The sequence below is a fragment of the Salmo trutta genome, chromosome 1 (genome assembly GCF_901001165.1).
Source record: "Salmo trutta chromosome 1, fSalTru1.1, whole genome shotgun sequence".
Lineage (NCBI taxonomy): Eukaryota > Metazoa > Chordata > Actinopteri > Salmoniformes > Salmonidae > Salmo > Salmo trutta.
The window spans coordinates 50341927-50486105 of record NC_042957.1 but is presented as its reverse complement, the minus strand read 5'-3'; the positions used below and the strand labels follow the sequence as shown (position 1 = coordinate 50486105).

At 42.4% G+C, this 144179-nt stretch overlaps 1 protein-coding gene across 1 annotated transcript; it reads left to right on the top strand.

Moving 5' to 3' along the window:
- The first annotated feature begins 25883 nt into the window (after nucleotides 1-25883).
- On the top strand, nucleotides 25884-127115 carry LOC115198707 (heparan sulfate glucosamine 3-O-sulfotransferase 4-like). Its single transcript, XM_029760872.1, has 2 exons — nucleotides 25884-27295; nucleotides 124874-127115. Exons 1-2 carry the CDS (start codon nucleotides 26676-26678, stop codon nucleotides 125526-125528), a joined length of 1275 nt encoding a protein of 424 aa, XP_029616732.1. The 5' UTR covers nucleotides 25884-26675; the 3' UTR covers nucleotides 125529-127115.
- Nucleotides 127116-144179: the final 17064 nt, after the last annotated feature.

Here is a 144179-nt window from a genome sequence, read left to right as displayed (position 1 = left end):
CAAGAGCAGAGAGCAAGTGTAGAAAATTCAGCCCAGGGTCAGAGGTCATGTGCTGTATAAGCACTCCTGGTGAGGGAAGATCATAAACCATGGGGTGTTAAATCGATTTTCAGTGTTCCTGTGTGGCCCGTGGCTGAAACAGTGGGGGATAGACATGTCCGTCATCTTTATGTGTACGTTTATAGTGCCTATGAGAAACTGTGACCATCTAAACCTCGTATATCAATATATTTTAGACCAAGTAAAAATAGTACAGTAGTTGAATTTCAGTAGACTGAGCCTAATAAGAACATTAGTCTTACAGCGATGTAATGCACTGTAATCATGAAATAGATTTATGAAATGAATTAATATCTAAAATGAATCTTGTGTCTTACTGTCATAACAGAAAAATGATAAAGTAGATTATTAATCGTTATGACATTGTCATTGTCACGTCCTGACCAGGAAAGGGGGTCATTTTGTTATTGTAGTCGGTCAGGACGTGGCAGGGGTGTGTTTGTTTTGTGTGTTTCGTTTTTTTGGGGGTTATGTTCTATGTTCATATATTTCTATGTTTGCTCTAGTTCTTATATTTCTATGTTTAGTTTATTGGGCTGACCTTCAATTGGAGGCAGCTGTTCCTCGTTGCCTCTAATTGAAGGTCCTATTTAGTTGGGGTGTTTTTTTCCATGGGTTTTGTGGGTAGTTGTTCCGTGTATAGCTGTGAGCCTTACAGGACTGTTTTTCGTCGTTGTTTTTGTATAAGTGTTTTGTTTTTTTCTTCTAATTAAAGAAGATGAGTATTCATATACCCGCTGCGTTTTGGTCCACCTTTTACGACGCACCTGACAGAACTACCCACCAAGAAAGGACCAAGCAGCGGAGGAAGGAGCAGCAGAGGAACTATATGGAGTCATGGACCTGGGAGGAGATCCTGGATGGGGCAGGACCTTGGCACCAGGTGGGGGAGTACCAACGCCCTAAGGAGGAGCTGGAAGCAGCCAAGGTGGAGCGGCGCCATCACGAGGCGTTATACGCACGGATTGGCGAGTGCGAGAGGCACCCCCAAAAATATTTGTGGGGGGGGGGGCACACGGGTAGTATGGCTAAGTCAGGTCATAGACCTGAGCCAACTCCCCGTGCTTATTACGGGGAGCGACGGATCAAGAAAGCACCGAGCTATGCGGAAATGCGCACTGTATTGCCCAGAAACATTCAAAGGCCGGTGCAAATGGTGAAAGCTCCTCAGTATGGCCAGGCTATGGCGAGCACTGCTCCAGACCTCCAGTGCATCTCCAGGGTCCAGTTTACCCTGTTCCTGCTCCTCGCACTAGCCTTGAGGTGCGTGTCACCAGTCTGGTGCCTCCAAAGCCAGCCCCACGCACCAGGCCTTTAGTGCGCCTGCCCAGTCCAGTACGTCCTGTTCCTGCTCCTCGCACTAGCCCTGTGGTGCGTGTCCCTAGTCTGGCGCCTCCAAAGCCAGCCCCACGCACCAGGCCTATAGTGCGCAGGCCCCGTCTAGAGCTTTCGGCGACAGTGCCCAATCTAGAGCTTCCGGCGACAGTGCCCCGTCTAGAGCTTCCGGCGACAGTGCCCCGTCCAGTGCTTCCGGCGACGTCCTACAGTCCGGAACCGACAGAGACGGCCTGCAGTCCGGAACCGACAGAGACAGCCTGCAGTCCGGAACCGACAGAGACGGCCTGCAGTCTGTAACCGACAGAGATGGCCTGCAGTCTGGAACCGGCGCAGCCAGAGTCGGCCTGCAGTCCGCAACCGGCGCAGCCAGAGTCGGCCTGCAGTCCGCAACCGACAGAGACGGCCTGCAGTCCGGAACCGACAGAGACGGCCTGCAGTCCGGAACCGGCGCAGCCAGAGTCGGCCTGCAGTCCGGAACCGGCGCAGCCAGAGTCGGCCTGCAGTCCGCACCCGGCGCAGCCAGAGTCGGCCTGCAGTCCGCAACCGGCGCAGCCAGAGTCGCCCTGCAGTCCGCAACCGGCGCAGCCAGAGTCGCCCTGCAGTCCGCAACCGGCGCAGCCAGAGTCGCCCTGCAGTCCGCAACCGGCGCAGCCAGAGTCGCCCTCCAGTCCGGAGCTCCCAGAGTCGCCCTCCAGTCCGAGGTCTCCAGCGACGCGCATCAGCCCGAGGTCTCCAGCGACGCGCCTTAGCCCTGAGCCTTCAGCGGGGGTGGACAGGTTAGGTTGGGGACTAGGGCCAGAACCAGAGCCACCTCCGTAGGGGGGAGTATTGGGGAAGAGGGGGGTGTTTGCACAGGAACCGTCGGTGACGGTGGCCACCCTCCCTTCCCTCCCTGTAGTTTTGTTTTTTGTTGTTGTGGGGTTTTGTTTGTGTCTTATGGTTAAGGTGCGTTCGGTGTCTGCACCGTTAGGGGGGGGGTACTGTCACGTCCTGACCAGGAAAGGGGTCATTTTGTTATTGTAGTCGGTCAGGACGTGGCAGGGGTGTGTTTGTTTTGTGTGTTTCGTTTTTTTGGGGGTTATGTTCTATGTTAATATATTTCTATGTTTAGTTTATTGGGCTGACCTTCAACTGGAGGCAGCTGTTCCTCGTTGCCTCTAATTGAAGGCCCTATTTAGTTGGGGTGTTTTTTCCATGGGTTTTGTGGGTAGTTGTTCCGTGTATAGCTGTGAGCCTTACAGGACTGTTTTTCGTCGTTGTTTTTGTATAAGTGTTTTGTTTTGCTTTTTTTCTTCTAATAAAAGAAGATGAGTATTCATATACCTGCTGCGTTTTGGTCCACCTTTCATGACGCACCTGACAGTCATCATGTTGGCTTAGTTTAATCACAGTGAAATCCCATGCTATAGCCGTACCCCAAATGACCTTTTCACATATGCTGAAACGTTCATTGGGATGTGCTTAACATGAAGGTACAGAAAGGTCAGCGTGGGATTGAGGGTGAAACACGGTAATCCCTGATTTTTATGGGATTTCAATGAAAATTAGATTTGTCTTTCATCCCATAATCAAAATTATAGTGGATTTTCTAAATCAGCGATAGACTGGCTTCTGTGGCGCATCCCTCCAACCATGTATGCCTCATTGTTTAGTAAGACAGAATGAGTTCAAGAATTCAAGCTCAGATTCGGGCTGATTGAGTTTGTCTTCAAATAAATGCAGGTAGTGGTCTTTGTAGCCCAAGCCTATTGCCACTACTGCCCATGATTGACTTCAATTATAGGCTTTGGGGATTAGGTTGACCCAGGGTGGAAGTAAATCGTCTGGCTCTGCATACATAAATGAGTGATTATCAATTCTGGATCTATGGGTAGCATCCCAACGCAATTCACTGAGTGCGTCAATAGAAATGCTGTCACTTTTATAGAGCTATTAAATGTTAGGATGTATTTTCCTGCCTTAGAGCCTAACCATCAGACTGGGTTTCATACATCACCATTACTATGTCGTCATCGTTTTCCATCCGTCACCCCTACAAGTGTCCTCCTTTAATGCCCTTTCATAGCAAGACATCAGATGTTATATCATTAGAATAGTGTTCAGAAGTCATTAGGGTTGCCTGTGCATAGCGCTAACTATAGGTATAAACCACATTGCCTCAGTGATCACACAGCTTGGACAGATTCCAAGACTCACTTGCTGCCTACTGAGCAGTCATGGATGGGTACAGTGACCAAGGATTGGGTTTTACCCAGGAGATATGCAACCTCTGACTACAGGACCCCTTTTACACTGCTGCTATTATGGACTTCTGAAACAGGTCTCAGTTCATTTGATATTTCACTTTTGATGTATACCTGAAAGAGGAAAGGATTAGCAGGCTTCAACTGATATAGATCTCTATGTAAAGCTTTGATCCTAGACGTAGATGTGAACATAATCTACGGTTTGCAAATTCAACACAAAGATATGTTATCTGCCCTTTATGAGTCATTTGGAATGATTTGGAGGTTCTCACTGGTACCTCATGTTAGAAGTCACCATTGGTTGGATCTCAGGTATCTCCACTAGAAGTGCACTTGTATACCATCTTAACCGGCAGGGAGGATAGACATGGTTGCAGGATCTCTGCACTGATTACACAAAGCCTGCATGTTGCATGCAGATATCCAGATGTCTTTATCTCCTCTCCACCAGAGCCTGAATGGAGTTGTAGAATGCAGAGGAGCCAGTGCGGGGTCAGTCAGGCCGAGTGCAGCTGCACATGTGTCAGGAAGTTAATGGAGGCTCCACTGTAACAGATTACAGCAGCTCTGTCAGAGGAAGAGGGGAGGCAAGGCCTGCAGCACATCCATCACTGGGCCCTGTCTGTCTACGTGCAGCCTCAGTCTCCCTAAGCCGTGTGATAAAGGTGCATGTCAGCTCCCCTCCACTGCTCAACTGCATCCAATCCCTGCAGAATCCACACAGAAGCTCAACACTGGATAGGCTGGTACTGTACTGCACCTGCAGCCTGCTATGTGCACAGCAGGACAGAAACATATAGGCTTGAGCTCTCACCAGTGTTGTTTCCTTCTTCTTTCTTTGGTCCTTTGGATACCTCAGACTCAGACCCTCTGTCCAGATTCTTTCCTGCATATTACATGGTTCTCTCTGTTACCAAAGGCAATTATAAAGGGTTGAGCTTATTGTGTGGCAAATCCCCATTCGGCTTGTCTGCACAGGGGACTCTAGAATTAATCCTGTCTGAGAGAGGGAGAGAGGGAGAGAGAGAGTAGAGAAAGGATAGCGATAGTAGAGAGAGTAGAGAAAGAATAGAGAGAGAGAAGGCACACCGTGTTTTCATGTCATTAGTGTCATGCTAGCAATGTGTTAAGAATACTTTGTTCAGGTTGTGTCTCTCTGCTCAAGATTACAACATCAGACATTCTTTAGTCCATCAGCGACACAAGCTTATGTTTCTTTTAGACATGCTTGTGTAGGCCGCTGAGAAGTTGATTCGTTTCTCAATCATATCGTTTCAGTTGAAAAACACCAACAATACATTTTTGCTAATATTCCTTATGACACTACACTGTCTGGACCCTAATGACAGTCATTGCCAGCTCAGATGTATGTTTATAGCACAAATACCAATAATGCTAGTGATTTCCACTAGTAATATTTCATACCTACTGTAGAGGCTAACGATGATAATCTGTGTTATGTAGATTGGTACAGTGGGCAGGCTTATAAACTCATCTGCACTGAACTCAGATGCCTCTGTAACACACTGATGTGGCATATCACCATTCATTGTAAATGCACCAATGTAATAAGCATTTTGTACAGCTCACAACTCCTAATATTGTAGCAGCTTTTACAGTTGAATACATGATTACAAATACATTCACAATGCATTACAGGTGGTTTCTCTATGCCGTTACTTACCGATGCATTGAAAACACTCTCAAAAACAGATTACTTATTTCTCTCAAAACTCTGCTCTTCCTTGACTTCAGGAATACTCATTTTATTTTAGCTTGCCTGGCATGGGTTTTTCTGAGAGAGAAGCATATGTTATTTTCTGGAACTCTCAAAGCAAATTGTTTAGTTCAGTGTACAGGGGCGTAAATTGCACGCACTCTGTTTTAAGTAGTTGCGATCAATCATATTAAAAATCTGACTTTCAAAAGTTTGTGTTCCTTCCACAATTAACAAAAAATATAGATTTCCTTTTTACATGAAATGGGAGGGACAGCTGGAGCTCTACCAAAGCTGTGTGCTGGGAACGGACAGCATACTTAACCATTTCAATTAGACCTTGTCGCCACCAATATCTATTGATAATGTGATGTGAACATTTGATCATCAGAAAGGAAGGAGATAGCACATCTGCCAGTTACCATCAAACACAGCGTATCTTTAAAGAATAAAGTTCCAACTGGGTTAGAGAGAAGCCTTTAGTATTCAATAAGCCAACTACTCAGATGTTCGATGTGGACAGAACAAAGATGACAACTGCCAGGGCTGAAGGTCAGCTACAAACGTAAGGGCAGTCATAGATTTGAGCTTTTGTTGAATTAACTGCACCGACTTTACTGGGAAGCCTGATGGGAATCTCATAATTGGAATAAACGGTGATGCACATTCTAAACGGTGGTATTTGTACAGGAGGTTATATTATTGATATCGATCCATGTTTTATGACGGAATAATAATTTTTTATGATGGTGAAATAGAAGAGGTTGTTTTGATTGACATTACTGTGGACGTGTGTCCAGGTATTTATTTTCACAGGGAAAGTCATCCTAGACGTGTATATTTCAAACTACCTCAGTATCAGTCAGTCTGAATTTATATTCCGCGGACGTGTTTTATGAACAGCTTTATTGCGTTAGGAAACGTGTGGTTATAGGCAACAGATGTATGGTCATAAACAACATGGCGTCTGTATGCTTTTTGGTGACTATGGATTTTATGTGGCCTCAACGTTATGGTTTTGTCTCTCTCAATAATCCCCAAATGATACATCTGAAGACTACAGCATCGCCACGCGGATATTAACATCCATCCATCCACTATCACGTATTTTCCCATGTATACTTACCTTCCTGACTGACTTAAACGCCTCATAATTCAAGAATATGAGATATACTGCAATTATCCATGTCCCCTGACAATTTCAATTCGATTCTGTTTTGATTAAATGCGTAGAACACCCAATCAATACAATCATGATTTGCTGTCTAAAAAATGTAGTACTCTCATTCTGAAGCATAATTTCCTCCGAGGTTTATAACAACCGGGCCTCAATTTAATACGAGATGACCAATGTGCTGCAAACCTTTTTCAGATAGCTTTTTAAATGCACCTATTTGTTTTAATCTCCAATCTCTGCCCTACCATTAGGGTTTCCCATTAAGCCCTGAAAGACAGGCAGGAACCTGGCACATCACAGGAGCAAGAGTCCTAAACAGACATCTGTGTGCCACTCAGCCATGCCATAAATACAGCAAGGCCGTAAATACATGGAATTGAATTAGTTAACATAAAGAATGAAACTTTCCCTCTAATTGGATTAAGTGATGGATGCCCCACTAGCATAGGGACAGATGTATAAGAAGATCACTGATTGTTTCCATGGATTTTAGCTGAGGAAAAGAGGAAGGCTGGGATATGGATTGGCTTTGCCTCATAATGCAAACTGGTCTCAGAGCATTTCTTATTATTCTGTATGTAAATCCGAGATACTCCATTTAGTATGATATCTAATGTTCGTATGATATGTATTAATTTGTGTATGTCCAACACCCGTTTTTTTATGATATGTTACAAATTACAATGCGTACATAGCCCATCTGTAAATAGCCCACCCAATCTACCTACCTTATCCCCATATTGTTTTTATTTACTTTTCTGCTCTTTTGCACACCAGTTTCGCTACTCGCACATCATCATCTGCACATCTATCACTCCAGTGTTAATCTGCTAAATTGTAATTACTTTGCTACTATGGCCTTTTTATTGCCTTACCTCCTCACGCCATTTGCACACACTGTATATAGACTTTATTTTTTTCTATTGTGTTATTGACTGTACGCTTGTTTATTCCATGTGTAACTCCGTGCTGTTGTTTGTGTCACACTGCTTTGCTTTATCTTGGCCAGGTCGCAGTTGTAAATGAGAACTTGTTCTCAACTAGCTTACCTGGTTAAATAAAGGTGAAATAAAAAAATAAATAAAAATGTTACGAATTTACAAACGCACAACATGTTACGAATTTGATAAACTTATGATATGTTTACAAATTCTAGCTAGGTGGCTAACATTAGCTAGGCTAGGGGTTAGGGTTAAGGTTAGGGTTAAGTTTAAGTTCAGGAGTTAGGTTAAAGGGTTAAGGTTCGTGTTAGGGGAAGGGTTAGTTAAATGGCTTAAGGCTAGGGTTAGAGGAAGGGTTAGCTAACATGCTAAGTAGTTGCAAAATAGATACAAAAGTAGTAAGTAGTTAAAAAGTTGCTAATCAGCTAAAATGCTAAAGATGTCCATGATGAGATTCGAACTCACAACCTTTGCTCATCATTCTACATTCCATTTCGCTTCACTCCTTTGTCCTGGATCATCTGACCTTGAGGGTGTGTTAAGGGAAATGTTCCCTCAGAGCACCTAGGTGTTATGAAGTGAACCATGGTCAGGGCCTGGGCTCATTCTGCTAAGGCAGATCCCTCCTGAGCTCAATGACTTCACACAAGGAGGGTGCTCTCGGTAATAACTCTGCTAGATGATATCTAATCCAGGTACTTGAAGTCGATCTGCACTCGCAATTGGTGTGTTTTTTTCTCCATTTCCCATCTCCCAACAACACATGGGTCTACGAACTGCAGTACATATCAATGATAGCAAGGGCAGTAGAAACATTATTAATGTGTTAATTTACAGGACAGGCGAGGTGTGCAGGGCTCAGGAGACTGCAGTTTTTGGGACCGAAGGGGATAAAGCTGGAGGAAATGATTTCTATGATGATGGGGATCAAATAGGAAATATGAATTATTAATCACAACCGTTTTGTCCTTAATGCCCCCGAGGAAAGAGAGACTGCTGCTAACACAATCCCCATGCCATTTATTTTAAGTTATTAAAGTATGTACTTGAGATCAAATGGTTAGCACAAGAGAAAACGATGAAAATAATGAATGTCATTGCCTGGGTTCGAACATTTGGAGGCTTTTAACAAGCGATCAGACATTTGCTGCCGTCCAGCAATAAATTACGACCTAGAGAAAACTTAAAACCTCCCTATTTATATAATTATATAGCTAAGAGTTCATTTTCAGAAGACTACGGTTGGCTGCCAAGTGACCGGACTTCTCTGAGGGATTAGGAGAGTGCATACAAAATGATCCAGTCTATTTGGCCCTCATTAAACCAACCTGCCTCAGCTCAGCCATATTCTCCCAGATAAACCTGGCCACACCCCATTCATCTCAATGTAACCAAATGTACAGTATTACAATATTCTGCTGCATAGCATACATACCATAATGCATTATTTAAAACTCTCTAGCATAGAATTCCATTACAGAGAAATGATCGCTCTGCTGTGCCAAATGATAATTAACCTGCTTGAGTGCAACTTTGTCGACTCAGGGTTGTGCTTACAATGGTAATCACAGTAATCTTATGTGAAATATTAAGCGGCACTAGAGAAATCCAATCAGTGTTGCCTATATAGAAAAAAAAGCATGTCACGTTGCATGGTACAGAATACATCTCAAATCAAATCAAATTTTCTTCATCACATGCGCCGATTACAACTGGTGTAGACTTTACAGTGAAATTGCTTATGAACCTTTCCCAACGATGCAGAGTTTAAATATAATAACACAAATAAAATAGTAACTAACACAAGAGGAATAAAATAAAATGCACAAGAATGGAGTTATACTCTATACAGGGAGTACCAGTACCAGATCAATGTGGAGCTATACTCTATACAGGGAGTACCAGTACCAGATCAATGTGGAGCTATACTCTATACAGGGAGTACCATTACCAGATCAATGTGGAGCTATACTCTATACAGGGAGTACCAGTACCAGATCAATGTGGAGCTATACTCTATACAGGGAGTACCATTACCAGATCAATGTGGAGCTATACTCTATACAGGGAGTACCAGTACCAGATCAATGTGGAGCTATACTCTATACAGGGAGTACCAGTACCAGATCAATGTGCGGAGGTATGAGGTACTTGAAGTAGATTTGTACATGAATGCAGGGCAAAGTGACTAGATAATAAGAGTAAAATAAAGAATACAGTAGCACCAGCAAATGATGATTGTAAAAGTGTGTGAGTGTGTGTCTGTGTATGTATGTGTGTTTGTCTTGTGTCAGTATACGTATGTGTGTTATGTGTGTGTGTGTGTGTATGTAGGGTTTGTGGATTTATGAGGGTTTTGTGTCAGTGTAACAGTGTAGTGTGTGTGAGTGAGTGTGTATATGGTGTGTATATAAAGTCTAGTGGGTGTGTATATGGTGTGTTTATAAAGTCTAGTGGGTGTGTATATGGTGTGTTTATAAAGTCTAGTGGGTGTGTATATAAAGTCCAGTGAGTGTGTATATGGTGTGTTTATAAAGTCTAGTGGGTGTGTATATGGTGTGTTTATAAAGTCTAGTGGGTGTGTATATAAAGTCCAGTGGGTGTGTATATGGTGTGTTTATAAAGTCTAGTGGGTGTGTATATAAAGTCCAGTGAGTGTGTATATGGTGTGTTTATAAAGTCTAGTGTGCGTAGGGTCAGTGCAAATAGTTTGGGTACCATTAATTGACTATTTAGCAGTCAGGCTATTTAGCAGTCATATGGCTTGGGGGAAGAAGCTGTGTCGGAGCCTGTTGGTCCGAGAGCCGATGCTCCGGTACCATTTGCCGGGCGGTAGCAGAGTGAGCACATGTTTTGAGGGGGGACATTTTTCCGGCCTTCCTCTGACACCGCCTGATATAGAGGTCCTGATTGGAAGGGAGCTCGGCCTCAGTGATTTACTGGGCTGTCCGCACCACTCTTTGTAACACTTTGCGGTCAAGGGCGGTGCAATTGCCATACCAAGTGGTGACGCAGCCAGTCAAGTTGCTCTCGATGGTGCAGCTGTAGAACTTTTTGAGGATCTTAGGGCCCATGCCAAATTTCTTCAGCCTCCTGAGGGGGAAGAAGCGCTGCCGTGCCCTCTTCACGACTGTGCGGTTGTGTGTGGACCATGTTAAGTCCTTAGTGGGCACCAAGGAACTTGAAGCTCTGACCCGCTCCAGAACAGCTCCGTCGAGCTACCAGACAAGGTAAATAACTTTTAGTTAAAGTGTCACTTGTAATTTCTTCTCCTAATTTCATAGCATACACTGAGTGTACAAAATATTAGGAACACCTGCTCTTTCCACAACATAGACTGAACAGGTGAAAGCCTTGACCCCTTATTGATGTCACCTGTTTTATGTTTTTAAACTTTATTTAACTAGGCAAGTCAGTTAAGATAAAATTATTATTTTCAACAACAGCAAGTTAACTGCCTTGTTCAGGGGCAGAACGACAGATTTGTACCATGTCAGCTCGGGGATTCGATCTTGCAACCTTTCAGTTACCAGTCCAATGCTCTAACCACTAGGCTACGCTGCCGCCCCTGTTAAATCCACTTCAATCAGTGTAGATTGAAGGGGAGGAGAAAGGTTAAAGAATCATTTTTAAGCCTTGAGACAATTGAGACATGGATTGAGTATATCTGTCATCCAGAGGGTGAATGGGCAAAATATTGAAGTGCCTTTGAACGAGGTATGGTAGTAGGTGCCAGGTTGTTTGAGTGTGTCAAGAACTGCAACTGTTTCCCGTGTGTATCAAGAATAGTCCACCACCCAAAGGACAAAGGAGTCTGACACAAATTGTGTAGAACAACAGACGGGCTACAGTTAGTCAACTGACATTCCATAACAACATTAGTGCCCAAAGACCTATAAAAGAATGAACTTGTCGTACCTTGACACGAATGGGTTATGGCAGCCGACGACCTTACAGAGTTCCACTTCTTTCAGGAAAAACAAGAAACTGCGGTTGCAGTGGGCTAAGGAACGAAAACACTGGACACTGAAGAATTAGAAAAAACATTGCCTGGTCTGGTGAATCCTGGTTCCTGCTGTTTCAAGCTGATGGGAGGACTAGGGTATGGAGAAAACCACATGAGTACATGCATCCATCATGTCACGTGTCAACATTGCAGGCTGGTGGTGTGATGGTGTGATGGTGTGGGGGATGTTTTCATGATTCCCATTGGGCCCCTTGATAAAAGTGGAGCAACGTTTGAATGCCACAGGATATCTGAACATCATTGCCAATCAGGTGCATCCCTTCATGGCAGCAGTCTATCTGCGAATTGATTTTTTTCAGCAGGATAAAGCCCCATGCCACAAGGCTAGGATTGTCCAGGAATGGAATTCAGCTTACTGCAGTGGCCTGCCCAGTCACCAGATCTCAATCCAATTGAGCATCTGTGGGATGAGATGGAATGAGCTATTCGGAGTAGAGATTCACTACCAGCCAACTTGACAACTGTGAGAAGCATTGGAGTCAACATGGGCCAGCATCCCTGCGGAACACTTTCAACACCTTGTAGAGGCCATGCCCTCGATTAATTGAAGCTGTTCTGAGGGGAAAATGGGGTGGAACTCAATATTAGGAAGGTGTTCCTAATGTTTTGTACACTCAGTGTATATTTATCATACTGCACGAGAACACAGTATTTCTTGAGGCAAAGATGCCTGAAACAAATCAATGTTTATTTGGGTCAGTGGAATCCATCAATCACGTATAGTACTTTGGGCTGTGTCTGTGTTGAACAGGGTGTGCTCATCTGCAGTACTGATGTGATGTGGATGACTTCAGCTCTCAGCCTTCCTCTGTGGTTGTCCAGGGGAAGCTAGCTGATGAAGAAGTAGAGAGCCATGGCCACCTGTCAGCAGTGTTTATGACTAGTGTCAACACGCCTGACAGACTTCCCGGTGGATCATTTATACACTCCCACAGCGAGCGGCACCTGCCGAGGGGGATGTGGATCGCCTGTGGAGGAATGGGGAATTGTTTCACGTTTCCTTCATGCCTAAGGAAGCTTGGCATGTATTATGAATGTGTAGCGAATGATGTTTCTTTCTGAATATGAAACAACTTTGTACATAACAATATTTTGGACCATGTTGATTACCAGTATTTACTGTTGCTGGATTCTATTTACTATGCTTTTCACTAGGTCTCCATTGAGTTAACTTTCCATCCACCACCAATGTAAATCATATCACAGTATATCACAGTGGAGAGGTGAGGAATGATTGCACCAATTGAATCTGGAGATGATTAGATGACCATGAAAATTGGAGGAGCCAGGTTGGGAATTTAGCCAGCACACCAGAGTCAACACCTTGATTTTTACAATAAGTGCCATGGTATTGTGGATCAAATGCCCGATCTCATACAATCCCCTAGATCTTAACTCACATGGAATATAATGGGTTGCCAACTAAACATTGACAGTAGGAATTCCATGGAAGTATGAGGATATAGACCACTCTGGCTTAGATAAGGCTTACTTACTTACAGTGCATTAGGAAAGTATTATGGGGTATTGTGTGTAGATTGATGAGGATTTTTGTTATTGAATCCATGTTAGAATAAGACTGTAACGTAACAAAATGTTGAAAAGGTGAAGGGGTCTGAATACTTTCCGAATGCACTGTACCTACCTACTTACTTACCATGATGATGTCCAAAAATGAACGCCGTGCTCTGAGATGAGCCTCTTCGTCTATTCATTAATTTGGCAAACTCACGTATTGCCAAGTGTATTGTGGTAGATCTTTGTTGGAAAGTTTGAAGGACAGCACCCTTTGCAGGGCAGTGTTCCAATCAGTGCCCTTGGCCACCATGGCCTCCGATGTATGCTGCTTTCTAATGTATGTTACTTTCTAATGTACACCACTTTTCTTTCCTCGATACTGCAGTTAATCATAAAACGATGGAGGACACACCTACAGGTCCTTGACACTGAGGCTTTGTGACAGAGCAGGATCATTTTCATTCATGAAAGCCATCTTTAATTGAAATCTTCGTTTGTCATTTGGAGTATCTTCCACAGTATAAAACAGTCCCTGACATAAACAGTGCATTGGAATTATTATATCATTAGGAATTAAATAGGTAATACATTCTGATCTTGACTCTGGGGACAGTTACATTCTCACATTTCTATGACATTTCTCTTTTGAATGACACATTTTTGTTCTTGCAAAGCACAGATAAGGCTAATTGGACAGTTGAGAGGCTCATGAATTGATGATATGGCGTGTGTTGCTTTCCATTCAAGATGTGGACGGAATTAATGAATGAAAGGTCTTTCTCAGGTTTCTTGAGTTCTGTGTGACCTTGGGGATGTTTGTGGAACATTTCTTAGTTTTTTTTCTTCTCTTTTCCTTGTCTCCTTTTGACAATGACAAAAGAGGCTTTACATGCATACCAATCTGACACGTGGATGGAATATGGTGACACTCTGAATGTGAATTCTCTGAACAATTTGAGTCATCGCTAAAGTAGTCATTAGTGGTCAAATCAATGCCAATATAAAGACTGCAGTAAGAGGAAGCAGTACATTGGTCTTTAATAAGTCCCATCCTGTCTCTGCCATAATGATGCTTTCTAAAAGTATGAACCTTTTCTCATCCTTGAAAGCCTTGTCTAGACATAAAATGCAAGTTTTAATACATAGTGGATAAGCATTATGGAGGGTTTATTCTGTCATTAAAGATGGCTGTTAATATTAATAAACTTTGTGTAGAACAGCTTGGCGATGCTTGTTCTATTATTGTTGTTGTGAACCAATGTTTCCACGAATCAATCAGCTGCTCACATTGCCAAAATGCCCAATTAGCTCTCACAGTCTCACGTCTGAATGAGATGTTTATCCATGTTTATATCAAATGTCACATTTCTAAGTTGTTGCAAACATCAAATGTTTAAGGTTAAGTTTAGGCTTAAAACAAAAATCTCAAAAACAACTTTTATATAATTGGATTCAAACTTGCAATGGGCATAGATGGGCATATGCTTATGCCCATCCACTATCCCAGTACACAATTCCGTTGCAAAACCGAAACCTACTTGAAAGTGAAAGTGCTCACTGTTGCCCCTCTTGCCAGTTTCCACATCATCTCCCAACGTCTTCAGACATGGATGGTCATCTCCCAACGTCCTCAGACATGGATGGTCATCTCCCAACGTCCTCAGACATGGATGGTCATCTCCCAACGTCCTCAGACATGGATGGTCATCTCCCAACGTCTTCAGACATGGATGGTCGTCTCCCAACGTCCTCAGACATGGATGGTCGTCTCCCAACGTCCTCAGACATGGATGGTCGTCTCCCAACGTCCTCAGACATGGATGGTCGTCTCCCAACGTCCTCAGACATGGATGGTCGTCTCCCAACGTCCTCAGACATGGATGGTCGTCTCCCAACGTCCTCAGACATGGATGGTCGTCTCCCAACGTCCTCAGACATGGATGGTCGTCTCCCAACGTCCTCAGACATGGATGGTCGTCTCCCAACGTCCTCAGACATGGATGGTCGTCTCCCAACGTCCTCAGACATGGATGGTCATCTCCCAACGTCCTCAGACATGGATGGACGTCGAATACTGACTTGTATCACGGGTGACCTGGCTGAAAACGTCATGGTCCAGTATAGTATCACAGCCCCAACACAGTCTCCATTCTTCCATGCCATATCCATTGACCATCAGCAATAGGCTGTAACTCCTAAAGCAGAGCAATCAAAGGGAATCGACAGGCAGTGGAAGCATTATGCCACTTGTTATTGTGTTTCTTCTCAGTGAAGGGATTATGCCTGATGTTGTTGGCTAGAGGGAAGAGTGGGTGTTTACCTGAACTGATCAATAGGAAACTCTAAAAATGGCTTCTTTTTCAAAACAGAGATGTAGCTTTTTGAGTACTCACAATAGGATCATCAAACAACATTCTTTGAATAATCATGAATATAAAAGGGGTTGTTTGGTTCCTGGATGCTGATTGGTTGACAACAACTCCCACACAATATCATGACGTGTTAATCTCATAATTCCACTGTCCCGCAGCCCAGGCAGGAAATTCATCTCCCTCTGGAAAAAAACATCTACACATGATTTTTCAATGTTACTATTTGGTTTGCAACAGTTGGGGGTTGTATAAACCTACCTGTCTGCCTCTACAACCTGTGCAATAATGTATAATTTGACTAATGCGATCTCTCCCATACCAGCAAAGAAGAGGCAAGCACTGGCTGTCACCAACCGACTCCAGGACCATGGACAGTTCTTACACTCATGTGCCATCAACGGAAACGTCACTATTAACATCACTAACTAGCTTGGTTAGCTCTGACTCTCCAACCATAATAGGTGTTGCCTATTTAGGCCCATTAGATATTTATAAAATTATTATTTATTGAGGTTCTTGTCTTTCATCGTCAATGAATCTCTGCTAGCCAGCGACATAATGATTTGTTTAGCAATGTCGAATGAATAGAATTATAAGAATTAACGACTAGGTCAAAAAATGAGAAAATAGCTAACGACCAGTCTGCCTGGGTAGTAACTTCAGAATGAAAAAACACATTTACTTATTAAAATAATATTTGTCATTAATATTTGTATAAATATGTTGACAACCGTTTTATAAAAGCCCTCAGACATTATTGCTTAAATAATATTTTATCTCTGTGTTTAGAATAACTGTCTGGTCTTTGGTTAATTGGTTGCTAAAACCGTTTTTTCTTCATCACAAAATGTCACACTTCAATGATAAGAACGCAATATATCCTGGGTAGAAATGGAAAAACTATAGCTTAATCGTTATATCTTTTCTCTCAACACAGTGGACATATAGTTATATCAACACAGTGGATATATAGTTATATATTTTCTCTCAACACAGTGGATAATCTCACCACCTCCGTCCATATGTTATCCAACTCCTGTGGGAAAGATCATATTTCTTAGTTCACCGTCTGAAAATGCGTATCTTCCCACTTGCCTGGTGTACAAAGGCTCTATATGAAAAGGTACTCTATCTCTGTACGCTTAGTGTTTGATGAATAGCCCCTTGTACATCACATGTCTTATCCATACTAAATACTTAAACAGGGACCACAATGTTCTGTTTCCCTGGAAGTCGAAGAGAATTATGCTCATGGAATTCTGTAGCATATGATACGTAATGCTCTAAATCTTTGCCCGAACGCATCTGCTCTGCTGAAGAAATACAGTGTTCTGTGTCTCGTCGTCATCGGGACCCTGCTGAGCCGTCTAAGGTCACGGAGATCATTCGCCTGTTAAAAATGGCTTAACACCGACTGCAAATGATCACTGCTAGAGAATGATAAAGCTGATATCTCTGGTGTTGATTCTCTGGGTGGTTCGGGACGATAAATCTTCCTCACCAGGAAAAACTTTTTCACCTTGTAGTTCTAAGATAACATGAAAAATGATAAAAAGGCCAGGTGGAACTCACCATTTTATAGGACTCCTAGCCTGGGGTCCTGAAAGGGCCACAGATGCCCAATGAATCATACACCTCCATACATTCTGCAGCCCACTACTCCCCCTCTAAAAGAATGCTGTGGCCTACTGAGGCTGTGTAAATGACGTAGACTGGAGAACCACAGTGGACATGGCTCAGTGCTCACTATCTGAGGGGAAAAACGAGACTGGCACGTGTTTCTGATAAATAAGACACGTTCAGAGAGGATGGTAGTTGTCAGAGGCCATGCTCTGGAAGTTCAAAGTGAAGCGCTTCATGGAGTTCTGCAAAGGGTCTGTTGGGAATATCGCCCGCAAAAAAAAATATATCTCAGTGCCCTTATACCATACATATTGTGATGCATAGATATAAAGCATAGCCTCCAGACACTGGTGAATCTTCACACATCTTCACACATACAAACAGTACAAATTCCCTGACATATGTAAATATGAAATTCTAGACACAAGCTGCTCAGTTGCTATTTTTCCCCCTGCTACAAAGAGTCTTTGTAATAACATCACATGCATGAGATGTATACTACACGCATGTGATGGAAGATCATCTTTTTGGTGTATAGCTAATTGTAACAGCCAGTTATCCCATGTTTTCATTATACTGGCTCGACAACTTGAGGGTCATATTCCGATTTTCATGCTGCGAATGGAGAGAGCAAACAAGCTGTGATTTTTTTGGGTGCAGTAGCATGCCAAGTTTTTGATGTGCGTATTTGTTTATGTCTTGGAGAAATATTGTGAGTATGTATATTTTTAATTGGTAGTGGGGGTGGAGGGAGGCAGGCAGGCAGGAGAAGCTGGTTATATTCAGTTTTTCTGCTGTATGCTTGTTGTGCGTGGCTGCTGCTTTTCACTCCAGCTTGCTGTATGTTCACCCTGATATGCACCCTCAGGCAGTGTGCCTTTCATTATTTCTTTTGAAACTTTCATCTGAATTCTCAGAGGGATTAGCCCTCTTGATTCCTGACACAGTCAATGAAAAACAAGCCTCATACACTGGGAGGCTTACAGCCGGCAAAGCCATGCTCAACCCTCCCTCCTTGCCTTCCCTGTACTGTGTGTGTTGGAGCTGGGATGATTTACACAACAAGTGGATGCTCTTTTTCTCTGTTGTTTTGTTTCATGTCAAAACTGGGGTCATTTCACTGAAATTCATCCAAGCTTCAGAGCTAGAGGTTAATTCAGGGAAAAATATGAGCCATTTTCCATTTCATATGAAATAAGAATAATTTGTATAAGTCATGATTTGTTGCATAGCAGGTCCAACCCTCATCCTATGTTGTTGGTATATGAATCAACTCTCAATATGAAAATAATGAGGGGTGTTTGAAAGGATGGAATTGATGACATTGAAGAAATAGATTTGGGAGCACTCACACCAAATGTGACTAAATTAATGTAAGCCGATTTGAATTGATCTTGAGTGAGAATTGAATGCAAGCAATTATCTGAAGGATTTGAATGTGAGTTATCGGAATCGACCCTTACTTATCCCTCGTCTTTAGTATTCAATTCGCATGTAGCTCTGAGCAACACTGTGCAATTGGTCTTTTGAGCACTGCCGTGCTCCATTCTTCTTTAATGAGGGGTGTGTACCCATACAGGCTGCAGAGCACCTTGGAGATCTGTATGTGAGATACACTGTTCACTTCATGTCTGAGAATAATAATTAGCCTGTCTTACCTCCGGTGCTCCCAAACCAAGCATGTTCATTAAGAATAGACAGGGCACTATGATCACCTTCCTGCGCCTGCAAGAATAATGTTAAGCCTGTTTATGTGGTAGTCTGGGGAAAATGTTGCAGTCCAGATTCCTACTGCTGTACGGAGAGTCGGTGGATTATTAAATAGTGTCTCTGAATCCTTTGGGGTTTTAAATGTCGTGTGTTGTTGACACCCTCCCAGTTCTCCTTTGTAGCTTATCTTTGTCAGCAGTTTTAGTTCTTTGCAATGCGCTACTAAGCAGGTGGAGTTAATCTATCTCGTTTGCCCTTCAGTTATGGTTTACTGTCCGGGGGACTGGACACAAGTGTCTCCAATAATCCCTTAATTAGGCGATGATGGACTGTTCATTTAGTATGCAAAGCTGCAAATCTGCCTCTCCACTGAACGGGGAGTGCCTCTGCAGTGGTACGGCAGGCCAGCGCTAATGATCTCAGCAAGTGGCAGCAATCCATTGCAGCGTTGCAGCGAGGGCACATTAATCTTGCAAGGTGATCTGGTTGATGAATGACCCCGGCCCAGAAGCCCTGGCAGATCCTGTCTTAATTATGCCGAGGGAGCCACATCTGGGAGGCACCGGGTCGCACCGCACCGTGGGGACGTCTTGCAGATTCAGGGATGGCTGACTGGCTGGGACTCAGGAGGAGTGGAGCCATCGCAGCACCTTACAGGTTGTTCTCCTCTCACCACAGCATAATGCTGGACGAGGAAGTAGAAGCTCCAAAGCGCCCTGGGAGAGATGACAGTGTTTCCTGATGCCACCACTCCTGGGAGGAGATGATGTGTGGGACATGATCCCCAGGCGGAACTTAGCGGAAAGGGCAAATAGAAAGTCATCAATCCCAGACATCACAATGATAGGTCATTAGGAGCCAAGTGATTTCACAGGGTCTTCTCTCTGAATGTGAGACTCTTTGAAGGAGTTTTTTTTTTCTTGTGATGTGGCTTCGAACGGTGCGGTGAATTTTCACTACTGCTCCAATGGCACTCCATTAATTCACAGTGCTCAGCAGGACAGGTGTTGCATCAGCTACGACCCCAAAATAGCTCAATAGTACCACAATGTAAAGTACAGCATAAGAGAAAGAGAAGGAAATGATTTCATACAAACAATTCCGGATTAATCTTATTTCTCTGAAAAGTACTATAACCATTCCAATAAAAGTCCATGTTAAGTGACACATGAAGTGGATCAACAGACCAAATGAGTCTAAAGATCTCTGGCCCATTGTCTCTTTCAACATTCTTCTTGATCCTCTCCTGCTGCTTTACCAATGTGCCAGGCCCTTAATACTATAAAGGTATGCTGGTGTTTAGGGATGGTATTATGCTTCTGTCTCTCAAAGACAGATTGACCATACAGAATGTATTGCAAATTGCCATGAAGTCTGTCAGGCAGAAACAATATGATAAAGTACAACCCGTAGCATAGTCCTTAATGAAGCAAGAGCCGGGATAAAAGTTCTGCCCCCCAAGGACCTGCTGATGGTGGCCCTATGGTGATCCAGTGGGAGAGGCCTAATACAGGTAACTGCCAAAATAAAGGAAACACGTGAGGGATTCAAAGTATATTGAAAGCAGATGCTTCACACAGGTGTGGTTCCTGAGTTAATAAAGCAATTAAAGTCCCATCATGCTTAGGGTCATGTATAAAATTGCCCAGTTGCCCATTAGTTTGGCTACCACGGCTAGAAGAAGTGTTAGGCGGACCGACACAGGGGAACCCAAGAGCAGACTCAGATGAGGAAACAGGGATGAATGAACTAACATATTTATTGTTACACAGGGAGATATGGAGTGCAGATCTGAGGAAGCTCGGATGAGTTGCAGAAAAACCAGATGTGGAGACTGAGGTTGGAGTTAGCTGAGTAGAACAGGGTAAAGAGGTCCTGAGGGGAATCCAAGGTAGTGGTGGTGAGTAAAATCCAGAGCAAGGTGGTTGGGTGGTGTGATGTGGAACGGGAGACAGAGACCGAGCGGTAACAGCAATGAGAAGATAAACGGTGTCAGGCAGGGAAACAGGCACAGCACAGTAACAGGATCTTGAATAATAATAAATAAATAGAATCACGAACTGACTGAGCAGAGATTATGATCTGGCAGAGCGGAAGTGGCAGGACTGAGTATTTGTAGAGGTCTTGATTATGGAACGAGTTGCAGCTGGTAGGGATCTGCTCTGACTCCAGCACACCTGTCTCCAACCAAACAATCACACAGAGAGGGAGAGGGAGAGAGAGAGTGTACAGTGTCAGTAACAGCAAGTCAGGAAGACACAGGATGAACACCAGAGGGTGTAGCAGGAGCAGATGTGACAAGAAGAGATCTCAATGACTTTGAAAGAGGGTTCTCAAAGGAGCATAGGAGGTTTTAAGTGTGTGTGTGTGTGTGTGTGTGTGTGTGTGTGTGTGTGTGTGTGTGTGTCTCAGTCACCAGATCTCAACCCAATTGAACAGTTATGGGAGATTCTGGAGCGGTGCGAGACAGCGTTTTCCACCACCCTCAACAACACACCAAATGATGAAACTTCTCGTGGAAGAATGGTGTCGCATCCCTCCAATAGAGTTCCAGACACTTGTAGAATCTATACCAAGGTGCATTGAAGCTAGTTCTGGCTCTATTAAGACACTTTATTTTGGTGTTTCCTTTATTTTGGCAGTTACCTGTACATCTCAACTCTGGTGCTGAGTGAGTATCAGACCGCCTCTGTCCTCCCTCTAGGTATGGTCTCTTGGTCTTCACTGGTTGCTAAATCGAACATACAGTATGACACATTCTGAGGTTATTGGATTATTTCGCCCAACAAACCCCACTGTGAATAATTTGTCCCTTTTCTTGCAGTCCTAGACGGTGACTTTTTTTATCAGGGCAAATTTGTGAAACCTCATTATCTTGTGCGTTTGGAATGAGCATCAATAGAGATTTATCCTTTGTTATATTTATTACAATGGAATAGAGGAAAATACCCATTGTCCATTTTCCAACTGCTTTCCATGTAGGATGTTGCCTTATCATATTTACATTTAATTGTTCTGCTGTCTTCCGTGGGCTTTTCAAGCACATAGACCACTCTTATCCGGCCACAACCTTGGAGCCAACTGCTGCATTGCAAACATCCAACAAATTGATTTAATTGCATTCACATACAATAAAGTGGGGATTTAAAAGGTCAGCAAGAAATGATCCAAAGCCCAAAGGAGGTTGTTTTAAGGGGCCAGCTGAATTGAATTCACATCCATCACTTTTTATCATCTAATTAGTTAACAGAATGGCAGGCTGGTCAACATTATCGATCACATAAAGGCCTGATATCTATCACTTCACCTCCGCATTGACAGACTCCAGCCATTTCTAACCATAGGAGTCTATGTGGCTTCAGCAAAGTGTTCTGAGCATCTCACTGAAGTGACGCTTAGCCAGACAGCATGTCTCTACAGCCCGGTGCTGACATCCTCTTGTGACAGTTAACAATAAATACTGTGTTTACTGACATTAGCTAATTATTTATATCATCGATTGATTTCAATCGATTTAAAGGCGAAGAATGACTCTGATCTTGGACATGGCTGCTGTCATTGCATTTCTTTTGCATACTGTATCTGTGACTGTGTGACTATATAGTGCTTTTGTGGTGCAACACATCAGCTCATTATGTCAGTGTAAGGCTAAAACATGCAGGGAGTAAACCACCTGTATCGCTGGGAAATGATCTAAATTCCAGTAAGCTCATAATGACTTCAAATAATGATTTGCCACATTGACGAGTTGAGGTTACGACCCTCTACAGCAAGTATTTTTCTCGAATGAATGCATAGATATAATTTGGTAAGACAGGAACTAAAAATGAACTGTTCATTTTGAAACATGGACTCCATTTTATGCCAATTTTGAAGAATGCAATCAAAATTGATTTACTGTAATAATCCCTCCCTAATCTTAAAACACAGACATTCTGAGACAGACTCTTCCTCCAGAAAAAGAAAAAACACGCAGGAGACAATGAGTCCTGGATATAGTGATCCCCTTAGGCCAGCTCCAACTACCTCCACATTCCACAACCCACACTGTACCAAAGTACTTTAGAACTTTTCATACACATCTCAAGTTGACACCAATACATACATTATGCAAAATGGATTATCTCAAGTTAGGTGTTATCAACCAGTTGATATATATAATTTTGATTTACCAATCAACAATTATTATATCAACAGTTATGAGAACTTCTAGACAACCAAATGTCTCCTATGTGTGGACTGCAGGATCCCTGATACAGTACTTGAATGGCAGTGGATATACAGGTAACTGACAAAATAAAGGAAACACCAACATAAAGCGTCTCAATGGGGCGTTGGGACACCACAAGCCAGAACCCCTCCTGTCTCAGCCTCCAGTATTTATGCTGCAATAGTTTGTGTTGGGGGTCTAGGGTCAGTCTGTTATATCTGGAGTATTTCTCCTGGCTTATCCGGTGTCCTATGTGAATCTCTCTCTCTCTCTCTCTCTCTCTCTCTCTCTCTTTCTCTCTCTCTCTCTCTCTCTCTGAGGACCTGAGCCATAGGACCATGCCTCAGGACTACCTGGCCTGATGACTCCTTGCGGTCCACCTGTTCGTGCTGCTGCTCCAGTTTCAACTGTTCTGCTTGCGGCTATGGAACCCTGACCTGTTCACCGGACGTGCTACCTTGTCCCAGACCTGCTATTTTCAACTCTCTAGAGACAGAAGGTGCAGTAGAGATACTCTGAATGATCGGCTATGAAAAGCCAACTGACATTTACTCCTGAGGTGCTGACCTTTTGCACGCTCTACAACCACTGTGATTAATATTATCTGACCCTGCTGGTCATCTATGAACATTTGAACATCTTGGTCATGTTCTGTTATAATCTCCACCCGGCACAGCCAGAAGAGGACTGGCCACCCCTCATAGCCTGGTTCCTTTCTAGGTTTCTTTTTAGGTTCCAACCTTTCTAGGGAGTTTTTCCTAGCCACCGTGCTTCTACACCTGCATTGCTTGCTGTTTGGGGTTTTACGCTGGGTTTCTGTACAGCACTTTGTTACATCAGCTGATGTAAGAAGGGCTTTAGAATTAAATTTGATTGATTGATTGAGAACAGTGTCACAACATCCACAGGTGGTGCCTCTCCCCGTTCGGCCGGCGCTCGGCGGTCGTCGTCGCCGGCCTACTAGCTGCCACCGATTTCCTTTTCTGTTTCATTTGGTAATGTCTGGCTAGGGTAGCACCTGTTTTGTGTTTAGTAATTAGTGGGGTATTTAGTCTGTCTGTTTTGTGTTTGGGGTTGTGCGGGATTGTTTCGTGTCTGTTATTGTAGGTTGGGGGGGGATTTCTTTTCTGGTCCATTTATATTTTAGCGTTTTGGCATTAGGGTTGCTGGGCTGCGTCCCGATATATTCCCAAGACTGTGTTTGTCTTCCTTGGTTGGAATATTTTTCCCTTGCCTTGTCGGCTTGATATTTTGGACTTGTTTTTTCTTCATTCAAGTAACTACGTGTTTTATGTACCTGAGTCTCCTGCGCCTGACTTCTCCCCTCCTGCAGAACTATTATATGACAAACAGTTTTAATGCTGCACCTTGGCATAGATTTGACACGTTTCTAGAACTTCATTGGAGGGACACCATTCTCTCACAATAAATTCCATAATTTGGTGTTTTGTTGAAGGCTGTCCAAGGTGCTGCTCATGCTCATCAAACCATTCAGTGGCCACTCGTACCCTGTGGGGGCATAGCAATAGTGGGGGCATAGCAATAGTATCCTATGGGGGCATAGCAATAGTAGCCAAAATAATGGCCAGCCCAGCATTTTCATACATGGCCCTAAGCATAATGGGATGTTAATTGCTTAACTAACTCAGGAATCACACCTGTGTGGCAGCACCTGCTTTCAATATACTTTGTATCCCTCATTTACTCAAGTGTTTCCATTATTTTGGCAGTTACATTTACATAACGATACTATAACAAAACATACTGTATGCTGAAGTGGCTGTACAGTATGTACCACAGCTGCTAAGAAAAAAGGAAGGGTGTGATTTATCTGCCTTTCTCTGTGTAAGAGATGTCCTATTGGATTGTTCAGCATTTCCTGTCCTGTGGGAGGCCATGGGTCTAAAGCAAAAGAGCTGCACTTTGATTTTTTGTTCACCACTCCAGGATTATTGCGTTTTGGCAATAAAATATCTTTGTTCTCACCTTTTTTCCTCCTTGCTCAGTCATTTCAGCCACTGTTTGATTTGCCAAACTGCTGGTTACACGATCTTAGAGATGTGATGGGAAGAGAAATTTGGCCAAATAAGCATTCTCTCATACTTTCAGATGCTATTACTATAAAATGAGCCCTCCATTTATTGTTGTCCAGGCATTGCTGTGGTGCAGATATTTCTGGTGTGTTTGAGGAGTATGATGAATGAGACTCTCTAATAAAAGGAGACATATCTCAGTGGCTCACAATCTAGAATCTCTTACTCTACCTCCCAAAAGGGCATAAGTCACATTTGTCAACATCTTTCAATTCAGAGAACAATACTGACTGTCACCTTGTGTAATAAATGTGGCATAGATATGTTCTCCCTACATAAGTATCTTCAATGCAAAATACATCAGCCTAGTGTCCGTTCCAGCTCACTTACAATGCACTCTCTAGCACTGTCATGGGCCCCTCCTTTGTATCAGACCAGCATGCATTAGAAGCAACAACCTCTTTGATATGAATTGGTGGAGTGAAACGACGATTTTTATCACACATAATTTCCATCGAAAAAAATATTGATCTATTCTCCAACCATCCATCCTACCTTCTTGTGTAAAATCTCCCAAGATCACGGTTACAACTATTGCAATGTTCCAGAGAACACCAGTAGGGAGCAGCCATGAGCTGCTTGTAGAATACTCATGTAGTAGTAGTAGTCGTAGAATAATAATAATTATTATTATGACAGATTTTATTTAGTAAATAATTTGAGGCAATTCGGATGTAGCCTGCATTAGTTAGGCAAATTATCTTTAAGATTTATTCTTAAGTGCATACAGGGCAATACACCGCGTTCTACTTTTCCCTACTCACCCTTACGTTCATCCAGCAATATCTTTGCTGATCATAAGGCATAGAAAAAGGACAGGAGGAGGAATAGTCATCCCGCCTTCCCAATGCCATCTCAGTGCTATCTGGCTGTCGTATCTGACGTCTCATTGGGTTTCCTACACTCTGGCACCGATTGCGAAAAGTGGGTGTTCGCTTACTGAGTTTGAGGTGCTCCTACTAATATAATAGTGCTTCGGTGCGGGCGAGCTCATACAGTTTGATGCGCACATCGTATCTACCAATCAACAGAAGGCATTAGGACAGCAAGCAACATTCCTGGCCACTGAGAGAGCGGAGTCAATTCATATTTATGCAAAGGTTGTTCACTTTCTACTGCACAAAGTTAGCAGTGAGGACCAATGTGTGACAGTTTTTTCACCCTTGTTGGGAAGATCCACCGGATTTGTAATTGGCAGTCAGTGTGTCGGGATGAAGACGTGCTTTGCACACTATTTCAAACACTTTGGCGTTCCCTTTTTTCTTTTTCCGTAAAATGCCAAGACTTCGTCCATCACACTCTGCCCATTTCAAACCAGGCTGCTCATTTGGAAGGACACCAGACCGCAGGCATTCTAATCTGCAAATTCAGTCCAATAAACGGTGACATTGGCTGTCAGCGTTGGAATAAGAAATCGATAGGCTACTCAAAAAAGGGATGCGATATTCTTTCGGAATTTTAACGATCTATTTCCTGTATCCTTATAACCATGCGAATTGGGGGTATGCTGGAGTGGTTCAGAAACTCACATTTTCAAGTGGAGCAATGCTGATAGTGACAGATTATTGTTGTTGAGTGTCCATGCAAGTATTGGGGTGGAAACATGTCTGGCCACTTCTTTGAGAGGATCACTGCTATCAGAGATGGCATTTTGGTCCAGCACTTCGGTTTTTACCTCTAAAGTGCCCAGGAAAATTTTATTCATGTTCACCCTCTCCCTTTCTGTCACCTACTTGTTCTATAGCTTGATGAGCTGTTACAACTCGTTACAGTTCCCCTTGCAAGAGAACTACGTGTACCAAGGGAGGCTGGTGACGGAGGAGACAACTTTCGTAACATTAAGGGAGAAACTTTATTCCACTTCACCCCAGGGCTATTTGGACGAGGATCTGATAGAGGTGACTGCCGCCACCGCCGAGCAAACGGTTGCAATTTCCACTGTCAAAGATAATGTGGAGACCGAACAAAGAACATTGGATTGGGTTCGGAATCAGGCGGCTCCGACTAAAACTGCCGCGGTGTATCAATCTCCCGCTCTGGAGAGGGAGCGCCAGGAAATCAGCACCACGGACAACGAACTCAGGGTGAACTGCACCTCGGATTATGGGGTGAAAAAATTACCCCAAGCCATTATAATTGGGGTGAAGAAAGGAGGTACCAGGGCTCTGCTCGAAGCTTTGAGGGTCCATCCCGATATCAGAGCCGTTGGGAATGAGCCACATTTCTTCGACAGGAACTACGAGAAAGGGCTGGATTGGTACAGGTGCGCGCATCCACTCACTTAATAACCCTATCTGGTTCAGAGGTCTCATTACCCCACATAACATAAACCATGTGTTGGTAGATAGTCTCGATTGGGTCATATTTAAAATGCATTAGATTATCCCTAATAATACTACTAATAATAAGTAGGCCTATACCACTATCAATGGCATTATTCATTATAATCATAATAATCATAATCATAATAAAAATAACAACTCTGCTTAAAAATTGTCTACCTATTAGATTGGATATCTGCCAAGTAATTCCGCTTAAAAATGTTTCTAGTCTAGTACTTGTTGTACATCCAACAATAGGCAACAGTTGATCAGTTAGCCTAATCATTCATATCTATTCCCGCTGCATCAAAATGAGAGCTAGACTGATTTGGATGATAAACTAAAATATTCATATCACTTAGAAACCACACCTAGGGAACAAAGTAGCCTTTATGCAGTACACCTTTATATCTTGCTTCTGAAGTACAGTGAACCTAGTTTTAAAATAATATACCATGTTTTATCATAGTATGCATGTATATGAACATAGCATGCAGCAATAGCCAAACTATTCAGTCGATCAGGTGTTCATGCGAGTGCATTCATTGGAACACTATTCAGATCCCACCTACAGTTGTGGTATTACCTTTCTACAGTGTTCAGAACTGCCCCTGTGCAACAGGCCTGGTACCTTAGCAGTGTACTCTGGGTTTGGGATGGGATGTCGAGTTAGTGTTCATACTGTACCACATGTTCTGATAGTGCCACAAATATAGACAATCTTGCCTCATTTCGACAAAATGTATTTCCAAGTGTATTTCCATCTGATAGCTAGTTCCCAACTATGGAATATTGCGTCTATTTAGCAAATGCTTTGTAATGTCCACCATTGCAGAAAAACGTCCCGTAGCTTGATAACAAAATGAAAACATTATGCGCTCACCAAGATCCATATCTGATTCAGTGTATATTGGAGGAATTGTGAAAAAGTGGTCATTTTAAAGCTATTTAATCTGACACAGAGCTGAAACCAAATGCATGTAGCTAAAGGCCTATTTAAGCCCATCTATCTAAAAGTCATATTGCCAGGCTTTTGCTGTATGACTGCATGGGGGTAGAGAGATCATCATTTTGATCAGCTAATCCAGATGTTTCTCTACTGGTCCTGAGTGTTGTGCCATCCGTGTCTTCTCACATGCAATACATTCAAGGTAAAGATTCCCCCAGTCATGTTTTTCTTTGTTTTCCAACACTGCACATCTCACTGCCTCCTTTGTGATTTTTTTCCCTGTTTATTAAAAGATAAACAATCATGGCATTAAACCACAGTCTGTTTGAGGGTTCGTCCGTCCCTCCGTTTGACAGAGCGCCAGCATCTAGCAAGATGATGGTCTGACCAAACAAGGGAATGCTGGATTTCAAATGGACTCAGTGAGCAGAGAATGAAAATGAAGCCAGCCAGTAGTACACAGAGTCCCTGACTCCATGCTTGTGCCCAGAGGGATGTGGTGCTGTGCCTATGAACCCAGTCTAGTACAGTGGCTCGGGGCTTTGGGTATACAGGAGACCATCTGCCTCAACTCATTGCAGTGTGGATGGGAGCTATGCTCTCCTCTGTCCTCGGCTGTTGGCTGTTCATTTAGCCCGTGTTAATGTGAGACGTTTCATTACGCTTTCGGTGTCAGGCTCATTAGACGACAAGATGACAGGCTTACATAAATAACACCAAAGTGTGCTTGTGTGTTTTAGTGCCCCTGAGCCAACCAAATCCCTTAAGCACTCTTAACATTTATTTCCACGTTTCGTCCTAATGTTAACCTCAGGATGACGTATGCAGAAATGTAAGTATTGGGTAGCTGTGTTTTTTACACCCATGGGGACGATATAGCAATGTGGCTGTTCTGTCTGCCAAATTTTAACAGTGTTGTAGTGTGACAAGGAAAAAAAAGGTTACACTCAGAACTATGTGATCTGCCCACGTCCTGATGCTACAGACAAAGCATGTCAATTTTGTGGATTTTTTCTGTTTCAAAAAATATACTACACCACGTCTGTGTGCAGGCCTACTGTGTAGACTGTGTGCAGACCTACTGTGTAGGCTGTGTGCAGGCCTACTGTGTAGGCTGTGTGCAGGCCTACTGTGTAAGCTGTGTGCAGGACCTACTGTGTAGGCTGTGTGCAGGCCTACTGTGTAGGCTGTGTGCAGGCCTACTGTGTAGGCTGTGTGCAGGCCTACTGTGTAGGCTGTGTGCAGGCCTACTGTGTAAGCTGTGTGCAGGCCTACTGTGTAAGCTGTGTGCAGCCTACTGTGTAAGCTGTGTGCGGGCCTACTGTGTAGACTGTGTGCGGGCCTACTGTGTAGGCTGTGTGCGGGCCTACTGTGTAGGCTGTGTGCAGGCCTACTGTGTAGACTGTGTGCAGGCCTACTGTGTAAGCTGTGTGCAGGCCTACTGTGTAGGCTGTGTGCTGGGCCTACTGTGTAAGCTGTGTGCTGGCCTACTGTGTAGGCTGTGTGCAGGTCTACTGTGTAGGCTGTGTGCAGGTCTACTGTGTACGCTGTGTGCAGGCCTACTGTGTACGCTGTGTGCAGGCCTACTGTGTAAGCTGTGTGCAGGCCTACTGTGTAGGCTGTGTGCCTAATCCTATGACTGAAATCATGATCACGACCATTTAACGTTGGCTTCTGAGGTTGAGTCTGATAATGTCACCACATGCACTGAATCAATTTGGTTGTGCAGCGGTGGCCCATTTCGTACTTTTTGATGACTTGGAGAGTTAGACACTGGCAGAGGATGAATGCGGTACCGTTGTAAAAGATTTAAAAGAAGCCAGTACAAATGTACATCCTGAAGAGGTGTGCACTGAGAGAGCTATTCTGTGCTTGCCACAGTTATACGGTGCTCCAGAATCCTGGTACGCATACAGAATTCATCTGCTAGAAATATCAAGTGAAAACATATTTTTATACCCCATGCGCTGGGCGTATATTTCACAGGGAGTAAGTTAATCTTCTTGTTCATGAAATATGATGCAGCACCTTGGTGACATCTGTTTTACCCGGGTAACACCAATGTTTAAAAGGCTTGTCGGGGAGGACCTTATGCCTTGTTAAACTCCTTACCGCTTTTGAAGGGAAGCTATAGGCTTTAACCAGCAGGGCGTTCTTTCTGTGTGTCAGATCATAATAGCTATACCATCATTAGAAGAATCACGCCGTTGCCTGGAAGCCTATCTCGGGTTTAAATAGGTGCTGCAAAACAGCAGGCGATTCATTGAGCTGGTATTCAGGAACAACTCTATTGCTTGTGATACAATTGATTTTCCAGGAATATTATTTGGGTGGTACTACAATGCTGATCATATTGTGTGAGTTGTCCAATGAGATGCATAGCTCTGAAGCGGCTCTGAGGTCTCCGAGCCCCTTATCATTGTGTTGGGAGAATGACACTTCTACCTTGTAAGCGATAAAAGCTGAGGCAATGTGACTGTAAATCTTTTGAGCTGTTTTGTACCGTTGCCAGGCTATAGCCCTGTGTTGCACAATGTGACAAACAATAATGTTAAATTACAGTCGTGCTTATAATGTGCAGCACGATGTTCTGAATGTGCTCTCCTTCCCCAAGCTATTTCACCTCAGGCGGAGGTCTTGGTTGCTGCCTGCTGGCTTTTATATGAGGTGGCCTTTAAAAAAGATGCCAAAGAATCAGCCTTGCCATCACCAAGGACTTTCTCTCTTTGTGTGAGTTGTAATGCATTCTGATCAATAGGGACCTACACAGCACAGAAGCCCACACAGTGCAGGCTCTACGCTCTGCCAAGGCCTTGCAATGAAGTGCTCTCATTCTTTTATCTACTTTTTCATCGAGGCTCTGTTTCCCACTGAATGGTGGAAAAAGCTTAACGAAAGAATTTCCAGTTTGCTGCTTCTTCTTTCTCAGTAAATATGAAATGCTAGTAGTGTAGAGACCATGTCAGAGCACCATGTCTTTGCACTGCTGCAGGCCCGGGGGGACTCAGGAGAATAGCATGAATTCTAGCCCCAGCTTTATCCGCACCCTTCAGTGTAGTAAGACAGGACCCTCTGACAGGAAGTGTGTGTCGGAGACAGCGATCTACCGCTGAGAGTAGCTTCAAAGAGTCTAAATCCTGTGTTTATCCCTTGTTTACCCCTGCGCTCCCACCTCAGCATGCCGCTCCACGGCTCAGCTCCCTGAGTCTTGCCACCAGACTAGGGGCCCGTGACTCCAGTCAGCGGGGAGATGGGATGGAGGGAGGTGGGCCTGATCCCTGAGCAGCAGGCTGGATGCCATCTCTCCATCTTCCAGCTGGGCCTGTGTTGCTGCTCCTGCAGCGCCTCCACGTCCTCCGCTCCTCCCCGGCAAGCCGGAATCTGTCTATGCCTGATAAGATGGCGCCAAGGCTCGCAAGGACGCACCTCTGGGTACTGGGATGCCAACGCAGCAGTCGTGGAATTCAACTTTTTAATTAGCAGCATGCCCCAGTGTCTGTGAAGAGAGTGGACCGCTGCAGTCAGGTTGGTCTCAACATCCCCCCTCCCCTATTCCACTTGATTAAACTCCCAAGCACCACAGAGCCCAGAGATTCCACCAGCGTCCACAACAGAAAGATATTTATTTCCTGTTCCAATGCCTTTGACTGGATGCAGACATGGCACAGCGCTATGACACAGACGGCACCTTCCCACCAGGAAGCCTTTTGTGTCATCTCTGTCTGGCTGTTCAACATGAGTTTATGATGGAGAATAATCAGAACCTTCAGATTGCTGCACCACCAATTACTGTCAGTCTGAATAAATATGGATATTGGATCACACTTAAAAGCCTAATGTAACTCACTCTGTAGCAAGTTCCTACAACTGTGAATGGCAGGTTTGTGTAGCCATTTACTCTTGTGTATAATCACATGCACGATACAGTTGAAGTCGGAAGTTTACATACACTCATTAAAACTCGCTTTTTCAACCACTCCACAAATTTCTTGTTAACAAAATATAGTTTTGGCAAGTCGGTTAGGACATCTACTTTGTGCATGACACAAGTAATTTTTCCAACAATTGTTTACAGACAGAATATTTCACTTATAATTCACTGTATCACAATTCCAGTGGGTCAGAAGTTTATATACACTAATTACATTGTGCCTTTAAACAGCTTGGAAAATGATGTCATGGCTATAGAAGCTTCTAATAGGCTTATTGACATAATTTGAGTCAATTGGAGGTGTACCTGTGGATGTATTTCAAGGCCTACCTTCAAACTCAGTGCCTCTTTGCTTGACATCATGGGAAAATCAAAAGAAATCAGCCAAGACCTCAGAAAATAAATTGTAGACCTCCACAAGTCTGGTTCCTCCTTGGGAGCAATTTCCAAACGCCTGAAGGTACCACATCTGTACAAACAATAGTACGCAAGTATAAACACCATGGGACCACGCAGCCGTCATACCATCCTCAGACAAGATAGAACGGCCAAAGGGGGCGGTGTTGCAATCTACTGCAGAGATAGCCTGCAGAGTTCTGTCCTACTATCCAGGTCTGTACCCAAACAATTCGAACTTCTACATTTAAAAATCCACCTCTCTAAAAACAAGTCTCTCACTCTCACTATAGACCACCCTCTGCCCCCAGCTGTGCTCTGGACACCATATGTGAACTGATTGCCCCCATCTATCTTCAGAGCTCGTGCTGCTAGGTGACCTAAACTGGGACATGCTTAACACCCTAGCCATCCTACAATCTAAGCTTGATGCCCTCAATCTCACACAAATTATCAATGAACCTACCAGGTACCACCCCAAAGCCGTAAACACGGGCACCCTCATAGATATCATCCTAACCAACTTGCCCTCTAAATACACCTCTGCTGTTTTCAACCAAGATCTCAGCGATCACTGCCTCATTGCCTGCATCCGTAATGGGTCAGCAGTGAAACGACCTCCACTCATCACTGTCAAACACTCCCTGAAACACTTAAGCGAGGAGGCCTTTCTAATCGACCTGGCCCGGGTATCCTGGAAGGATATTGACCTCATCCCTTCAGTAGAGGATGCCTGGTTATTTTTTTTAAATGCCTTCCTCACCATCTTAAATAAGCATGCCCCATTCAAGAAATTTAGAACCAGGAACAGATATAGCCCTTGGTTCTCTCCAGACCTGACTGCCCTTAACCAACACAAAAACATCCTGTGGCGTTCTACATTAGCATCGAACAGCCCCCGTGATATCCAACTTTTCAGGGAAGTTAGAAACCAATATACACAGGCAGTTAGAAAAGCCAAGGCTAGCTTTTTCAAGCAGAAATTTGCTTCCTGCAACACAAACTCAAAAAAGTTCTGGGACACTGTAAAGTCCTTGGAGAATAAGAGCACCTCCTCCCAGCTGCCCACTGCACTGAGGATAGGAAACTCTGTCACCACCGATAAATCCACTATAATTGAGAATTTCAATAAGCATTTTTATACGGCTGGCCATGCTTTCCACCTGGCTACCCCTACTCCGGTCAACAGCACTGCACCCCCCCCCCCCCACAGCAACTCGCCCAAGCCTTCCCCATTTCTCTTTCTCCCAAATCCAGTCAGCTGATGTTCTGAAAGAGCTGCAAAATCTGGACCCCTACAAATCAGCCGGGCTAGACAATCTGGACCCTTTCCTTCTAAAATGATCTGCCGAAATTGTTGCAACCCCTATTACTAGCCTGTTCAACCTCTCTTTCGTGTTGTCTGAGATTCCCAAAGATTGGAAAGCAGCTGCGGTCATCCCCCTCTTCAAAGGGGGGACACTCTTGACCCAAACTGCTACAGACCTATATCTATCCTACCCTGCCTTTCTAAAGTCTTCGAAAGCCAAGTCAACAAACAGATTACCAACCATTTCGAATCCCACCGCACCTTCTCCGCTATGCAATCTGGTTTCAGAGCTGGTCATGGGTGCACCTCAGCCACGCTCAAGGTCCTAAATGATATCTTAACCGCCATCGATAACAAACAATACTGTGCTGCCGTATTCCTTGACCTGGCAAAGCCTTTCGACTCTGTCAGTCACCACATCCTCATCGGCAGACTCAATAGCCTTGGTTTCTCAAATTATTGCCTCGCCTGGTTCACCAACTACTTCTCCGATAGAGTTCAGTGTGTCAAATTGGAGGGCCTGTTGTCCGGGCCTCTGGCAGTCTCTATGGGGGTGCCACAGGGTTAAATTCTTGGGCCGACTCTTTTCTCTGTATACATCAATGATGTCGCTCTTGCTGCTGGTGAGTCTCTGATCCACCTCTACGCAGACGACACCATTCTGTATACTTCTGGCCCTTCTTTGGACACTGTGTTAACTACCCTCCAGACGAGCTTCAATGCCATACAACTCTCCTTCCGTGGCCTCCAACTGCTTTTAAATACAAGTAAAACTAAATGCATGCTCTTCAACCGATCGCTGCCTGCACCTGCCCGCCCGTCCAGCATCACTACTCTGGACGGTTCTGACTTAGAATATGTGGACAACTACAAATACCTAGGTGTCTGGTTAGACTGTAAACTCTCCTTCCAGACTCACATCAAACATCTCCAATCCAAAGTTAAATCTAGAATTGGCTTCCTATTTCGCAACAAAGCATCTTTCACTCATGCTGCCTGCCAAACATACCCTCGTAAAACTGACCATCCTACCGATCCTCGACTTCGGCGATGTCATTTACAAAATACCCTACTCAATAAATTGGATGCAGTCTATCACAGTGCCATCCGTTTTGTCACCAAAGCCCCATATTCTACCCACCACTGCGACCTGTACGCTCTCGTTGGCTGGCCCTCGCTTCATAGTCGTCGCCAAACCCACTGGCTCCAGGTCATCTACAAGACCCTGCTAGGTAAAGTTCCCCCTTATGTCAACTCGCTGGTCACCATAGCAGCACCCACCTGTAGCACGCGCTCCAGCAGGTATATCTCTCTGGTCATCCCCAAAGCCAATTCCTCCTTTGGCCGCCTCTCCTTCCAGTTCTCTGCTGCCAATGACTGGAACGAACTACAAAAATCTCTAAAACTGGAAACACTTATCTCCCTCACTAGCTTTAAGCACCAGCTGTCAGAGAAGCTCACAGATTACTGCACCTGTACATAGCCCAACTATAATTTAGCCCAAACAACTACCACTTCCCCTGCTGTATTTATTTATTTTGCTCCTTTGCACCCCATTATTTATATTTCTACTTTTCACTTTCTTCCACTGCAAATCTACCATTCCAGTGTTTTACTTGCTACATTGTATTTACTTCGCCACCATGGCCTTTTTTGCCTTTACCTCCCTTATCTCACCTCATTTGCTCACTTTGTATATAGACTTATTTTTCTACTATATTATTGTTTTACTCCATGTGTAACTCTGTGTTGTTGTATGTGTCAAACTGCTTGCTTTATCTTGGCCAGGTCGCAATTGTAAATGAGAACTTGTTCTCAACTTGCCTATCTGGTTAAATAAAGGTGAAATAAATAAAATATATAAATAAATTAAAAATACCGCTCAGGAAGGAGACGCGTTCTGTCTCCTAGAGATGAACGTACTTTGGTGCGAAAAGTGCAAATCAATCCCAGAACAATAGCAAAGAACCTTGTGAAGATGCTGGTGGAAACAAGTACAAAATTATCTATATCCACAGTAAAATGAGTCCTATATCGACATAACCTGAAAGGCCGCTCAGCAAGGAACAAGCCACTGTTTTAAAACGGCCATAAAAAAAGCCAGACTACGGTTTGCAACTGCACATGGGGACGAATATCGTACCTTTTGGAGAAATGTCCTCTGGTCTGATGAAACAAAAATAGAACTGTTTGGCCATAATGACCATCGTTATGTTTGGAGGAGAAAGGGGGAGGCTTGCAAGCCGAAGAACACCATCACAACCGTGAAGCAATAGGTGGCAGCATCATGTTGTGGGGGTGCTTTGCTGCAGGAGGGACTGGTGCACTTCACAAAATAGATGGCATCATGAGGTAGGAAAATGATGTGGATAAATTGAAGCAACATCAGTCAGGAAGTTAAAGCTTGGTCGCAAATGGGTCTTCTAAATAGACAATGACCCAAAGCATACTTCCAAAGTTGTGGCAAAATGGCTTGAGGACAACAAAGTCAAGGTATTGGAGTGGCCATCACAAAGCCCTGACCTCAATCCTATTGAAAATCTGTGGGCAGAACTGAAACAGCATGTGTGAGTAAGGAGGCCTACAAACCTGACTCCGTTACACCAGCTCTGTCAGGAGAAATGGGACAAAATTCACCCAACTTATTGTGGAAGCTTGTGGAAGGCTAGCCAAAACATTTGACTCAATTTAAACTATTTAAAGGCAATGCTACCAAATACTAATTGAGTGTATGTAAACTTCTGACCACTGGGAATGTGATGAAAGAAATAAAAACTGAAATAAATCATTCTCTCAACTATTACTCTGACATTTCACATTCTTAAAATCAAGTGGTGATCCTAACTGACCTAAGACAGGGCATTGTTACTATGATTAAATGTCAGGAATTGTGAAAAACTGAGTTTAAATGTATTTGGCTAAGGTGTATGTAAACTTCCGACTTCAACTGTACCTGTTACAAGGTAGCTAGCTAAATGTCTACTAGCTAGATATTTAGGTGTGTATAGCTATCTTATGTGTATGTGTCTCTACAGCGGAACTGTGGGAAAAATTCACAACACTTTTTCTTTCCAGTTCCACCATATCAGCAGGTATTATCAAAATAAGTCTAGTCATGAACACCAGCCACAAAGCATTGCACTGCCTGGGAAAATGTTTTTTTTTCTGCAATGGAATCAGTGTTTTGTGTTGGGAGAATGTGGATTCAATTTGTTTTGTGCTACTCTAGGATCAGCCTTGGGGGGCTATCTTAGTCTATTTCTATTGTGACACTAGAATTATGAAAGAAGTAATACTGCTGCATCCTTTGTGGCTTAGAGAGAGGACAAATCACTCTGGCAGTGGGTTAGTGCAGACAATTTCATTCTACCCCAGCTTCTTCTTGCTATTCACATGCAATACCTTACCCTCTCTCTTTGACATTCATTTCCTATTCCGTGTCATGGACAAAGCTACACCCAAACACCTAAAGTGATCGTTCTCCAATTCCAGTAAAGTTGACTTTACTTGAGCTTAGAATTTAATTTGCTGATTCAATTTGCCAACACAATAAATTGGCATTGGGGCATGTTTGCCATCAAGGCTCGGCCTCCCTTTAGGTTGTGTCTGTCAAAATAGAACTGGATGGAATTCTTCCTTGCATTCTTTTCCATTCCATCGCCAATGGGAAAACAGGGAATTCTTCAACCGCTATTTCAGTTCCATGTCATAGATGGATTGCCTGAAAATGACAGCCCAAGTCTCGCCTGTTAAATGATTTATTTTGGACCAAAAATAAAGTATAAGCACAAGTCATTTTAAGCTTGAAAGGATTCCTATCTCCCAGGGATTATTTACTTGCCGCAGAATTGCTGTGATGTGCTTCTAGTCAGAAGGAACAATGATTCCATTCGGCAAGAATGATGCTTTATGATGCAGCCATCTTTAAATCTCTCTGAATAAGACTTCCTTTTGGGACAAATAAGCATGTCAATCATACTTGTCAAGATTCCAATTTTCCTTTCGCCTCTCCTGGAGCACTTGGTGCTGTGCATACATGTCCCTTATCGGTTGTGAGGGATGCAGTCGAATGACACAAACCCAAAAGCAAGCTGATGCATTGGTTCAGTCAGAGCAGGGTTCTCTCTGACAGGGCTGGCCATGGAGCCAAGACGTCACGCAAGGGCTGTTGGGAGCATGTTTCAAATATGTGGCCGTGACCTGACATGTACTCCATGAGTGTGTTAAGCTGAGGGATGTGGGGAGAGTGGAAATCATAACTTCTCCCTCCACGCTCCACCAGTAGCATTATTCCGCCTGCATGCCCATGACATGTTACACACAGAGCTTATTCATAGGAAATGCATCAGCTTGGCCGTATCAAGATGTAGGAATTACCTTGAGATATAGTCTGGGATGACATGGAAAGCAATTGTCTTTTTTTTCTCTCCAAGGACTCGCCAAAGAACAGAGCAGAATGAAAAGGAAGTTCCAGCTATAGAAATATACAGGTGTCCTGTGAGCCCACATGCACCTCGCGCCACTGACGCCATCCACAGCTCACAACAATCTTGACAGGCTTAATTCAATTATGGCGGTGCGATGTGCTGAGACTCCGGAGGTGTGCGTTAATTCCTCTGTTTACACCCCTGAGTCACTGTCACAAACAAAGACAAACACATTCATTGGCTTCCAGGAGCTTGTTTGCTGCGATTGCCCCATTGCCTTTGAAGTTTCTCATCGCTTTATGTTGTTTATTTATTCATGCTCTTTCTTTGCCTGAAATCACCATGGGGTATTCCGCTAGAATATTTTAGCACAGTGTGAAACAATGAAGGAGATGAGTATTAGACGTGTAAACTACGCACAACACAGTCCTTACATTGGGATGGTATTCTGATTCAGAGGGGATGGGTTAAATGGGGAAGACACATTTCAGTTGAATGCATTCAGTTGTACAACTGACTAGATATCCCCCTTTCCCTTTCCATGTTGATTGGGATTTTCAAGTAGGAAATCTTCATTGGGAGTTATGTTTATAAAAACCCTGTTATAAGTATTTAGGTTTTCGAGTTTCAACCATCTGTATCAAGAACACTTTATTAATCAGACCTCCACCATGAGAATGCTGTCCTCTCTTCTCTGTGTAGGCTGGTGGAAGTGGTTTTTATATAGAGGCTGTGGCATTGTGCCAAGCTCCTTTGAGACTTGGACTAAGCCGATGAAATGAAAAAGGATGCTTTTAGGGATTATGCTAATTACTAATTGGTGTATAAGAAGGTGATTGTTTTTCCTGGATAATTTGGATTATTGGGATTAGAGATTTAGTTGCAAGTTAACATGCTCTTCCTGTTTTAATGGGGCCATTAGCTCCTCCCAACCATGTGAAGCCAACTCTTAGCTAATGTGTCTGATAGTTTTTCTTTATGCCTGTAACATGCTCAGCCACACACGTGTGCAGGGCGTCACACGAGGAAATGTGTTTCAGTGAAATCATGTTAAAGATGCTTGTGTGTTTAAAAGAAAAGTTACATATCCCATAATCCTCTAGGTATGGGGGTAAGTACAAAGGGGTACACAGTCAGACATCACAGGTACAGTCCCGTTTCCCCATGGTCTAGTTTTTCTGTTGAATGTCAGGATTTAGCTATGACGCTTTGTATCGTTCCAAAAAAAGATAGATGTCAAACTGTAGTTACAGTATTTTCAAAAGATTTGTTTCAGAGCAGGAAGAAAAGATAGGAGTGAAAACATGCCAACCCATACCCAGGGCTATAGCAGGATTAGACTCTTTTTGTCTGAGTTTTATCTGTAGATATGTGAGCTACACTTGGTTATTCATCCCGTTCATTTTCAGTATGCCTGGGATGACTCTGCTTACGGTCTCCTTCCACTCCCATCGACCTCCAGTTTGTTTCACATCTGCACGACTCGAGGAGGGACAATGTTAAGTATGAATTGATTTTTAAATAAGCATACATTTACCTTCAGACACCTGCGGAACATATTGGGCTCGTCCTGTATTGCAAAACAGGCTATTTTAATTGATCTTTGTGATGAACATTGAGGACAGACCACCCTGTCTTTGGAGTCAAGGTGACTTTGGCATCACAATCCTATACCGAGTCCCTTGTTTTTTTTCATGATGGGACAACTTACCATGAAAGCGCATCTGGGCAGAGGTGAGAAGGTAACAGTGCTGTAACTAATGGGTTTATTTAATTTAATTTACTGGCTGTGGCCCCCAGATCATTGGAGGCATGCTGGCCACAGTGAGATTTGAGGTTGCAGTAGGAAAGAAAGAAAGATTAACCCTCTTTTCAAAAGGGCAAATTTCACTCATGTCATGCTGGATTTTCTTGCCGAGATAGCAGGCCAGTATAAATCTGCAGAACTAAATGAATACAGGTTTGTGGTGAAATGGGCCTCTCAAGCTTATTTCGTACAAGCCACCTAATCAACATCACGCTGGGGCCATGCTCGCTGGGCTGGGGAATCGGTCATAAATGAAAGCTTTGTCAACATGTCCTCAGATGGATGCAAGGGAGCATTTGCAATAACAATTGCTTCTTGATTCGAAACATTGACGTGCCAACGGAAGGTCAATTGGGCATATCTAACCCGACTGAAGTTTATTTGGGGGGATAGTTGTGAGGGCTAGTATTTTCCTAATGATTAAAGGTATATAATTCTGTGAGAACAGCTTGGTATTGTTGTTGCTGTCATCATTAACACCGGCTTTTAGCTAAATATTATCTTTGATGCCATTGTTGTAGTCACATGTCTCTCCGTATCTGTTTCTGGCCACATTGTCTCCAATTAACAGTCTCACAATTTTCTGATGCAATCAGTGGAATATAAATGAAGCAATCCCAGCAGCCTCTGGCTCTGCGTCATCTCAGCCTCACACTGAATCACTCGCTGTTAGATTTGTGCTGTAATAAACCCACTTTTTACAGGGCTAAACACGTACTCACCGCACCTTGGGTAAACTCAACAAACGCTTCAGGGTTTCAACATTTTGTTGCATGATAATTAGTTAACCAACAGTGCGATGCAAGAGGAAGGAATTTTACACCTTGTGTTTAACAACAGATAGTTTAATTTGCCTTGCTACTAATGTTGCATGTGTTTCTTCATGCTATTTAATAGTTGGGACTCACTTAGCTGGCTCCTTCCCTACACACAGATGGATCTGCACAAACACACCCATTTGATGTTTTTCCTTTCAGTAGATTTTTGGTTAGTGGTGCCAAGACAGTGTAATGCACTGAAAACTGCCTACAAACCACTGATGGTTGCTCACGGCGGAATCCGATCAAAACAAAGACGCGGTGTTTGATTAGTTCACTCAGTCAGCCATTGGCTGCTTGATGGGTCGGTCTGCATACTAGCGGTTGTTATTGAGGTACATTTTTAGGACTGAGGCATTTTCTCTTATAGGCTACTCCAGGTGTAATACGATCACTCTCCCTCTCACCTGTCTGTTGGGCTAACTCAACTCTGAAGCTGTGAGAGGGGTGTGGGTTGTTGTGTGTTCGAGGTGAGTGAATGTCCAAAGTCAAACATCCCACGGTACCACCCATAGATGAAGAGACTAAAACTCTTAAAGGCCTAGTGCTCAAAAAAATAAAGGGAACACTAAAATAACACATACTAGATCTGAATGAATGAAATAATCTTATTAAACACTTTTTTCTTTACATAGTTAAATGTGCTGACAACAAAATCACACAAAAATAATCAATGGAAATCCAATTTATCAACCCATGGAGGTCTGGATTTGGAGTCACACTCAAAATTAAAGTGGAAAACCACACTACAGGCTGATCCAACTTTGATGTAATGTCCTTAAAGCAAGTCAAAATGAGGCTCAGTAGTGTGTGTGGCCTCCACGTGCCTGTATGACCTCCCTACAACGCCTGGGCATGCTCCTGATGAGGTGGCGGATGGTCTCCTGAGGAATCTCCTCCCAGACCTGGACTAAAGCATCCGCCAACTCCTGGACAGTCTGTGGTGCAACGTGGCGTTGGTGGATGGAGCGAGACATGATGTCCCAGATGTGCTCAATTTGATTCAGGTCTGGGGAACGGGTGGGCCAGTCCATAGCATCAATGCCTTCCTCTTGTAGGAACTGCTGACACACTCCAGCCACATGAGGTCTAGCATTGCCTTGCATTAGGAGGAACCCAGGGTCAACCGCACCAGCATATGGTCTCCCAAGGGGTCTGAGGATCTCATCTCGGTACCTAATGGCAGTCAGGCTGTCACGTCCTGACCAGTATAAGGGTTATTTGTTATTGTAGTTTGGTCAGGACGTGGCAGAAGGTATTTTGTTTATGTGGTTCGGGGTGGTGATTTTTGTAGTAGGGTGTTTGATTTATTATTTCCGGGTTTCGGTCTATGTTCTATGTTTTGTATCTCTATGTTCTTTCTGGTTTGTGGTATTTCTATGTGTAGGTTAATGGGGGGTTGGACTCTCAAGGAGGCAGGTGCTTTCTCGTTGCTTCTGATTGAGAGTCCTATATATGGGTAATTGTTTGGTGTAGTGTTGTGGGAGATTGTTTCTTGTTTTGCTTGTGTGAGCATAACAAGACTGTTTTGTTATTCGTGAGTTCTTCTTTTTGTTATTTTGGTGTTCTCTTGATTTAAAATAAATAACAAGATGAGCATCCACATTCCTGCTGCGTTTTGGTCCTCTATCCCCGACAACAACCGTTACACAGGCTACCTCTGGCGAGCACATGGAGGGCTGTGCGGCTCTGGCAGTGCTCCTCCTGCTCCTCCTTGCACAAAGGCGGAGGTAGCGGTCCTGCTGCTGGGTTGTTGCCCTCCTACGGCCTCCTCCACGTCTCCTGATGTACTGGCCTGTCTCCTGGTAGCGCCTCCATGCTCTGGACACTACGCTGACAGACACAGCAAACTTTCTTGCCACTGCTCGCATTGATGTGCCATCCTGGATGAGCTGCACTACCTGAGCTACTTGTGTGGGTTGTAGACTCCGTCTCATGCTACCACTAGAGTGAAAGCACCGCCAGCATTCAAAAGTGACCAAAACATCAGCCAGGAAGCATAGGAACTGAGAAGTGGTCTGTGGTTACCACCTGCAGAACCACTCCTTTATTGGGGGTGTCTTGCTAATTACCTATAATTTCCACCTGTTGTCTATTCCATTTGCACAACAGCATGTGAAATTTATTGTCAATCAGTGTAGCTTCCTAAGTGGACAGTTTGATTTCACAGAAGTGTGATTGACTTGGAGTTACATTGTGTTGTTTAAGTGTTCCCTTTATTTTTTTGAGCAGTATATATTTCCACACTATGAGTGATTATTATTATTTTTTTAAAGATTAGTCTTAAAATTATAACTGATTATTTTCCCTTTCATGAGATATAGACAGTTGTTTGCATCATCTCTTGTTTTGTAGCTTTTTACTATAAATACTGTGAAGTGGAAAAGGTCTTTGTAGATCTCATTAAATGTTCCATGAACTTTTCCATACAGTATGGCATTTGGTTCAACTTGAATGAAAACCGCATTAGTTCCCCAATTGTCTTCATTCTACTACATTCTAGTTATCCGTATTCAAGTGTTTCATCATCAGTGCATGATGGCATTGGGCATTTTTTGGTTTTAATGTAACAGCTCCATTGGACTACTGCTCTCACCGGGAGCCTTCACACTCAGATTAGCCACACCGTGTCTCTAAATTGTTCTGACAGGTGATTTGCCCATAGTCTTTTGATGAGTTGTTCACATTCTGATATAGCAAAGTTCCTGTACATAGTAATTCCACCGTAAACGCGATTCACAATTGAATCATAGTTGTCTTTGCTTGACTGAGTGCACCAGTTTATTTGTAAATGTCTCAACCTTTTGGCAAAATTGCCTTAGATGTGGTTGAAATACTGGATGCTGCTTCTTGCTCCCAAACCAGTCCACTCAGGCCACCATCAGACTGCAGCTGAAGTGTAGGTTGAGTTTAGGTTATTGCAGTGTAAGTCAAAATGATATGTCCCCGTATCCTCACGAGTTTGAACAGGAAAAGAGAAGGTAGGTAATGTAACGTTTTCATATTGCGACAGTGTCTTTAGAAAGGCAAAATTCAAAGACTAGCCCTAGTAATACAGGAATATCAGTGAAAAACAGTATAGTGTTCAGACAAGCCTTGACATTGAAAGGGCAATGTCAAGGCCCTTTCAATGGCCCCCCCAACTCAAATAAATGGTGCCCCACAGAGCCAGACATGGCCCTGGCATTCCCCCGATTTTAGTTCCTTTTGTTTCACGAGTCAAGGGCCTTTTTCTATCAGACTTGTCCATTATCTGAGTCTGAAAGACACAGCAAAGTCCACCACATGGTCTGTCAATTTGTGAAACTCACCAGAGCAGTCCTGGTGTGATAATGAATGTAATTTCTTTCCTCCTATGGCACAGCCCCAGTTATTTAAAATGCAGTCAGGCCAGTGGGCCTGTGGACCTGTGGACCTGTGGGCCTGTGGACTTGTGGACCTGTGCATGCGGCGAAGTGGAAGATACACCAAATAGTCATCCTCACCCACTCCTAGATGAAAATAATTGTCAATGATAATGTATTTCTTTATTATAAGGAAGTAAATGTTTTAATACAGAAAAATGTTCCAATAGGGCTTCAATAGGGACAGGAATATTTCCTAATAATGTCATGTGGTTAGGAAAACTCCTGGCCCCAGCATCAACCATGCATTTCTTAACATTCTACAATGCTGCCCGCTGTGCTGGTTCATCTATCTGGCTTGCACCCGACCAGAACTGACAACCCACTGGATTGACTGACTGTCACCAAGGCACCCCCTATAAAACCATATCAGCCCAGCCTGAGGTTGTGATCCCAGCCTCGTGTTGTGTCTGGCTGGGGCATGTTTGTTTTGGAGAGAGCACTCTGCCTTCCTTGGCTGTCCTCTTTATTGCAGCGGCCCCTAATAGCTTGATTTAATGCACTCTCAGAGGTCAGATATTGCGCTGGCAGCCACAGACCACTTCCTTCCTCACTGCCCCATTAATAGCAGCAAACAAATCAGAGATGCACTGTAAATTCTCTCCCTGGCATATTGGAGCTGTTTGGATGGGAGACGTGGACAGATTTATTATGGGGAAGAAGGATATCTCTAGAAAAGACTAGCCAGGTTTTTTTCCCCCTCTCTCTCCAAAACATGGGCTGTGTGAACACTAATTAAATGTATTATTCCCAGTAGGATAGCTTAGCTAGTGTTCCGTCACATATCCTCTGATCCTTATGGTGTCTGTGCAAGATGTCTACTGTATGTAGAGTCATGTACAGGGTCACACATCAACTTCTTCAGTGACCTCATAAAGGCTTGTAGTAAAGCCTGTTTATCCTGACCTGCTTTTCACAGGACTACTTCCTCCAAACAAGAAGCTCAATCTCAAGTGGTTTCTTTCGTCAGTGAGGTTCGATAATTGTGCTTTGTAAAAAGACTAGATGTGTACAGTGACAGTCAGAAGCATATCAGTCCAGAATCTTTGACATTGTGCATCTTGGCTTTGGAGAGTCATGTGTTGTGTTCAGGGACTATCACCTAAATTTACACTACTGGTCAAAAGTTTTAGAACACCTACTCATTCAAGGGTTTTTCTTTATTTTTACTATTTTCTACATTGTGGAATAACAGTGAAGACATCTAAACTATGAAATAACACATATGGAATCATGTAAACTCAGCAAAAAAAGAAATGCCCCTTTTTCAGGACCCTGTCTTTCAAAGATAAATCGTAAAAATCCAAATAACTTCACAGATCTTCATTGTGAAGGGTTTAAACACTGTTTCCCATGCTTGTTCAATGAACCATAAACATTTAATGAACATGCACCTGTCGTTAAGTAGGCAATTAAGGTCACAGTTATGAAAACTTAGGACACTAAAGAGGCCTTTCTACTGACTCTGAAAAACACCAAAAGAAAGATGCCCAGGGTCCCTGCTCATCAGCGTGAACGTGCCTTAGGCATGCTGCAAGGAGGCATGAGGACTGCAGATGTGGCCAGGGCAATAAATTGCAATGTCCGTACTGTGAGACGCCTAAGACAGCGCTACAGGGAGATAGCTGATCGTCCTTGCAGTGACAGACCACTTGTAACAACACCTGCACAGGATCGGTACATCCGAACATCACACCTGCGGGACAGGTACAGGATGGCAACAACAACTGCCCGAGTTACACCAGGAAAGCACAATCCCTCCATCAGTGCTCAGACTGTCCGCAATAGGCTGAGAGAGGCTGGACTGAGGGCTTGTAGGCCTGTTGTAAAGGCAGGTCCTCACCAGACATCACCGGCAACAACGTTGCCTATGGGCACAAACCCACCGTCGCTGGACCAGACAGGACTGGAAAAAAGTGCTCTTTACTGACGAGTCGCAGTTTTGTCTCACCAGGGGTGATTGTCGGATTTGCGTTTATCGTCGAATGAATGAGTGTTACACTGAGGCCTGTACTCTGGAGCGGGATCGATTTGGAGGTGGAGGGTCCGTCATGGTCTGGGGCGGTGTGTCACAGAATCATCGGACTGAGCTTGTTGTCATTGCAGGCAATCTCAATGCTGTGCATTACAGGGAAGACATCCTCCTCCCTCATGTGGTACCCTTCCTGCAGGCTCATCCTGACCCTCCAGCATGACAATGCCACCAGCCATACTGCTCGTTCTGTGCGTGATTTCCTGCAAGACAGGAATGTCAATGTTCTGCCATGGCCAGCGAAGAGCCCGGATCTCAATCCCATTGAGCACATCTGGGACCTGTTGGATTGGAGGGTGAGGGCTAGGGCCATTCCCCCCAGAAATGTCCGGGAACTTGCAGGTGCCTTGGTGGAAGAGTGGGGTAGCATCTAACATCCTTAACTGGCAAATCTGGTGTAGTCCATGAGGAGCAGATGCACTGCAGTACTAAATGCAGCTGGTGGCCACACCAGATACTGACTGTTGTTTTTGATTATAGACCCCCCCTTTGTTCAGAGACACATTATTCCATTTCTGTTAGTCACATGTCTGTGGAACTTGTTCAGTTTATGTCTCAGTTGTTGAATCTTGTTATGTTCATACAATTATTTACACGTTAAGTTTGCTGAAAATAAACGCAGTTGACAGTGAGAGGACGTTTCTTTTTTTGCTGAGTTTAGTTGCCAAAAAAGTATTAAACAAATCAAAATATATTTGAGATGAGATTATTCAAATAGCCACCCTTTGCCTTGATGACAGCTTTGCACACTATTGGCATTCTCTTAACCAGCATTATGAGGTAGTCACCTGGAATGCATTTAAATTAACAGGTGTGCCTTCTTAAGTTAATTTGTGCATTTGAGCCAGTCAGTTGTTGTGACAAGGTAGGGGTGGTATACAGAAGATAACCCTATTTGGTAAAAGACCAAGTCCATATTATGGCAAGATTAGCTCAAATAAGAAAAGATAAACGACAGTCCATCTTTACTTTAAGACATGAAGGTCAGTCAAGAACTTTGAAAGTTTCTTCAAGTGCAGTTACAAAAACCATCAACCGCAATGGTGAAACTGGCTCTCATGAGGACCACCACAGGAATGGAAGACCCACAGTTACCTCTGCAGCAGAGGATAAGTTCATTAGAGTTGCCAGCCTCAGAAATTGCAGCCCAAATAAATGCTTCACAGAGTTCAATTAACAGACACATCTCAACATCAACTGTTCAGAGGAGTCTGTATGAATCAGGCCTTCATGGTCAAATTGCTGCAAAGAAACCACTACTAAGGAGACTAATAAGAAGAAGAGACTTGCTTGGGCCATGAAACACAAGCAATGGACATTAGACCAGTGGAAAGCCCAAATGAGACATTTTTGGTTCCAACCGCCGTGTCTTTGTGAAATGTGGTGTGGGTGAATGGATGATCTCCGCATGTGTATTTCACACCGTAAAGCATGGAGGAGGAGGTATTATGGTGTGGGGGTGCTTTGCTGGTGACATTGTCAGTGATTTATTTAGAATTCAAGGCACACTTAACCAGCATGGCTACCGCAACATTCTGCAGCAATACGCTATCCCATCTGGTTTGCCCTTAGTGGGACTATCATTTGTTTTTCGACAGGACAATAACCCAACACACCTCCAGGCTGTGTAAGGGCTATTTTACCAAGAAGGAGAGTGATGGAGTGCTGCATCAGATGACCTGGCCTCCACAATACTCCGACCTCAACCAAATTGAGATGATTTGGAATGAGTCGGACCACAGAGGGAACGAAAAGCAGCCAACAAGTGCTCAGCATATGTGGGAACTCCTTCAAGACTGTTGTAAAAGCATTCCAGGTGAAGCTGGTTGAGAGAATGCCGAGAGTGTGCAAAGCTGTCATCAAGGCAAAGGGTGGCTACTTTGAAGAATCTAAAATATATTTTGGTTTGTTTAACACTTTTTTTGTTACTACATGATTCCATATGTGTTATTTCATCGTTATTTCATGATGTCATCACTATTATTCTACAATGTAGAAAATAGTAAAGATAAAGAAAAACCCTCGAATGAGTAGGTGTTCTGAAACTTTATACCGTTAGTGTATACCCGATATGAAGCCGTCACAACCATACAGGAAAACAGAGCTTGTAAATTGGAAATAACCTATTCTCAGACAGCCCTTTCCTTCCAATCACATCTCGGCTTTGCAGCAGTATGATGAAAGATTTCCTTTCATCAAATGATGCGTATTTGGTCAGACAGGATAATTATTATTCTTGTCAGCATGTGTTTATCTTGATGTAGCCCTCAATAATCAACTAGATCCAACAAGCACATTTCATTCAGGTTCCACTGGAGTCAAAGCCCTTTTGCATTTCTAAGGAGCACTGCACAACATCATGTTCTACAATAGTGGTGAAATGAGTTCCTTACACAATGTTAAACATTTTACTTATATTTCACGCTGTAAATATACCACAAGGGTGTATATATCAGAGCCTTCATTATTCAATATTTTTATTGACATGATTACAGCATTTGAGAATCATCAACTATGTTTCCTAGGATAAATGGAACAAAGTCAAACATGTGGTTTCAATATGTTTGATGTGTTTAATACCGTTCCATTTATTCCATTCCAGTCATTACAATGAGCCCGTCCTCCTATAGCTCCTCCATCCAGCTTGCTCTGATCCTATGGTGCATTTACTGTAAAGGCGTGACTGTATTTGAAGCGTTTCTCAGAGGCCTTTCATAACCAACCTTCCTTGTAGATGTTACACGAGCACAGCTGCTTTGAAAAAATTACCCAGAAACCCTTTTTTTTAATATAGTTATTGGGAATTGGCCCCTACACTTGCCAACAATCACTTAGAGAGACATGGAAAAGCTACATAACTGTTAACCCTTCTGTAGCTTATCTTTAAAGGCCTTCATTATTGGTTAGAGCCATATACTTAGAGTTTTATAAAATGTATGAAACCAACTGGCCGGTGATCATAAATGAATCATGTTGTGGTGTATAAACCCCGGACGGTAGTGATTTTTAGGCAGAAAGAGCTCCAGTAATGCTGCATCACTGAGGCAGATGTCTGTATTTAGACAGGACAGGTAGCATATTTGAGCAACAGATACTCTAGGGAGTAAAAACCTTTCAGCAAGCTCTCTGTTAAAGCTTGTGATTTACAGTGTTTCTGACAATTACAAAACTTGCCTTGGAAATGCACCGTCCTCTTCTTCTACTATTCTCCATATTGTTCATACACCAGTCTCCCACTGCATTCTCACCTTCCCTTTCCTTATGAAGCATGAACTGCCTGTGGCTATTCTCATGCAACAATGGTTCACACTGTCCATAACACAGAAAAGCATTCACCTTACTCACAGGAGACCATGACTATTTCAACAGTATGGACCTCTTGTCACAAAAGAGCAGGAGCGAGGGAGGACGGTATTGTGTGCGATTGAAAAGTAGAGATTTTGCCCATCCCTGTATCACTTGATTATGTTGTGGAGAAAGAGAACTTCACAAGCAGTGGAATATCAATTTTCTCTCCTGTTCTAAAAATGGCGGTAATCAAAGACTTATTAATTACACACATAAACAAAGCAGCCTTTTTAATGGCGATCAACATCAAAGGTAGTGGCGGACTCAACAAAAAATAGTCCTTGGAGAATTGTGTGTGTGTGTGTGTGTGTGTGTGTGTGTGTGCGTGCGTGCGTGCGTGCGTGCATTATGTTTTGTGTCAGCCTGTCAGTCTGTCTGTGTGTTTTTGTTTGTGCTGAAGGAGAATATTTTCAATGTGGAAAGTCTATGATGATTCATACTTTGCTCAAGGAAAAAGGCAACATGTTGGTCTGCCCCACTAAATAACCAACATCATTATGAATTCTATTTCTCTCCCCTCGCTATTAAAAATGAACAGGCCCGCTATGGCTGCAAAACTTGGCAGCAGGGACTTGGTCTTGATTTGCGGGGGAACCAATAAAACGGCTTGGCGGGGGCGGCCATTCTCTCAGATGTTAAGACATATGAATTATGCAGAAACCAGCTGTTCCAATATTTATCACTATGTGTGAATATTCTTTAATGCATATGGGGGAAGCCAAAGTCATTATATCTGTTACATATTTAGGCATACATTTGTTTGATGGATGCTAAAGGATGAAATATGAGGGTATTAAGAATTGCACTTCATGCAAATCCTTAAAAACGGTTTGCAGTGTTCGGTATTGTGCTAGCATAACAATATCCCAATAAACTCTCCTCAGCTGCTCAATGGTAAGTGATCTCATTATTTACAATTGGGCTTTATAGTCAACAGCAAGGAATTTTGAGGCAACCAGGAGAGTGAAAGGATCTCATGTTTCCTTTCTTTTTTTTAACACCCAATCTAAATTATGCACCATAGCATTGTTTATGCGTCAAACCAGGCCTCGTTCCAGAATCTTCACAAAGAAGCTCAGTATTAATTGGCAACAACAAAATGGAGACACAGCAAACAGACACCTTTCTCACTCGGTCCACGATGCAAATCATATTCAGTATGGGAAAAGCAGAGCCAGCTGTCTTTTAAGTTTCATCCCCTCAGTTCTAATGCCAAATTCAGTTGAGTTGTTCAGTGTTTAACCTCTCCACCTCCGGATCCCCAAGGCTCCGAAAGGAATATCCTGACTAAAATGAATGCAGGGGTAGACGGCGATTGGAGAGGTGAATGAGGGATTGTGAATGACGTTGAGATAATTGGGGTCTGCTGCAGCTCTCTATCCCCCTCTCAGATCCAGGGACAGCCAATGGAAGGGGAGACAGGGGAGAGAAGAGGTCAAAAAGACTTACTCAGCAGTGGAACACATTTGAGGTGGGCATGCACACACCCTCTACTTCCTTGTACTCTCATAGTGGCCCCTTTAGTACACAGGGAGTGAGTTAGGTAGATAGATTGTGTGCATCTCATCTATATTGAGAGTTACTCCTCAGCGGTGCTATCAGCGGCCCCGGTGGAGAGTGCTGACCACGCTTGAGGGGGAATGGGGGGAGTGGCTAAGTGGTGCACCTTGGCGATGGCTGGTCTTACCCACGAGACACACACAACACTGACACATGCTTTCACTTTTGCTAATAAATCATTGAAGGTCTGATGTGCACCGATGGGAATGCAGTGTCAGTTTTGATACTTGATTAGCATTTCTGTCACTTCGCTTTATGCTTAACATAACTCCAGCTGTGCAACCAATTCCCACTGCCCATCGGCATGACAATGGCGAGCCATTCCTCAAAGTGACAGGCCGTCATGACAACATGTCCACTAAAGGGGAATCGCACTGAACGTCCAGAACACACATGCAAAAAAAAAAATGTTTTCCTTAGAGACATTACACATCTCAAGTGTCACAGTATCAGACTGTGTTGGTATCTGTGTGTAGAACACTGCCGATCGATTGGGGAGTCATGATAACCGCATAACATGTATACAGATTTATGGTTCACCAGGTCCTTTACTGTAGTTTAGTTCTATACTGTGAATGTTCACTCACACTCGTATTGGACGGAGAAGCTGATGCCGTGTCACACACAACTCACCAGCACTAAAATCTCCGACTACCGGTGGAAAACATGGATATAAACTTTATATGAGTGTGGCTTATTCATTTATTAGTCCCAGTTGTAAAGGCCTACTCTACTGGAAACTTCTCCGCTCAGGGATGGATCTGCAGAGCGCAGGCCAAGTAGCATGTCATCCTTGTTTGATTGCTACCATTTTAATGGTGATCATGACTCTGCTCATTAAAAAATGTCATTGTCTAATATTATCTCATCAGATTGATTTAGATTCAGTGTGGAAGATCAGGCTTTGACTCTGACCTTGGGCGCCCACCTTGCTCTGGTCTGTGGCAGGTTGCTTAGTCTAGGTCCTAACACACACTCTTAGTATGGTAATGAGAGATGTTAATATTCCCTGCCTGACTTCCTGGTTCACCATTGGTATGTTGAAATCTATCAGTCGGCTGCATCATTTCTGATAGCCCCCAGTCAGTCTGCTTCCCTGTCAACTAGGAGATAGTTTCGTTGCTCTTTAAAACCGGGCTGGCTAGAAATAGATGATTATACTTAAATGTATTACTGTGGAGTTTACAGGACAATGTTACATTTAATTTAATCAAGCTCTTTTGATTATATGGTTCACTACCGTATTGGTGATATAATTCAACTTGAAACAATAAAAAGATTGCTGTGCTTTATTGTTTAACAATAAATTGCATTACTCTTGGAATTGTTAAATACACTTCTACTACTCAGTAAATAAAAATGAAACAATAACTGAAGCATCATTGTCCATCTCTGCACAGACGAGTAGCGTCAAAAAATAGAAATACTCTGAAAAATAGTTGTTACATCACAGCCTAATGTAATTGTGACTTTTTAAAGGGTTTTGTTTGTTTTATTACTGTGTGTCTTTAACATTGTATAACAAGGGCAAGCTGTTCTCTGTGGGTTTGGTGGGTACTCTCTGATTCTCTTCCAGAGCATGACCATAGTATCTATCCACTGTGGGGCCTGACCCTTGCTTGAAGGCGCATGGCCTACATTGTACTGAATATAGTAAGTCCTCTTTGTCTTCTCCTCAGAGGGCCTCTGATTCAAGAACATAAAGGAATAAAGAAACACATGGTTTAGAGAAAGAAAATACACTCTAGGGTATTTTGCTATTCTTCGGCTGGTTTTGCCTGTCCTTTATGATTCAATTTTACCATGTCTTTATTCTGTGGAAATGTAAATAACTAGCTACAAAGCATTATGCGTTATGCTATTAACATTCAGCTGTGTGCATATCTTGGGAGAAGCATTGTGTTCCACTTTCAGATAAGATATTGGAGATAGCTTGACAGTACGATACTTAGCTTTCCGAAGACATTTCGCCCTTCAAATGACAACAACCCTGAAGTCATTACATTCTTCCTGTATCCTCTATCCACTATGAAGGTCTGGTCTGGAGAGCAGATCATGGTTAGCATCAGCAACAGAACGATGATGAAAGCCTTTCTAAAACTTGTGTGACCTGACTAACCTGCACAATGACTTTGACTAATTAGATGTCATGGAGCGTGGTGTGCTGGTTCAGAATGCTAAGCCTGCAAATTAATATTCCATCATGTTGTGCTTAACAAGATAATTAAATGCTATTATACGCTAACAAGCAACTCTGTTTGTATAATTGGTGCTAGTGGCATTGTGCTGTATGTGGAAATTATTTGGATGGAGAGTGAAGATTGTAGGATATAAAATATGAAATAATTCTAAAGTCAAGTTTAATACCTATCAAAGCATTTGTTGTGACAAGGAACCTGTTCAGATTATGGTCTGTCTTTAGAAAGCAATAGATATAGATTAAACCAGTTGTTTTGCTTGATAAGTAAGGGGTTGTTTTGCTTGATAAGTAAGGGGGTGTTTTTGTTTTCTACTTTCAGACAAGATGAGCGTAAGTACAGTAAATTATTGAATCTTAGTCTAGTTTTGTTTGACATGAATTGCAGTTTATTATTATGCATCGTTTCTGTCGCTGTATATTTTCCCATCACATCTTGGCTGTCACTCTGGGTGTATCCCTGCCTCTCACTCCATCATATTTGTTGCTGTACATATTTGAGTTTCACAGTAGCACCAGTAATAGCCTTTTAGTGCTGGCAGCTGTACATCTGCAGTGCTATTACAAGTCCTGACAGCTTTAGTGGCACAGCTGCATTAACCCAACACTAAGGGGAAGAACTGAGAGTCTACCATGCCAGTCCCTCCTGATCTCACCCGATGCCATTTTACCGAGCTGAGCTCGCACCTGCCCGAAACGCCACACATTAATCTGTCAGAAGTGAGTTCCGTTATAAGTCTTGTCTGGAAATGCGTGACAATGGAATGTTTTTTTCCGCCACACGGTAGGTTAAGTTAGGAATGTACATGTTTTCAACTGGTCCAACTGACTAAGGAAATGTTTTCTGCTTGGCATGTTTTTAGGATGTTGAATTTGTTCATTGCATGTGAGCTATGATTTTTCCTCCCTGAATGGTTTCATTGGAGTTATTAATGTTTGGATGAAAACCAAATTGTTCCTTTAGAATCATTAGTCAAGGTTAAAGACAAATATTTAGTGTTTGTCTTGGATGTTGGCCAATGTTTTCAATATTAATTGGCACTCTGAATAACACAAAATTGACAGATTTACTGGCACAGCAGACTTGGTTCTGGCCAAAGACTGTTATTCGGGAGTCAAATCAGAATCAATTTAGACATCTATGCACAAAAAGTAATGGTGGGTCTAGAATATTACTAGTGATTTAAAATACGCAAATTCACTGCCATTTAATGCACCATACCAATATTACTACAATTGGCAATGTACTGATTGTATGCTTTAGACTAGAGTACACTAAATGCGCATGGTGATTAAAGTACACTGTAAGAGCTCATTCCCACAGAGACATGCAGATGCAGTCAGTGACACCCGTTCAAGCACTCATAGCCTGTTCTATTTAACCTTAGACGGACCTTGTGAAGATGCTGGAGGAAACAGGTACAAAATTATCTATATACACAGTAAAACGAGTCCAATATTGACATAACCTGAAAGACCGCTCAGCAAGGAAGAAGCCACTGCTCCAAAACCGCCATAAAAAGCCAGACTACGGTTTGCAATTGCACATGGGGACAAAGATCGTACTTTTTGGAGAAATATCCTCTGGTCTGATGAAACAAAAATAGAACTGTTTGGCCATAATGACCATCGTTATGTTTGGAGGAGAAAGGGGGAGGCTTGCAAGCCGAAGAACACCATCCCAACTATGAAGCACGGGGGTGGCAGGATCATGTTGTGGGGGTGCTTTGCTGCAGGAGGGACTGGTGCACTTCACAAAATAGATGGCATCATGAGGTAGGAAAATGATGTGGATAAATTGAAGCAACATCTCAAGACATCAGTCAGGAAGTTAAAGCTTGGTCGCAAATGGGTCTTCCAAATGGAAAATGACCCCAAGCATACTTCCAAAGTTGTGGCAAAATGGCTTAAGGACAACAAAGTCAAGGTATTGGAGTGGCCATCACAAAACCATACCTCAATCCTATAGACAATTTGTGAGCAGAACTGAAAAAGCGTGTGCAAGCAAGGAGGCCTACAAACCTGACTCCGTTACACCAGCTGTGTCAGGAGGAATGGGCCAAAATTCACCCAGCTTATTGTGGTAAGCTTGTTGAAGGCTACCAGAAACGTTTTACTCAAGTTAAACAATTTAAAGGCAATGCTACCAAATACTAATTGAGTGTATGTAAACTTCTGACCCACTGGGAATGTGATGAAAGAAATAAAAGCTGAAATAAATCGTTCTCTTTACTATTATTCTGACATTTCACATTCTTAAAATAAAGTGGTGATCCTAACTGACTAAATGTCAGGAATTGTGAAAAACTGAGTTTAAATATATTTGGCTATGGTGTATGTAAACTTCTGACTTCAACTGTAGTTTGATATAACAAGATTATTTTCTGTTAATGGGTTTCACACCTGTCGTTAAAACAAAGGGTCAAATATTAGAAATTAGTGCTATTCAAATCCTCTGTAATTGAATAGTTGAATGGCCAATTAAAATCCCTGTTGTAGGGTGAGATAAGGGAAATTAGCCTTCCTTTATGCACCTGCTCTGAATATGCCTCTCCTTTTCCCTTTCCATTCCTTTCTATGTCGCAATAGAAAGATTCCTTTTCCCGGTCTGTCATGCTGGTTTAATAAAAGATAGAATTAGAGTGAAGACAATACCCAGTGTTTGCACCCCCCCCCCCATGCTGAGGTAATGTCCTGGGGAGCCTGATTAAATACCACAAGAGCCTCTAGCCAACCAGCTCGCTCTGCTCCATCCAGTAAACTGCTATATGTGGGTGAAGCATCACCATTCCATAGTGTTCACACCCGCCCCTAGAAAAGAATGAAATTAGCCACACATCCCACATATTCCAAGAAAGACTCCTCCTGCACGCTTTATCTTTAGATCCTGAAGTCTCTTTTCTTTCTATCCTTTTTCTTCCTTTTTTTCTATCGCAAGCAATCAAGTCATCGAATGTCTTTTGTCTTTTGTCTTAACGCTGCACGTTGGAGTATTTATAGAAGTGCAGTTAACAGCAGCACAGAGCTGGGGGAGAAGAATCCTCTGAATGGGTCTGCTTCTGCAGCTAGTAGGAGCTCTGTGAATCCAGTCCCCTTGGAATGGAAAGACGGGGGAAATTTGCGAATCTGAAAATAATTTTGCTTGCTGTGAAACTAAACAGATTTTCAACTCCCACTAGTCCTGACTGAGGTCTCACTCAAGTTGCAGGAATCGTGATGACAGTAATGTGTCTTTATTCATTTGATATTTGCCAACCTAAGACATCTCAGTGACTAACGATTTAAGCATATATCCATTTAGCCATTAAGAAAGGCAAAGTAAACTGATGTTAATGGCATGGTTACCATGAGTGATTGATTCATTGGCCACTACTTGCCATTGGATTTATTGGGTAACCTCCCTTTTTACACTGTTAATGAGAAGGCAGCAGTAATTCAGGCTGATTTAAAGAGAACAATGCTTAGAGCACACACATGTAGCAGATGATGCAATTACTTTTGGTAAGATCTCGGCTAGTTTTCACACTGGGAGAGCTGTTTGGCCAACTTCCAATTATCGCCAATGGATGATATTAAAATGATAAGATCAAAGTGGGCCATAATCTGTAGCGCTGCTGAGCATAAAATGGCAGCCTCAAAGTGGGAGGAGGAGTTCAAACACACCATGTTAAACTTTCCCTCACTTTCATATACAACCGCATACATCTACCCTACAGTCAGTTGAGCTAAATTTCATGTAATGCAATCCTGGTGAATATTGTGTCATATGCACTATATAAAAACAGGGATTAGCCTAGGACTAGTCAGTAAAAAATTGCATTTCAGAGATCACTGTTTGATGTGTGTCCCAGTACTCTGGTACTGATGTACCATTCCAACGTGTGCCCATGCTGTGGAAACTGCCAGAAAGCTCTGGTTGATTCTCTCTCATTTCAGTGCACTCAGTACGTTGGGCACATAATGCCTTGAGTGCTTGCCTGAGCCACATGACATCACTCTGTGTAGCCACTCTCTCCGATTCTAGTTTGTCCTCCATTATCCAGGGTAACAAGAGCAGAGATAGTATGGGGGGGGGGGGGGGTTTGGGTTCCAGACTAAGTCCCAGAGCAGCATCTCATGCAGAAGGCAAAAAGCTCGCCCGGGGCATGATACACCAGAGAGCTGTCTGGCTGCACGCTAATCTCGCCAGCCACCCACCAGCTCTGACCCGTGTTTCCAGTGTCAGTAACAGACTTCAGGACAAGCCCACCCCTCCATCACTGTCAGAGCCAGGCCTAATGAGCACCAGAGGGCACCGGGTCAATGACTAAGCTGATTTGCCTACTGATACGCTGTCACCAGGAGACACGGCAGTAAGGGGCAGGAAAAGGAGACTTCTCTGCTGTGTCTAGGCTTGGTTTCTCCCGTTACAATGGGTCATGTGGTTTCCCATTACCTGGGCTGACGGTGGATGCCTACACTGATCATCCAACTCCCCCTCACAATATACGCATGACCTACTGCAGACAATCTCAGGGACACCTGGAACAGATTGTGAGAATCCAAAGCTAGTAAGTACTAAGAGCTCAATATATATAAACAAGGATGAGCACAAAGGGGGATTAACTCAAAGAATAACCCCTATAACATCCATTGCAGAGTTTGTAATACAGGTCAGATATTTCCTTCTCAACCTCAAAAGAGCCACATTTTGTCTTCCAGGCTGCATGATACATGAATAACTTAACACTTTTATTTTTACCTGATCTGTGGTTATTCTTAATGCTGGAATAAGTGATGTGAGACTGAAACTGCTCCTCTGTGATTTTAAGAATGCCATTCAAATATGTCCGCGATTACATCCTCCGAGCTAATTTACATGCGATTATGCAGCTGTTTCTGTGGAAGAAAAAGAAGACAGGATGGCTGTAATTGTCTAACTTTTAGCATGTAATTATACAGCAATTTGCCCACTGTAGTCTTAGATGCTATGGTAAATGCTGTGTGGCAGAATTAATTGCAGAAAAGGGGTGCATGTTGTCTCAATATACACTTTCCTTTTTGTTCACTTTTCATTGTCCCTCATATTCAGTTTTCAATAACAATCACCTGGCTCTACTTTCTCTGTAGAAAAGTTCCTTTGTGTGGTAGAGACACAGGCTGTATGAACTCTGTTTAATTTCTTGAAGTATACGCCAGTATCTGGCTCCTACACTGTGTCTAAACCCACATCTAACATAGCAGGGGACAAAACGTGATGAACAATTATCCCCATACCTTCTCCTCCTTGTGTTGCATGGATAGCTCCTTATCAGCCGGTCACTTTGCCAGCTTATCTCCCATCTCCCTTTTAACTTCACTGAAAGCGCCATTGAGCTGCTGATTACTTTAATCTATTGGAAATGAGGCCTATATTTAACAGTGGAGCTCAGAGCATATGACATTTCAGGCAACCAGGGCTTATCCTCTGTCAGTCAGCGGTTGGATCCATCTGCCGGCCATGCCTCTCTGTCTGGGGGAGGTAGGCTTGGTAATTCTAGATACACACTTGATGCCTTTATTTTGGCATGGCCTTCCACGTCTGACTCTTGATAGGGAGTATTGGCAGTTCTCAGGAAGACTGGCAGCAGGCGTAATCAATCGGGCCATCCTGTGTCAGGGGGAGACAGCTGAGCCTGGAGGCTGGCTATCCATCAGGGAGAGCAGGCAGAGCCGGCCTCCACGACTACCTGGATCTCCACTGGACTTGTAAAAGTTCAACAGCCGTGTGCATAAATAAAAAGGTTGTTTTAATTAGGTAGTGCACTGTTGAAGTTTATTCAATCCTCTGTGCCTCCTAAGTGCCATTAAGATGTGGTTAAATAATGCATCAGGTAGAATGGTGAAAGGTAGATTTTTCGCCTTCTCCACTCCGTGGATTTGAAAAACCTTGTTACTCTCTGAGACATCCGGGGAGTGATTTGGCCTCTTAGCCGCCCCCACTAGAGGCTTGAGTTGTGCGCGTGGGAGTTGTTGCTCCGAGGACAGGTACAGCAGTTCTCTTAGCTGCTGGAGACAAAGGACTCAAGAATTGTGTAGAACTCACCACTGCCCTTCAGTTCTGCACAATTCTGTGGCTATTCAAACTGAACTTTATAGTGTGAGGGTGAAAGTTCAGTTGGAGGTTCTCTCTCTGTCTTACTTGGTCTGTGTAAGACACCGATATACAGCGGGCAAAGTTTGGTGAGATTGATTTCTGCTTCCACATTTGTATTATATCTATTTGTTAAGTACTTTCCTGCAATGGGCATGGTATTTGTTTGTCCACCTTCCCACGGTGTGAGCCACTCTCCACTAGTAGAGCCGTAGGGGCAGGGGCACAGTGTCTGTTGCCCCACGGTGTGAGCCACTCTCCACTAGTAGAGCCGTAGGGGCAGGGGCACAGTGTCTGCTGCCCCACGGTGTGAGCCACTCTCCACTAGTAGAGCCGTAGGGGCAGGGGCACAGTGTCTGCTGCCCCACGGTGTGAGCCCCTGCCTGGCCTGACTCTGACTGTCGTATGGCCGGAGGGGGCAGAGCGCCAGGCTCAGGCAGCTTACTGAGGTGACATTTGTAGTAAGTGATCCAGCACCACAGTAGAGGGACATTAACAGAGTATCAGCTTTCATATGAGTCAGCCTTCCCTCTAACCCTTACATCCTGCCCCCTGCTATGACCATGATACAGGCAGGTACACTGACATCAGTGAATCCTAGGACATGACCCCAGTGCTCCCAAGTGCATAGGTCAGATCAACCCACCCTTTTGTACTGCGTGGGAAGTCATGTGGAAAATTGTTTATCATTTAAAAAGGACACATTTTCATGATGAAGATCGAAGCAACGATTCCATCCGCCATAAACATTAAACAACAACAGACCCTGCCAAATAACCATTATCATCATCGCCCCCACAAAACAACACTCATTAAGAACAGAGCTTTCAGTGACACTCTAACCCTGTGACTAATGTGCTCCTACTGTGTGAGAGCCATAATGGTGAATTAATGCTCGGGTTGCACAAACTGTACATTGTGAAAGCCAGCCGCTGTGAGTTCAGTAATCAGTGTTTGCATTTTTGTGCGTGAGGCTTAAACATTGATGGAATGTTTACTCAAGACCCCACTGTGCTCATCCCTGACAGCTGATGAGGTTTATTAATACAGGGATATGTAATTACAGGGTAAAATTAGACTGGAAAAAGTCATTTTGAATGGATGCAGTACATTCTTTGAACAACAGAAAAAGAGATACCAGTATCACTGTCTCCCCCACTGTTCTTCAAAGCATGGACTCGATTGGCATCTATGATGTATGATTCCTCGAGTCATAGCAAGAAACGTGTTTAATGCCCTTAAAATCATGTGTATTTTTTTCCCCTGCGGCGTTATAGGCATGCAACTGCAAGTGCTTTCATGTTCTTTCCCCATGGCTAAATGTGTCAGCGTCACTTCTGATATGTTTTATTTAGATCAGTCATTTCAATTATGTCATGCAATACATCCTGGAAGGAAAGTCATGAGAGAACTTATGACGGAAGCAAGCGTTATCTCTCTACGTGTGTAAATAAATACCGCCCTCCACCATTCATGCAGGCTAATAAAAGCTGTGTTGAGTATAATCCTGCCAAAAGGTCCAGCAATACTAATTACCTGCTGTTTACTGGGCTCTATACAGCCCACCTTTCTCGGGACAATCGATGATTACACACAAAGGCCGGAGGAATCAAATCACCGCTGATAACCATTATAATGAAATTGGATGAAGTTCATTAGTGATTCCTAGGACATACTCTGGTCTGCAATATTGGAGAGACAACCCTCCCCTCCTATCCTTTGATCTTTTGTTCTCGTCCTGTGTGGAAAGCATACAAGTCGGGACTTCTAAGACAATTAATTAAACTCGCAGACGATAGGCAATCTCATGCACTGCCTGCCTCACAGCAATCTGCAGGAAGATTAGCTGAATTTGATTCTCAATGTTTTTCCTGCTGTTTGGTTATTTGCTCACGCTGTCTCCAGTGTTTGTCATCTGGCATGACTGCACTGATGTTGCCGTCCCATCGCTGTGTGTGTTGTTCAGCAGCGTCTTCATGGGTTGGTCTAGAACAGCCTCCTCTCTGTTGCCAAGGCGCAGTCTTAAGTCCCTCGCCCACCATGGCACAAGCAGCACTTTGGGTTGAAATCGCTGCCAGAGATGTTTAAAGAGAGCAGATTATTTTGTCAACAATGTGGCACCATGATGTATTTTGGTCTAATTATTATTTATACATTTTTGTGAAGTGTGCTGCGTAATCTGGTAATTGCAAGGTTCGTTCCATTCTTAGGCGACTCTGTTATCAGAGGAAAAATAACATGTTGTGTTACTCTCAGGCGATCACAATAGCTTTGGGATTATGAAAGATGCCATCTGGCCAAAATGCCAGACTTGTATCATCAATTAAGCATCAGTAGAGGTTGGTCTCAGATAGTGTCTAGCAAGCGTAAAAGTGTTTTAGTTCCTTTTAGATTTAGTGTTTTAAATCTCCAGCTGAGAAACAAAGTTTGCTCTACTGTGAAGACTTGAATTCCTCTAAAATTACTTCTGCAACCTGCACAAAGTGAGGTCACTGCAAGGCTTACAGACAATCTTTTCCAACCTTTACCAAAGCAGAGGGTTGTGCAGTTGGTTGGTTGGTTGCACTGATGCTTTTCATGATCAGATGTATGTACTGCTTATAGTTCACTGTTCTGTTGTATAATACACTGCACTGTATAATACTGTACCTCCCTGGAATATCCAAATAAGTACCTTATATTTACTGTGGAGGGCTATTTGCATGTGCTGAATATTTATAATGAATTGTAATGTATTCAAATCCTGTGTTTTTTTTTTTTTTACTAATTCAAGTAATTATATGCACATGCTACTTATTAAACCATGTCAACTGCAAGGCATGACAGAAACACAATTTAGAGACAATCTGTGTACCTTTGAATCGGTTCTCTTACAGTGCCTATTTTCACTTGAAATGGGTGGAGAAATTAGACTGCACTCTAACTACACCAGCACAGAACACAAACCGTAATACTCTCAATTACACTGCATCATTTTGAGTAATGAACATGTGTTATGACTTGTGCATTATACACTACTTCATTCTGCCTCTCCTTTATCTCGCTATCGCATTTGAAACAAGTAGCTGTACGAGGTAGATTAGTGTAATCCACACAATACTCTGGCTTTCATGATTTTAAGACAACTAATTTCTCCATTGGACCCTCTGATTAGATGAGTTGTATTGGATAGAGTGGCCCCTAACCTATGGCTTTTGCCTTCATCACAAAACGTATTAACTCACGTGGCCTATCTAATTAAACATGCAACAGACCATGAGCATCGAGCCAAAAAGAGTGAAGCGGGAACAATAGATTGGGCAATATCAGCTAGGGATACGCTGTGGATGTTTATTGTATAAAAGCCCTCTACAGCTCTCACTGGTCTTTCGAGACGGATAGGAACGATTGTCCTGGAACATTAATTTTGTCTTTCTGTTTAGATGTTGACTCATTTGTATTTTCACATGGAAGGCCTATTGTACTGAAGTCCACCTTTACCAAGGTGGAAAGGAGCATTGTGGGTATCTGTATGCTCTAACCCAGGCTCCCTACACCTCAAATATTCAAGAGGTGTCTGGAGGCCATTCTTAGCAGGTTTAGTCCAAGTGCATCACCTGTCAAACTGCATCGATTCAGCCTCTGACTCAGCTGAAATAAAAACAGAGACACATGTGTACCTAAGCACTGCTACTTTCCACGTACACGTGCTCACTACTCCAGGAAGGGAGCATTACGCGATGTGGCCAAGCCATTTGCTCTGCCTATAAAATGCTTGGCTGGTTTTCTCTTTCTCTCCCCTTTTACTTCGGTGAACGTATTGGAAACCACAGTCCGTATAAACTGTTAAATGCAAGGAGTGTGGAGCATGTCAGAGAGCAGATAGGGCTAACTTTATTTATCACAGGAAAGGCCTTCTCACCCCTGAATACTGACTTTGAAACCATTGTGTATATTGATTTTAGCAGTCATCGAAGGTCTCGTGCTGTATCTCCTTTTTTTTATACAACTTTTTAAACCCAATACTCAATTCATCATCAATATTGCAGGTAGCCTAGTGGTTAGAGCGTGTTGGGCCAGTAACTGAAAGGTAACTCGTTTGAATACCTGAGCCGACAAGAGGAAAAATCTGTCAATGTGCCCTTGAGCAAGGCACTTAACCCTAATTGCTCTAGGGTTGCTGTTGATAATGGCTGACCCTGGCTGTGACCCCACTCTTCGTGGGAGTGGGATATGTGAAGAAAAAAACATTTCCAATTCACACATGTAGATTCTGGAGGAATGTAAGCAACTCACCTAATAATGGTTGTTAACAGTTGAAGTCGGAAGTTTACAGACAGATTATTTCACTTATAATTCACTGTTTCACAATTCCAGTAGGTCAGAAGTTTACATACACTAAGTTGACTGTGCCTTTAAACAGTTGGAAAATTCCAGAAAATGATGTCATGGCTTTAGAAGCTTCTGATGGTGTACCTGTGGATGTATTTCAAGGCCTACCTTCAAACGCAGTGCCTCTTTGCTTGACATCATGGGAAAGTCAAAAGAAATCAGCCAAGACCTCAGAGGAAAAATTATAGACCTCCACAAGTCTGGTTCATCCTTGGGAGCAATTTCCAAATGCCTGAAGGTACCACGTTTATCTATACAAACAATAGCACACAAGAATAAACACCATGGGACCACACAGCCGTCATACCGCTCAGGAAGGAGACGCGTTCTGTCTCCAATAGATGAATGTACTTTGGTGCGAAAAGTGCAAATCAATTGCAGAACAACAGCAAAGGACCCTGTGAAGATTCTGAAGGAAACAGGTACAAAAGTATCTATATCCACAGTAAAACGAGTCCTATATCGACATAACCTGAAAGGCTGCTCAGCAAGGAAGAAGCCACTGCTCCAAAACCGTCATAAAAAAGCCAGACTACGGTCCGCAACTGCACATTGGGACGAAGATTGTACTTTTTGGAGAAATATCCTCTGGTCTGATGAAACAAAAATAGAACTGTTTGGCCATAATGACCATCGTTATGTTTGGAGGAGAAAGGGGGAAGCACGGGGGTGGCAGGATCATGTCGTGGGGGTGCTTTGCTGCAGGAGGGACTGTGGCACTTCACAAAATAGATGGCATCATGAGGTAGGAAAATTATGTGGATATATTGAAGCAACATCTCAAGACATCAGTCAGGAAGTTAAAGCTTGGTCGCAAAGGGGTCTTTCAAATGGACAATGACCCCAAGCGTACTTCCAGAGTTGTTGCAAAATTGCTTAAGGACAACAAAGTCAAGGTATTGGAGTGGCCATCACAAAGCCCTGACCTCAAGCCTATAGAAAATATGTGAGCAGAACTGAAAAAGCATGTGCGAGCAAGGAGGCCTACAAACCTGACTCTGTTACACCAGCTCTGTCAGGAGGAATGGGCCAAAATTCACCCAACTTATTGTGGTAAGCTTGTTGAAGGCTACCCAAAACGTTAATCAATTTAAAGGCAATGCTACCAAATACTAATTGAGTGTATGTAAACTTCTGACCCACTAGGAATGTGATGAAAGAAATGAAAGCTGAAATAAATAATTCTCTCTACTATTATTCTAACATTTCACATTCTTAAAATAAAGTGGTGATCGTAACTGACCTAAAACAGGGAATTTTTACTCAGATTAAATGTCAGGAATTGTGAAAAACTGAGTTTAAATACCGTAATTTCCGGACTATTAAGCGCACCTGAATATAAGCCGCACCCACTGAATTTAAAAACAAATATTATTTTGAACATAAATAAGCTGCACATGTCTATAAGACGCAGGTGCCTACCGGTACATTGAAACAAATTAACTTTACACAGGCTTTAACGAAACACGGCTTGTAACAAAAAATAAAAAATTAGCTGCTATTTCCAACGTCTTATCATCGACTCATTAAGACCAAGCTCCCGTGCAGCAGCTCTATTTCCCTTTTCCAACAGCCAGATCAATCGCCTTCAACTTGAAAGCTGCATCATATGCATTTCTCTGTGTCTTTGCCATGATGAGGGTGACAAAATGACTACCGTAATCAGAATGATGGGAAGTTTGAGAGAGCTCGATTTAATCTAAACAGTAAACAAAAAAGTTGTTTGACCGTAACCCGTTCGGCAATTTCATTGGTCTAATGAAAGCTTCATGCCGGCAAAAAACTGAGCACGTCACAGAGTGTGTTTTTTTGGAAGAAAAAAAATTGAAAGCGGGAAAAATCCATATTTTAGCCGCGTCATTGTTTAAGCCGCGAGGTTCAAAGCCTGGGAAAAAAGTTGCGGCTTATAGTCCGGAATTTACGGTATATTTGGCTATGGTGTATGTAAACTTCCGACTTCAACTGTAGTTTGATATAACAAGATTGTTTTCTGTTAATGGGTTTCACACCTGTCGTTAAAACAAAGGGTCAAATATTCGAAATTAGTGCTATTCAAATCCTCTGTAATTGAATAGTTGAATGGCCAATTAAAATCCCTGTTGTAGGGTGAGATGAGGGAAATTAGCCTTCCTTTATGCACCTGCTCTGAATATGCCTCTCCTTTTCCCTTACCATTCCTTTCTATGTCGCAATAGAAAGATTCCTTTTCCCGGTCTGTCATGCTGGTTTAATAAAAGATAGCCTAGAATTAGAGTGAAGACAATACCCAGTGTTTGCACCCCCCCCCTGGTCCTGGTAATGTTATTTATATTCCAAGAAAGATTCCTACTGCACGCTTTATCTTGTAAATGTATTTGGCTAAGGTGTATGTTAACTTCCGACTTCAACTGTATTTACAAATTGAGAATCTCTTTTATAATTTTTTTACATTTATAGTACTAAAATGTATGTATGTATGTTAATGGCAATATGTCTTGACTGCAGGTTTCAAGGCCATCATATGGACTGTTATTGACATATAAACACTCAATGTTCGTATCCCTTCTCAGCTTCTCTCACCACAGTTTCTTTTAACTGTGCTATGTGTCACAGATGTCCAACTTGCCCCCCAAAGGGGATTTTGGTGGTTCTAGTTCTACGTATCTTTTTCAGTAAGAAGGATTATTTACTGTGTGCCGGGGGAAACCTTACTTCACTCTTGTAAATGTACATCTTTCAAGTTTCTTCTCTGCAGTCGGTGCTCTAAATCAAATGAGCACAGACCTCTTTTTTCCTCCCCCATCTCCTGAGAGATATTTTGTTTCAGGGTTCAGAAAATAAAACAGTTTAGTCAGGGTTTGAGGGCATTGTTTACTGCATTAGCAACACTCCTTGGAAAGAATTCTGACATCTTATGATTTGAAACAGAAGGTGGTTTGTTTTGTTGCCTCTTGTCTCTTGTACATGTACTGCCATGTCACCCTGCTGTATCTTTCTGTGTACAAAGTCCTATCTTTGATAGAGATCTGTGAAGACAACTAATAACCTTTTAACATGCTTGTCCATGTCTGGTTGGGTGCTTGATGAAAAGAGAAGAGCGTCTCAAGAACAGAGGGGAGGTGAAAGTGCTGCCTATGCCCTTCCAGTGACATTATCTCAAGTGCGACACTACTGGGGAGCGAGTGGACTGGAGTGCCGGGAACATCTCAGAAAAACTAAAGATGACATTGATCAAGGAGACAAATAGGATGCCTCCACAGAGCCGTTCATCATTAGCTTTCGCTAATACTAAAACCCCTGTACGTTTCAAAAACATATTAGTCAGATACAGTAGAAATAAAACGCATGAACTAAGAAGTGCACAATACAGATTGCAGCCCAAAATAGTGGAATACAACAACCCTCTTTCATGAGATAAGAGTCATTAAACAAAAAATATATATATATTTAAGAAGCTAGCGATGAAACTGTGGACTTTAAAGCTGCATCGATCAGGTCAGGACGGATGGAATACTGGGAGATCGGGAAAGGGATAAAGAGAGTTTGTGACCTTGTTAATAATTCCTTCCCAAACCACTGGAGACTCTCCACCATTACCAACACAAACACCCTAAAGAAACAACTGCCATAGCCTTACTTGTTTCCATGCCATTAGGTATATTCTGGAGCAGGCATTAGCTTTGAGCAAACCTTAGCTTATTGCCTTTTCACCCGGGGCATATTGCTTACATGGCGGAACACAGTATTTCCATAAGAAATTCCCAGGCTTATTCATAGGAGTGTTTCAGGCTATTATGAGAAGTGCCCTCTGTGAAGATGTTTCCTGTCCTTTAACAACTAAAACAGCACAATGAATAAGTGAAAACCATATGTCTGGTATACCCCCGGCCTGCAGTGAAATCACTGGTAGTTTCACTTCTATGGAAAAGACAAGTGTATGAACCTCCCTCTTGCTTCTGGGGTGGGGGGTGGTGTTTGCTTTAGGACATACTGAAGCCCCAGCTAAAATGTTTTTCTCAGTTCCATCCACTGTTTATCCATCAGGCTTTTCCCTCCCACTCGGATTAGTTAGAAATCCATGTGCCAGTTTAGAGGGGTTAGCCTACTTGACGGCAGTTGCCATCAATGAATCTGGAGGGTATATCCGTACTGTTTGGCTTGCAGTTCTTTCAGGTAATTAAGAGGGGAAGCCAACCGCCTCCCCAATGTCTAACGGATTTCACTATCAGCTTTGCAAAGAGCTAAATGAAATTAGGAGTCTGTGGGCTACCGGCGGTTAAGTCTAGTCTATCTCCTTCTTCAGACACTGTCCTGCGTTGCATTTTTAGACAAGGGGTGCTGTCCCGTGTCGGTGAAGCGATCATTAGAAGGTCAGCGGCACACAAAAGAGGACAGCTCGCACAGCCACCTCTCAACAGGACTCATCTAATCTCGTTTACAGCACAGTGGGTGCTCCGCTCCGCTCACAGGGCGCTATGCTAGCTAAGGAATGTGACGTGGCTAATACTGACAACTACTGGAAACTATATAAAAAAAAATAAAAAAAAATAAAACACCTCCAGGCGAGCCACAGAGTGGCCTGCCTGTCTTTTGAGATGCAAATGTGTCATTAAGGATGAGCTTGTCACCTTGCGTTCCTGGCACCGTTGTCACATGGCCGACTGCTGCTGTCTGAGCATTCAGTTTAATGATACCACCGGTAATGAGGCAGCTTTTGATGAGAAGCTATTGCGCCGATGTTGATGTCCACTGGATGTAAAAGGGGTAACACCTACCTTGAGTAATGTAATCAATGCTGTGCTTCTGTACCACTTAGCCTGCTTTGAGGGCTCGGAAAGTTGTCATGAAAGAGATATGCTATGTCGCTACCTGTGCTGTAGCGCTGCAATGGAACTGTTCATTAAAATGTGGTTGAGCTTTGTGCTGCATGCTATGTTGACTATGTCATGTCACTGACCCACAACGGATTCCAATGATTCAACGTTATTATGTTTCACATTAAAGCTAACACCTCGACTTACTGTCTTGCACAAGTTATAACAGAATCATACATGTAATTTCTTTACATTATCGGTAAACTAATATAGTTGACCTTTTTAATAAGCTTTTGCTCATTGTAAATCTAAGCTTAAACGATTTTTCCAATTGTCTTAAATGAGTTTTCCAGGCTCCGTAGTATCATTGGTGCGTTGTTGGCTGCTGGACATGAATACAGAGCCCATTGTGAACACTATATGTGTGCACAGTAATGTTTGTGCCTGCCAGCCAGCTCTTAACTGATGGCTGTGATTGACATGAGGGCTGTCACAGGGCTCTGGATCTCAATTATGACTCACGCCCCATCCCTCTGTGAAGCACACACACCCACAGACTCTCCTCTCAGAAGCACACACACAAACCCCCGAAACACACACACACACACACACACACACACACACACACACACACACACACCCTATGTGAAGAAAACGCATCCACAGTGTCTCTCCACTGTGAAGCACACATATCCAAAGCTTTCTGTCATACACTGTGTCTGACTGCACATCAAAATAGCAGGGTGGTCTCCAAAATGTTGCTAATTCTAACTCACTAAAACGCTAGCAATACATTCTTCATCCACAGCAGTTGAGTATTTAATTACAGCAGTTGAACACGGCAAGGCAGTTAGTTATTCACAGTGCTGCTTGTCAGTTTTAGCGCAATGTCCAGGCTATGAAGAGACACTTTGTATGGTGCTTTTCGTTCAGTGCACTAAGGGCAAGCATTCTGGGAATGGCTATGTTCTTTTAGCCATCAATTTTTCATACTTACGTCATATTTTAGCTTTTAACTGGAGAGAGAGGAAGTTGCCTACTGATTTGCTAGATTTATACAACGCAAAATGTGGAAAATGTATGACCTACTTTATATTTCTGGAATAACATGGGTGGGAAAAATTAATTGAAAAAATTTGACCACCCTCATCTCTTCCTTTTCGAGTGCTTAATTTTTCCCTCTTCCTCTCTTTCTCCCACTATTATTACCTTCTTGCGATCTCTCTTTTTTTCTTCTAGCTTTGTATGTACACCTTGCTTTTTCACTCCCACTCTTGTTCAGCTTTTAAACATTGATAATACCTGCAGAGAACATGGAGCCCATGTAGGGAGAGTGTTGGTGACCTCAGGTGACGCGGAACACCTGCCTCTCTGAGGAGATGTGTGAGGAACAGCTATGTTTCTCTCCTTTGCTCTCCGAAAGGACTCGTACAGACCCTCTTTTTCTGACTGATGATAGAGTTCTCTTTCCTGGTTGCCAGTCCCAGATGTGCCTTTGATCTCTGTGTCTATTTTTAGAGCCTTTCATTGTCGCCAAGGAGTGAAATTGATAGAACAAATACATCGTTAGAACAAATGCAGCATTGTGCAGCATTCAAAATATGTAGAACAATTCAGTCTCATTTTCCGTACCCGAAGACACATCTCAGATGTTTGACAGCAGGCGCTAAATTAGCGACACATGTATTTTCATTACTGGAACTTCCTTGTGATTGGTTGTGGCTCTAGCTGTTTGAAGTTGAACACCAGGCACTGCATCCACAGTGATAAAAAGGATGGGCATACACCACTCACACCTAATTTAGATTCCTATTTTAGCACCACATGTTTAAGCATCATAGATTTTTTTCCCTGGCACCCAGTTTTGCACTGATTGCTGTGTTTATGGAACTGACACGGAGCAGCATGTCCCTGTATATTATCGGATGTGGTGTGCAATGTCATGCCTCTCTTTGCTTGCCCTAGTAAATGGAGCTTTCTATTTCCAAGGAGACGTTTAGTCATAGCTCATTTGGTTTGAGGATACTCATCACGCTCAATTAGTTAAGTGTATGCTTTTGCTGTCATCCCTTTTAATAATAATTATTGTCTGTTTTTATGGTCAAATCAAATCATGACTGCTCTCTGTAGACAGCTAGCCTCGCTGTGAACTAGCCTCTCTGTGGAGCTAGCCTCTCTGTAGAACTAGCCTCTCTGTGGAGCTAGCCTCTCTGTGGAGCTAGCCTCTCTGTGGAGCTAGCCTCTACACTAATGTTTAGACGTAATATTACGCCTGTAGAGAGAGAGGTCTCTAGTGAATTAACTGGTGTAGTTGCACAATGTCAACGAGTACAGATTTAGCCACACATCACCTGCTGGTCTGCATTGATCTATGGAACTGGGATTTACTGTAGATGTTAAGAGCACTGTTGGACCATAATGCTTTGGAAAAGCAGAAATATACAGACAAAGTGGATGAAAGTGGTCGTGCTTGGCGATTATTGTCCTAAATTCCCTGAAATTGGTGGATTTTAGAGGATTAATAGAAAAGAGCTGTTGTGCGCAGCCATTTCCAGATGTTGCAGCTGTAATGATTGATGCTTACTGCCTCCTAGTCAGTGGGTGGTTTTTACTTTTTATTTCACTTTATCTATGGAAATGTTCTTTCCTAGGGAGTTGAATTGGAAGCTCGTCAATGTCCATGACGGTATATCACCGCCAAACTGCTTTGATAATGCACTAAAAAGGGATATCTGTTGTCGTGTCTTTGGCTATGCCGGATTAAGTGATATGACATGCTAACTTATAAAATTATTTCTCTGTAATTAATATTACCTGATTAAGCTAATCATGTAAATGTAATTAACTAGAAAGTCGGGGCACCACAGAAGAACGTTTATAGAGCTGTTATCTTCCGAATAAACTCTTAAAATACTTAGTAATATTTTACATCGATAGCAGTCAATATTAACCCTTATCTTATTTTCAGTCTCATCATGAAAGTTGTAAATTCTTGGTTATCTTCACGAACCCTGGCTAACAAGTTGAATCAGCAATACAAAATTGGGTTTAATTATTTATTTACTAAATACCTAACTAATCACACAGAATTACAAATACACAGAATACAATGATGTCATACAGAATTCGCCTTGGTGAACGGAGCCTGTATCATGGCTGGTTACACAAAGGAAAGGGGGGTTGGGCTTGAATGAAAGAGCGGGAAGATTTAGGAACAAAGAAACAGCAGCTATGCTATCGTAAATACATTATCTTATGCATTCTAAATTACCGCCCATTTGGAAAAGGAAAATGCAATAAATATTTACTCTGAGCTGCGCTTCGGTAGATTGGTCGTAGATGCTGGCCGGGTTGGCCACCAGATCTTCTTGTAGTGGTAATGGATACGTGGTGGTATCTTCGTCTGGTTGTTAGACTGGATCCGTCGTCCGTCCTTTCCTAGCCCACGTTAGCAGCGGCTAACTCAACGGCTAGGAAGTATCACTTCTGTAGTGAATAAGCTCAAAGTTCATACCAGTTCATACCATAGCTCACGCCGAGGTTGGCTTAGTTCTGTCCTTGATATGTGTCTGTCCTTCTAACGTAGAGGCTGCAGACCTACGTTAGAAGGTATTTATGGGGGGGTCATAAACCTTACCCACAGGCCAACGTCATGACAGTCCCCCCATGTTGGGTTCAATCTTGCGATTAACCTGCATGTTGTAAACCAACATAAAAATGAACGTGGGTTGTCCTGGTTGTGGATCATCGTTGTGGTCCCCATCTTGGCGGTCGACCCGGGTAGGGTGTCTGCAAATGAAGAAGTCCGCTCCAAGGCTGGGCAGCAGATGTCCAGTTGGTGGTTGCTATTGCAGTCCCCCCTCCGGTGGTCGACCCGGGTAGGGTCTCTGCAAATGAAGATGTCCGTTCCATGACTCGGCAGCGGATGTCCGGATTGGGATCGCCGTTCCGGACCCGTCGTCTGGTTGCCCAGACTGGAATATCTGGGCAGTAACTTAGGCAGAGGTTAACAACGCACACACACTCATGAAATATATCATTACATTTCCTCCCAAATGAGCGGCGTTGTGGCACTAACTGATGGTTGTATGGGGGAGTTGTTTATGGCTCGATCACTTTCTATGTGCCAAAGAAAATGAAACAAAATTAATGAAAGCATAAACAAAACAAAATAGTTATGCCACCTTAATCATCTAATTGGACTGTATTCTATCTACGTCCATGGTCTTGGCAAAATGACCCTATCATGGCATTGTCTAATGTCATATCTAGGGCTTTCCTAATTTGCGGGGTGGCGCTTAGGGTACTATCCTAAGTTGACAACTATATGATAAGTCTACAGCTGTAAGGCACTAGTTTTGGGCAGTCTACAGGATGACCTATGGACTTCTGGTTAGAAAACTGGTGAGTGCTGTAGAGTCAAAGGCCTAGAAATAAATGTTCAACTTTACTAAGGCTGGTATTTTGCTTGGACCCTTAAGTGATTCTAGCATAAATCCTAATTGGATGTTCCGTTGTGCATGTGCGTTTATGCTTACACAATCGCGCATGTCAAGGGAAGAAAACCAAGTAGCCTGGCAGATTACAACTTGTTCAGAATGAGTCTGACGTAGTCAGGTAATTTTCAGGTCAATGCCTGGAGGTCAGTCAGAATTGGTGTCAAGGGAGTCTGTAGTAGTTTTCTACAAGTCACGGTGTCTTCCACTATTGTAGTGGCGGTAGGTATGAAGTCTATTTCATTGCTATGTTATCCACGGAGGAGCTAACCTCACGACGGAAGTACTCTAAGTATTAGACCTGGTCGTACGTGGTGTGATCATGGTTCATGACTTCTAATAACTTTTCTCGAGAACGGAGGGTTCTATTTATTAGTGTCATGTGTTAACCATTGGAAGAGTGCAATGGAGATTCCCTTCCCCGTGTTGCACTCTGAGTGACTCCTATGACGCTATTATCAATAGCAATTTAACTTGTGAGGTTACTAATCCTCTTACTGAGTGTTGCTGGACTGACTGTGGTATTGGCACTGGTATTCAAGGGGTCCAGTTGTCCTACCGATTTATTCTGAAATATTATCTACCGGAACACATGATTGGAGCATATTACTAGTTGTATTGTAGTTGAACCTACACATGGCAAGGAATGATTATTGTTGCCATTTCTTTTGGAGGTGGACAAGTCCACTGGACTTCCTTTACGACCAGTGTGGTACACCTCAGAACTATCTTAGATGTGTTCTAAGATAATCCCCGTCTAGGGGCCTGTCTGCTCCTCACTGTTCTCATAGGGGAGTTTACAACTAGATTTGATTTATGCTCTGGCGGCCTCGTACGGTGTTGTCCGTAGTCTCGACCCCCCCACCGGCCTCGATGAGGCTCATCATGGGTCTGGGCTACTATTCCCCCCCTTTATGTCTTGGGACCCCCCCACCAGCGGGTGGTGTTGGTGTCCGAGGCGCAAATGAAAAGGTCGGACCCTATGTACGAGTTGTCAGTGGCCGCGTTATTATGAGAATGGCTGTAACCTTTCAACCAAATCTCCTGGTGTTTGTGCTTCAACACCCTCAGTGGCTGTCGAGGTCTGTCAGTCACCACCGCGTCCGCGTGTGGCAACCTCTTCAGTACCTGCAAACTGAGACGAGGATATCGGTCTGTGATATCGCAAAGTGTTTCACCAGTGGGAGTCATCGGGTCAGCTGCTGGACTGACGCCATTAGTGTCATTGTAAGGGGGGACAGTCCCCAACAAAGCAGAAGGTGTATCATTGGAAGCAGAGTGTACTCTGCGCATCAATGTTTTTCTTGCTGAGACGGCCGCAGTGCTTGCGGAAGTTTCCGAGGGGCAAGAGAAATTCATCTCAACTACCGTATTGAACGACTGCAAGAATGAGGGAAGTTGCTCATTCACAGAGACAGCTGGCTCGAAATCATGAAAAGAATAGTCAATCAGATTGGCTGATGGAATGTGTCGAGATATCGTAATATCTCCTTGGATCGGATTCTGCACCAAGAGGTTTCTAAACGTCTTTTTCCCAAGGGGTGCTTTTGACAGATACCCCTCATGAATGACTGCATTGCAGCTAGCGTTAGGGGAAGACAGTGTGGTCAGTGGAGAAGGCACTGTGGCCTGTGACCATACCTGGTTGGTTTTCCAATCCATCAATGGGAGTAACCGATCGATCAAGTCTGCTCCCAGTAACAGGGTTACAGTTCCGAGGCTGGTAACATACACAGGGTGAACGAGCGATACGTCCTGGAAGTGTAGTTTCAGCATGACTCTCAATGTGAGAGGCGAGGTAGTCTGAGTGACCCCTCCAAGTGTAGTGTCGCATCGTTCCACTTTTAACCAACGTTTAGTTGGCTTCAAAGCCCTTTTGAGATCATCAAACAATGTTTGAGAGATGAGTGATATTGTCGCACCCGAATCAATTAGCGCATTACAAGCTAAGCAGTCCTCCAGGACTGTTTCCAGGTATGGCCGTTTAGATTCGTGGTTAGTGGACATATTCCCCACAAAGTGGAGTGGTCGTTCGCCACGACGTGATGTGCCATGTCTGTTCAAGATGGAAGCAGATTGACTTTTCCGATTTTGAGTGGGCTTGGCTTTAACGAAGCGTTTGACCTTTTTCTTCGCAACTTTTGTATCAGAGTCTATAGACAGAGCCCGGGGGCTTGTTTCTTGATCAAGAGGGCCCTGGATAGGGTCTTGAATGAGAGCGGGAGAAATTTGAACTTTAACGTCCTTGCTATGGGTGTTAATTCCTGCGGACCTGGTGTCCGGTAATTCCCCGTCTAGTCCTTGTGACTTATCTTTTACCCTTTTCTCAAATTGTTCTCGCTTAAGTTCTTCCCATAGTGGGACTTCTGGAGAACATTGGTCTACGTTTTGATCGTCCTTCAACCCTTTGTTACCCTTGTGCTCTGACACTTTTTGTGGGTTGGGTGCAGGAACGTAGCGAACGGGTCGATTGTAGCGGTAGTCATGTTGATGGCTACGTACTTTACAGTTATTTCGACCGCGGAGGTTATTGGAATCATGGTTTCGTGGTAGAAACTGTTGTTGTGCGTCATCTCTCGACGCTCCAATACCTGATAATGGACCCTCTAACTGGAGTGAGTGCTCCTGGTTAAACTTCAAAACCGAGTGGTCAGGGCTCTTAGCGTTGCGAGCTTTTGATGCCTCAAAAGCTGTGCTTGCAAGCTCTCTGAGTTGTAAGATAGGCAAGCCAACGTGGGCTGCAGGGCCCAAGTAGGTAATGAAGGTGGGATACATGTTCGACAGAAACATTTGTTTGAATGGTAACAGCTCTTCCATTCCTGTTTCCGTGAGTAGGCCAAAGTAAGCTGAACGAAGCCTATGATAGAAAGCTTGTGGGTGTTCGTTCCGAGCTTGTTTGACCGTGTTAGCCAGTGAGCTATCGTGTTTGCGAGTCACAGAACCACTGAATTCTAATTTCAAAGCTGTGGCAAGTTTAGCGTAGTCATTTAGCACGTGTTGCTGTTGTAGGCGAATGAACCTCGTCACGTGTCTATTCGACGTTCGCTTCAACAGGTAAACCCTGTCAGAACCCGTAGCGTTCGGGTAGCCACCCAACGCGTCCTCTATGTCAGCTAGGAACGTCTCAGTATCGTTTGACTGACCTGGAACGGGGTCAAAGGTGGGGAAATTCTTGACGAGTTTGTCAAGGTATTCCGCACCAAGCGGGCGGAGAGGATTGGCCTCATCCTGTGGAGAAATTGGGGCCGACAGGCCAAGAGGAGAAGCCAAGCTTTGGCTTTGTTGGCCAAGAGGCTCCATGTTACTCAGTGCCGAATGGCCAAGAGGAGAAGACTGAGGGACACATGATGGAGGCAATGTCTGAAACCTATCATCTTCACTCCTTTGAGTACCGGACTCCGGTTGCTTGGATGGGTAGTCATGCTGTAGAGCGTGACCATTCTGGACTTCCTCCAGATGGTACCTAAGGGTGGTCTTCTGCTGCATTGCAGAGTCCACTTGAGCGCTTAGAGTACCAATTTTGGACACGTGAGTGTCACACCTGCTCCTTTCGGTCTCAAACTTATCTGTCATGGTTTGCAGATAGAGGTCTCGAGTACGGAGCGAGAGATTCAGTGATGAGATTTCCTCTGCTTGCTTAGAAATCAATATTTCCATCCTCATCACCTGAGTTCTCTCATCATTCAATTGGTCAGCGACTTCAATAAGTTCTGCTGATTTATCATCCAACTTTGTCACTGTGTTCATTAACTGATCGTCTTTGGTCTGCAGCGCTTTGAGGAGCACCGTGTTATTTTGAGTAACATTCAACAAAACAGCATGCATGTTGTCAAGTTGAGCGCTCCTGTTTGTAGATAACTCTTCAGATTTATCTAGTTTGGCGTGGACATCATTGTATTTAGTTTTGGCTAAATCGAGTTGTTCCTGTAGCATATGATTTTGTTCAAGAGTTTGTGCTCGTTCATCGTCATAAGTATTTGCAATTACTTTTAATTGTTCCGATTTCAAACGCAGTTCCTCGACTAGCAGAATGTTTTCATTTCCTGCTTTTGTCAATAGTTGCTCAGTTCTCTCCACCTTTGCCCTCATGTTAGCCATGTCTTGCACGTGCTTCAGCTGTGCACTGTGGTATTGGATCGATGCCAACCTTTGATGGCGATACATAAGTGCTAAAGTGGAGAGAACCGTCACAAAGCCTGTGTTTGATGGTTGATTTTGGACAGCGTTCGCAATTTCGGCAGATTTTTCACTAATGGCATAATTAGGGTTGGTATCGCTGCTGAGGTCAGAGATCAATCCTTTTATGGGTGGAGGTTCACTAATTAGCGGAGGAGTGGTGACCACCTCCTTTGGTAGCTTGCACATTATTAGAAAAATTTAGAGGAAAAATGTTCCTATTTTTTTTCAATGTTTGGGTTTGGAATTCATTGGAAGCTGCAAAGACAAGTTTAATCTATTTATAGATGTTGACGAACCATCAGTACTGTACCAGTAATGTGGAAGTTGGATGTGAATGAATTTGCAAAAGCAAATTGAATGAATTAATCAATGCCAATGATTAATCCTACCTGGGTAGGCTATCTGGGTATTAAACTTGAATTAACCTTAGAGGTTGCTTCATCCAGGTCAATATGAGAAGTTTTAAAAGTGTCTCATTTGATTGGAAGAACATTAAGGTATGTTCAACAATTTAACTTATTAAATTGAATGAGATGATAATCCATACAATCTCCATTGATTGGATATCAAAAGTGTAAACAGTAGATCAAATGTTCGGAACACTCCCCCCTATGGTACACTTCTTCCTTGGGCCGAAGCCACATGGGATTCCCGCTGGGGCGGGACTTCTGTCAGTACTGGATTACTGAATGGGTTTTGCAAAAACCAAATTTTACTGATTGATCAATTTTAATGATAAATCAAACCTGTATAGGCTATTTGGGATTTAAACTTTAATTAACCTGAGAGGTTTATTCATCTAGGTTAATGTGGGAAAAAAAATTACAATGTCTCATTTAGAAAACTCATCAATTTGGATATTTTTTTTAAAAGATCCACTTGAGAATGTAAATCTGGCAATTTCACTTATTAGTTCAATTGAATAAGACATCGATATCCGTCTGGATATCATGAGTAACGACTTGAGTGTCACCTGACTAATTATTTGAAGTACAGTACTGGAGACTCTTCAGAGGTCCCTACTGGCACACACTGAAATCAACCGGAAGTACCCAGGGCAGGACTTTCGTTCCGCAAGTCGGATGAATTACAATGTGGCACAAACAAAATGGCTGTTTTCCCTTTTGTTAGCTTAGCATCTCAAGCAAGCTAATGCTACTTGATGCCTGAAAAATGCTCACATAGGATTCCCTTGGCAAGGGAAAGGTTTTACTTATAACGTATTATGTTCAAACCCTTTTCGGCGATATTTGACGATGTTTTAACCGGAACTCGCGGTAAACAACAAAATGCACCGTGGTCTCGCATCGAAACGCGAGAGACAGACAGAGAGATACGCTGGTCAAGCTAATCTCTCGTAAATTTCAATTGGCTGGCTCTTTGTCCTCGCTCGAGAAATTAATAATGACCTAGCCAACACGCGTCTGAAACGCGAGAGGCAGAAATAGCCCAGCGTTTGGCCAAACGTGTCACAACATCCACAGAAGGTGGCGCCTCTCCTCGGTCGAGCGGCGCTCAGCGGTCGTCGTCGCCGGCCTACTAGCTGCCACCGATCTGTGTTTCAGTGTCTGTTAGTTATGTCTGTTTTGTGATTGCACCTGTTTTGTGTTTGTCATTAGTGGGGGGTATTTAGTCTGTCTGTGTTTAGCTAGGATTCGTGCGGGATTGTTCTTTGTTACGTGTGGTGTTACGTTTATTGTATAGGCATTAGGGTTGCCGGGCTGCGCCCCGTCTGTTTTTTGAGCGGAGCTTCGTTTAGTCATTTTTTACTGTTATGCTCTCAGCCATATATGGATCTTGCCATTGGAGTATTAAATTAAGTTTGTTCCAACGGACCTCAGTCTCCTGCGCTTGACTCACTCCTTAAACTGTTCATCCCGCCCGTGACAAAACGCGCTATTTCTCAGATAGCTTTATCAGCCATCATACATACATGTATAGTTTATGCTACCCACTGACTACGTCAGAGCACAACACTGAGGCGATTCTCCAGAGCACACACGCACCAATAATTCCGGTCTACAATTCCCATAATGTATATAATCAACTTGGTATATTATGTAATCTGCTTTTCAATTTTATATAGGCTGAATCAAAATGAAAGCTTCATCCTATTTTAGATTCCTCGCACGGGGGCTCCAATATGTCGTGTCTTTGGCTATGCCGGATTAAGTGATATGACATGCTAACTTATAAAATTATTTCTCTGTAATTAATATTACCTGATTAAGCTAATCATGTAAATGTAATTAACTAGAAAGTCGGGGCATCACAGAAGAACGTTTATAGAGCTGTTATCTTCCGAATAAACTCTTAAAATACTTAGTAATATTTTACATCGATAGCAGTCAATATTAACCCTTATCTTATTTTCAGTCTCATCATGAAAGTTGTAAATTCTTGGTTATCTTCACGAACCCTGGCTAACAAGTTGAATCAGCAATACAAAATTGGGTTTAATTATTTATTTACTAAATACCTAACTAATCACACAGAATTACAAATACACAGAATACAATGATGTCATACAGAATTCGCCCTGGTGAACGGAGCCTGTATCATGGCTGGTTACACAAAGGAAAGGGGGGTTGGGCTTGAATGAAAGAGCGGGAAGATTTAGGAACAAAGAAACAGCAGCTATGCTATCGTAAATACATTATCTTATGCATTCTAAATTACCGCCCATTTGGAAAAGGAAAATGCAATAAATATTTACTCTGAGCTGCGCTTCGGTAGATTGGTCGTAGATGCTGGCCGGGTTGGCCACCAGATCTTCCTATAGTGGTAATGGATACGTGGTGGTATCTTCGTCTGGTTGTTAGACTGGATCCGTCGTCCGTCCTTTCCTAGCCCACCTTAGCAGCGGCTAACTCAACGGCTAGGAAGTATCACTTCTGTAGTGAATAAGCTCAAAGTTCATACCAGTTCATACCATAGCTCACGCCGAGGTTGGCTTAGTTCTGTCCTTGATATGTGTCTGTCCTTCTAACGTAGAGGCTGCAGACCTCACGTACTGGAACACGTGAATGTCTTTTCGTCAAAGACTTATATAGTGGAGAGGAGGGAAGGAGGTGTTTCATCGTTTATACCCCCATGTCTCTACAAAGGGTTGGGCCACTGATCGGCAGGGCACTTTCCTTATGAAAACCCAATTCTCTCATTTGGAAGCTAAAATTACATTTAATCTCCTAACAAACAATTTCAATATCAAACATTTCAATTGCATAACAATTCCATGTGACTCTGATAACTAGAGGGTGTATACTTTCTCAGGTAGAGTTTATGTCGTCCTGTCATCAATCATAATGTCTCAGATAACAATGAACTGACATACATACTCATTACGTTATCAAGCATATTTCCAACTGGTTTTATTATCAAAAGATGGTTCCTTTCCCCATTTGTTTGATGTTCCCAGACTCTCTATATTTAACACAGGCTATTCAAGTCCTTCAGTAGGGTCAGAGAGAGAGGGGAAGGGAGAAGGTATTTATGGGGGGGTCATAAACCTTACCCACAGGCCAACGTCATGACACTGTCTTACTTGGGACTTCTGACGGCATGTCTTGAGATAAAACAATATCCCAAGCTGACAATCTGGCAATTAGTGAGAAAAGTCCTATTCTAATTGTTAGTGCCATGTAAATGTTTCCTTTTATCTTTACACCCCGCTTAATGGAAAAACCTACAGTGACTTTAAGGGTTAAAAAAAATAATGCCCACATGAAAATCACATTGAATATAAAAATTGCATATACTGTACATACACAAAACATATAAATATATACACATACTGAAAGGCTTCACATACACTATATACACACATATATAAACTCAGCAAAAATAGAAACGTCCCTTTTTCAGGATCCTGTCTTTCAAAGATAATTCGTCAAAATCCAAATAACTTCACAGATCTTCATTGTAAAGGGTTTAAACACTGTTTCCCATGCTTGTTCAATGAACCATAAATAATTAATGAACATGCACCTGTGGAACGGTCGTTAAGACACTAACAGCTTACAGACGGTAGGCAATTAAGGTCACAGTTATGAAAACTTAGGACACTAAAGAGGCCTTTCTACTGACTCTGAAAAACACCAAAAGAAAGATGCCCAGGGTCCCTGCTCATCTTCGTGAATGTGCCTTAGGCATGCTTCAAGGGGGTATGAGGACTGCAGATGTGGCCAGGGCAATAAATTGCAATGGCCGTACTATGAGACGCCTAAGATAGCGCTACATGGAGACAGGACGGACAGCTGATCGTCCTTGCAGTGGCAGACCACTTGTAACAACACCTGCACAGGATCGGTACATCCAAACATCACACCTGCGGGACAGGTACAACAAAAACTGCCCGAGTTACACCAGGAACGCACAATTCCTCCATCAGTGCTCAGACTGTCCGCAATAGGCTGAGAGAGGCTGGACTGAGAGCTTGTAGACCTGTTGTAAGGCAGGTCCTCACCAGGCATCACCGGCAACAACTTCACCTATGGGCACAAACCCACCGTCGCTGGACCAGACAGGACTGGAAAAAAGTGCTCTTCACTGACAAGTTGTGGTTATATCTCACAAGGGTTGATGGTCGGAATCGCGTTTATCGTCAAAGGAATGAGCGTTACACCGAGGCCTGTACTCTGGAGCGAGATCGATTTGGAGGTGGAGGGTCCGTCATGGTCTGGGGCGGTGTGTCACAGCATTATTAGACTGAGCTTGTTGTCATTGCAGGCAATCTCAACGCTGTGACATCCTCCTCCTTCATGTGGTACCCTTCCTGCAGGCTCATCCTGACATGACCCTCCAGCATGACAATGCCTCCAGCCATACTGCTCGTTCTGTGCGTGATTTCCTGCAAGACAGCAATGTCAGTGTTCTGCCATGACCAGCGAAGAGCCCGGATCTCAATCCCATTGAGCACGTCTGGGACCTGTTGGATTGGAGGGTGAGGGCTAGGGCCATTCCCCCAAGAAATGTCCGGGAACTTGCAGGTGCCTTGGTGGAAGAGTGGGGTAACAACTCACAGCAAGAACTGGCAAATCTGGTGCAGTCCATGAGGAGGTGATGCACTGCATTACTTAATGCAGCTGGTGGCCACACCAGATACTGACTGTTACTTTTGATTTTGAACCCCCCTTTGTTCAGGGACATATTCCATTTCTGTTAGTCACATGTCTGTGGAACTTGTTCAGTTTATGTCTCAGTTGTTGAATCTTGTTATGTTCATACAAATATTTACACGTTAAGTTTGCTGAAAATAAATGCAGTTGACAGTGAGAGGACGTTTCTTTTTTTGCTGAGTTTAGTATGATCATCAGTACTAATATCTTAGATAGTCAGTGAGTATGGTTACATGCACACAATAACACGATTGTGAATTGTCAGATTAATATAATAGTTTGATTTAAACGTTTACATGCTTTACAAGAAGAACAATTTCCCTATTAATCCTGTTTACATGGACACATCTGAAATCAGGCTAACTAATGGACTTTGATAAATGCAGAAAAACAATCAAAATAAACATTCTACCACAGCGACTATGTTATTTTTGGGAAGCCTAGTTCGGACATATAAAGTTTGTATGTGAAAACAATTTCTAAGATGCATACTTTCAGTTTTTCCAAACTCACTTGACATAAGAGGGAGGCTTGTGCTGCTGGTGCTGGCACATGCGCAGGACAAATACACTGCTGGAACTCTAAACTGTTTTACATGTCCTAATAATATGAAAGATTGCTCAGAAAACCAGGTGTTTTAATCTGTGTTTCGATGATGACCTTATGCCGTTATGATTAGCAGAGTAAGGTGTTTACATGACTAATGCTTTATTGGGCCATAATCAGTTTAATAGTGAATGATTAGTGTGCATGTAAAAATACTAGTTTATGATGTATACTGTATGAGGGTAACTCGTCATTCCATGTGCCAGCTGAATAACATGTGTTCATTGCTTTAAACTTCCCTAACATGCAAGTGGAAAAGGATTACAGCCATTTCAGTTGGATTTAGGAGAAAATATGAGCTATAACAAATCTTGTTATAATCTTTGACATAGAATGTGATAAGATGTACCACATGCAATCCTTTACATTCTATTGGCTGTACAGTAAAATCATTAACTACTGGAGGTGAAATTGATTAACACTAATCTAATCCCCATTGGCGCCTGAAGAAATGGCAGCAGTTTTACCAGCGCCTAACATTATTTGTAACTTTTTTTGTACATAATGTTTCTGTCACCGTATCTAACGGCAAAAAAAGAGTTTCTTGATATCAGGACAGCGATCACACACCTCGGATTAGACAGGATGTACTTCGAACACTTGACGAGGCCAACATCTTTGTCATTGGCAAGAGAAAGAGACGCAGGTACAGAGGACACAGAGCGGGGTGCCTCGTAAGGATCCGCAGACGGCGAGTGGGAAAGCTGCCGTTACCGTCAGTATTACTTGCCAACGTACAATCATTGGACAATAAATTAGACGAGGTAGATCACGAATATCCTACCAACCGGACATCAGAAACTGTACACGGAATCGTGGCTGAATGATGACATGGATATTCAGCTAGCGGGATATACGCTGCACCAGCAAGATAGAACAGCACACTCTGGTAAGACGGGGGGGGGGGGTCTGTCCATATTTGTAAACAACAGCTGGTGCACAAAATCTAAGGAAGTCTCTAGATTTTGCTCGCCTAAAGTAGAGTATCTTATGATAAGCATCTATACTTTTCGTGGCTGTTTATTTACCACCACAGAGAGATGCTGGCACTAAGACCGCATTCAGTCAGCTGTATAAGGAAATAAGCAAACAGGAAACCACTCACCCAGAGGCGGCGCTCCTAGTAGCCGGGGACTTTAATGCAGGGAAACTTAAATCAGTTTTACCTAATTTCTCTCAACATGTTACATGTGCAACCAGAAGGAAAAAAATTCTAGATCACCTGTACTCCACACACAGAGATGCATACAAAGCTCTCCCTCGCCCTCAATTTGGTACATCTGACCACAATTCTATCCTCCTGATTCCTGCTCACAAGCTAAAATTAAAGCAGGAAGCACCAGTGACTCGGTCTATAAAAAAGTGGTCAGATGAAGTAGATGCTAGACTACAGGACTATTTTGCTAGCACAGACTGGAACATGTTCCGGGATTCGTCCGATGGCATTGAGGAGTACACCACATCAGTCACTGGCTTTATCAATAAGTGCATCGAGGACGTTGTCCCCACAGTGACTGTACGTACAGTGGCTTGCAAAGGTTTTCACCCCTTTTGGCATTTTTCCTATTTTGTTGCCTTACAACCTGGAATTAAAATAGATTTTTGGGGGGTATGTATCATTTGATTTACATAACATGCCTACCACTTTGAAGATGCAGAATATTTTTATTGTGAAACAAACAAGAAATAAGACAAGAAAATAGAAAACTTGAGCGTGCATAACTTTTCACCCCCCCAAGTCAATACTTTGTTGAGCCACCTTTTGCAGCAATTACAGCTGCAAGTCTCTTGGGGTATGTCTCTATAAGCTTGGCACATCTAGCCACTGGGATTTTTGCCCATTCTTCAAGTCAAAACTGCTCCAGCTCCTTCAAGTTGGATGGGTTCCACTGGTGTTCAGCAATCTTTAAGTCATACCACAGATTCTCAATTGGATTGAAGTTTGGGTTTTGACTAGGCCATTCCAAGACATTTAAATGTTTCCCCTTAAACCACTCGAGTGTTGCTTTAGCAGTATGCTTAGGGCCATTGTCCTGCTGGAAGGTGAACCTCCGTCCCAGTCTGAAATCTCTGGAAGACTGAAACAGGTTTCCCTCAAGAATTTCCCTGTATTTAGCATCATCCATCATTCCTTCAATTCTGACCAGTTTCCCAGTCCCTGCTGATGAAAAACATCCTGACAGCATGAAGTTGCCACCACCATGCTTCACTGTGGGTAGGGTGTTCTCGGAGTGAGAGATGTTGGGTTTGCGCTAGACATAACATTTTCCTTGATGGCCTAAAAGCAACATTTTAGTCTCATCTGACCAGAGTACCTTCTTCCATATGTTTGGGGAGTCTTCCACATGCCTTTTGGCGACACCAAACATGTTTGCTTTTTTTTCTGGTCACTCTTCCGTAAAGCCCAACTCTGTGGAGTGTACGGCTTAAAGTGGGCCTATGGACAGATACTCCGCTGTGGAGCTTTGCAGCTTTTTTTTTTACAAATGATTTAGTGGTGCTTCGTGGGATGTTCAAAGTTTCAGATATTTTTTTATAACCCAACCTTGATCTGTAATTCTCCACAACTTTGTCCTTGACCAGTTTGGAGAGCTCCTTGGTCTTCATGGTGCCACTTGCTTGGTGGTGCCCCTTGCTTAGTGGTGTTGCATACTCTGGGGCCTTTCAGGACAAGTGTATATATACTGAGATGATGTGACAGATCATGTGACACTTAGATTGCACACAGGTGGACTTTATTTAACTAACCTTCCCTGTAGCTCAGTTGGTAGAGCATGGTGTTTGCAACACCAGGGTTGTGGGTTTGATTCCCACGGGGGGCCAGCACAGAAAAAAAAAATGTATGAAATTGGATGAAATGTATGCATTCACTACTGTAAGTCACTCTGGATAAGAGTGTCTGCTAAATGACTAAAATGTAAATGTGACTTCTGAAGGTAATTGGTTGCATGAGATCTTATTTAGGGGCTTCATAACAAAGGGGGTGAATACATATACACGCACCACTTTTCCGTTGAATTTTTCTTTTTTTTTTCTTTGAAACAATCATTTTTTTTAATTTCACTTCACCAATTTGGACTATTTTGTGTATGTCCATTACATGAAATCCAAATAAAAATCAATTTAAATTACAGGTTGTAATGCAACAAACTAGGAAAAACGGCAAGGCGGGTGAATACTTTTGCAAGGCACTGTACATACCCCAACCAGAAGCCATGGATTACAGGCAACATTCGCACTGAGCTAAAGGGTAGAGCTGCCACTTTCAAGGTGCGGGACTCTAACCCGGAAGCTTATAAGAAATCCTTCTATGCCCTCCGACGAACCGTCAACCAGGCAAGCGCCAATACAGGGATAAGATTGAATCGTACTACACCAGCTCCGACACTCATCTTATGTGTCAGGGCTTGCAAACTGTTACAGACTGTAAAGGGAAGCACAGCCACGAGCTGCCTAGTGACACAAGCCTACCAGACGAGCTAAATCACTTCTATGCTCGCTTCGAGGCAAGAAACACTGAGGCATGCATGAGAGCATCAGCTGTTCCGGACAATTGTGTGATCACGTTCTCTGTAGCCGATGTGAGTAAGACCTTTAAACAGGTCAACATTCACGAGGCCGCAGGGCAGGACGGATTACGAGGACGTGTGCTCCTGACATGTGCTGACCAACTGGCAGGTGTCTTCACTGACATTTTCAACATGTCCCTGATTGTGTCTGTAATATCAACATGTTTCAAGCAGACCACCATAGTCCCTGTGCCCAAGAACACTAAGGCAACCTGCCTAAATGACTACAGACCCGTAGCACTCACTTCCGAAGCCATGAAGTGCTTTGAAAGGCTGGTAATGGCTCACATTACCACCATTATCCCAGATCCCTAGACCCACTCCAATTTGCATACCGCCCAAACAGATCCACAGATGATGCAATCTCTTTTGCACTCCAAACTGCCCTTTCCCAACTGGACAAAAGGAACACCTACGTGAGAATGCTATTCATTGACTACAGCTCAGCGTTCAACACCATAGTGCCCACAAAGCTCATCACTAAGCTAAGGATCCTGGGACTGAACACCTCCCTCTGCAACTGGATCCTGAACTTCCTGACGGGCCGCCCCCAGGTGGTGAGGGTAGGTCGCAACACATCCGCCACGCTGATCCTCAACACTGGAGCCCCCTAGGAGTGTGTGCTCAGTTCCCTCCTGTACTCCCTGTTCACCCACGACTGCATGGCCAGGCACGACTCCAACATCATCATTAAGTTTGCAGACGACACAACAGTGGAAGGCCTTATCACCGACAACGACGAGACAGCCTATAGGGAGGCGGCCAGAGACATGGCCAGGTGGTGCCAGAATAACAACCTATCCCTCAACGTAATCAAGACAAAGGAGATGATTGTGGACTACAGGAAAAGGTGGACCGAGCACGCACCCATTCTCATCGACGAGGCTGTAGTGGAGCAGGTTGAGAGCTTCAAGTTCCTTGGTGTCCACATCACCAACAAACTAGAATGGTCCAAACACACCAAGACAGTTGGGAAGAGGGCACGACAAAGCTTATTGCCCCTCAGGAAACAAAAAATATTTGGCATGGGTCCTCAGATCCTCAAAAGGTTTTTACAGCTGCAACATCGAGAGTATCCTGACTGGTTGCATCACTGCCTGGTATGGCAACTGCTCGGCCTCCGACCGCAAGGCACTACAGAGGGTAGTGCGTACGGCCCAGTACATCACTGGTGCTAAGATGCCTGCCATCCAGGACCTCTACACCAGGCGGTGTCAGAGGAAGGCCCTAAAAATGATCAAAGACCCCAGCCACCCCAGTCATAGACTGTTCTCTCTACTACCGCACGGCAAGCTGTACCGGAGTGCCAAGTCTTGGACCAAAAGGCTTCTCAACAGCTTTTACCCCCAAGCCATAAGAACAGGTAATCAAATGGCTACCCGGACTTTTTGTATTGTCCCCCCCACCCCTCTTTTACGCTGCTGCTACTCTCTATCAAATATGCATAGTCACGTTAACCATACCTACATGTACATACTACCTCAATTAGCCCGACTAACCGGTGCCTGTATATAGCCTTGCTACTGTTATAGCCTCGCTACTGTTATAGCCTTGCTACTGTTTATTTTTCACTGTCTTTTTACTGTTGTTTTTATTTCGTATCTAATTTTCACCTAATACCTATTTTTTTACTTAAAAATTGCGCTGTTGGTTAGGGCTTGTAAGTAAGCATTTCACTGTAAGGTCTACACCTTTTGTATTCGGCGCATGTGACAAATCAACTTGGAATGTATTTCAAATCAAATCAGACTGTATATGATTTTTTTTATTAACCTGTTGGGGATAAGGGGCAGTATTTGCACGGCTGGATAAAAAACGTACCCGATTTAATCTGGTTACTACTCCTGCCCAGAAACTAGAATATGCATATAATTATTAGCTTTGGATAGAAAACACCCTAAAGTTTCTAAAACTGTTTGAATGGTGTCTGTGAGTATAACAGAACTCATATGGCAGGCAAAAACCTGAGAAGATTTCAAACAGGAAGTACCCTCTCTGACCATTCCTTGGGCTTCTTGGCTCTGTTTATTGAACATTTAGGATCTTTGCTGTAACATGACACTTCCTACGGCTCCCATAGGCTCTCAGAACCCGGGAAAAAGCTGAATGATGTAATTCCAGCCGCTGGCTGAAAAACTTTAGCGCGTTTGGATGGTGGTCGATCAGAGGGCCATCAGACTGAGGCTCGTGCACGAGGGGATCCCATGCTTTTACTTTCTCTCTCTTTGAACGTAAACACGCTTTCCCGGTCAGAATATTATCGCTTTTTTACAAGAAAAATGGCATAAAAATTGATTTTAAACAGCGGTTGACATGCTTCGAAGTACGGTAATGGAATATTTAGAATTTTTTTGTCACGAAACACATCGGGCACGTAACCATTATTTACCCTTTTGGATAGTGTCTTGAACGCACGAACAAAACGCCGCTATTTGGATATAACAATGGATTATTTGGGACCAAACCAACATTTGTTATTGAAGTAGAAGTCGTGGGAGTGCATTCTGACGAAGAACAGCAAAGGTAATAACATTTTTCTTATAGTAAATCTGACTTTGGTGAGTGCTAAACTTGCTGGGTGTCTAAATAGCTAGCCCTGTGATGCCGGGCTATCTACTCAGAATATTGCAAAATGTGCTTTCACCGAAAAGCTATTTTAAAATCGGACATAGCGAGTGCATATAGGAGTTCTGTATCTATAATTCTTAAAATAATTGTTATGTTTTTTGTGAACGTTTATCGGGAGTAATTTAGTAAATTCACCGGAAGTGTTCGGTGGGAATGCTAGTCACATGCTAGTCACATGCTAATGTAAAAAGCTGATTTTTGATATAAATATGAACTTGATTGAACAGACATGCATGTATTGTATAACATAATGTCCTAAGATTGTCATCTGATGAAGATCATCAAAGGTTAGTGCTGCATTTAGCTGTGGTTTGGGTTTATGTGACATTATATGCTAGCTTGAAAAATGGGTATCTGATTATTTATGGCTGGGTACTCTGCTGACATAATCTAATGTTTTGCTTTCGTTGTAAAGCCTTTTTGAAATCGGACAGTGTGGTTAGATTAACGAGAGTCTTGTCTTTAAAATGGTGTAAAATAGTCATATGTTTGAGAAATTGAAGTAATAGCATTTCTAAGGTATTTGAATAACGCGCCACGGGATTCCACTGGCTGTTGAGTAGGTGGGACGGAGGTTTTTAATGGCTGAAACAGTTTTCTTTGTACATACTCAGAATGCATGCTGAAGAATAGCTACTGTATTCCAGGAGATATGAATCACTTGTTTTGACCAGTTTTAATCTTCTTGAGAGTAAAGAGTCTCTTCATTTTGAGTTGTGGTCCTCGGTAACTCAAAGCATATGACATGTCTGCTGTGGAGATAGTTTTATTTAAATAACTCGAGTGCATGAATTAAAATGGATCCGATGTGTTCAGCGAGCTAACTTTTAATTAGCGTCAGCTGTACAAGTTGAGCCGAACAAACCCCTGCTATACCGAGCTTAATTAGACGCTGACTTGTTTTTATTTATTTACAAAGCCTCGCATAGACACTCAACTCCCCTGCTGACGACTCATTGTGACCAACGGGAACTCACTCACTCAGTGCTATGCCTACTGGGGCCTGCGGGTCGGCATTCTCATCCTCATATCAGCCATGCGTGGAAACAGCAGAACTCATGCCTGAAAGAGCTTTTTCCATTCCTCTAAGCGTTTTGCCTTTTGACACAATAGTCATTTGGTTTGTGGGGTCCAGATTAAGTCAGCACACTATCATCCAAATGAGGCAGGAGAGATAAGTAATCTAATTTACATTTGTTGTTCTGCTTTAAGCATAAACAGCCAGATGCTCTATTTATGAGACTGTCATAATTAGCAAATAAACATTTTCACATTAAACCTGATTAAAATTCATAGTAGGACATTGGGTATTCAATCAAAATTAATGTAAGGGAGGCTCTTAGTGGTAGCTCGATATGGTGTCTTTTCCTAATGCATTCTATTCAATTTTAGGAATAACCTGTTAATTCTAGTAAATATGTTTAGTAACTTAGTTCAAGAGGCATTATGAGAACGGTACTCTATCTGTAATCAATAGGGTTCATGGCAAAGAAAGCACACTTGCATAAACCATAAACCTGTCTATTGTCATTGTTGCTTCAAACTGAAACTAAAATAATATTACATCATCCAGAAACAATGCTTCCTATTCAGCCCTTTAAGAGCCAGTCCATGTGACCTGTTGATAAAAGCTCAAGATGTGACCAGTACAGTGATTATATGTAAGTGAAATTGATTGCAATACTGTACTTCAAACACTGCTAAAAAAATATGTTATTCTAATTATTATGAGCTTGAGTAGCATTGGTGCACTGCCAGAAATGGTATATAATTTGCACAGCTCTCAGATCCCTCCATTTAGAATGTTCATGACTATGCATCATTGCAGATATGTCTGTTAGTTGGTAATATTCACAGGATGACAGTGTAGTCGCCCACCTTTTTCCAATACATTTAATTTTCTACAGATTACAATAGCTAGCAACCTTCTACAGTTCATACATTCTACAGTTCATACATGGTACAGTATGTACATACTGACAGCATGTTTGCGCAACTAGCCTATACTTCCCTTTTCAATACAGATTTGATACTTCTGTTGAATCTAATTCACCCACACACCACAGACACACAGTTACCCGACTTTATCAACAGTATTCAGAAAAACACATTCAAAACTACGATTATTGTGTGGTCATTGTCCTACCATTTTGTATTTAATTGATTCCTCACATTTTACATTTGCTTTCCCCCATGGTTTGGTGATTACTTTTAGGTCCACTTTATTAAGTTCTTCCAATATCCTGGTCAATTTTATTTGTGATCTGAGCCTCTCCGTATCGTTACCATGGTAACCACTCTGAGCAGATGAAAGTTTGCTGTAAGCATGTCCCCCACAATAGCTCTGTGTCTCCCATTAGAGATGAGACTTTAAACACGGGAAAAAACTAGTATACTGTATATTGTTCTTTTTTAAACATTAGCTGACTCCAAGGCCACACTTGTCAAGGGAAATGTCAGTGTGCTCCTCAGCCTTTTATCATGCTCGCCGCTGCTGTCATAATGAAGCGCCATTTCATTTCTCTTCCCCCAGATGAAGTGATAAGAGTTGAAAAGTGGTTTTGACATGTAGATGATGGAGGAGAGAAGTAAATAAGTCCCACAGCTCTGTGGAGCTCTGTACACTTCAGACAGTGTCTGAAAGCAGGATTGCACAAGGGTTGTCTCCTCCGGAGATGAAAGGAACCAGGCTTGATTTTGTCTGGGAAACACGTTATATGAAAGCCATGTAGCGTGCAACTGTAAAATGTTGATCAAGAAATAAGGAGACAAAACTAATTGAGACAAGGTTGTTTTCTGTCAAGCTTGTTAAAGATGACATGAAGAGGAAGAATATTTTTAACTGCAGTTGATGGGAAAATACAACAAGCATGTCTCATTATTATACAGCAAATTTGAGAACACAGAAGACGGCCAAAGTAGCTACTACTGGATGGTAGCTACTAACTCCTACGGGATGGTAGTGAGGTTTAGTTCTATATGCTATCATTAATAATGATGAAGGTGATGATGATGACAGTTATGATTCGTCATGGCTGACAAATCTAGCATTAATGGATTGTTGGCTTTAAAGTGGCAATAAATAACTAACCTCTTCAAACAAAAGCCTGTGCTGCCCACTGACATTAAAGGATGTGCATAGTGCTCAGCCACTCTTCTGCCAGTGAGGAGGAAGGCAATGACAGTTAGCTACGGCATTATGCAGAGAGGATTAAATTGCAAAGCAACTGTAATTGATTAACCATTCAAGAGTCGACTGCCTTCAAAGCAGGAAAATTGAATTCTGACCTCAATGATGTAGCATTTCAAATGACCTGGCTTATAGAACTGACTTTGAATGTGTGCTGTGCGAATTGCGTCGGAGAGGCCCAGTTTTGTGCCTGTGGTTTGTGCACAGAATCTCAGATTAATTCTCAGAAATGTAGACTTGATAAAACTATATAGCTAATATTTCAGGTGAATTCTTTTGACATTACATTTCCCCAGATGAAATGAAGCCCACTGACTAAAAGGTCTTCTCATTTCATGTTTTCATCCCCCGTTTCCGTTTTTTGAACTTCCTGATACACTGTAAAAGTATGCCTGTGTTGTAGTAAAGGCTTAAAATGCATTTGTAGCTCTCCTTCAGTCGCAACTCTCCCAGGGCTTGTGTATTCCTTCTCTGTGCATTGTTTCTCTTTAATAGCCCTGTCTCCATGTCTCTCTGGATTATCATGTAAAGGAACCATTTACTTGGTCAAATACTGTATGTTAGAAGAAAAGACAATCATGCATTTTTAATGATATTGTTTGTTTCTGTCTCTCCTTTTTCTCCAGAGTGCCATCCACCCTGAGCCAGGGTAGTTCTGGCATCAGTTCATCCAACATCAAGTGCATTTTTCATGGGGCAATCTGTGTGATTCTTTTCATGTGAGCAATTCCTGCCCCCCATCCCCCCCACCAGCCTGCTTCTCTGTGCCTAAGCAATGTGGCATATGAAAGGGACTCATCAGAAAGGAATTGTTTTGTGTGCAGGAGAATAGAGGTGAGAGGAATAACAGTGTCTGCAGGTCAATTTAGATGTCCATGACAAGGCCTCAGAAAGGTCATCTGTGGCATTTCTTTATTTTGCCAGTTCATAAAGGGCATGTGTTGTAGGGCATGAAGGGCAGCAATGAGCAAGGGGGATCGTGACTGGCAGATTGGCACATTGGTTCAACCCCTACCCATGACATGTGCTCGCTACAATTATATAAAGGACTCTGTCAGAACAACCCAGCAATATTGGAGGTAGCAAAGGTCATGGACATTGATTCCAACTAACTGATTTCATGTTACAGGTCTGTGGAACTCTTCACATGAAGCTGAACTGCTCAGCAGTCGGAGAAGCTCCCAGTCTTCTGCAAACTAATTGCTGTAAAATGGAAGTGCCCTGAACCTGATGGCTCTCATATCAATCCATGGCATATTTATCTTTAATTGGGCGCAAGAAAGTTTTAGGGCCCTGATCTATGCCATTTTTCGGATGACATTTAACTGCTTTTGACTGCCATTTTTTTCACCATTTTTGTTCACAAGTTTTCACAAGTTCACCAAGACACCCATCAAAACACTTCTGCCTACAGTATGTGGGTAATAGCTTTTCCCCCCTGGCAGTAGTCTTCTTTGTGCAAGCTTTAGAAATGGCTGTACAATAATTTGCAACAGACAATAGGCAAAGATAACATGGTATTGAGCATAGAATGATCAAATTATATCAACGTTTATTTGTCACATGTGCCGAATACAACAGGTCGAAGACCTTACAGTGAAATGCTTACTTACAGGCTCTAACCAATAGTGCAAAAAAGATATTAGGTGAACAATAGGTAGGTAAAGAAATAAAACAACAGTGAAAAGACAGGCTATATACAGTAGCGAGGCTATAAAAGTAACGAGGCTACATACAGACACCAGTTAGCCACGCTGATTGAGGTAGTATGTACATGTAGATATGGTTAAAGTGACTATGCATATATGATGAACAGAGAGTAGCAGTAGCGTAAAAGAGGGGTTGGCGGGTGGTGGGTGGGACACAATGCAGATAGCCCGGTTAGCCAATGTGCGGGAGCACTGGTTGGTCGGCCCAATTGAGGTAGTATGTACATGAATGTATAGTTCAAGTGACTATGCATATATGATAAAAACTGTTGAGAAGCCTTTTTGTCCTAGACTTGGCACTCCGGTACCGCTTGCCATGCGGTAGTAGAGAGAATAGTCTATGACTGGGGTGGTTGGGGTATTTGACCATTTTTAGGGCCTTCCTCTGACACCGCCTGGTGTAGAGGTCCTGGATGGCAGGCAGCTTAGCCCCAGTGATGTACTGGGCCGTACGCACTACCCTCTGTAGTGCCATGCGGTCAGAGGCCGAGCAATTGCCGTACCAGGCAGTGATGCAACCAGTCAGGATGCTCTCGATGTTGCAGCTGTATAACCTTTTGAGGATCTTTTCAGTTTCCTGAGGGGGAATAGGCTTTGTCGTGCCCTCTTCACAACTGTCTTGGTGTGTTTGGACCATTCTAGTTTGTTGGTGATTTGGACACCAAGGAACTTGAAGCTCTCAACCTGCTCCACTACAGCCCCGTTGATGAGAATGGGGACGTGCTCAGTCCTCCTTTTCCTGTAGTCCACAATCATCTCCTTAGTCTTGGTTACGTTGAAGGATAGGTTGTTATTCTGGCAACCTGACAATAAACAATTACACACACAGACATGGGGGGAACAGAGGGTTAAATACATGACAAGTAATGAGGGCAATGTAAACCAGGTGTGTGGGAAAACAAGACGAAACAAATGGAAAATGAAAGGTGGATCGGCGATGGCTAGAAGACCGGTGACGTCGACCGCCGAACGCTGCCCGAACAAGGAGAGGAACCGACTTCGGCGGAAGTTGTGACAGTTTCTGACAACCTACCAAATATGATATTATTTCTGTTGTTGATTAGAAAATTGTATTACATTTATTTTTTTACATAATGCTTGAAAGTGAAGCTCAAGGGTAATACCACAGAGGTTTCAAACCCAGAGTTACAAGTGGCCAATACTACTGGGAACGTCTCGAGAAGCAGACTCAACAGACCAGATGGGTCGGGGAGTCTATGGGAGAAGTGAAAATGTCTTCCTTACTAGTTACTTTTCTCTGAAGGCACAACCTAGATTCAAGCCAATGTCTCAAATAGCTGAACATGTAATTACTACAACCTCATAAAAGTGACAAACTGGCACGTTTTAATTTTAGTCAAAAACAACTTTATATCAAAGGAGGGCCTTTGATTTGATGGCCTGCACATGCGTAGACCGGCGGGACGCTGACCTGATTATGTGTTTCTGTGCATGAGCTTAGCTAGCCAAAGTCATGATGACATCGCCCACACGCGTGATGAAGGATTTCTATTAGAGAAGCAGTTTCTGGACCTCTTAATGTATATTCTCTTTGCAGTACCCTCTCTAAGTGATTCCCTGTACAGTCTGAGTGAGACAGGCCCGCGGTCACTCATCTCTCCTATCCTCTTTCTTATTAACATTGACTGGATCATGACCAAAACCAATCTTATAAACCCAGTGGTATTGAGTGTTCTCCCAGCTGGAAGATCTCTAGACAATAATCTCTCATTGTGCATTTGTCAAACTCGTCCCATTTGAATGTCTTTGCAGAACAGCCTCAAAACAAATATCCACCTAGAATAGAACAGCTCTGTCAAATCTGTTCTGTTGTATGGTTTGGAGTGTTGCCGTGTTGTCAAGAATGGCATGAGAAGGGTGGAGTCTTTTAGCAGTGGTTGTTTCGAGAATCTGCTGCGTCTTCTGGATGAATAAAATACACTACAGTAAGCTATACAAGAAGACCAGTTGCCAAAATGTCACAGCATGACTCTGTTGGCTTGACCACATTCTCAGAATGCCCAGATAAAGACTCATTATGGACTTATGTCCCAATGGGGATGAAGTGGATTGAGGCCTATTCAGGATATGAGATGTTTGTCAGCCTATGTGGACAACTCTCTGGCTAAAGTGTCTTGTACACTCTGATCTACTATGGTCATCCATGTCGTGAATATTGCGTAAATGAACAACTGGTTAATTAATGGTCAAATACTTTACCTGTACTCTCTTGCCTAAATTGACAATTTGTCTGGCCTAGATGGTCATATGCACTCCAACCTTTGCTGCTGCATGCTCTTTGTTCATCTAGACCAGGTTGTTGTAAAACACTCTGTGACACTCGTTGTTGTGAAAGGGCTACATAAATAACGTTTGTATTCATCGATTTTGATGTGCTGCACCAAAGTATCATTTGTGGGAAGATGCACCTTTTCTCATCCTTTCTTCATGAACATCGCAAAATCAGCTTTAATAGTAGAGAGAATGATTTATTTCAGCTTTTGTTTCTTTCATCACATACCCAGTGGGTCAGAAGTTTACATGCACTCAATTAGTATTTGGTAGCATTGCCTTTAAATCCTCAGTTTTCTCCTATCAAAACCATTAAACTCTGTAACTGTTTTAAAGTCACAATTGGCCTCATGTTGAAATCCCTGAGCTGTTTCCTTCCTCTCCGGCAACTGAGTTAGGAAGGACACCTCTATCTTTGTTGTGACTGATTTGTTGTCTTGATACTCCATCCAAAGTGTAATTAATAACTTCACCAAGCCCAAATGGATATTCAATGTCTGATTTTTATTAAAAAAATGTGTCTACCAATAGGTGCCCTTTTTTGCGAGCCATTGTAAAACCTCCCGATCTTTGAGGTTGAATCTTACAGATAACCTTTCAGATAATTGTATGTGTGGTGTACAGAGATGAGGTAGTCATTCAAAAATCATGTTAAACACTATAATTGCACACAGAGTCCATGCAACTTATTACGTGACTTGTTAAGCACATTTTTACTCCTAAACTTATTTAGGCTTTCCATAACAAAGCGGTTGAATACTTATTGACTCGAGACATTTCAGCTTTTCATTTTTAATTAACTTGTAGACATGTTGAAAAACATAATTCCACTTTGAAATTATTGGGTATTGTGTGTAGGCCACTGACCAAAAAATCTGAATTTAATCAATTTTAAATTCAGTCTGTAACACAACAAAATGTAAATATTTTCTCAATAGTTTGTCAGCAAAACGTGACTAAGGAAAGTTGTGTGAAATAACACAGGTGACACTACTCCAATGGACCTAACAACATTATGGGATAGAGATGTGTGGGACCAAACAATACTGTACATCAGTGTTCCCCAACTGGCGGCCCGTGTGTGGTTTCATTTGCTCCCCCTCCCAAGATTTCTGAACAAAAAATAATTAATATAAAAACAATGATATCATTTTTGTAATATATTCATTGTTGAACATAAAAGACTGTAAAAACACCAGGAAATCAGCTCAAAATTATTTTAATTTAAGAAATCTGTTCCCAAATATTCCCACGCATAATAAAGAGACGTGATCATATACAAATGTAAACAAGGTTTGAAATGATTATGTTTTAGTCAAACATTATATTTGTTTGGGCTTCTTGCGGTCAATTTGCAGTCTACAAATTATTTGTAATTATGTTCCAGCCCCCTGACCATACTCTCAACAAAACAATCGGCCCGCTGCTGATCTAGTTGATGATCCCTGCTGTACATACAGCTAGTTAAGTCTAGGGTCATTAAAATTGCTAGAGTGTACGACACACAGCTTGGCATAGCTTGACAGGTATTCAGAAACTCCCCATACCTCTATTTTAGACAGCCAGGAGTTGCTCCCAGGGCCTTCCAACATAGCTCATCCCACATGAGATGGACTGTCACAGTCTGAGGCAGCAGACTCAGTGCAGGGGGAATGTGTGAGCTGCCTGCAGCCTTATGCCTCTCTGTCATCGTCAGGGCCAGTGACAGCCAGGCAGGCAGACAGGAGCTGGGGGTTTCTGTGACTCAGCTTTCAGTGTCAGGATCAGGAACCCAAAGGGCCCTGTGCGGTGTTATCTCATACGGGAGTGGGAAGACAGGGACGAGGGAGGGGGGAGGGGGAGGAGAGGGAGGGTGAGATGGGGGGCTTTGGTCAATGATGAGCAAACTGCCCATGGCTGGTTTATGCAATATGCATGCACGCTGTCAGATCAGAAATATCACTGTGAGTGAGGCTGTTGAATGAGAATATTATTTAAGTGATAAAATTTAAAGCATCTGCAGTTTAAAGTGGGGCTGTTTTTTTTTCTCCTTTTCATTAATTATTTTTTTATCAGAACATGTGTTTTGTGATTTAGAATGAGTACGAAATCGGTTCTATGTAGGCTACAGATGTAGGATCTTAATTTGAGCCAGTTTGCTACAGCAGGAAAATAATCCTGTAGCAACAGGAAATGTCAATTATTATGTGGATTATAATTAATTGATATTTTTGTAGGGGTATATACGTTTGGGGGTGGGGGTGCTGCAAAAATAGTTTTGTCCTCGCTACAGATGGCTATATCAGTCCGCTAATACCAGAAAGGCCCAGTGCAATACTTTTGTGATGTATATGTATATATATATATATGTCATTTTTTAAAACATATTGTTGTATTGTTCAGATTTTTCCCACTGCAATGTAAAATACACTACAAGTTTAAAATGTCCTGCATTGCAGGAAAATTCTCCTGCAACAGGGTGATAAAATGAAGATCCAACATCTGTATAGGATATTGTTTGTCAGTCCTGCTCTTGAGTCTGGGCTGACTGGTAAATGGAATGTTTAGGCTAAACAAGTGCTTGAAGAAAAGAGAAGGTGCCCCAAAATTGCTCTTTCAATCAGTTTCTCTCTTTGGATCTCATCTCAAGCAGAAATTTCAAGTCCATTGTATTCACTATATGGAGAAACTAAATACCCAAGTCACTGACTTTCTCTCTGAAGCAAGTTCCACCTAACAAATGATTCCAATGTCTGGTTCAGAGCACTTAAGCAGCATGAATAATTACACTCTGCGGTAGGATGGGGCGACAACAGCTTGTATGTGTGCATGCATGTGGCCTGCGTGCATGTGTGTGTGTGTGTGAGTGCAGTGGTGGAAAACGTACCCAAATGTCATACTTGAGTAAAGTAAAGATAGCTTGATATAAAATGACTCAAGGGCCTCCCGAGTGGCGCAGCGGTATAAGGCACTGCAGCTAGAGGCGTCACTACAGACCCGGGTTCGATCTCGGGCTGTATCACAACCGGCCGTGATCGGGAGTCCCATAGGGCGGCGCACAATTGGCCCGGCGTTGTTTGGGTTAGGGGAGGGTTTGGCCGGAGGGGCTTTACTTGGCTCATTGCGCTCTAGCGACTCCTTGTGGTGGGCCAGGCGCCTGCAGGCTGACATCGGTTGTCAGTTGAGCGGTGTTTCCTCCAACACATTGGTGCAGCTGGCTTCCGGGTTAAGCGGGCGGGTGTTAAGAAGTGCGGTTAGGAGGGTCATGTTTCGGAGGACACATGACTCGACCTTCGCCTCCCGAGCCCGTTGGGGAGTTGCAGCGATGACACAAGATCAAAATTGGGGAGAAAAAGAGGGTAAAATACAATGACTCAAGTAAAAGTGAAAGTCCCCCAGTAAAATACTACTTCAGTAAAAGTCTAAAAATATTTGGTTTTAAATATAGTTAATCAAAAGTAAATGTAATTGCTAAAATATATTTAAGTATCAAAAGTAAAAGTATAAATCATTTCATATTCCTTATATTACATAAACCAGGCGGCACAATTTTGTTGTTTTTCAAATGTACCGATAGCCACATTCCAACACTCAGACAGAATTTACAAACAAAGCATTTGTGTTTAGTGAGTCCATCAGATCAGAGGCAGTAGGGATGACCAGGGATGTTCTCTTCATAAGTCTGTGAATTGGACAATTTTCTTGTCCTGCTAAGCATTCAAAATAACGAGTACTTTTGGTTGTCAGAGAAAATGTATGGAGTAAAAAGTACAACATTTTCTTTAGGAATGTAGTGGAGTAAAGTAAAAGTTGTCAAAAATATAGTAAAGTATAGTAAAGTGCCCGGTTGCATAAAACATCTAAAGTGTTTCCCGTAAGGGTTTACCTTAATAAATAATGTTCCCTTACCTAAGGGAATTGTTTAAGGGCGTTGCATAGAGCCCCTCAAATATTTCCTTAGGTAAGGGCATACTTAAGGGGTTTTACGGTAGTTTGAAGGAATGTATGGCAGAAAGAGTATCTGGCTACTATGGAGATGGACTGATTCACTGACTAAACGTCTCCTCAAAGAGATCTCTTTCGTTTTGTGAGATTGGAAAAATAGAACTTCTACAATCAAGACAGGACAACCAAATTGCTTCAGAAGATAATAAACCATGTTTCTTGCTACTTTTTTTATCAACTTGTTTATATTACTTTCTAGTACGTCAAACTAGCTTACTGAGTAGCTACAGTATAGCTAACTAGCCAGCTATCTTTGTAGCCAGGGATAGTGCACCTTCCATTGTTTATCTAAGTAGCTAGCTAGTTGAGGTTTTACTTTTGTAACCACATCAGATGAAAGCAACATTCACCTCCACAGATGCTTTTTATGTTGATATCAATACTGAATGAAGCAGTTAAAGAACCTCATGGGCACCCTTAACCTTTCACTTAATTTAAGGGGGAAATTCACCTTAAAGTGTTTTATGCAACGGGGCCCTGATACCTACAAAAACTACTTAAATAGTACTTTGAAGTATTTTTACTTAAGTACTTTACACCACTGTGTGTGTGAACAGCATCACTAGTGAGTGTGTGAGGTTTGACTGTGTATGACTGTCACCAGCTGCACATTAGGGCAACGTGATTTCAGCACTGTCCAACTGGGGCTGTTGTCACATCAATAATGAAAGGCAGATTCAGACCTCCCGTTGAGCTTGTATCGTGCTGCTCTAGTAATGTCTTTAAGGCCATCAAACCCACATTGCAGTATTCTTGTTGTAATGGTCAAAGAAAATCACAGAATAAAATCAAATCAAATCAAAGTTTATTTGTCACGGGCACCGAATACAACAGATGTAAACCTTACAGTGAAATGCTTACTTACAGGCTCTAACCAATAGTGCGAAAAAAAGGTATGTGTGTGTGTGTGTATATGTAGGTAAGTAAAGAAATAGAACAACAGTAAAAAGACATTTGAAAATAACAGTGGCAAGGCTATATACAGACACCGGTTAGTCAGGCTTATTGAGGCAGTATGTACATGTAGATATGGTTAAAGTGACGATGCATATATGATGAACAGAGAGTAGCAGTAGCGTAAAAAGAGGGGTTGGCGGGTGGTGGGACACGATGCAGATAGCCCGGTTAGCAAATGTGCGGGAGCACTGGTTGGTCGGGACAATTGAGGTAGTATGTACATGAATAGTATAGTTAAAGTAACTATGCATATAAGATAAACAGAGAGTAGCGGGAGTAACTGTTGAGAAGCCTTTTTGTCCTAGACTTGGCACTCCGGTACCGCTTGCCATGCGGTAGTAGAGAGAACAGTCTATGACTGGGGTGGTTGGGGTATTTGACCATTTTTAAGGCCTTCCTCTGACACCGCCTGGTGTAGAGGTCCTGGATGGCAGGTAGCTTTTCCCCAGTGATGTACTGGGCCGTACCCACTACCCTCTGAAGTGCCTTGCGGACGGATGCCGAGCAATTGCCGTTCCAGGCAGTGATGCAACCGGTCAGGATGCTCTCGATGTAGCAGCTGTAGAACCTTTTGAGGATCTCAGGACCCATGCCAAATCTTTTTAGTTTCCTGAGGGGGAATAGGCTTTGTCGTGCCCTCTTCACGACTGTCTTGGTGTGCTTGGACCATTCTAATTTGTTGTTGATGTACCGTACAAACGAGAGGAGCCTGGTGGGAGGCACTATAGGAGGACAGGCTCATTGTAATGGCTGGAATGGAATAAATTGAACCGAGTCAAACATGGTTTCCATATGTTTGATAACGTACCATTAATACCTTTCCAGCCATTACAATGAGCCTGTCCTTATATTGCTCCTCTTACTAGACCTCCTCTGGTACAAATGTACTAATAAGACCAGGGCCGGCTCCAGGCATAAGCTAAAAACCTACTGTTGAGAGAGAATAATCGAATACACAAGGTGCAAGTTCGATAATTGGTTGTGCATCAGCAATTTTTTTTAAATGTGTTTAGTTATTCTCACTCATATCATTAGCATAGTATAAATCATGGCTACATTTTTTATAAAATTCTAATAAAATCCTCTCTGGCCTATGGCAAAATGTGTAGAATTACAGGGGGGACCAACCAAATCTCGGTTAGGGCCCCCAAAAGGCTAGAGCCGGCCCTGAAAAGACACCTGAATAAACATTGCTGTGAATCGGAACTCCTCCTCAATACAACCACAGATTCAGACACTATATTGGTGTAGATTGCAGCACTGATGCACTGAGAGATAATCATTCCATGGAAAGTAATGTATTGCTGCATGTGAAACTGACGTCAGTGTGCTGATAACAGTTTAGCTTCCTGCACTGTCCCTGTCCCCATACTGCACTCAAACCAGTGTTTCTGTGCTCGCAGACACACGTAACTGCCCTCCTTGAGAACATACCAACTGTTTGAGCTATCTCCTTCAGTGACATTTCAAGCTATCCGTGGAGTGAGCTTACGGTACGTTCTTAACTCTGTTCCACGGGATCATTGGGTATAATGGTGTGAACGATTTCCAAGCTGCATGATGCTAATTTCAACCCTAACCATGCTGTGGACATGCGAGGAGGCAGGACACTTGGGAGGACTGTGAGATGCCGGCGTCCTTTGCTCAGGGAAATAATGAACAGATAAAGGGATAAAATAAGCTCGTAATAAGCTCACTGCCTGTGTGAGGCAAGAATTAATGTAGAAACCATTTATAATGAGTCCATCAGGAGCTTGGACCTCATCATAATACCCTTCTGCTCATTTGGTGGACAGCAAAGCCATTTACTCACAAGCCTTGCATGGACGTGTCATGCTCCTACCCTCTTCATAACTGAATTGTTCACCATAGTCTTGGATAGTAAATATACACATTATTCATGCTTACAGTGCTCTATGTATGTTGATTCCATCTTGAACGGTGCAAACAACTACCACTCGTATACAGCAGATGATATTTCTGCCTGTAGTTTTGAATCTGCTCATTTCAGATGTGATCATGTGAAATAAGCAAGCAGGGAATTAATTGCCTGGAAAATTCCTTCGACAAGCTTTTAACTGCTGTGCTCACATATAAAAACGGTCTATTAAAAACATTAATAACTCCAATATTATTCGTCAGTAGATGTGAATGCTTGAGATCTGTTTTCAGTGCACGATATGAGTCAAGACAGAATTAATTAAGCCAATTTTGAAGAAAAATGTACACACTTTGATTACATGGAAAGTGAATATGCATGCAGGTGTGTCACAATTGCTAAATGGTTGTGAAACTAACTGTACACAACCTTAGCTAACTAGCTAACCATCTTAGCTTACTGTGGGGTTAAAGAATTCACTTGTGTGTGTGTGTGTGCACTTATTTGCTGTTAGCTGCACACCACTTTGCTAGCGAACAAAAGCAGTCTAGTCAATCAATATACAAAGTTGTGTGCTATGCAGATGTCCTTTAACTTTCTTGTTGGTCCACATTTTCAGTTGCTTCTGTGAGGCATTATGGATCGATGGCCCCAACCAAATTATTCAAAGCAACTATTCATTCCTCTCCTAACAGGAATGCATCCAACACACCACCTGTGTCAGACGCAGCCTTCAGTAGGAGTTGAAGTGCCGATCATCTTACCACTGATGTAATGGCTGTTGCTTTGAGATGATAGTTTCTACTAGATGATAAATCAGTAAAAAGCCCAGCAGTTAATGATGTATACAGATGGACCACTTACTCTAGTGTTGATGAAGACATGGGTCATTGTTGTAGTGAGTGTTTCATTTTCAGCCACATAGACATTGAAGCCATTTTCATGGGGAGTTTCAGGATTAGTAGCTCTGTTTCAGGCAGAGTAGGTCTATCTATGTGTCTTATAGTTTAGCTAGAGGTCACATAGATTTAAAAGCAACCAGACAAGTGTATACCCAGTCATGCTAATGGTCTAGACCAGAATCCAAATGTATTCTGAAGTAAAGTCTGCAAGTTCTCAGACGGGAAAATAAAAATGTGCATCCTCAATATAGGTTGACTCCACTCCCTCCTTCCTCCCTCATTATAAAGAGTCTTCTCTCTGAAATAACATCTGTTTAGGATTCCTCGCAGTAGGTGAGACACCAGAAAGCCGCAATGCAGTTTGCTGTGTCAAATCATCAGATCACAGTACTTAATTGAATGTTGTTCAAGAACCAGGCAGCAAGGAATAGCCAGCCGGCTAAATTCAAAGTAATTCAAATATACAGTTCAGTTCATAGCAAATTATTTTGATCATTTTACCCTTTAACCCTCTGTACCGCTCGGTATAAGCACTAGATAGATAGATAGATAGATAGAGAGAGAGAGAGAGAGAGAGATATATATATATATATATATATATATATATAGAGAGAGAGAGAGAGAGAGAGAGAGAGAGAGAGAGAGAGAGAGAGAGAGAGAGAGAGAGAGAGAGAGAGAGAGAGAGAGATAGATAGATAGATAGATAGATAGATAGATAGATAGATAGATAGATAGATAGATAGATAGATAGATAGATAGATAGATAGATAGATACTTTGGTTGCAGAGGAATAAGCCTGATATCATTATTATGTAGGGATACAGCCCTTCCACAGTCAGAGGTGTATGGTGACGAACTGTCATTGAACTTTCATGGAATGCAAATCTATTCTTATAACCTACAGTTCCGCGGCATGACAGGTCTTGACAATGTGCTGTGGTCTCAGAAACAGGGGCTTATTATAACAATAGTGTAGATGGGGAACATGTTCCTGATGAGTGGAGTACCCTCCACTTAAGTGCTCTCCGGTAACCAAGCTGGAGCACGGGTAGCAGTCCCCAGGAGCTTTCCAGGGCTTTACTGGGATGTTTTATCCTTTTGTACCCTGTCTCGCTCAACTTAATGGGGCCCAGGGACAGTCTCTGGCACTGGGGTGACTGAGGTTATAGGAAGTTCTCGGGTATCAAGTGTAAGGTATAAAGCTGCTAGTGAACCTTCCTTGCTCCCCATGATTCAGAAGTGCTTTGGAAGTGGTTTATCTGATCAGCAGAATGATTCCTGCCAAGGCGGTATTATGTGATTATACATATTCAGTACCACAAGTAGACAATGTAATGAACAAGAAAAAAAGTCCACAATTCCTGGAAAGGTTTTTTGTTTTACTTGTAGTCATCAAATTCTCCGTAATGTTTGACCACATTAAACAATCTTTGGTCAGATATGAGATCTGTTATTATATCCAATGATTCCGACACTCTGGTTAATTGACAGGCAGTGGATCGTCCTTAAACAAAAGAGACTCTCACAGCAGTTGAGGAAAACTAAAGTGGGTCATGAGGGAGTTGTTTGAGGGTCGAGTGTTAAAATGGGGCTGATGGAACTACAATGGTGCATAAGAGGGAGGCTGTACTATTACATGGAATATATCTGCATGTATTATAGGAAGGGAAATCAGCCTCAGTGGAAATGATGCCAAAGGCCATCATTTCATTACCACACAAGTAAGATGACTTTCCCCTCATAATTTGTCTTCATTCATTGAAATGGATGTCTTATTTTCTCAAATGTTTGCAGGGTTTGGTTGCTAAACTGTTATTTTGTAAATAAGAACCGAATATATCAGGAGAAGACATGGACTGACACTACAGATAAGTACAGACATTCAGTTGCCTCGTGAAATCAGTGAAACACATTTACTCGAACAGTTTTTAAGGTAAAAAATAAATAAATCAGCAGAGGCAGAATATAGGCCAATAAAATAGAAATTGTGTAATGTACTGTAGCTAGCTGAGGAAAATAAACAAAACACTAAATTCATACTCGTTTGTAGAAGAAACTGGTGCCTCTATTATACCATTCCTAGATGAATCCAGCCTTTCAAGGAGCTAACTGTCATGGAAAATTGTAAATTGTACCATTTCACTTTTCTTCAAAGTATTTATATTTTTTTATTCTCCTGAGCTACTGTAGAAAATATAATCTAACTGAAGCAGTATATGGATAAAAGTGGGGACAGTAAAGTGGGGACAGTAAACTCTCCAAGAGGTTATTCATCGGCCAGACACCTTTTAGTCCACATCCTTGCCATTTCTGAAGTGGAGCAGGCCTTCTTTGTGGCAAGCTTCAAAGGCTCTGACTGTGCTGCATACCGTCCCAGGTCAATCACTCCATCACACAGGCACAGAGCCAGAGATATGCCCCTGCTTTAACTAATCAGGACCATCACCGCCCACAAAGTCATGCAATCACAACAGTTCGCATTTAGTATTAGACATTTGTATTTATGTGTATTTCTGCAACTACTTTGGGATGAAAGATAAGTACCTGAAGTTTCTGTTTCACTGTAGTGTTCCACCCAGTAAAATGTATTTTGTTTACATTTTTGAGGTGATGTAAGCTGTTGTTTAGCAGTAAAATGTTTTATATCGCCCTGCCTGCTAAATGAATATTTTTTTCAAGGTTGGCTGTGCAGCTGGGAATCGAAGGACAGGATCTTCCATCAGTGTCTGGAGATGTATCTTATTTCCTGTTAGGAAATGCTCACTGATACTGGAGCACTCTTTCATCCTGCAAAATCCTCTTGGCTGGGTTAGCTTTACTCACTTCACTTCCTTTTAACGCCAATATTTGGTGAAAAAGGCACATTTAGGCACAACTCAAATCCATCAAAAGGACTTTAGAATAATAGTCCGGTATTTCAGACTGTAAAACTGCTGCTGATGATGGGGAATAAGTCAGTTTAGCCTCGGCAGTGTGAGCCAGCCCACTGACATTCTGGAAAAGATTTACCCTAGCACTCATTTTTCTCCATAACCTTGGTGAATAGTGCTGTTAAATAGTTTATTTCAGCTGTGGTCAGAGAAACACTGCTTATACTTAGCAGTGTTTTAACCCCGGGATCACAGTCATTTGTCACCGTGGACACTGTCGGTAAAGTCTGTAAAGTTCTTCAACTATTCATTTTTAACCCTCTTGTTCAGATTTTCAGTTCTCTTGAGAAGGAGAAGATTTGTCGGTGATCTTGCAGATACTCCTAGAAGAGAAAAATATTTCAGATTAGAGCAACGAGAAAAAAAAAGCCCCCGGAGCTGAGATGAGGGTTTAATATTTGGGTTTTATTTTGTCCATAAACGTTTGATACGTTCCTTTTTAAGCTCTCCCTTTGGCAGCGAGGATTACACAAGTTAATCTGTATATCTGTAAAACATTATCCTGCATTTGCGATGTGTGTTTATGGCAGATTCACTCACAGTGTCAGACTACCTCTGCTGGGGAGATTAAGGATGTGTACAGTGGTTTATTGGAAGTGCTGCTCATTGGTTCAAAGCTGGCCTCAGAGGGATACACTGAGATCTATTCCAGGATAACAAACCTATCTCCCCCATCTTTAGCATTGCAAGCCAGTGAGTCTGCTCAATGACTTGGGATGGCCATTTCACAGCTGACATGTTCCCTGTCCCTTTTCCCAAAGATAAAGGAGGACTTTATATTGAGTTGAGGAGACATAATGCTGAACTTCAACAACAATCTGTACTGAGTGCTCTACCAATGTGGAATATTCTCTAAGATTCTCTTTATAACATGGTTGCAAGTGGGGTACTTGGGCACAGTTCAATTGGATTGCAGATGCTAGGCTTTGATCCTGAGAATCATAAAATATACAGTACATAGTGAAAGTCTACACACCCCTTGTAGATTCTTCACATTTTACTGCCTTAAAATGTAATCTAAAAAAGGATTACATTGAGGGTTTTCATATAGAGCTACACAACCTACTCCACACTTTCAAAGTATACATTATGGTTATGTATTTCAAATATGATGTCTTGATTGTGTATGTCTTCACACCCAATAATACAGTGCATTGGGAAAGTATTCAGACTTTTTCCAAATTTTGTTACGTTACAGCCTTATTTAAAATGGATTAAATAGTTTTTTCCGCCGAAGTCGGTCCCTCTCCTTGTTCGGGCGGTGTTCGGCGGTCGACGTCACCAACCTTCTAGCCATCACTGATCCATTTTCATTTTCCATTGGTTTTGTCTTGTCTTCCTTCACACCTGGTTCCAATCCCATCAATTACATGTTGTGTATTTAACCCTCTGTTTCCCCTCATGTCCTTGTCGGAGATTGTTTATTGTAAGTGTTTGTGTACGTCTGTACTGGTGTGCGTTGGGTTATGTTTACCCATTGATTTGTATTATTATGTTTTTCCGGTGTTTTAAAAAAAAAAACCTCGCCGTTGGAAACACAGTTATTTCTCTCCTGCGTCTGACTTCTCTGCCGCCAGTTAAACACCCCTTACACTCATCAATCTACACACAATACCCCAGAATGAGAAAGCAAAAACAGGTTTTTTGACATTTCTGCAAATGTATAAATAAATAAAAACTGAAAACAGACCGTTTACTCAGTACTTTGTTGACCGTCTTCTTGGGTATGATGCTACAAGCATGGCACACCTGTATTTGGGGAGTTTCTCCCATTCTTCTCTGCATATCCTCTCAAGCTCTGTCAGGTTGGATGGGGCTGCACAGCTATTTCAGGTCTCTCCAGAGATGTTTGATCGGGTTCAAGTCCGGGCTCTGGCTGGGCCACTCAAGGACATTCATAGACTTGTCCTGAAGCCAATCCTACGTTGTCTTGGCTGTGTGCGTAGGGTCGTTGTTCTGTTGGAAGGTGAACCTTCGCCCCAGTCTGAGGTCCTGAGCGCTCTGGAGCAGGTTTCCATCAAGGATCTTGCTGTACTTTGCTCTGTTCATCTTTCACTCGATCCTGACTAGCCTCCCAGTCCCTGCCACTGAAAAACATCTCCACAACATGATGCTGCCACCACCATTCTTCACTGTAGGGATTGTGCCAGGTTTACTCCAGATGTGACGGTTGGGATTCAGGCCAAAGAGTTCAATCTTGGTTTCATCAGACCAGAGAATCTTGTTTCTCATGGTCTGAGAGTCCTTTAGGCGCCTTTTGGCAAACTCCAAGCGGGCTGTCATGTGTATTTTACTGAGGAGTTGCTTCCGTCTGGCCACTCTACCATAAATTACTAATTGGTAGAGTGCTGCAGAGATGGTTGTCCTTCTGGAAGGTTCTCCCATCTCCACAGAGGAACTCTGGAGCTATGTCAGAGTAACCATCGGGTTCTTGGTCACCTCCCAAACCAAGGCCCTTCTCCCCCGATTGTTCAGTTTGGCCAGGCGGTCAGCTCTAGGAAGAGTCTTGGTGGTTCCAAACTTCTTCCATTTAAGAATGATGGAGGTCACTATGTTCTTGGGGACCTTCAATGCTGCAGACATTTTTTGGTACCTTTCCCCAGATCTGTGCCTCGACACAATCCAGTCTCAGACCTCTGTGGACAATTCCTTCGAACTCATGGCTTGGTTTTTGCTATGACATGCACTGTCAACTGTGGGACCTTATATAGACAGGTGTGTGCCTTTCTAAATCATATCTAATCAATTGAATTTACCACATATTTTCTCCAATCAAGTTGGAGAAACATCTCAAGGATTTTCAATGGAAACAGGATGCACCTGAGCTCAATTTCGTGTCTCATATAAAAGGGTCTGAATACTTATGTAAGTAAGGTATTACAGTTTATTATTTTTAGTAATTTTGCAACAATTTCTAAAAACCTGTTTTTGTTTTGTCATTATTGTGTGTAGATTGATGAGGAAAAACATGAATTTAATCCATTTTATAATAAGGCTGTAACGTAGAAAAATGTGGAAAAAGTCAAGGGGTCTGAATACTTCCCGAATGCACTATAATTACTTGGTCGAAGCACCTTTGGATGCCATTACAGCTGTGAATCATTTTGAATAAGATTCTACCAACTTTGCACAGCTCTTAGGGCAACATATATCAATTGTTTTTGTAAAAATTGCTCAAGCTCAGTAAATTCTGTTTGGAGTCATTGATAGACAGCAATATTCAAACCTTGTCTCTGATTTTCAAGAAAATTTAAGTCAGGACTGAGACTAGACCACTCAGGAACACTCAACACCTCATGGAAAGCTATTCTGGTGTGTCTTTGGCATTAAAATGTGTGTAGTTGTCCCGCTGAAAAATAAAACTCTATCCCAGGGTAATGTTTTCCGAAAGACTGGTGCGGATTTTCCTCTCACTTTTTACCCAGGCTTTGCTCCTTTCATATTTATTTTGATCCTGATAAACTCCCCAGTCTCTGCCAGTGACAAGCATACCCATAACATTATGTCAAAATGTGAAGACCTTCCCTAGGCACTGTACATGAAAATATAACCTAGAATGAAAAAAAGACCCTTCGTGTTACGTGAACCCTGTCCAGCGTAGAGAGAGACATTAAATCGAGTGGTCTGGCCATAGCATATTTTTCTATTGAGTTGTTTATTTTGACAGTGTTGTTAACCCTCTTGCCCTTATGTTGTTGAACATGGGTCCCTCCCTTAGAGATTCTGGATCAGAAACAGGGCACACTATGGGGATTCCTTTAGAAGCAATCTTTTTAGATTAAGTTGTTCTCTGGTGTTTTTGTGAGATCAGATTGCAATTAATTATATTATATCAACAGAAAATTCAAGTAGCCAGTGGCATGTTCACTCAAATGTACTCAAACTGAACACTGCATCAACCCATCCACAAGAGCCAGGCTTGCATAAACCAACCCACATAGAGTAATGGTAATAAGACTATTCCCTGAAGACAGGCCAGAACTCAGCACAACAACACATGCATACATATTGAATGATTTGAAACCCATTTCAAACCATTTTGTCAGACATTACCAGGAAAAACAATCCCTGCACTAACCAGATGAAAGTAAACATAGTTGTCGTTCTTATACAAGCATGCATTTCCTGTCCTTCACCTACTCTACTATTGTGCCTGTGAAAGGTCTGTCGCTCAAGACGTCCATGTGTGATGTAACTATACCACAGCTGTGGAAGAACTATGAAATGATAGCATGCTAAATTTCATAGATACAGTCAGGTCCAGAATTAATGGCACCCTTGATAAAGATGAGCAATAAAGACAGTATAAAATAAATAATACAAATACTGTGCTGTATTGTATGTAAAAAAGAATTGTTAAATTCTATTATCATATACTAATACAGTTCAAAGAAACACGTTTTGTTTAACAAGTAATAATTTTTTCTTTTCTCACTGTTTTTGTCTCCTTGTTTCTCTATAGAACTTTCAGATCTTGTTATGATGAGAAATCAGGTCTGTGCGCACGCTAGAAAAACGAACTCTGTAGCTGATTGGCCGATTTTTGGGCAATTGAGAAATAGGTGCACTTCCTCAATCAAGAAAGCTAAATCAGGCTACTTTCTAAGTTCTATCTCAGACTCTCCTGGTGATCCGTCAACATTTTGGAAAACGGTTAATGTACTGAAGCATGGAAATTCCTCTCTTTCCCTGCCTAAGCAAGTTGTGCCAGATTTGGGCATCATTACTGAGAAAAACTTGATAAGTGATGCTTTTTATTTGAAAGAAATGGTGGATTAATTTACCCTGATTGAAACGCGCTAATAGCGTTTCAATCGGTGACGTCACTCGCTCTGAGACTTGAAGTAGGGTTTCCCCTTGCATTGCAAGGGCCGTGGCTTTTGTGGCGCGATGGGTAACGATGCTTCGTGGGGTGTCAGTTGTTGATGTGTGCAAGGGTCCCTGGTTCGAGCCCAGGTTGGGGCGAAGAGAGGGACGGAACCTACACTGTTACATTGGTGCCGTGACCCGGATCATTGGTTGCTGCGGAAAAGGAGGAGGTCAAAAGGGGGGTGAGTGTAACTGATGTGAAATGGCTAGTTAGTTAGCGGTGGTGCGGGCTAATAGCTTTTCAATCGGTGACATCACTCGCTCTGAGACTTGAAGTAGGGTTTCCCCTTGGGGGACGGAACCTACACTGTTACACCCTCCTTGATTGTGTCCCCGCATATACTGTAAATACCTGGGAATCTGGATTGACGAAAAGCTATCTGTATTGCAGATGCTGGGAGTCAGGAAGCAAGTACAGGGGGTGAATTTAATAATACAAAAACCATGGAGCAAACCAAGAGTAGCGTCTGGACATGAGAAACATAACTAATACTGCCTGGGGAAAGAACGAAAGGGTGTGACAGATATAGGGGAGGTAATCATAGAAGTGATGGAGTCCAGGTGAGTCTCATGGGGCGCAGGTGCGGGTAGTAATTAGTAAACTAGCGACAATGAGTGCCAGAGAGGGGGAGCGGGAGTAGATGTGACACTATCTTTCAATAAAGCACGTTGATGACTTAGTTAAGAAATTAAGAATTCAATTATTCCTTATTCCTATAGAACTCTTCTTTAGGAACAGGTTCTGTCTTTCGTTAAATAGCTGAAAACAAATCATTCAGTCGACATTCATTCCCATTATTGACTATGGCAATATTGTCTATATGAATGCAGCTGCCACTGTGTTGAAAACATTTCAACGCAGTTTATAATAGAGCATTGCATCCTTATTTCGACGCCAAACCCCACCACTGATGTGTGTGGCCAAAGAGCTTTGGTTTTATGTCATCCAACAAATGTAAACACCTGGAGTATGCTAAATCGCGTTGGCACCTGGATTAGAACCGGTGCTATGGTCAGATGACATGAAAATAGAGCTCTTTGGCCATGTACACCAGTGTTGGGTTTGGCATCAAAATAAGGATGCATAAGCAGAAAGGAACCCCATACTTACTGTAAAATAAGGTGGTGTATCTTTGATGTTTTGAGGCTATTTTGCTTCCATTGGTCCTGGGGCCCTTGTTAAGGTCACCGGCTCCATTTACTTTATCCAGTACCAGAACATTTTAGCCAAATATCTGGTTGCCTCTACCAGGATGGTGAAACTTGGCCACAAGTGGATCTTCCAGCAAGACAATGACCCCAAGCACACATCAAAATCCACTAAGAAATGTTTAATTGACCACAAAATCAACATTTTGCAATAGGCTTGGCCAGTATTCAGATTTTATAACATCACACCGTTCTTCTGCCATCCTGGAATTTACGGTATTACCGCCAGACACCACACAAGGTGGTGCAAAAAAACACAAAAAAAAGCCCCTTGGGGGTCTACTATTAACCACAATGCTAACAAAATCAGCACAAGTAATAGCAAAACCACATAGACGCTGTTAGCTAAATGCTAACGTGTGAAAGTGAACATAAACTAATTGCAAAGACAGGTGAATCCAGTTCATAAAGTTTACAAGCATAGCTAGGCGCTACCAGATGTCATTTTCGATGAGTGTCGACATTTACAAGCGAAGGTGTTCGAGAGAAATTGTGCAAATGAACAAAACATGCTGTTTCTGAAGGAAGAGCATCATGTGTACACGGAGCAGAGGGTAGAAGAACGGAGGAGAAAAAAAGCACAGGGGAAAAAATGGCAGCTGTACAGATAATTCACCTAAACTTCTCACAGCAGAAAGCCTTTATAAGATAGCTTATGGCAAACATGTAGTAGTGAATTGCATACAAGTGTAACTTCATGAACTCATATGTGCAGCACAACAGAGACTCACCGATAGATACTGTATAGAATGCTATGGACTCACTAGCTCCTGCTTTCTCCAGCTGTTCTATTTACAAACAAACACGCGACTAGCTCAACTGTTCTGGGGAACTAAGGTACTGTAAGCTTCGTAATGTAAAATGAAGAACGCAATCTGTTTTATCTCCTAATGTATTGCACAAGTTGACTGCAGGTGTTAACTTAAAAAGTAGCTACAAATATTCAAATGTCAATAGTTTTGACGGTATTGAAAAAACATCCCGTGGCTTTTTCCAAGTACCCCGGTAAATGGTACAGTATACAGCCCAAGCCTATTTTGCAATGGCCATCTCAGTCTCCGGACTTGAAACCGATTTGAAAACCTGGAGTTTGAATTGAAGAGAGCAGTCCATAAGCACATACGAAGGATATCAAGGAGGGATGATCTAAGATCCCTCCCAATGTGTTCTCCAATCTCATAAAACATTTTAGGAAAAGGCTCAGTGCCGTTATCCTCGCATGGTGAGGTATTGAAAACAGGGGTGGCAATAATTTATATAGAAAAAAATATTGCTTTTAAACAAAATATTTTTTATCTGAGCAATTGTATTAGTATAAAATACTTTTCATTTTTTTTAGCATACAATATAGCTTAGTATTTGTATTATTTATTGCAGTCTTTTTGCTCATCTTTAAAAGGGTGCCAATAATTCTGAAAATGACTGTATATGCCATCAAATGAACATTTGTATATCAAAAGAAAAAAGACTGGCCTTTGTGTACAGAGATAATCGAAAGGATAAGTATTTGCATAAATGGCTATAGCCGTTCACAAACCTGGTCCACCATTTCAGAGTATTTTCAGCTGGTTGAATTGAGCAATCTGTGCCAGCTAGAGCACATTTTGGATTAGCAAAGGTTCCACTGATAGGTCAGCTTAGTCCTTAATGGAGCGGCTTAGGCCTTCTGTACATGATTAGAACATTCTTAGCAGCCTATTTCCTTGTAGCCAGATGTTCTGGAATAAACACCAGGGTGTAATCATGTTGCTTTTCCCCTTAAACCCAGACCTGGTGTGCTCTTTTTGTGACAGGGAAACTAAGCTGTGCATACAGATGTCTAAGTAACTTTCTTAATACAAATAATGTAGGAAGAATCTACTTAAATAGGTGGGCAGGTAAAGCGCAGACATTGCGATTTAGCTACTGAACAGTGCTGACGTTTTGACACTGCAACAGAAATGCATTATAAAAACTCATTATCTTCTGACCAAGGTTCACTCCTCTTCCTCTCAGGACTGCTTAAGAAACAAATACCTTCCATTCATATATTTAATTTAGTCAAACATATATTTTTGAAGAGCCTCCTGCATATGAAGAGCTTCTGTGAGTGGCATAGGATTTTGAAATATTATTCAGATTCCGTAATGAATGTGGACACATACTGACATCTTCAGATTGCAGCAAATAGCTTTCATTCTAAGTTACCACCTACTACTGCATGTTTAAAGGCTTGCTGGCAGCCCTTTGCTGAGTAACTTTATAAATAGTTGCAGAAAAGAGCTCAACATTCTGAAGGGAAGGCTATAGTCTACCACACTTAGAAATGATGTATACAAAACTCAGGGATTTCACTTTTTTTTATGACATGCTATAATAGAGTAAAGAGACAGCTATGACTTAAACCCTTTTCATAATGCTCATTTGATTTGATTTCAGTATTTCAAGTGTCATTCAGAGCTCTATTGAACTGATCATGCTGGTTTAATGGAGTAGATTGATAGGTGAGTGAATAATCTCCACATTCTTTGCACAGGCATTTACTCTACGTGACCTTTTTGTGTCTACAAACCTCTGTGTGATTTCACCCAGACACCAAAAAGGGAAGAGTATTGTGAATTATCCCATGTGCGTGATTCCATTAATGACTCCATATCCTGGGGGTAATTAATAAACCGACAACAGAAAGAGACCAGAGGCAAACTGGAGGTTCAATATCATGATTGGAGTGTGATTGTACAATTTGAGTCAGATTAGGGGTAAACCAGGTTAAACTGACAAAAGAAAATCGGTGAAATTCTGACCCCCAATTAAATTGATCACGAATGAAAGGAATCTACAGTAGCTTCTCTAACTTGACGTGTCCTGATTTCACAACTTCAACGTCAAAATAATGCCTCAGCAACAAGGTAGATGTCTGAAGGTTCCTGCAGGCCAGTTCTTTTCTCACAGATGAAGAAAGTACGTTGAATCATGAGCTCATTTGAAGACTGGGGGAACAATTGACAAGTCAGAAATACATTTAATGGAGATTCATTGGTGGGTTTATTCAAAGCAATGCAACCTCTATATTGTAAGCACTCATCAACACCCACTACAACACAATACGAAAGGAAGGAAGAAAGAAAAACAGTACACTATATTGGAGGCTGATGATTAAGGCCGATGATTAAGGCCGATGATTAAGGATGAAGATGATGACAATTACAAAACTTATAACTATAGAATTATCTGCAACTTGGAGCAGATGCTGTCAGGGATATCATCAGCATTATTTATATTAAATCCATACACTATGAACAGTAAACAAGTGTTTCATATTAAGTTTGTGGGCGAGAGGATATATCACATCGATCATATTACACCAACAAATTGACAGTCATAGAGCGTGAGTTGAGTCTTGGCCAACTCCAAATTCTAGTTTGGACAAAGCAGTGCTGTGGACAAATATAGTTCTGGCTAGGATTGCTGACTCAAGCCAATAGCGGTTTGCATGGAGTAGTGGGGGATATCATGGGTTTGGCATAAGCTGAGAGAATTGCACAAGCTATTAGGGGCTCCCGAGTGGCGCAGTGGTTTAAGGCACTGCATCTAAGTGCTAGAGGCATCACTACAGACCCTGGTACAATTCTAGGCTGTATCACAACCAGCTGTAATTAGGAGTCCCACAGGGCAGCGCACAATTGGCTCAGTGTCACCCGGGTTAGGCATCATTGTAAATAAGAATTTGTTCTTAACTGACTTGCCTAGTTAAATAAAGGTTAAATAAAAATCTATAAATCAAATATTGTTATATTCTACAATCTTAAAGACATTCAGTCTTTGCTTTTCGGGAGCTAATACTCACACTTGACTTTTTACTACTAGCACTGACTTAGCTGATGGATACTTTATTGATGAAAAAAATATTTACTCTGACTGAGATATGTGGTTGTCCCACCTAGGGCTGTTACGGTGACCTCAGTACCGACACACGGGCGGTCACGAGTCATGATGGCAGTCAAATTCCATGTGAGCATTTAGTCCCGGTAATTAGGCTTCTCCAAGCTCTGATGCTGCTGATGGTAATTAGTGTCCTACCAAACGTGCTAACTGCCTGGTACTCCGCACTCTATTGTCCCTCTAATCACTCTGACATCAATGTAATCGAAAATCGAATCAAACACTTCATGAGAGCACATGAGCTCATGTTGCCTACTATATTTATTTCTCAACCTTCCTAATATTAAGCACATTGCTTCTCTTTAAAACAGGAGTATAGCCTACCTGGCTGGCAGGAAAATGAACCAAGGGAAAAGCGTCCTCATTCGCTATTTAAGTGCATAGATTACATGTATTTTTTTTCCCACTATCGCTGTTTCGAGACAGGTGCATGATAATGGTCCATTCTAAATCAAAACAAATTTCTCACACATATTATTTAGTATATGTAAAGACAAGATTAAATCAAGAATAGTGTGATGGGTGACAATATTAGCCTATCACTTGTAAATTATATATTGTCACTTGTGAATGATGCCCAGCTAAAGGCAAACAACGCATTCTTTTTTTTGCAACTTTTTCAAATCATAGTCGCACACCTCATGTAGCCTATCCCATAGGCCTATATGTTTTGATAAGGGTTGTATCACAACTAAAGTGGCCAAATAACTTCTTAAAATGAAACACATTCATCCGCTTTACAGCGGGTGTAGAGCCTAACTGGCATACATACGCAGCGCGTGAGTTTCAAATTTGGGGAAGATCATTTTCACCATAAAAATGCACATTTATAATAAAAGCATAACATGAATAATCGCATTTGTGGTCACTTTTAAGAATCGTGTTTTCCTGCTAATGGAACATTTGCGCTTATAGCCTACTACCGTGTGCGTATTGCTGCGCTTATAATGTGATAGCCTACTAGTTTATCACCATTTTAAGCTAAACGTTCTCATCTGTTGTGTCAGGCTCATTGCTTAAAACAGGTTTTTTGATGCTAGTGGTTGTATTAATTTGGGATCTATCGCATCGCACAACTGTTCCGGACTATGTTTGGAATATTTATTTCTCGCACAGAATAGAATATGTCAACTTTTGTGCTAAGGGGGATAGTAGATTGTCATTTTGCTGTTCGCTAGGCCTACTTATTTTGTTGGCTGATGAAAAGTAAATGTGGACAGTTCTTCCAATATCTTCAATATGTGTCTCGGAATTGGATGAGGACGCGCGCAGTTGCGTCCCCGAATGTGTCTGTCTTCACTTGTAGCCTGTGAGAAAGACCTGCTCACGTGACTGAGTGCCATGTGAGTGAGAGGTGGTTCAGAACGCAACGGGGAGAAGGGAATTATAATTATTATATTCAGCCCAGGGGCACAACGGCCACTGGCCGCAAAAGGCATGGAATTTTTTAAGGGGAGTATGGCCACACAAAGGGGATTCAGCCGGGAAATTCAAGGCATTATCAAGTGCTTGTTAAATTGTGAACAAGAGACTGATGAAGTGTGTACAGCCTGTGCAAAAAAACAAAGCGGAGCTCATGCCTTTCATGCAACTTTTTAAAAATCATCATTAGACTCACATCATGCAGCCTTAGAATGTATTAAAAATCAAAACATATAGCCCAACATTTGTATCACAACTAAATAACTCTAAATTAAGCATATAGGAGTACCTGTTTCTTTGTTAACCGCTCAACACAGAATAGCCACATGTGCGCACTCCCTCAAGTCGTTTGGAGAAAATGTCCTTTCTATTTTATTCAGCTATGTTCAATTGTATTCTTCATACTATAAAATAACAGAAAATAATGCCACGGAATTCTAAGCAAATCTTGTCTGCTAAATGAACTAGTGTAGCCCACAGCCATATGGCATAGCCAGATCAGGGCCTAACATAAGGACAACGCAGAGTATACTATTCTGTTCTTCTGAAATATACTACATTTTCTTCACATCATGATTCTTTAGACCTGTCTAAAATAAATAATGGATGTACTATGATGGTGTAGGCTATATTACATGGATTTATTAGACTTAAAATGTAGATGTTCCAAAGGTCTGCATCAGTGGCTTGAAGGCTATGCGTGGAAGCCAGGAGATGCTAAATGTGTTTATGTTAATTACGGTCAATTACCGTGAGACCGGCAGTTATTACCTTGACGATCACCCGGCTGACAAAATCTCATGGCCGCTACAGCCCTAGTCCCATTTTAAGATGAATGCACGAACTGTAAAATGACTAAAATGTCAAATTCAGAATCTAAAGCCATTTGAGTTATTAAGTCAAACACATATTTTAGTTTCTTAGTTTTTTTGATTCCATGATTCCTGGATCAAGAATTCAACTTAAAACTTCCTGTAGTGAACCATGTATAGTACAATGACAGTGTGCGCTGTACTGTCTAACAGCACTCTGGCTTGATGACAATGTCTTACAATATGGGTAACCCATATTGAACGTTATCCATGGATGGTTTTATGTCACTTTGTTCGGACAATGGTGTGAGCCATATGGGGCTTTCTCTGATGTGAAGTGGTTTTATATATTTTATGCCCACATGCTTATCCACACACTAATAGATGCACTTCACTCGTCACTCATGCAAAGGCCTTAGTATGAGAGAGATGTGTGGCGTTTCTTCCATCCATGATCAGCTGCAGCCGAATCTCCTAAGTGGCCAGATGAGTGTTTCTAGCGGTTTTTACCATGCAGGATAGGAAATCTATCAAGTTCAATCTGTCATATTGTTAATTGGTTCTGCATAACTGAACCAGATCTGCGAAAATGCCCTGGATACACATTTTACTCTTTGCTTCTGACATACTCAGGTGTGACCAGCAATTACTGTTTGGGCTTTTATTTTATTCCAATATATTCTTGACTGTGTTTGGGTAAGGTAAATAAATGACATTGAGAGACAATGAGGGTGACTGATAATTTGTACTTGTCTATTCACTGTGGTGCTCTGAAGCAGAATACAGGCCATCACATCTGCTTGTTGTTGTAATTGCAACACCAATCGTATAATATAGAGGGCTATTGTGAGCAAATTCTATGTGTGTAGCCTGAAGCACTCTCATCAGTTCATCCAAATGCACATAAACAAACACAAGCGAGGAACATTTAGAAGTAACAACATATATATTCAAATGAGTGGCATGTTCCTAGTATTGTAGATCTGTGTATTTGAGTGCTGATAAAAACAGTAATGTTTGAAAAAACATTTTTTCTTAGGGATGGATCTGCAGAGTACAGTTTCGGTTCTGATCTAAGCCACTGAACTTAAAAGAGTGACACGGAAAATGAACTTGAAAGCTGCCGATAATATCTTTAGAATCCTTGAAATGCGATTGCTCCTATTCTCCTCCTCTGGCTTTAATCTTGTGAAAAATAGGCTAATTTACTGGCCAATGTATAATAATAATGGCCTAATCATGCAGTTTATTATGATATTCCAAGGGTCCATAAAGTTTTTTTTCCTCGCGTTTGTTTTATTTCATGATGTTCTATGTCCAAAGAGAATGTGAACATTGCTTCAGATCTCAGCGCAGCATTCTGCTGTTGTGGGTAGAGAAAGTGCCTGGCTCCCCCACTGTTGGAAGTGGAATGGTCTTCAGGGGATCACAAGAAGAGAGCGGGAAAAGGTTTTAATCAGGACCAGCTGTCAGTTCTCTCCTTAACTGTTCCATTGAAGCACACAGTTCATCTACAGTATAATGGGCTTATTTACAGCGGGGAGGCTGTGTTATGTTTTAATTAAACTCACCTCTCCCTCTTTTCGCACGGGCAAATTGTACACCAATGTTGTGCTCATTACACATACCAAGTAAAATTGCAAAGCTGGGAGATGGAAGTGTGCCAGCACACAGCTGCTACAAGTGTTTTGCAACATACCCTGCTTTTCTTCTCAAAAGAATGCCTTCATCCACTAACAAAGAAAGAATAAGTCCATTTACAGTATTCCTCATGACAAAAAAAACAAATGTTGTTTTCTCACTGGATAGGACCCACTGTGTGTGGATTGCTCAAGGATTGTACAAATGCCATTGACATGACATGGCTTTGTGAGTTTGATTCAGTACCAGTGCCACGATGAAGCCAAATGAGAGATTGGAGCAGCTTTTATTACTGTGCCAGTCTTTTATTAGAAATGACCAAGCCTCTCAGCAGCAATGTTTTCTATGCTCCAAGAAACAGCTTGGCCTTATTAGTGTCTGGGATGCAAATGAATATTTTCCCCAACTCGTCATGCCTCAACATTTTCTTCTTTAATGGTTTTGACAGGGCGTAATGAAACATATTCATTGAGGAAAATGCATGGGCATGTTCCAGAGCCCACTCATAGTGAGTGTAGCAGAATACTTCCTCAGTAGGCGTTTAAGAGATGGTCATGAAATGGCACTGTTGGTAGTCTGCGTATTGAAAGGAAATATGCATTTCCTGAATCTTTTGTAACTCCTCCAGACGTGTGAATTTAGCATTCATTTTGTCCCTATGTGAAAGCGTTTAAAGCTGTGATGGTCGGTGGAGTGAACCTATACCTAGTTCACAGTGCACAGATAGTGGCACCCAACCTGGCGAAGCAACTATATTACAATAGGGGTTTGTCTGAGTCTGGGCTAACATCTGTAGCTATCCATTGGTTGGAGGATTCAAAGGACATTCCATTTGCATGAGTTTGAAACACCTGACAGAAATGATCAGTGCTGTCATCCTCTTTTTTCCTCTGTATATTAGAAATCACGAAGAGAAGCAATTCAATTGCTTTTAACTTCAAAGCAGCGAATGAAAATGCATTTAAAAAAAACCTTTTTCCTGTTTACAATGTACTACTTCAGAACAGCATACTTTCAAAGTACTTATTGAAATGACCTTTTCTACCCTCTCATATTGAGAACTGCAGCTTTGTTGTCATAATATATAGTAGTCACACAGTTGTTTCTCCTGTCTAAGTTGATACAAGCACGACCACCATGTAATGTACTCTGTCATATAACCACTGCATCCCCATATGCTTCAGGAGCAGGATGTGAGTGACTCACTGTCTTTCAGGAAGCGTGAAGTCCTTACACTTATGTTAGATAGGACTGGATTCAATCCGTATTGCCGAAGTTCCGCGTTGTAGCCCTATTGTCATGCAAAGACAATGTTCCCGCGTTAGCGGAGACTGCATTCACGATAAACGCTGCGTATGTCGGCTCAATCAGATATTACATTTACATTTCAAGCGCGTTATATCGCTGAACATCAGCGATAGGGATTGAATCCAGCCCTTAGTGTATAAATGAGAGGGTCTGCCGTTATGGTACAAGAGGTAAATGTGAAGAGATGTGTTATGTGGTCTGACTGAGTAAACAGCAGATGGTTCGCCGGGCCTCTTTAGCGTTCTGTGTTTTATTTACTTACCCACCTGAATGACCCACGTTGAGCTCAACAGCTGATGCGTAGAGAAATGAGAGTTAACTCTTTGCTGTTGTTTACTTCAGTTCCGCCAGAGTGCAAGGCCAGAGGAGTCATCTGCCTGGCGCATGCAGGAAAATTAGCTTGTTTATCAGCATTGGGATTTCTTGTTCCGCCTCCCTGTTCCACTGACATTTTCGATGTACACGATCCATGACTGATTCATTCTCAGTCAAAATGAGTTCGACCTCAATCAGAGATGAAGGTATCGCGCGCTTGTTCAACCTCCATATTTTTTGGAATGAAGCCTGATGAGGACAATAGCTTATTATGTGGCTGACGTATATAGAAGAGGTCACCTTGAGAATCATTTATCTGTCCTGTCAATGGGATGTTTGCGTCAAAGAGGCATGACACATTACTGTTGAGACATGCTATTTTGTCCTTATGGTTCTGTATAGGATGTGCAGTACATAGGTTGTTTCAAGGCAATTCATTGTGGTGTGTTTTATTGAGTTTCCTCTCTCTGTGCTTTAGTTCTCATACACAGTGATGGCACACCCTCGCTACCATCTAACCTGCTTTAGACTTTACTTTAAATAGCCATCTGCTGAAGACCTTGAAGGGTGAAAAAAATCTTTAGCCATTCATTACCCCACTGAGGAAGTGTGGAACATTGATGGAATGTAATGAAAACTAATACTCCATCCAGTCACTATGCAATCTGTAGGTATGTTTTAAATCCAATTACAGCCTAAGAAATAGCCACAGCCTCTATAGTATCTTGAGCCAAACAGAATCCAGGGGGAAATTACCCATCAGGAGTGCAATACTGTTACAGAAATGACATTACCAGGCCACTTGTGAGACTTGAGGGCCAGTGTCCATGTGTGTGTGCATGTGGTGTGAGGGGGGTCAATATGTATGTATGTACATAACACTTGATTTGTTTCTCCCAGTAAATTGGATTCTTTGCAAAGAGAACAGTTCATATAGAATGTGTCCAGGATGCAAATGATTGATGTGGCTATATTGTACTATCTTGTACTAAGTCTATGCTGATGACAATCTAAATTGAGAAAACAATGTACTCTCTATATCTGTGAAAGTGGAATCATTTGTTTTGAAGGAATGGAATAATTATGAGATGTAGATTTCACAAATTCAAAGAAAATATAGTATGACTAAGAATATAATTACTTTTATGCAGCAAGGAGATGGTAAAACATGATCAAATCAGTAGCATTTATTACAGTGTTCATAAACTTGTATTGTATTTCATGTTTCTATTTGGTGTAAGTATATAAAGGCTATACCATTCACGGCTTTTAATGTGGCCAATTTAGACCGTAATGATTCATGTCTAAACAAATAGAACAAGGATTGCAATGAAAACAATGTAAGCATTTAATATCGATTTGCTTGAGGTAAACATAATGCTTTATTATCCATAGAGGAAAAAAGAGAAATTGTAGGAACTAATCTCTCTTTCGTATGTATGAATTGCATTTGCTTCCACATTGATTGATCCCCCAACTTAGTCCCAGAGACAAAGTTGAACATAAAATTTGCGGCACTGGCAAATGGTTTCCCGTTATCCCTGAGATAAATCTCTCAAGGCAGGGGCATTTCTGTTCTACTACAAATGATCACAAAGAATCGTATAATTAATCACTATTCCCTTCAATGAACAGCCTCTAACCTTAAGAAAGAAAAGGAATAAGTGTGTTGCACACAACGCAGAAGTGGAAGTGAATGCTAAGGAATGAAACTCAAGGCAGGCACACAGTGTGGAGCACACAGAATAAATGTATGACAAAACAATACCCCAGGCACCAGCAGTATTAATGATATGCAGTGAACTCATTATTAAAGTTCCAAAACAGCTCCTGGAGTAACACAGATGGAGCCAATTAGGCAATGAGCATACTTGCTCACTTGCCGTTACATCTTCTGTTTCTTTTATCTTGCACATATTACTCCACAAATGAAACAAGCTGTATGTTTCTCCTCGCTACATAATATCCAGTGATAATAACAGTTATTTTCACTTGTAATTTCAAATAATTTATTGCTCCATAAATACCAAATGTTATTTTACCCTGTCCTTGAGTACCTCATTTGTGTTGCGTTAGGTGCAGAGAGTTCAGTATTAACAGAGCTGAGGTAACTGCTGCTTTGTGTTCACAGAGACCTGATGCCTTCGACGCTGGAGGGACAAATCACCATGGAGAAGACACCTAGCTACTTTGTGACTAACCATGCCCCCAAACGCATCCACACGATGGCCAGGGACATCAAGTTAATCATTGTGGTCCGCAACCCTGTCACCAGGGCTATTTCAGACTACACACAGACTCTGTCCAAAAAACCTGAGATCCCAACCTTTGAGGTTTTGGCCTTTAAGAACCGGACGCTGGGCCTAATAGATGCGTCGTGGAGTGCTCTACGTATAGGGATCTATGCGCTCCACTTGGAGACGTGGATGCAGTACTTCCCTCTCGCCCAGATGCACTTTGTCAGTGGAGAGAGGCTTATCGTTGATCCCGCTGGCGAGATGGGCAAGGTACAGGACTTTCTGGGACTCAAGCGGATCGTCACAGATAAACACTTTTACTTCAACAAAACGAAGGGATTTCCTTGTCTCAAGAAGCCAGAGGACAGCAGCACCCCGAGATGTCTCGGCAAATCTAAGGGGAGAACTCACCCTAAAATTGACCCGGACGTTATCCGCCGACTGCACAAGTTCTTCAAACCTTTTAACATGATGTTCTACCAAATGACTGGCCAGAACTTTGAGTGGGAGCTGGAGGAGGGCAGTGACTCTCGGGTCTCTCAGAACTAACATACTGTTGCCCCACGTCACAGCCACAGCTACACCACCAGCCTTTCTAAATAACAGATCTACTGTCTGTCCCTACCACTTCATCCTCTGAGAGAGTGCTTGAGTACGTCAATCAATCATGGCTGTCTTTGAAACAGTGTCTGTATCCATAGGATAAAAGAGTTTACCGATATGCTTCTATTCTCTCCCTCAAAACTAAAGTTGTTGATGGTGGCAAAACATTATTGTACATACTATACATAAAATGATATTTATATTTGTGAAGAGGAGATGATTTTATTCCTTTTGTTTTAAAAACATAGAGCTGATACATGAATCATGTCGACAATGACGATGCATGCATGCGATAAGTTAAGTGTCCTTACCTCCTGAGCCCTAAGGGTGTATTCTGCCTGCTTCTTCTCCCTTTACTTTTCATGCAGTTTGTTGCCCTTTCACCCACACCCACCAGCGTACAGTACAAAACAGTCATACTACTCAGATGACTGAGGCCATGAAGTATCCTGGATGATTTATTTCCACACTCTGTAGAGATAAAAGAAAATAAATGAATCTTACAGTACAATTATCCTTTGACCTGACCCTCATGTCGTATTTGAGGTTGTCTGTGTATGTATTATAAATGGAGACAATCCATTTTTGTCAATCCAAGTTTACCAAAGCATAGCTTTAATTTCCACAGAGTCAATATTTTTGTTGACCTGCACTCGTAGGTAACATGTTTTAAACAAATGTACAGTACATATATATCAAATTGTTTTTGTATATCATCATTTTTGAGGCTGGAATTGGCATATGGTGTATCAACTAGAATGTATTTCTCACACACATCAAGGGATTACTGTAAATGTCACACCCATGCAAAGTATCCTATGCCCACTAATCTGAAGTAACATTATTTTGAGGTGTGCACAAAGTATATTGTAAATGGTGGGAAACTATTCGAAAAACTATTTTATATAGAGCTATTATATGATAAATGTGACAGAACCACTATGAAAACAAAATTTGCAGCGAGATTTGCGAGCCAATGGGGTTCTCCTGTTAAGTCGATTATTGTTAAGTCGATGAGGTGAAGAACAACAGAGGAGGACCCAACAGAAGGGTGTTAACAAACATCTGGTGCCACGCAGTCTTCTGTCATTAAGAGATAAATGGGTTAATTAAGTAAGCCTGGAACATCATTGTCAATGTCAAATTGAGGATTTGCTTCAGACAAAATGTTATTATGCACAGGTTTACCCAGTAAATCTCCCATATTGTTTTGACTGTATCATGTATCTGACTGGAATATGTCTGCCTGTTGAGGAAACATTATGTACATCATCGCATTGCAACCCACTTAGCTCCTCATCTTCATCCAGGTTTGTATACATGGCACGGATTATAATAACAGAGTTTTACAGTCCTTTTCTGCTTTTCTATAAATGTTACTTTATGTTTCACTCCATGAAATAAGAACCATCATCCTTTTTGCATAGCTTGCTGTGCTTCTGTCTGCTGTCTTACTACTGTCTCTGGACTTCTCATCAATTGAGACAATCAATACAGTCAATGAGTCAATAAATACCGTCTTCTACACATCAATGGTTGCCCACATCTATGATGTATTACACTGTTAATCTTCCCTGTTTTCTGGTCGGCCATGACAGGCTGGATTGGTTCACTCTCTGCCGGCCTCCCTGTCACCCAGGGGAGACTGGGTGCAGCAGCTAGTTACACAGAGCAATTGATTCAATCAAGGTAAGAACTATACTACCCGTTCTATCACTGAGCATGAACACTTACCTCAGAGCCTCAGTTTCCCAGTCACACCTTCCACTGAGGCTTCTCTGTGCAGATATCCCCTGGTGTCTTCCTGTGAACCTCTGTCTCTCTCCGTCCCCGGAGCACACTCTCATTCCTCACATGATTCTCTCTGCACTCTAGCACTACTCTCTCTGTTCAGTTTAGAACAGAGATGCGGGGTCATAAATACGATTTTTTATAGTTTGACTACTTTGGAGAAAATGGTATGTTGCATCAAATCATCAAATTTGAATGGGATTTTGCTGCCTGTTTTAATAGTGTGTTTGTTTTACTCTGATGAAGAAACTGCATTGAATGCATATGCTTAGAGGTGGAGAAATGGGATTTCTTGCAAAAATAATACTTTCCATTTGCCAAATTAAAACAAACAAAATATTCTAGCTAGCTAATCACTATATTGCACACAAAAGCAATTCTTTTTCTGGCAACTCATTTAAACATTTTCGATTCTAAATATGTAGCAAACTTTCAGATATTGCTTGGAGAAGTTCTTTCCTTTTAATTAGGGTCCATGCTATTAAGGGAACAAAATTCTGCTGAGTCAGTGTGCTTGAGAAACTAGGGCTGCACAACTAAGAGATTAAACAAGAGGGTTGAGAGGAAAAACATAATATCAGTCATACTTTTAGGAAATACCTCCTTGGTTTCTCAGTAAAACAACATTTTATAAAAAGATGTACCACTGGATTTGACAAAGTGGCAACAACAACTTTGGTATATGTAGAAGTACATACAGATGTAAGATCTTAATTTGAGCCAGTTTTAAATGTCCTGATTTTCAAGAAAGTTATCATGCAACAGGGTGATCAAAGTTAAATCCAACATCTGTATGCCTCAAATGCCACATGGAAGGACAAAGATACCTAACATGTCATGATAACAGATAAAAATGTTTACAAAGCATGTAAGTATCTTCTCTTTGTGCACCAAAGTACAGTCCACAGTAGGTGGAGTAGTGCAGTGCTTTGATACGCCTTGCGAGAGTTCCATTGTATGAAAGGCATGCAAAGCTGTCCTCCACATGTTTCTCCCTATGGGGGTCGTTGGGTGTTTTTGGCTCAGCATGGCGGTGGTGTGAGGAGACAGAGGAGAGAAGAGCTCTACTTAGACAACGGGAGGAGCCTCGCCCACTCATCACAATCACTATTGTTTCGCTGTCATCATGCTCCCCGAATGTACAAATGAATGTCTGTCACTCAATACCTGTAAGGAGATAATAGAGACCATGTATAATTTCCTCGCAAGTGGCATCCGCAGTACTTCAGTAGCCTACTGTCCAATGAAAAAAAGCTCTTTATACATATAGCCTAGCTCACAGAATGACGGAGAAGAACATTAAGGCATGAACGTAAACAACAATGATGCAAATCTACCCTTGGAAAAACAATAAACTAAGGGCTGGATACAATCCGGAGCGTGGAAGATCCGAGTTATAGTGCAATTGAAATGTAAAGGTAATTTCTGACAACATACTGTATGCAGCTTTTACCATGAATGCAGTCTCTGGGTATTTCTCAAAATGGACACTACCGTGCTCTGAGCATGCAAATTGGAGCACGGGAGGGTCGGAGTATGTGTCCAAATCCAAAGTATGTGAGCATGCAGAGCGCTTCTCGAAGACGTACTCTGTTTGTATATATTTTGAATCATGCATCGATGCAAGCTTCAACGGAAAGTATGCAAAGAAATATGACGCAACCACTTCAAAAATGACCAAAATGTTATTGAAATCAATGGCGGCCATTATTTGAGTTGAAGCGAGAGAAAATACACTCCAACTTTGAAATGAAATGTTGCCTATTCACATCTCATATGTTGCCTGACTACAATATTTTATCTTGATACGTTAATAAATACATGCTGTGTTCAGTTTTGCATGTTTACCTGCCTACGTACCGTAGATCGCAAGCCCATAATAAGTCAATAGGGCTAACTGGCTAGCTACCACTGTTCCAATAGCTAGCCACGCAGAATTGTTAGCTAGCTACCCACAAAGAATTTACATCCATTTTGCATAATATTAGTTTTAGGTCATTTTGCCTTTTAAACTATCTGGTTAGCTACATTATTACGATTCACATATAGCTAACTGACAGTTATGAAGTAAAACAGTTGCTTTGTGTATATGTTGTTTAGCCTATTGTTGTCCATTGTCCTGGCTGGAAGAAGGTTCAGTGAATGGGGAGGTGCAGCCTGAGGTAATACAGTAGGGGGAGTGTGAGTGCTTCTCAAATGTAATGTTTTATGCGTTCTCCACACTCTCGTCCTCACAAGAACGTATTCAAGAGAACGTCGTCAGAGCATGCACTCGGAGCATGAGAGTGTGGAGCGCGGTAGTATGCATATTGAGAAACACCCTCTGGCAACGTGGGAACATTGCCTTTAAATTTCAATCGTGCTATAGCGCGCATCGTCCACACGCCGGATTGAATCTAGCCCTTTCTCTCTAGTGAAATTGTTACATCATTTTGTTTTGTTATTCAAGATTGGGCCTTTTAAAAACATGAATTTGCATCAAATATGTTTGGAGAAAGGGTCCTTTTTAACACAGTACAGTAGTGTAATCTCAAATGGAAACAAACAATTCCTGTAAAGTACAATAGAATGCATCTCAACAGGATCCAGCATATCATTTACATGACCTAAACTGATCTTGTCTAGAGCCATGGAACGTTTATGATCTAGCTATCACTGTAGGAGTGGGGGGGGATCTAAATAGGTAAACTGTTGTTGTAGAGGAGGGGAAGGGGTGAGCTTGTTTTTCATCCTCGTCTCCGAGTATCAATTACAACACTATTTACAGTGCATGAAGGCCTGTATTGTCTGGGATCACACTTCTGATGCCAGCAGGACAAAGTGTTGTCTATATAAGAAGCATTATTCTTCCAATCAATATCTCTCTGCATCCAATATGCTCCTCGTCCTAAAGGAGACTAATTTCTTGATCCATCATTGTTGGTAATGGGCTCATTAATACACTGTTGATTCATTTTCTGCTGAGTGGATATTAACCTTTTGCCAGCAATCATTAATTATGTTTGTCAGAGGTGAAGTCAGTAGGTATTGTGAATTAGATTCTTGGAGGCCACATAAACATCTTAAAGAGTGACTGAACACACTGATTCTGCATGTGTTTCTCTGTTGCTCATTAAGAAAAAAAGGGATTTCAGTCTTGGGGATGTGGTTCGATGTGTCTGTTACTGATGTTTGTCCCCAATGAGACACCATAGAACAAAGACAGTATTACTTCCTCAAAACATTTTAGTTTGCTTTGGTGTGTGGCAGGTTTTTTCTCGTCTGTTCGAGCACACAATTTTTTTCTTGAGGCAACTCGAAGTTCGGTAGCCGAAGTCTACGCCCCTTCGTTAATGATTGGTCAACAGTAGTACTCCTAGTAGGAGTGGGAACTATGGATGGGATTCTTCAATGACGTGTTTGTTGTCATTCAATGAGGGATGACCAGTTTTCATACAAAAAAATTCACCTGAGAAATACTGCACCAAACATTTTAGTCAGATGTAAAATTGCACGACTAAGACCTCTACAAAAAAGTCCAAATGAATTACAGATTTCTTGATTTATTAATTCGGACTATTTTGAGGAAGTTGTTTGGCTATGTTGTTGCTACGGCATCTCAACAGTAATATTGCTGCTTTTTTTCTCCTTTTTCAAGCAAAGGTCTTTTAAAGGAGTATGCGAGGCACAGACGTTCGCTTCACCTAGCTTAGTTCTCCTGGGAGCAAACCGAATCCAGTATGCGGGTGCCTTTAATGGGCAAGTGAGCATTGTTGGAATCAAAACCCAACCCTCAAGTAAGTCAGAAAGAACTCATTTACAAAACTGTTTTGGATGAGACTAACTTTATGAACAATATTTTCCTTTACACTTTGTAGTCAATAAATGTTTCTGACTAATATCGATGCCACATAGGCCGTTTTCTATCCGATAAGTTGAGCTTCATGTCACGCCCTGACCTGAGAGAGACGTTTTTCTCTGTTTAGTTAGGTCAGGGTGTGATAGATGGGTGGGCATTCTATGTATTTTATTTCTATGTTTTGGCCAGGTATGGTTTCAGATCAGAGGCAGCTGTCTATTGTTGCCTCTGATTGGGAACCATACTTAGGCAGCCCTTCTTCCCTCCTTGAGTTGTGGGATCTTGTTTTTGTGCAGCTGCCTTTGAGCAGCCCCAGAACGTCATGTTTCTTTCTGTTTATCCTGTTTATTGTTTTGTTCGGTTTCACTTCTAAATAAAGGATGTGGAATTACCGGCACGCTGCGCCTTGGCTTATTTATGGCAGGGAGTTTGAGGACAGTGATCGTGACACTTCAGTTGCACTTTAAAATAGAAATATTACAGTTCACTGCATTTACTGTCTGTTGATTACAGTTGCCATACTGATAGACTCGCTACTCTCTCCCTGTTCATGTTCTGTTTTCCTTTGTACACAATCATGTAAGTTTGCCCTGAAAGTGGCAACAGTGGTCTCTCACGTTGCTTTGTTCAGTGATGCATGCCTTCGGGGGCAATTATTATGCTCTGAAAAATCTAAAACTCATGGTACAGTAGGTGATCTAAATGCCTGGCCTGATGCATCTGATAACTGCTTCATGTAAGGGGATAGGGTAATGTTAGGTTTAGACATGCTAGCGATTGGTCAATGTAAGGGTTTGAGGATGCCTGGGGTGTTAAAACTCTGCAACTGGACTATAAACCACTTAAGTTCTCAAAATAACTTTTCACCAATTATACACTCACTAGATATCACATACGATGCAGCATTTCTTTCTTTTCTTAATTAGGCTTATTGCCCATCCGTCAATAACTCCTATTCTCCTATGAGGGTTTGGTCTCCCCTCTCATTTGTCTCCAAAGTAAAAGATTCTCAGCCAAATTAGAAGGTATGTTTTTCAAGAGGGTAACAATTATCAATGTTTGTTGATTTTTAAAGAAAGACATCTTGCTCGCTACAAGACACTCACTCCGGCGTCATTGCAATGACACGGAAGGCCACAGTTGGGTGAGTTGTACAAGGTTGTTCATCTTTTATCAGATGTGTTATGTGAATGACTTAATTATTGCATCTGAGCTCCTAGAGTGTGCGGCTCTCCTTTTGTTTTTCATATGCATGTCCTAAAACTGATTCACTATTCCGACAGCATTATTTCAATGAGTTTATGATCCATTTGTGCCATGGGAAAATGTCGCTAATGAGAGACCAACTTCACGTTGTTCCTTGAATCATCTATTTTTTATGAAACATAAAATATTATTTTTATATGTTGTTTGACTATACACCTCTGACTGTAACCTAAGTGATACATTTATTCATGTATTTTTTCACCAATCTATAATGTATACATTTGCGTTATGATTACTATCAAAAGCCTTGCAATTTCCTCTCTATTTTTCTCTTGCATGCAATGAAAAGAAAAGACATCTCTGGAGAATTGTCTACATAATCTTCATATTCTGTGAGGTACGGTAATTTTGCATGAACAATAAACCCTAAGTAGGAGATGAATTAGTCCTATCTGTTCCCACTAGGCCAAGTCAACCTGTCTCCCTTGGTGGTAACTGTACAGTACCAGCTTCCTTCAAGTCACATGTAAAGACCAGCTTTCATTAGATTTGTCTAATCTCCCAACAGTTTCATTTACATGTAATCAGCTAACACCATTCACAAAAACGTCTGAGGAATTAACGTTTGACAAAGGTTGGACAATTTCCGTTTATCAGGTATGCATATTGTTTTGTATAGCCTTTTAATTTGAATTCTTATTGGGTTCGGGGTTGCTGGTGTGTGGTTTGTAATGTAAACATATAGCACACAGTCAAGTATACACAGTAGAATGGATTTTGTGTATTGGGAGAAGTTATCTGCCAGAATGCAACTATGGTCTGCTTTATGTAGATCGTCATCCAAGCTCCCCCTCTTAGTGCAGATCATGCATTAAATTATTTGGAAAGCCTCCATTATTAAACAGCCTCCTGTCCTATTTCTGAAAGTGTTACTTGAAATGAACGATGGTAATGGAAACGCTTACCCTCATGGTTAACATTTATTTAGAATTGCCCCAGGTATTACTTGAATAATTTATCAAACCTTTCTGGGAGGTTTTATGCAGTTGTTAATCATAACACATACATATTTGCTCAACATTGTTATGATTCTCCATTACCAGTGATATAACATGTGTTGATTTAGCTAGTTACTTACATTGTAAGACAATTCAATGCACAGGATTTACCACGATCACAGGGTTAGAAATCTCTGGTTGGCATTTCAGCGCATTTGCAGAAAAGGCATGTCACTCTGGACGTTTCCAATGCATATGTATTCCACGTGTTTTGCAAGTGACTGAGTGAGAAGGGTACAATATGTTCAAGAACCTCATTTCGAAAGCCTACAGGCAATACAAGAGCTGACACGAGCTGAGGTACACAGGCAAAGTTTAAACGTATTAGAGCTCTAGTCAATCTGTTAAACTGACACGAGCTGAGGTACACAGGCAAAGTTTAAACGTATTAGAGCTCTAGTCAATCTGTTAAACTGACACGAGCTGAGGTACACAGGCCAAGTTTAAACGTATAAAGGCTCTAGTCAATCTGTAAAGCTGAAGCATTACAGATTCCGCGATAGAAATTTCAACGGTCATTTCAGATTGAGAACGACATATGCAGAGTTTACCGTGAATGCAGTCTCCACTAAAGCGGGAAACATTGCCTTTAAATTTCAATCACGCTGTAAAGCTGAACTTCCACGATGCGGATTGAATAGAGAGATAACCTGACAGAAGGCAGGATGCCAAAAGTTGCACCAGGTTTTCTCATGTTTGGACATTGGACTGTTGTTCTGTTCCATCCTAACCCTGACACTACATAAATGATGGAAAAATAAAGTAATGTCAGTTCTCTGAGGCAAGAGCGCCTAATGCATGCATACTTGACAAACCCCACACACCTGGCACAAACAAACAAGTAAGAAGTGTTGTCAGTGAACAACAGAATCAGTGACCGCGTCTTTCCCTCTCAACATTGGTGGCTGTCATCTATGTTTGTTGATCTACATTTTGCCAGTCATTATTATATTTTCCTTGTTAGCACAACAGCTTTGAAGATTTACATTCAAGCTGTCATACATTTGTATGAATGGCATAGCAGGAAAACCTTGTAACACAGTGAAACCGTGAGTGGCTTGGGCAAATGTGTGGCTGAAGGACCCTTCAGCACCATGGACAGGGCCACAAGCTTTTCTTCCTGGGGTCGACACATAACGAAAAATACATTACAGACAAAAATACTTTACAATTTACATACATTTATTACATCAGCAAAAACATTACAGACTTATATACACTGCTCAAAAAAATAAAGGGAACACTTAAACAACACAATGTAACTCCAAGTCAATCACACTTCTGTGAAATCAAACTGTCCACTTAGGAAGCATCACTGATTGACAATACATTTCACATGCTGTTGTGCAAATGGAATAGACAACAGGTGGAAATTATAGGCAATAAGCAAGACACCCCCAATAAAGGAGTGGTTCAGCAGGTGGTGACCACAGACCACTTCACAGTTCCTATGCTTCCTGGCTGATGTTTTGGTCACTTTTGAATGCTGGCGGTGCTTTCACTCTAGTGGTGGCATGAGACGGAGTCTACAACCCACACAAGTGGCTCAGGTAGTGCAGCTCATCCAGGATGGCACATCAATGCGAGCTGTGGCAAGAAGGTTTGCTGTGTCTGTCAGCGTAGTGTCCAGAGCATGGAGGCGCTACCAGGAGACAGGCCAGTACATCAGGAGACGTGGAGGAGGCCGTAGGAGGGCAACAACCCAGCAGCAGGACCACTACCTCCGCCTTTGTGCAAGGAGGAGCAGGAGGAGCACTGCCAGAGCCCTGCAAAATGACCTCCAGCAGGCCACAAATGTGCATGTGTCTGCTCAAACGGTCAGAAACAGACTCCATGAGGGTGGTATGAGGGCCCGACGTCCACAGGTGGGGGTTGTGCTTACAGCCCAACACCGTGCAGGACGTTTGGCATTTGCCAGAGAACTCCAAGATTGGCAAATTCGCCACTGGCGCCCTGTGCTCTTCACAGATGAAAGCAGGTTCACACTGAGCACGTGACAGACGTGACAGAGTCTGGAGACGCCGTGGAGAACGTTCTGCTGCCTGCAACATCGTCCAGCATGACCGGTTTAGAGGTGGGTCAGTCATGGTGTGGGGTGGCATTTTTTGGGGGGGCAGCACAGCCCTCCATGTGCTCGCCAGAGGTAGCCTGACTGCCATTAGGTACCGAGATGAGATCCTCAGACCCCTTGGGAGACCATATGCTGGCGCGGTTGGCTCTGGGTTCCTCCTAATGCAAGACAATGCTAGACCTCATGTGGCTGGAGTGTGTCAGCAGTTCCTGCAAGAGGAAGGCATTGATGCTATGGACTGGCCCGCCTGTTCCCCAGACCTGAATCCAATTGAGCACATCTGGGACATCATGTCTCGCTCCATCCACCAACGCCACGTTGCACCACAGACTGTCCAGGAGTTGGCGAATGCTTTAGTCCAGGTCTGGGAGGAGATCCCTCAGGAGACCATCTGCCACCTCATCAGGATCATTCCCAGGCATTGTAGGGAGGTCATACAGGCACGTGGAGGCCACACACACTACTGAGCCTCATTTTGACTTGTTTTAAAGACATTATATCAAAGTTGGATCAGCCTGTAGTGTGGTTTTCCACTTTAATTTTGAGTGTGACTCCAAATCCAGACCTCCGTGGGTTGATAAATTGGATTTCCATTGATTATTTTTGTGTGATTTTGTTGTCAGCACATTCAACTATGTAAAGAAAATGTATTTAATAAGATTATTTCTTTCATTCAGATCTAGGATGTGTTATTTTAGTGTTCCCTTTATTTTTTTGAGCAGTGTATATAAAAAAACAAAAGACACAAACACACACACAAAATAAACAATACAACTAAAGAATAATAATGTGTGGGTGTGTGTAGAGTGCATGTGTGTGTGTGTGTGTGTGTGTGTGTGTGTGTGTGTGTGTGTGTGTGTGTGTGTGTGTGTGTGTGTGTGTGTGTGTGTGTGCATCCATCAGTTACACATACACTACATGACCAAAGGTATGTGGACACCTGCTCATCAAACATTTCATTCCAAAATCATGGGCATTAATATGGAGTTGGTCCCCGCTATAACAGACCACTATTCTAGGAAGGCTTTCCAATAAAAGTTCTAACATTGCTGTGTGGACTTGCTTCTATTCAGCCACAAGAATATTAGTGAGGTCGGGCACTGATGTTGGGCAATTAGGCCTGGCTCGCAGTCGGCATTCCAAATCATCCCAAAGGTGTTTGATAGGGTTGAGGTCAGGGCTCTGTGCCATGCCAGTCAAGTTCTTCCACACCAATCTTGACAAACTATTTCTGTATGGACCTTGCTTTGTGCATGGGGGCATTCACAGTTGACCGGGGCAAATTTCCATCAAACTGAGTTGTTGGAAAGGTGGCATCCTATAACGGTGCCACGTTGAAAGTCACTGAGATCTTCAGCAAGGCCATTCTACTGTCAATGTTTGTCTATGGTGATTGTATGGCTGTGTGCTCGATTTTATACACCCGCCAGCAACAGGCGTGGCTGAAATAGCCGAATCCACTAATTTGAAGGGGTGTCCACATGATTTTGTATAAATAGTGTACATGTCAGTACATACACACAAAAAATGTGTTAGTTTTTTCCTGTTCACTTGCGCTATATGAGATTGAAGGGAATTCCATGCAATGATGGCTCTATATAATACTGTACATTTTCTTGAATTTGTTCTGGACCTGGGGACTGTGAAGAGACTCCCAGTGGCATGTCTAGTGGGGTAAGTATGTTAGAGCAAAGTTGATCATACAGACAATTTAGAATTTTCAACACATTTCTCACAAAAACAAGAATTGAGCCAAGAGAGACTGACTGGCATACTGTTGGCATTAGCCTTCTGTGTATATTGAAGGGCAATATGTGCTGCTCTGTTCTGGGCCAGCTGCAGTTTTTCTAGGTCCTTCTTTGCAGCACTTGACCATATCACCGGGCAATAGTAAAGATCAGATAAAACTGGGGCATGCAGCACATGTTTGGTCAACTGTGGTGTAAACATTTCTGTGCATCTCAGACAGACCTCTCCCCATTGTAACGGCCGTCGTTGAGGAGAGTAGACCAAGACGCAGCGTGGTTAGTGCTCATCATGAATTTATTAAAGATAGAACACTTTAAACAAAAAAAACGACAGCCAAACAGTTCTGTCAGGTGCAAAACACTAAACAGAAATTAACTACCCACAAACCCCAAAGGAAAACAGGCTGCCTAAGTATGACTCCCAATCAGCGACAACGACGTACAGCTGTCCCTGATTGAGAGCCATACCAGGCCAAAACAAAGAAATACAAAGCATAGAAAAAAGGACATAGAATGCCCATCCAAATCACACCCTGACCAAACCTAAATAGAGACATAAAAAAGGCTCTCTCAGGTCAGGGCATGACACCCATCTTTACAACAATTAAATCAATAGGCCTTGACCATGACAGTTTACAATCCAAAGTGACACCAAGAGGTTTAGTCTCCTCAACTTGCTCAACAGCCGCGTCATTCATTACCAAATTCAGCTGAGGTTTAGAACTTAGGGAATGATTTGTACCAAATACAATACTTTTAGTTTTAGATATGTTCAGGACTAGTTTATTACTAGCTACCTATTCCAAAACTGACTGCAACTCGTTGTTTAGGGTTGCAGGGATTTCACTGGCTGTGGTTGCTGACGTGTATAATGTTGAATCATCAATGTACATAGACACACAGGCTTTGTGCTAGTGGTCGATCATTAGTAAACATATAGAACAGTATGGGCCAAGAGATATACCCAGTTCAGCCCCATGGACAAAGCCACCCACCTCAGCACAGGAGACAGGTGCGCTCACTTCAGCACTGCAGCATTCAGTTTAGCACTGTGGAAAGCTGCACTCCCTTCAGCACCAGGCCAACCGAAGACAGCACCACAGCTCTGCTCACCCAACACAGGATTACTAATCAGCACACCTGCACGGCATTCCCTAATCAACTGACTGGCACAAGATTGCAGGCTGGATTTCACTCAATTGGAACAGTTAGGAAGACAGCCACAGCATGCCTACTCTCCCACTTAAAGGGCCTCCCAGAGGAAATTGCTGCCACTGTTTTGACGCAATTTCCCGTCCTAGGGAGGAAATGCATGTTTAGGTTTCACCTCAGACGAATGACGAAGGCTACGTATACATATTCACGAATTAGGTGTGGCAACTTCCACTTGGAGTTGATAAACATCAACAAATAGGGCACTGACAGCTGTCAGTGTAGCTTAACTAGCATGCGGACATTAGCTAGCAAGCTAGTAATCTAATGTTATCTGATGTTGCTCTTTTTTTATTTGTTATTTACTACACAGTATTAAGAAGATTGGCCGGTTTTGGAACTGGATTTGTCATAAGCATTGATTTAGGGTCAACTTTGCCTCAGATGGAAGTCACTGGCCTATCTTTGACTTTGCCATCTATTGTTATCGCCAATTTAAGGGCATCTTCCATAAATTGCAGTTGCAAATCAGCCACAGAAATAGTTTGAAAGAATAAGATGAAGCTCGGGTAATATGGACTATTGAAAGATAACTGATATGCATTTTTCTACGTTGTAATGGACACGGTGCAACCTTTGGTATGTAGGCTGCTGGCAGGATTCGGCTGCAGTACAGTAAAGCCAAGTCAGCCCTTGCTCATGGGGAAGTGAAATGATAGGCTACAATGACTTTGCTCATGATAGAGCATGCCGCAAAATCTAGCTAACGTTACAACTATCAAAGTATTGGAGCATGTAGTGAAGCAAAACTTTAGTGGTCAAAACCATTCATCTTGGGGTGACGGGGGAAGCAGGTTTGCAAAATGCTATCATATCACTCAATTATATATTAATAAAATGTATATTTTTATTACAGACCAGCTAAAACAATAAGTGAAAATTGACAAATTATTCAATGGATTATGACAATTTTCTGGTAAAAAGTGGAGGTGCAAAAACACAAGTTTGAACCCTCTATTTTAATTTGCTCCATGGCTCAGGCTGTTTGTCTCATCTCAATTGAGAAGAGGAAGAACTTTGCAGCTGTTTCTGATTGATAAACAATTCCATGCTGGTGGGTGGTAGCATTCATTTAAAACCCAGCCCTGAAACAAAACGTAGGCTGAAAAAAAATTGTATGTCATATCACAGGAAAAGACACTGCATTCACATGGATTTGCATGAAGTGGGCAGTTTGAGTTTGTCACTTCAAGCACAAATGTATCATACTTTGCCTAAAATAATTACTTATTGACATAAATCGTTGTGCAAGATCATGGGTAAGCTCTGGCCATCATCTTTCAGCTCGAAAATGTGGATTTCTACTGGTGTGGGCGCTAAAGCCTGTTGCATGCTTCCCAGTTGAAACAGTTTGTGTATATTAGGACGAAATGTTGTGACATTTTTTGTGTTCGGCAGGGTTTTTTCCAGCTGTTTGCACAGTAATTTTTTTTTAGGCGAAGTCTACATCCCTTCATCGGTGATTGAACAACAAAACTACTCCTAGTAGGATGGGGAACTACTGTATGGACGGTATTCATTAATTAAGTGTTTGTCATTCAATAAGAGATGGCTAGTTTTAATGGACATTTTTTTCACCTGAGAAATACTGTACCAAACATCTTAGTTAATGTAAAATTGCGAGACTAAGACCTCTGCATAAACGAGGAGCTCTTTTGATTTATCTTTGATTAATTTACGCTATTTTGGTAGCTAGCTAGGCAGCTATCTTTGCAGCCATGGCTTGTGCACCTTCCATTGTTTAGCTAAGTAGCTAGCTAGCTATGCACCTAGCCAGCTGGTTGATGTTTTCCTTTTGTAACCAGGGCAGAGGAAAGCAATATCCACCTCCACAAATTCTGTTTACATCAATATCCATACTGAATTAAGCACTTAAGTCAGTGCAACTGACTTAAATTTAAGGAAACGTACTTAATGGGAAAATGATAAGGAGAAAATGTACTTAAGGTGTTTTATTAAACCTGTCCCCTCTCCCCTCACCCACCATTAAGGCCAGAGAGACCCTCACTTAAATGACTGATGATGCTGTCCCAGAGGCCTATCTCTTGCCATTTGAGAGAGTGGCAGGGAAAGGATTATAGGACCGGATGACATGGTCAGCTCTTCTAGCCCATATCTCACAGGAGAAGAGTAACAAGCCTATCAGGATCTGGAGACAGTAGAGGTCAATAACTATGACCGTTTTGAAGGAGGAGATCCTAAGTAGATCAGGGCTCAACCCCTTTGCCAGCACACAATGGTTCATACCTGGAAATACCAAGCTGGCCAGGCACGATGGGTGTAATTATACCGCCAAAGGTGGCTTGGGAAAAATTGTCCGAAGCCACAAGTCAACTCTGTGGATGAGGTGATTGACAAAGTTGTCCTGGACCGGTTCATGAGACCCCTTTCCTACAATCTACGCAAAGCAGCCACCCAACAATTCCCTCACACCAGGACATGATTCAGCTGGTGGAAAAGTTGGAGGCCACAAAAGATGCACTCAAACAAACAGGAACGACCTCCACTTCTGAAGAAACAAGCCGACACACAAGCTTTTTCCTCAAGAAAATATGAGCCTGCCAAAACAGCCGCGTATTTCCAAGCCAGAGAGGAATGACGTAATGTCTTTTGGTGCGGAAAATGTGAGGCCAAGGGACACCCTACTCACAAGTGTTGATTAACAGATGAGCCAATGCCTACAGACCCAGGGGTGGTTGGTCAACCCTTCATTGCCACCTGTCAGACCTGAGCGATGACGGAAGTGAGGTACCCGCTTGCAAGTATCCAGTGCAGGTGGGCTCCCATAACCTACTCTGGACTCTGGTAGTTTTCCCATGATTTGAATACGGACAGAATAGATTCCTGTATGGTCTCTTCGAAACCACAACACCCTACCCCTCACCTGCATCCATGGGGACACCAGGCACAACCAGACAACCTGCATCCGGCTCAACACTGATTGTGGGGCATGGACTGTCATTGCAGGGGTGATGCCAGAATTGATGACCCCTCTACTCCTGGGTCGAAACTGCCCCGGATTTTACCGTTTTTAAGGCTGCTGGGTTAAGCAAAAATCCCTCTCGCACCATCGCTGGTGTTCACATAAACACAAGCCTTTGCTGCCTGTTGAGAAGGGGAAACATACTAAAACCTATTCTTGCCAGTAGAGGTCAATGGAGGTGCTGCAGGGTGATGCCCCACAACCAGACCAGCCTGACCACAACAAAGATCTCGCCAATGTTGAAGGTGAGCCCCCCTACCTATCAATGACTTCTCTGTTTTGTTGCAGGGCCATTTCGGCGCTGCCCACCTGAGAGACCAAAACCACGCCAAGTGCCCTAGAATGGCCCAAGGGGTGGATGGTAAAGCCCTGGGAGACCGGCCTTTGGTGACTCCTTACTTTGCCCTTCGTCAAGGGCTACTCTATCGGGTTACAGAAGTAGGTGAAAGTCTTACATCACAGCTCCTAGTGCTCAAAGTGTATGTTGCAGTTCTTCTCCAGCTGGCCCACTGTCATGTCTTGGGTGCTCATCTGGGCAAGGAAAAGACAAGGCAACAAATTGTACAGAGGTTTTACTGTCCTGGAATCTACACGGCTGTCACACACTACTGTCAGAGGTGTCCCACCTGTCAGTGGACTGCACCAGTAGGGTGTACCCAAGCTCCTCTCATTCATTGAGACCCCATTTGATAGGATAGGGGATTGACCTTGTTGGACCCCTCCCAAAGTCTGTGTGAGGATACTGAGATATCCTGGTGGTGGTAGACTATGCCACCAGGTAACCTGAGATGATTCCCCTGCGAATCATTACCACCAAGACCATAGCTAAGGAGTTGGTGCATTTCCCCAATTCAAGCTCTTCCACGCTCACCGCCCAAGAGTACTCCTCAATGTTGCCATGGAAGCCTGGGAAGACCCACCGTCTGCCCATCGTACTCTGGTAGAACATGTGGTTGAGATGTAGACCAGTATCACATTGGTGATGCCCATTGTGCGCAAGCATGTGCAAGAGTTACAAAGAGAACAACAGAGGACTTACAGCTGCCCTGCAGAAGCACATGAGTTCAATCCTGGTGACTGTGTGATCCTCCTCCTCCCCACCACAGAAAGCAAGTTCCTCACCCGGTGGCAGGGTCCCTACAAAGTCATGGACCAGCAATGTACAAGTAAAACCAACCAGATCACTGTAAACAGGAGAAAGTGTATCACATCAACCTTTTGAAGAAGTGGGAGGAGGATGATGTTACTGTGTCCCCACAGAGCTTCCCAGGAAATACCCTTAGATATCGTAAACATGGCGCAAGACTTTACACCCCAACAACTCCAAGAGGTGAGACACTTTGTTGAACAGTACACGGATGTATTTTCCTCTTTCTGTCATAGGCGTTGTAAGGAGTGGACCAAAACGCAGCGGGTAAAGTGCTCATCTTCTTATTTTATTAAAGAAAACACTTAATCAAAGTAAACAAATGACGAAAACAGTCCAGTAAGGTGCACAGACTATACTAGAAACAACCACCCGCAAAACACAAGTAAAAAAAAAAAAAAACTAAATATGGCTTCCAATTAGAGACAATGACAACCAGCTGCCTCTAATTGGAGGTCATTGCCAAAAACCCAACATAGAAATAGAAAACTAGATATACACATAGAAATAGAAAATATAGAACATAAACCAAAAACACCAAAACATACAAAACAAACACCCCCTGCCAAGCCCTGACCAAACTACAATGACAAATAACCCCTTTTACTGGTCAGGACGTGACACTTTCCCTGGGGGACAGATGTGGTAGAGCATGATAGGCGTACTCCATCTGGGACGACTGTACATGTGAAGCCGTACAGGGTCCCTGAAGCTCATCGCAAAGCCATCCGTGCTGAGGTCAAAAGGATGTGGGAGTTGGATACCATATAGGAATCAAAATGTCCATGGGCCAACCCCATTATCCTGGTATCAAAGCCAGATGGAACACTGCGCTTCTGCAATGACTGCCGATGACTAAATGAGGTGTCAGAGTTTGACTCCTATCCCATGCCAAGGGCTGATGAGCTCATAGAGTGGCCTGGATGAGCTTGCTACATCACCACACTAGATCTTACCAAACTGCCTTCTCCAAAACTGATGGGCTCTAAGGTTATTCCTTTTGGCCTTCACGTGGCCCCAGCCAACTTCCAACCGCTGATGGACATTGTCCTACGGCCAAATCGGGACATTGATCTGTTTGGAGACCTGGGAAGATTACCTGGAGAAGTTAGTCTGTGTCTTGGGTTCTCTCTGACAGACAGGCAGGCCTGACCGGCAACCCAAAGAAGTGCTACATTTCACAGAGTGAGGTGCAATATTTTGGATACACCATTGGTCGAGGACTCATCAAACCACAGGAGAAGAATGTTGAGGCAATCCACAACTTATCCAACCACCAAGACTCAGGTGAGAGCCTTCATGAGGCTGGCCAGTTACTACCAGCGGTTTATTCTGTAGTTTTCTGCTCGGGTGTCTACCCTGAAAGACATGTGTCATGACTGTCCTGATCAGGTCAGGGTACAGGAGACCACCACCCTACAGATTATCTCCCAAACCCCCAACAGAGGAGGAGAGATCTAGGGGTCTGAAGATGTGGGGGTTTTATGACACCTCACGCCCATAATAAACCTTAGGCCACAGAGAAATTCCTTTGTCCTCACAA

Coding starts and splice junctions, on each gene's coding strand:
- LOC115198707 (XM_029760872.1), top strand. CDS start 26,676: ATGGCATTTTGGTCCAGCACTTCGGTTTTTACCTCTAAAGTGCCCAGG. Junction 27,296..124,873: donor AAAGGGCTGGATTGGTACAG/GTGCGCGCATCC, acceptor TTGTGTTCACAG/AGACCTGATGCCTTCGACGC.